General features: G+C 32.0%; 6 protein-coding genes across 10 annotated transcripts; 2 read left to right on the top strand and 4 right to left on the bottom strand.

Annotated features, from left to right (window-relative positions):
• Positions 1 to 40,279: 40,279 nt before the first annotated feature.
• Positions 40,280 to 66,019, bottom strand: LOC110996950 (disks large homolog 2-like). 3 transcript variants are annotated; one of them, XM_045628991.1, is made up of 11 exons: positions 65,789 to 66,019; positions 60,165 to 60,518; positions 52,889 to 52,968; positions 47,411 to 47,593; positions 45,302 to 45,382; positions 44,814 to 45,014; positions 44,438 to 44,573; positions 44,023 to 44,092; positions 43,412 to 43,646; positions 42,693 to 42,847; positions 40,280 to 41,081 (listed from the first exon to the last, which is right to left on the bottom strand). In XM_045628991.1, the coding sequence occupies exons 2-11, from the start codon at positions 60,415 to 60,417 to the stop codon at positions 41,078 to 41,080; spliced, it is 1,398 nt and encodes a 465-aa protein (XP_045484947.1). In that variant the 5' UTR covers positions 60,418 to 60,518; positions 65,789 to 66,019; the 3' UTR covers positions 40,280 to 41,077. The 3 variants fall into 3 exon arrangements, with proteins under 3 accessions (XP_045484947.1, XP_045484948.1, XP_022120551.2); XM_045628992.1 differs by having other exon boundaries at positions 65,838 to 66,019; XM_022264859.2 differs by lacking the exon at positions 65,789 to 66,019 and having other exon boundaries at positions 60,165 to 60,539.
• Positions 66,020 to 73,064: 7,045 nt separating this feature from the next.
• On the top strand, positions 73,065 to 88,289 carry LOC110996943 (myrosinase 1). Its single transcript, XM_045628984.1, has 10 exons — positions 73,065 to 73,135; positions 73,472 to 73,602; positions 75,298 to 75,466; positions 77,828 to 78,098; positions 78,720 to 78,855; positions 79,424 to 79,521; positions 80,200 to 80,331; positions 83,949 to 84,122; positions 86,155 to 86,399; positions 88,070 to 88,289. Exons 1-10 carry the CDS (start codon positions 73,083 to 73,085, stop codon positions 88,224 to 88,226), a joined length of 1,566 nt encoding a protein of 521 aa, XP_045484940.1. The 5' UTR covers positions 73,065 to 73,082; the 3' UTR covers positions 88,227 to 88,289.
• Positions 88,290 to 112,818: 24,529 nt separating this feature from the next.
• Positions 112,819 to 119,900, top strand: LOC111002774. The gene is made up of 2 exons (XM_045628942.1): positions 112,819 to 113,026; positions 117,958 to 119,900. The coding sequence occupies exons 1-2, from the start codon at positions 113,022 to 113,024 to the stop codon at positions 119,651 to 119,653; spliced, it is 1,701 nt and encodes a 566-aa protein (XP_045484898.1). The 5' UTR covers positions 112,819 to 113,021; the 3' UTR covers positions 119,654 to 119,900.
• Positions 119,901 to 121,995: 2,095 nt separating this feature from the next.
• On the bottom strand, positions 121,996 to 122,692 carry LOC123689370. Its single transcript, XM_045629004.1, has 2 exons — positions 122,493 to 122,692; positions 121,996 to 122,404 (listed from the first exon to the last, which is right to left on the bottom strand). The coding sequence occupies exons 1-2, from the start codon at positions 122,654 to 122,656 to the stop codon at positions 121,996 to 121,998; spliced, it is 573 nt and encodes a 190-aa protein (XP_045484960.1). The 5' UTR covers positions 122,657 to 122,692.
• A 3,741-nt stretch (positions 122,693 to 126,433) lies between these two features.
• On the bottom strand, positions 126,434 to 127,992 carry LOC110996944 (ommochrome-binding protein). 2 transcript variants are annotated; one of them, XM_022264851.2, is made up of 2 exons: positions 127,868 to 127,992; positions 126,434 to 127,471 (listed from the first exon to the last, which is right to left on the bottom strand). In XM_022264851.2, exon 2 carries the CDS (start codon positions 127,469 to 127,471, stop codon positions 126,620 to 126,622), a length of 852 nt encoding a protein of 283 aa, XP_022120543.2. In that variant the 5' UTR covers positions 127,868 to 127,992; the 3' UTR covers positions 126,434 to 126,619. The 2 variants fall into 2 exon arrangements, with proteins under 2 accessions (XP_022120543.2, XP_045484945.1); XM_045628989.1 differs by lacking the exon at positions 127,868 to 127,992 and adding an exon at positions 127,717 to 127,735.
• A 10,334-nt stretch (positions 127,993 to 138,326) lies between these two features.
• LOC111000597 (cytochrome b5-related protein) lies at positions 138,327 to 143,494 on the bottom strand. Of its 2 annotated transcripts, XM_022270103.2 has the most exons (6): positions 143,478 to 143,494; positions 143,144 to 143,408; positions 142,029 to 142,432; positions 141,070 to 141,258; positions 140,340 to 140,570; positions 138,327 to 138,736 (listed from the first exon to the last, which is right to left on the bottom strand). In XM_022270103.2, the coding sequence occupies exons 2-6, from the start codon at positions 143,396 to 143,398 to the stop codon at positions 138,442 to 138,444; spliced, it is 1,374 nt and encodes a 457-aa protein (XP_022125795.2). In that variant the 5' UTR covers positions 143,399 to 143,408; positions 143,478 to 143,494; the 3' UTR covers positions 138,327 to 138,441. The 2 variants fall into 2 exon arrangements, with proteins under 2 accessions (XP_022125795.2, XP_022125794.2); XM_022270102.2 differs by lacking the exon at positions 143,478 to 143,494 and having other exon boundaries at positions 143,144 to 143,465.
• Positions 143,495 to 144,179: the final 685 nt, after the last annotated feature.

Here is a 144,179-nt window from a genome sequence, read left to right as displayed (position 1 = left end):
CTTGATGATACTTTCTCAACAAATAACAGAGATTTATTGCTCGGATATAAATATACTTACTATAATAACTTCAGTAATTTTTTAAAGTTATGATTTATTAAATATATTGTTCGATTTATTTAATAATAGAATATTGCCTCTTTTACCGAATGTCTTTTTACTATAGATACGAAAAATCATAGTTGATTTTCACAAATTTATAATGCACATTAAAAAACAATCTTCGCCTTAATCACCAAGGATTATTTATACAAAAAGGCGGGTTTAAGAACAATTGTCTTAAAGTATTCAAAATATGAATATGTCGACTTAAGCCGGATTATAACGTTCATGAACATAAAAAGTAAAACAGTGATTACAATTTACATGTTCAACATTTTTCGTCACAATTTGCATCTCTCGCATTTCTTTTATTCTCATCGTAATCTCGGGGGAAAGACACAGCTACAAATCTAAAATACATATGTTAATGTATATAACGTCTATTTTGTAACTTAAAATAGTAAAGAATGTACTGATGCTGTGTTAAAATGAACTTCATAGAAAATTGCTGCTCCTGCATTGAAATATACTACAAATAGCAAAAAATGTACTGATAAAAACAACGAATTTTTAAAGACAATAGTTTATTATCCTATAATTGAAATAATGAAGGTTCAGAAGACTTGTAATAGTCCTGTCAAGTCACTTGAAAGAAACAATGGAAACTTTGATAAGTTCTAGAAGTATGAAAGATATTTATTACTTTAAATGTTGAGTTTAAATAAAGAACATTATTTACCATAAAAATACCAAACTCCAGCGTTAAGCAGAATGAAGACATGACAAATTTTTGTTTGGCGCATGTTTGGCGCCAACAATTTTTTTTTATTCAAACATGCTTGATCTTTGAAACTAATTTGTGAAAATGATTGTCTGTTGTTTAGAGCTTCCGTATTAATATACCTAATTAGGATTAACCTAAGATTGTCAATCGGAAACTTTCCTAATCAGTGAAAGGGTGTTTTTCGACCCCCGTCAAAGGTATACGCAAGTATAACTTTTAATTACTTTTAACAAGCTGTGTCACGTGGTCGGAAAAAAGTTGGATTAGATTCACAGTCGCAGTCTGTTTATGAATATTTTAAAGGTCAGCATACACTGCTTAGAAAAAAGATGGGTGCACTGGTAATACAAATGTTGTAGAGAACGCAGACTGGAAGTCGGTCTTACACTTTACAATTTAAATTGCGCTCCAGCTATGCTACTCTTTAATATGAATATCGATTTTCAACGATGGACTTTGTTATCGTATGTAACCACGAAATAATATTTTCAAGTGGTTCCGTCAATAACCACAGCCCGGATATGATATACCGAAACAATATTTAAATCTGAATGGAATCGCTCATATATATATGGGTAAGCTTGCAGGTATACGAATACTACATAAACAAGAAACAGAACCATGTAAATGTGACTGTTCTGTCTAGAGGTCCTCTTATAAAATTATTTTTTGTAGATGTATTAAAACGTATGGTACGTTAATATTTATTTTTACTCTACTCCCCTGCCATCGTGTCCAGGGACTTTATATAACTCACATTTTTTTTGGTACGTTAATATTAAACGTACCAAACATTGTTTATATACAAAAGTATTTAACTTTCTCAGGTATGATTAAGTCCCCAAGGAACAAAGTAATCCGTAATACTGAGCTCTCTACAAAATACACGGTTTATTAAGGTTTCAAATTGCTCTCAATAACGCTTGAAATGGCATATCTCATACGTAATAGAAACTGAGAGGTTGAAGGCAGTCTTGTTAGGAAAATCTATAAAGTTCTCGAAGGATTCATAAAGTGTAACTTTATCATATTTATGGCTGGGCCATTTTTATTCAGTGACCAGAGAGTTTCAGTAATGGTTGCAACGTTGCCTAACAGATGCCGTTATCTTATTTAGTTAACCACGTCTCGAATAATTTGGAATAATATGCACTAGGAACAACACACAATAACAGTAACAACAGGAACATAAAAAACAACCCGAAACTTTAAGATAATTAAGACTTAGTATTTCTATTAACATAGCTTTTACACATTTAAAGAAAACACATTTATACCGCATTGAAGCTATGTATTAAATTATTGTAAACTTATAATTATTTAACATAATTTTAAATTTAAGTTTCGCATGCTTTACAGCGTGGTCACGGTGACTGAAGACAAAAGGTGTTGAATATCAAAAAAGTATCACAGCTGTAGACTGTAATGAAGTTGACAATAATACATAGCTTCAATCCGGTATAAATGTGTTTTCTTTAAATAATTAAGACTTATTGAGTAACATTCTATAATTGTAACACTAAATGTGTATGTGTATATATGAGCAGTGTTGGCCTAGCGGCTTCAGCGTGCGACTCTCATACCTGAGGTCGTAGGTTCGATCCCGGGCTGTGCACCAATGGACTTTCTTTCTATGTGCGCATTTAACATTTGCTCGAACGGTGAAGGAAAACATCGTGAGGAAACCGACATGTCTTAGACCCAAAAAGTCGACGACGTGTGTCAGGCACTGGAGGCTGATCACCTACTTGCCTATTAGATTTAAAAATGATCATGAAACAGATTCAGAAATCTGAGGCCAGGAGCTATAGAGATTGTACCGCCACTGATTTATTTTATTTTTTAATGTGTGTTATATATATTATAATATATGGCTTAGAAGTAGTTAGCGTAAAATATAAATATATATAATTTTAAATGAAATGTCTCCTTCCTTCCAGAATAATCCATTCCCATCCAGACGTAGGACAAAAATACTTTCAGACAAATAATATTTGATATTTAACTCAAATAAAGTTTTAATTTAATATCAGAAAAGAATGTGCAAAGTATGTCGTATAAAATGTCTGTTACATTTAATGATTTCCATCATATTATTTCATTCAATAACCGATGATAAAATATTATTACTGAAACGATCGTCCCTTTCAATGTAATATTTTGTCTTTACGACGACGGATGAAATGGAATTGTGATTCCATATGTTTCCATATTCAGAATGTTTTAATCCATCCAATGTATCGTAGTTTATTATGGATTGTATCAAATTATATACTATACTCTACTGTATATGTTGTCAACATCAACATTATACTGATTATACTGATACTTAGTTTTCCAACGACTTCGTTGAACTAACTGAAAACCACTAGACACGGTTTATACAGGAGTAATGTCTTCCGTTTTTCATTTCTACAAAGTATGTCTAAATTAAAAACGAAGAGTCATTACAACAAGAGATTTCATTCCATACGTTCCTGTATTTTCTCTTAACGGACTTTATGTAAATTGTATTTAAATTCGCAAGCTACCGGGACATTTATACTAACAAATGCGAATGCATTTTAAGCAATTTAAAGTGCAACCAAGCTTGCTTCAACATTGGGGCAACTTCTATGCATCACACTTTGTATCATAAATCGTTAAAAGTTTATCGGAAGCTGTGGGGTTTATACTCGACTGCGTAAACACGTTGTTATTGTGAGAAATCAACAAATACTATTTATTTGGCTTCAATTCTAAAGAGTTTATTCAAGTTGTGCCGAAGATTGAAATATATTATTGGAAATAATTGATATCCATTTGATGGAATTTTGGCTTAGTCGATACTTTAAAATATACTCGTATTTACAAGTATTCAAATGAATGAGGATGGTAGCGTATATTTCTGTTTATTTAGTTGTGAAATTCTTGATTTTGTAATGCTTTTTCTCATCTGTGAAGCAATTGTAACACTCTAATCATACTTAATATTTCTTTTATATATTGTATTTGTAATGTGTTGTTTCTTCATGAAATAAATAAATGTCAGACGACAGTGTCTTTGTTACAAATGGGGGATCCACTTCCAATATTCTATACGTACTAGCACACAAGCATGCATACTAGGTATTAAAATCCTATCCATCTCATAATTGATTTTAACAATTTTAATTTATGATCACGTCGGGGTCACCATTTATGATCACGTCGGGGTCACCATTTATGCATCACGTCGGGGTCACCATTTATGGGATGTTCTATATTTTTATAAATCACAACCCATTTTTATCTTTGTTAAATTGATATATTTCTTCACAAACAACGGTAATTAATTTATTTCTTATAGAAAGGCTCATAGGAAAAATACATGCTCACTCGGCTTAAAAGTCTGTTCTGAGTGACGTCTGTTTTATTCTTTTCTTAGTGTCCTGTATTTATGTTGCCACATACCTCAAAATCATATAGAAAATACTACACCAAACAGTATGTACATTTTTAGTGCGTATCTACGATACGCTACAAATTCACGCGTTTAATTCGTTAGTAATTTTTGTTTAATCAAATGCCAATAATGACATTTTATTTTCTTATCTTCCTTAGTTTCAGTGGCACCTGCAATACCTGAAAGCATGTAACTGCTTTGCCTTCCACAAATCGGAACAAAGACATGAGTATTCTTATTTTTCTTTACTTCTCATACATTTTTTTGCTTCCTATGAAAAAGAATAATAAAATATGACGTACCATAGTAGTATGGATGAACCTTACAAACATTATACCTTTACCCTTATTTGCATACGTTGACAGAAGGTGCGTTGTTAGGCGGATTCCATGCGGTAAGCGTTTGTTTAAAATTAAGGCACCACCGACTATATAACATAAATGTAAGATATAATCTGTTGGTAACTACAAATAATATAAAGAAACAATAGAAGAAATATTTGTTCGTGTGACAGAAAAAAACATTGTCTTGCTCTTATTATTTTTATTTATAATTTTATGGTTTTGTTAATATGAAGATAATTTAATCGTTGCAAATGTGCAAAATAAGGGCAAGAGTGTGCGATCCGAGAGCAGTGAATGTTTTATTAAAGAATATATTTTAACATTTAACAAATTTGATGAAATGATAAGTTTAAGCTACATTTATATCCCGACACATTAAACTAATCACAAGTTTTTCAATGGCCATTCGTAAGAGCGGATAATGAGTGACATACTGCCAAATTAAGTAGACGGATTGAGAAATGGTTGTCAGTTTCTTGCTGACCACGATAGCTGACGAACAGAATTAATTTATTACATCTAGGTGAAAATTTAATGACTCGTAAAGTAAATTATGTTCTGAAGATTACAAAGTATTTAGAAATATCGTAACAAATTGGTATTGATATAATTACACATAATAACTAGCTGCCCCCGCGAACTTCGTTTCTCTGAAGTTGTCTGTTTCTCTAATCACATGAAGGATCATGTGATTTAATCAGCCTACATTAGTACATTTTGCTATGCAGAGATTGTTCGGGCTTTCTGTATTTTTTTCTCTATATAAAAAAAGTAATAAGTTTTTAACTAACAAATAAAAATTTATGTTGATAGTAAAGGGTTGAAAATTCAGGGTTACATGTATTTACTAATGCTGAATCATAATTTGTTTTTATCTAAAATTGAAAAAAAAAAATTTAGGGGTGGATCAACCTAAATATTTATGGGGATGAAAAATAGATGTTATACGATTCTCAGACCTACCCAACATGCACACAAAATTTCATGAGAATCGGGTAAACCCTTTCGGAGGAATTTAACCACAAACACTGCGACATGAGAATTTTATACATAAGATTTAAATTTATAGAATTTATAGAAAATTTATATAAGCCTTTACGAAGCTGTATCCATAAATGAAAATTCTCTACCTTATTAGTGTAAAGGAATTTTCATTAATACTACTAAGTACCTGCTTCAAATTGAAACTTAATTCAACACTGAAAGGAACAAGGCAAAGTGAATTACTAAAGCGTCTTTGTCCCTTAATCCCCCAAATAAATCTACACTCCTTGTTTTCCAAAATCAAAGTCACCAGCTAATTAAGGCAACACTAAGGAACTTTTTTAACATCTAAATTATTCTAAATCTAATCTAAATTTGATTCATCTAAATATATACACACACATTTAGTATGGACATTTAGTCCATCTATCGCAGCTGGCTCCAAATTATATGATATATATGAACTACTGTAGTTGAAACCGTCAAAAATAATTGCTTATACACAGTAACTGTAACACTGAATTACCAATAAAGTAATTATAATTATAATATGTATCTTAAGAACATGTGGAGGTCAGTTACGAATATCTGTAAATTAAGCCAAAAATTTCATTTATATTCATTATCAAAATTCGTATTTTATTTTTGTAAGATGATTTATTTAATGTGATTAAAGTGTAAACTAGTATTTTAGGTTGTGAGCGCAAACGAGCCAATAGCACTTAGTTGAAGAGTTGGAAAAAATTAATGGTATGTAACGATACGAATGTTTGTAAAACGTCTTATAAAGACATTTCACATACACAATCGCTTTGTATTCGAGTAAACTTTTTATGTATGCGCAATTTTGTTTGTCAAATACGGGAATCTTACTTAGAGCTAAGTTTGGACTCTGAATCATTAGAAATATTCACATTAAATAAGGCTTTGTTTGAAGAGTTAATCATCGTGGTTAACACAAACTATTATTTACTATGGTACTGCAATGCCATATGTGGATTTAAACAAATTTTAAAGGTCAAGCTTAATAACCTAATAATACTAATTTACTTAAAAGCTAAAAAAAATATGTTTATTTTTTACATGGACGGTTTATTTGACCAGTCTTCTCAATGGTTGATTAAAAAATCAACCCGAGAGAAATGTAAAAACATTTTGGAAATAAACATAGACAATTTATTTCGGCTTTCGAAATGTATTTTGTTTCTAATATTTAAAAAAATCCTCTTTATTACTATTTATATTTTTAAACGACAAAACTCATGTAAAATAATGTGTAAAGAGGAGTTTAAAATTAGATTTTAGTGGAGAAAGTTAAACGAATAAAAGACAAATACGCTCACTAAGGACTTGTTTGCAGTTTATAAGTTGCTGCCATTCCGTAGAATGTCTCACGCGCTCTAATTAAATTCTTTGAATCTTCTATATGATTTAATATATTATACAGTTTTATTTGATTATAATATAAGTTTATTTTTTGAAATAATCATCATTTTAGCTTCATACTCTAGTAAACAAAGCAGAAGTTGAATTGATGCGCGTCAGACATTCATGATTTTGAGGTTCCATAACTTATGTTAAGATTTTTAAAAATGTTATACACAGAAATTATCGCTAACTTAAACACACAACATACTGGTATTTTTTAAACCAAAATCAACTACCGAAACCGAAACGTTAATATAATGAACTTAAGACTATGTTAGATATGAACAGAAGTTATATCGCATCCTAGATTTTCTCATTAATCAATTACATAATAGTGTATGCGAAGTATAACTTAGAAGCACAGATTTTAGTTTAAGCAAGAAACTGGGATAAACAGAGTTAGAGTTGATTCTGGCTTTGGCAGCAAACAGGATTTAATTAATAGCTTAGCTAAATTACACAATTCAATCTTAAAAAGCCAACTTTGAAGAAATAACTTTAAGAATAATACCAACAGTTTTTACATACATTATATAATTAAGATTAGTTCATAGAGGAGTTGGCGGTCAGTTTCTCTGCCTACTAACCCTAAACAGCTATTGTTTCACTGGGAAACGTAAGTTCTGCTGATGCGATGTTATGGATTCAAAGAAGATACGCATTTGCAAAAGTGCAAGCAAGTGCAATAGGTATCTAAAATCTTTTCTATAAGATAAATGTGAGTATGCTTAGGGAGAAAGCAGGACGAAACTCAAAACGACCAATACAAACACTGGAAAATTACAACCCCACCGGGATTTGAAACCTAAATAAAACCAACCAATATAATAATAAATGTACTAAGGCAGAATATTGGAATAATATTATAAATAAGATATGCAAACATTAAAAGTTAACAAGTTACGAGTTCTCGTCGTAATTCAAAATGTTTAGAAAACTCGCTTACTCAAATTGCTTAGAGTTTACCAAGTGTCATTCAATTTAATACCACTTTGGTAATTATTATAATAACATTTTAAATTACCACTTATAATATACATTTAGGGGGCTTACACTGTATTAGGCACAGTTTTTTTCTAGATAGAAGGTGGAACTGAACTGGAATGATTTCTCTGATCTTTATATACAACCAACAGACTCGGCCAAGCATTGGTGTTGCTAATGTTTTTGTTTTATTACATAGTAGTAAAATATTCAAGAAAACGGAAGAAAAACTTATGTGAAAGGTAAAGCGCCATAATATGTTAGATTTATATCAAACAATAAACAAATATTTGCAATAAAATAGATATGTAACCTATCCTATCTTTTAAGTTAGATTAAACTGCACACGGTGTGCAAATTTGATTGATATCGGTTCGGTAGTTTAGGAGCCCTTATCGGACAAACAACGTGAACCGTAATTTATATATTTTTAGATATAGAAATAAAAATAATACAGGAAACAATGCCATGATGATTTATTACGATACAGATCAAAGGTAACTTCCACGAAATTTGTCATCAACGATTCGCAATTGTTTTTTGCAACGTGGCGCGACGTTTCTCGAAATATTTCCAGTTAGTAACAAATTAGTCAAATTTTGAATTATGTGTTGCCCCGACGTAATTTAATTCATTGTTTAAATACCATTTTAGGGGATAATAAACTAATGTTTCATATTGTATAGTTATGTTTTATATATTTAAAAAAAACTTGCTACATCAATCAAAGTACGTTAGCGGCGCCATGTTGTCAAAGAGCGTTTCCCTTCACAAACAATTAAGAGAAAAATCAATTAGTAGCTGGAAGGACGCCAATTCTTACGCTGTATAAATAGTAATTTTATAAATTAACATTCATTTAACTCCAATAAAATATTGTTACGCTATTTTAACCACAACAATAGGAATTAATTTATCAGACGTTTTTTCTCAAATAATAAAAAGTCAAAATGTGTAAAACATTTTTATAACCTAAAGTAAAGAAGAGGCGTCCAATACTAGTCAACTGGATCTTCTTAAGTTGACAAGATGCGGATAACATAGGATGAGATTTACTAAACAGCTTAAATCGGTCATGCTACTAACTCTCCATGGAGTCAACCACGTGGTAAAAATCCAGTGGAACTAGAACCATTAAAGTTACGGCGTAAAATTTTCATATCTGTGTAGATTTTTGGATCCAAGGCATGTCGATTTCATTAAAATATCTTTTGTACGAGAGAGTACGTGCACACGGACAGTACATTGGTGTACAGCCGTGCATCGAACCTACAACATCAAGGTATGAGAGTCACACGCTGCAAGCCCCTAGCCTTTCTTCACTAAAAGATGTTTTACAAAACTGACAACGACATGAATATATTTAATGTATAGCTTATATGCAAATGCTTCCTGGCCGGTTTTATTAATTTAATGACGCAACAATCAAAACCGCAATGCAGTCAGTCCACTTTTTTGGTAATCACTTTTGCTTTAGTTTTTTTCCTTTAAAAGCTTATAGATAAAGACTTATTAATACTATATAATATGTGAAATCGTGCTTCCTGTGTATAACCTTGTATTTGTTTTGTCAAACTTTCAGGATGTGTTTGATTTTAAACGCTAATACTAAAACAAGTTCACGGTAAGGTAACGTCAGAAACCATCACTTGTCGGAATAATTTGTCGTCATGAACTTTTAAAATGATTATTTAATGATCTTTCTAAATAAGAATATGAATGTCATAAGGTGACAAAGGTTGACAGACAAACGTCGGTCAACCTTTGTCCAGTTAACCTCCGAGTTCAGGTCAGAATTTTTATGACATATTTATTCATATTAGCCCTCGATTCGGGGTCTAAATTTTTGTTTATTGGACAATGACATTTTTATTGTTAGGATACACCAGCTTTTGTTAATTAATTTCAGGTTGATAAAATATATATTTGTTGTAAGGTGGAATTTCACTTACGCATCTTGCTGCTTGCAATTAATACCATAGAACTCTTAATAAATTCGTTTATTATATTTATGTATGTTTCCTTAGACTTAATAAAATATTTTTGTTAACATTCTTCCGGCTGAAAAATATGCTATAATTATAAAAATATTTAAATACGCTTGATTGAACAATTGTAACTAGTATTTTATATGTCTATTATGTAAAAGACACCGATTAACATGAAAATTATTCATTCATTTAACGTAATTCTAAATAGCTATTACAATAAAGGGCTCTTCATGCAAAACAAAATTGTTTGAGGCCGAGATTAACAGTTCTTTTTCTGACGTAAATCTGGTAATTGTTAAAGTTAACACAAAAATAAACATTAATTATAATAATATTATTAATAATAAATCTGAAGTATTGTTGTAATTAATTTTATAACAACGTTTGAGTAAAAACTTTTTTTAATTTAAATTCTTTTGTTCCATTTTGGTGCATATATATATCATGCCTAAACTAAACATTGGCTTGCATTGGTACACAAGGCTGATTAACTTCTAACTATAAAATATCCATGATATACACAATGAAAACTCTCGCTTTCTTAAGCAAACTCTTCTTTTTTGAAGCTCGATTCGAAACTTAACAATTAATTTGTTTATATTTTTGTTATGTGTATGCCTAGTTACAGTGCTTACTCGGTGTAATGAAAGTCGTGGGACACTTTAGTATAAGGTACTTAAAATGTAGATATAATCTAGACTTCCAAGAAAGCAAAAGGTAGCAGCATTGAGATAGAGCTTTGTTTTTTTTTTAGTTTAACATGTTAGTTATTTAGTCGGTATCGTACTCATGTAACAATGACTAAATGTCAAATATATATAAACAAGGAACGTATTCTATTAACATTAAACTGTTAAGCCGTAATTCAAGGCCCGTTTGAGAGGGTTAAAGAATGAAAGTAGCAAAGCGGGCTTCGTAAGTGGCTATTTCTTTGTTAACTTGAAGTATGCGAACGTGGTTTACAGCACGTTCCGGATTAGTGTCTACACCTACGCGACCAATTACAGCCCTGTGAAGCAAGATAATAGATTAACGTTTGAATATGTAAATTAATTAGACTGATTCCTAATTTATTTGAAAATTAGCGTTTCTATTAATTTTGTTAAATAAAAAATGTGTGCGCCTAGAAGAATGATCTACTATATGCAACTTTACAGAATTTGGTTAAATAAAGTTAAATTAGATAAAGTTTAACGTAAGTATTTTACTATCACACTTTACTTTACTATTTCACTATCATTTCTACTAAGATTATTACAGAATTTCATTAATTGTAATAGAATTTTTACTATCATTGTTATCGTTATTATTATTGTTGTTATTGGCTTAAAATCTCTTTGAATCAACTGCGGTAGGGACAAGAAAAACGTGACCCGTATCGGAAAAATGTGACGGTAAATTTATTTCCAAGAAACCACTAAATAAACACTTTTGCATAGTTTAACAATTTCTATACAAACAATAATATAGTATTAGATTAACAAATGATCATGAAAAGTTTTAGTGCATTTCATTTTTTTTTATTAACTATTTGCAATGTTAAAGGTAGGAGGAAGCCTTTACCGACTGGCAAACAGGCTGGCAAACTGGCAGATCTGCAGAAATCAAACAAGATCCAAATTTTAGAATAGTTTTTTTTTCAACCTTCTAATATCTTATGTAATAAAATGATCTTTGTTTATATATGTACCTAAGTCGATCTGAATAAAAGGGTATTATTATTATTATACGAACCATACACAGTCTACCTTATATTTGCGTATACATCAAATTTGGGTTTTGTCGTTTGACGATTTATCATGGTTATTTATTAGGGAGTGCGAATGGAAGCTACTAATAAATTATTGAAACAATTATATACCAACAGCTATATATGCACCTGTTTTAATAGTGAAGTAACTTTAAGAAATTGATTTGATTTAATCAATACTTGGCAGTTAAGAAGTGGATATCAATTACTTACAGTACAGGTTCAAAACGGTCAAAGCGAGTGCACTGCCAGTCGGTTCCTTTGGGTCACTTAGATTGTGTAAACTTAATAATATCATGCCTGGAGACAAGCAGCAGAGCTTCTAACCAACCAATTAAATTTGCATTTGAATTTCAGCACTTTGACATGTTTTCAAACATTTAAATATGGAAAATGATAAAGGTAAAATATGTGTGATTTAAAATAGCTTATTACAATGAATTATAAAATTTTCATTGTTTTTTTTTTTGTTTGAACGGGCGAGTCGTAGAAAGATAAAACTGAAACTAAACTGGACCCTTCGAAACCGATAGTTTATAAAAACTCTTGTATCAATTATCAAAAGGTAATTTTTATTATTTCGCATTGTGTGTGCGCACTATGAATAAATGAAATGTCAAAAACTGTATGCCAAAATGCCGAATATCATTTTAGCCAGTACAAGTTTTTCGGATACCACCTGCCTGAGCTACGCTTCACAATGCACAGTTTCTAAAACTTGGACAAGCTAGTTTAGCATACACGTACATACTGTGATACCTGATATTGAATTTTGTGTTTGGAACTTTGAAATTAACTTTTCCATATTTAAATTTCAAAAATTTATTGTTGATCGTAACTAATACAAATTTCTATATCTTAAACTAGCGACCCGTCCCGGCTTCGCACGGGTGCAATGCTGATACTAAATACACTACAGAAAATCTGTGAACGTCGTATATAAAAAAATTTTATTTTTTAAATTAATGTGGGTTATCCATAAGAGATAGACATATACCATCACGGACTTTTCTGTAGACCTTTTCAATGTGTACAATACTTAGTACATTATTTTGATAAAACTCGTAGGGTTCAGCCTGCGTTTGCAATGTAAGCGGAAAAAATGTAATTATTTACGACACCACATTAGAAACCTCAAAAATAACAGTACTTCTCCGCTATTTAATGGATGTTATTATACATATTAAACTTCCTCTTGAATCACTCTATCTATTAAAAAAAAACGCATCAAAATCCGTTTTGTAGTTTCAAAGATTTAAGCATACAAAGGGACATAGGGACAGAGAAAGCGACTTTGTTTTATAATATGTAGTGATGTTGCAGTGTCAGCTTTATCGTTCGACACTGCAACATCACTACATATTTGTCGGAAGTTCGCCCCAGACGTGTAAATGGTCATTCTGTCTGGGTTAGCATCTAACAGTGGCTCACCCAGTAAAAGAAAACCTTGTGAGGGATTTTCTCAGCCTCAAGAGGCATGACTCAAATCCAAAAATCGATGACACGTGTCAGACAAAAGTGACCTACTTGTTTATGAAATAAAATTATCGAACTAACGGAAGCTATCTGTGGCCAAGGCCGTGGCGTCACTGCATTAATATTACATAGAATTTGGTGACTATTTCGTAAAACCTCAGATGATAAATTGGTGAAGTGTTTGCGGTGAACTGAACGATAGAACAAATAATGCTTCCAAAGATACATATACTGCCAGTTCTCAAATCCACGGCATAAAACAGACGAAAAGAACTGAAAATATACGTTCCGTCACTCTTTAATCTTGCCAATGTTATGTAAAATCTAGTAATTAGTCAATTTAGAGCAGTAATAATTAAATAATCCTATGAGTATTACCTATTATGTGACATGTTAATAACATTAACGTCTGTGTTGAGTCAAATTTCTAACGACGCTAATACAAACCAGTCCCAAATAAACACAATTTTGTATCAGTCCCAACCCAAATGAGATCATTAAGTTATGAGCTACAAATACGAATTTACCGAAATTGTTAATTATGAAATACGAAGGTTCTACAACTCACTAAATATTGTGATATATAATATACATATGTGTAAGAAATATGATAAAAACAATCTATAATAATATGCAGAGAAACTAAATAATTTTGTTACGTCCATGTTTATGAAGCAAAAAACATTTCTAGCTAAATTTTGTTTTTGTGTAGGCAAATAGGTGATCATAGTGAATTATGTCATAATTTTAGTAGTTTTTACGATTTTCTCGAATGGGCAAGTTAAGTCTCGTAAATCTCCAATGGAGTTGTTGTCTTCCTCCTTAGTTATGTTCTTTATTACTGAAATTTCCCCGGTCTTGCATAGCTTCCTCCATTCCCCTGACCTCCTCCTTCCTAAGGCCTGTTAGGTCTTCACTTGGTTGGTTCAGCGAGTAGGGGATCGGCCTCAGGGTCTCCTTTCACTCCACCGGTCACCATAAGCTTCCCCAAATTATAGGGACTACTTCTGCCATATATCTAAAGGGGTTTAGGTAAGAGATGCTATTCCTGTTTAATTGACCAACAGATAGGTAGTTGGTAATCCTTCTACGATAATACATACAAATAGTTTCATTTTTATAAGCTGGGAGCAAAACTTGTGTTGTTGTTGAGTAGTGTCTGTTAGTAGAAATTTATATTACTTTACGATGGTTATTTTATTCGCGACAATGCAATAACATTACAATATACCCATGTCATTCTCAAGTCGACCATCTGTAAAATTAAATTCTCGTTTACCCATTCACATATAAGCTTCGAACGCAATAAACTCTAGCAGTATTAGACATGAAAATAATAACTACAATTTATATAATAGCCGAAGGCAAGCTCGCCGTAGTACTCATTAGGAGATAAGTTTGTTGAATAATTTAATGATAGACCCAATTAGAGGCATCACAACATTTAATACACATTTTGATGTAATATTACAAACAATTTAATACCCGAATTGAGTGCCACAGGCGAAGATTCATTCGCTCTGTCATCACTCAATCGATGTCAATTTTGCAGATGACCAACTAAATCTGCGCATGAAATCGTATCACAATGTTAGTCATGCGATTAATGCAGTGTAGATCTAAACGCGTCACTCGAAACGCTGAGGTCGTTCGGATAACGGATGCTTCAATTTATTCATCTTTCTAAGTGTGCGTACGTGCACCTATGGCAGACATTGTGAAGGAACCGGCATCTCTTAGAAACTAAAAAATTTACGCAATGTGTCAGACACAAAAATGGTGTAATGGCTTTAGTGAAAGACAAATAAAAGGTTCATATTTTATTATTTGTTAATCGTGCGATACCTATATCAATATATATATATATATACTTGACCTGATAGTTTTGTACAGACCTGAATATAACTTTCAATACGTTTTCTTTTCCCTAAAGTCCACATTTTGTGTACTATGAAAAAACAACAACATAAAAATTATTTATCGTAATATAAGAACCGTTTTATCGGTACGATCTGGTGGAGGTTGCGGTAGTAAATTTAATTTGAGCATTGGCTTGGTTGTATTGCCTTCAGACGGATATTTCCCTCGGGGATCGAAAATATTCATTGTTGCATCTGGTTTTCCGCGGTTTGGCAATTCTTACCAAATAATCAAAATTCGCAAGTTTTATTCTTAAAATATGAAAATCATATATATTAGTACCAATTTCTGGCACGACTAACCTAAGAGCTGAACTTGAATCGCCTAGACAAATCTTAAATTTCAGCTAAGCAATATCTCGACAAAACAACAACAAACTGAGTCGTTATTGATCGTAATTTGTTTAGCTACTACGACACCACAGCCAAAGACATAGATATACAAATAGTATAGTAGTCGTAGTGTTCAACTCATAACATCAGTCTTTTTGCGTTGGGGGCTATGATGGAGATTCTCCCATCGAATTATCTGAGTTCCGGAAAAGAAGAGGGCCAGACCTATCTCTAAAATAAAGAATTTGTTCTTGCGACACAGCATACTTCTACCAGATATGAATCAATACATATTTCACTTTAAAATCAGTGTAGAAACTTTTTCTATTTTAATTATATATTTATCTATAATAATTCGTATTTTTAAAACTGTTTAGGCCCGGTGCTTGGTGGTCAACTACAGTCTTTTATAATCGAATTGCGTGTGTAATTAATAATTTTAATGTTAACTGAATATACACTAAGAATATGTTATAGATTTGAAATAATCACACACACGTCTAAATACAGAATAGAGTCGAACAGTAATTGAACACTTTTTGCATATTTGGACTCCTCTCTTTTAAATCGATTTTCGTTTAGTTATTATAAATTAATTATTTGATTTAATTTTTGTATTATCCCTGTTTGTATCTTATGTTTGCCTATGTCTATATTTGAAATATGCGAATACAAAAATTATTTATTAACATTTTTTTATATTTTATTTGGACAATTTTAAACGTAATAGTAATAAATAAACAATAATATTTGATTATTATTAAACGTTTAAATTGCATAATAGCGGATGAAAGTCGTAGAGCGATTGCGAAGAAATCATAAATTATCGGACGAGAGGAACTTTTATAGATCCTTATTAGTTTAGTAAAGTTTGGTCTCACTTGTGAACTGTCATTTAAGAATTTACGACATTATTATTCTTGGCATTGGCAATTGACAAGTTGAAAATCTGAATGCTTAATATGTTCTAGAGTGTTCCCGGTTTCATAAACGATAATCTTTTTTTCGACTCTATGATGTAAGATTCTATATTCATATAATTAAAATTATTAGTCTTACAAAGTTTTGGATCTAACTTCTGTACGTGATTCTTAAGATCTAAACCTTCAATTTAAATAAAATCTCATTCTAAGCAATATGACACGACGCTGAATCGCAGAATGTTTTTCTTCACCACGACATAATGTAACCTAGAAAATACAAAACTTATAATTTAAAGTTATAAATAAAAGACTTGATTTATTTATATTTCTACATATGTATCTCAAAACATGTAAATATAGTAGACCAAAAAGAAATTGGCGGTCTCATATTATTATACTTAAAATTTATAAGTATTAAAATACAATCATCTTATATATATAATTCTCGTGTCGCGGTGTTTGTGGTTGAACTCCTCCGAAACGGCTTTCCCGATTCTCATGAAATTTTGTGTGCATATTAGGTAGGTCTGAGAATCGGACTATTTATTATTTTGTCATGACTTAGAATAAAAATTTAATATGACCCTGAATTTTTCACTTCTCTACGACCAACCCTTATTTTTATTTGTTAATTATTATAAACTTTATTTTTTTGCAATTTCTTCTTTCTTTCTTTAAAAATTCATATTTATCTCATTTTTCACTCTTTTACGATCAACCCCTATTTTTAAATTTAGGGACTTTATCAGGGACTTTTCTGTAGACCTTTTCAATGGGTACAATACTTAGTACATTATTTTGATAAAACTCGTAGGGTTCAGCCTGCGTTTGCAATGTAAGCGGAAAAAATGTAATTATTTACGACACCACATTAGAAACCTCAAAAATAACAGTACTTCTCCGCTATTTAATGGATGTTATTATACATATTAAACTTCCTCTTGAATCACTCTATCTATTAAAAAAAAACGCATCAAAATCCGTTTTGTAGTTTCAAAGATTTAAGCATACAAAGGGACATAGGGACAGAGAAAGCGACTTTGTTTTATAATATGTAGTGATGTTGCAGTGTCAGCTTTATCGTTCGACACTGCAACATCACTACATATTTGTCGGAAGTTCGCCCCAGACGTGTAAATGGTCATTCTGTCTGGGTTAGCATCTAACAGTGGCTCACCCAGTAAAAGAAAACCTTGTGAGGGATTTTCTCAGCCTCAAGAGGCATGACTCAAATCCAAAAATCGATGACACGTGTCAGACAAAAGTGACCTACTTGTTTATGAAATAAAATTATCGAACTAACGGAAGCTATCTGTGGCCAAGGCCGTGGCGTCACTGCATTAATATTACATAGAATTTGGTGACTATTTCGTAAAACCTCAGATGATAAATTGGTGAAGTGTTTGCGGTGAACTGAACGATAGAACAAATAATGCTTCCAAAGATACATATACTGCCAGTTCTCAAATCCACGGCATAAAACAGACGAAAAGAACTGAAAATATACGTTCCGTCACTCTTTAATCTTGCCAATGTTATGTAAAATCTAGTAATTAGTCAATTTAGAGCAGTAATAATTAAATAATCCTATGAGTATTACCTATTATGTGACATGTTAATAACATTAACGTCTGTGTTGAGTCAAATTTCTAACGACGCTAATACAAACCAGTCCCAAATAAACACAATTTTGTATCAGTCCCAACCCAAATGAGATCATTAAGTTATGAGCTACAAATACGAATTTACCGAAATTGTTAATTATGAAATACGAAGGTTCTACAACTCACTAAATATTGTGATATATAATATACATATGTGTAAGAAATATGATAAAAACAATCTATAATAATATGCAGAGAAACTAAATAATTTTGTTACGTCCATGTTTATGAAGCAAAAAACATTTCTAGCTAAATTTTGTTTTTGTGTAGGCAAATAGGTGATCATAGTGAATTATGTCATAATTTTAGTAGTTTTTACGATTTTCTCGAATGGGCAAGTTAAGTCTCGTAAATCTCCAATGGAGTTGTTGTCTTCCTCCTTAGTTATGTTCTTTATTACTGAAATTTCCCCGGTCTTGCATAGCTTCCTCCATTCCCCTGACCTCCTCCTTCCTAAGGCCTGTTAGGTCTTCACTTGGTTGGTTCAGCGAGTAGGGGATCGGCCTCAGGGTCTCCTTTCACTCCACCGGTCACCATAAGCTTCCCCAAATTATAGGGACTACTTCTGCCATATATCTAAAGGGGTTTAGGTAAGAGATGCTATTCCTGTTTAATTGACCAACAGATAGGTAGTTGGTAATCCTTCTACGATAATACATACAAATAGTTTCATTTTTATAAGCTGGGAGCAAAACTTGTGTTGTTGTTGAGTAGTGTCTGTTAGTAGAAATTTATATTACTTTACGATGGTTATTTTATTCGCGACAATGCAATAACATTACAATATACCCATGTCATTCTCAAGTCGACCATCTGTAAAATTAAATTCTCGTTTACCCATTCACATATAAGCTTCGAACGCAATAAACTCTAGCAGTATTAGACATGAAAATAATAACTACAATTTATATAATAGCCGAAGGCAAGCTCGCCGTAGTACTCATTAGGAGATAAGTTTGTTGAATAATTTAATGATAGACCCAATTAGAGGCATCACAACATTTAATACACATTTTGATGTAATATTACAAACAATTTAATACCCGAATTGAGTGCCACAGGCGAAGATTCATTCGCTCTGTCATCACTCAATCGATGTCAATTTTGCAGATGACCAACTAAATCTGCGCATGAAATCGTATCACAATGTTAGTCATGCGATTAATGCAGTGTAGATCTAAACGCGTCACTCGAAACGCTGAGGTCGTTCGGATAACGGATGCTTCAATTTATTCATCTTTCTAAGTGTGCGTACGTGCACCTATGGCAGACATTGTGAAGGAACCGGCATCTCTTAGAAACTAAAAAATTTACGCAATGTGTCAGACACAAAAATGGTGTAATGGCTTTAGTGAAAGACAAATAAAAGGTTCATATTTTATTATTTGTTAATCGTGCGATACCTATATCAATATATATATATATATACTTGACCTGATAGTTTTGTACAGACCTGAATATAACTTTCAATACGTTTTCTTTTCCCTAAAGTCCACATTTTGTGTACTATGAAAAAACAACAACATAAAAATTATTTATCGTAATATAAGAACCGTTTTATCGGTACGATCTGGTGGAGGTTGCGGTAGTAAATTTAATTTGAGCATTGGCTTGGTTGTATTGCCTTCAGACGGATATTTCCCTCGGGGATCGAAAATATTCATTGTTGCATCTGGTTTTCCGCGGTTTGGCAATTCTTACCAAATAATCAAAATTCGCAAGTTTTATTCTTAAAATATGAAAATCATATATATTAGTACCAATTTCTGGCACGACTAACCTAAGAGCTGAACTTGAATCGCCTAGACAAATCTTAAATTTCAGCTAAGCAATATCTCGACAAAACAACAACAAACTGAGTCGTTATTGATCGTAATTTGTTTAGCTACTACGACACCACAGCCAAAGACATAGATATACAAATAGTATAGTAGTCGTAGTGTTCAACTCATAACATCAGTCTTTTTGCGTTGGGGGCTATGATGGAGATTCTCCCATCGAATTATCTGAGTTCCGGAAAAGAAGAGGGCCAGACCTATCTCTAAAATAAAGAATTTGTTCTTGCGACACAGCATACTTCTACCAGATATGAATCAATACATATTTCACTTTAAAATCAGTGTAGAAACTTTTTCTATTTTAATTATATATTTATCTATAATAATTCGTATTTTTAAAACTGTTTAGGCCCGGTGCTTGGTGGTCAACTACAGTCTTTTATAATCGAATTGCGTGTGTAATTAATAATTTTAATGTTAACTGAATATACACTAAGAATATGTTATAGATTTGAAATAATCACACACACGTCTAAATACAGAATAGAGTCGAACAGTAATTGAACACTTTTTGCATATTTGGACTCCTCTCTTTTAAATCGATTTTCGTTTAGTTATTATAAATTAATTATTTGATTTAATTTTTGTATTATCCCTGTTTGTATCTTATGTTTGCCTATGTCTATATTTGAAATATGCGAATACAAAAATTATTTATTAACATTTTTTTATATTTTATTTGGACAATTTTAAACGTAATAGTAATAAATAAACAATAATATTTGATTATTATTAAACGTTTAAATTGCATAATAGCGGATGAAAGTCGTAGAGCGATTGCGAAGAAATCATAAATTATCGGACGAGAGGAACTTTTATAGATCCTTATTAGTTTAGTAAAGTTTGGTCTCACTTGTGAACTGTCATTTAAGAATTTACGACATTATTATTCTTGGCATTGGCAATTGACAAGTTGAAAATCTGAATGCTTAATATGTTCTAGAGTGTTCCCGGTTTCATAAACGATAATCTTTTTTTCGACTCTATGATGTAAGATTCTATATTCATATAATTAAAATTATTAGTCTTACAAAGTTTTGGATCTAACTTCTGTACGTGATTCTTAAGATCTAAACCTTCAATTTAAATAAAATCTCATTCTAAGCAATATGACACGACGCTGAATCGCAGAATGTTTTTCTTCACCACGACATAATGTAACCTAGAAAATACAAAACTTATAATTTAAAGTTATAAATAAAAGACTTGATTTATTTATATTTCTACATATGTATCTCAAAACATGTAAATATAGTAGACCAAAAAGAAATTGGCGGTCTCATATTATTATACTTAAAATTTATAAGTATTAAAATACAATCATCTTATATATATAATTCTCGTGTCGCGGTGTTTGTGGTTGAACTCCTCCGAAACGGCTTTCCCGATTCTCATGAAATTTTGTGTGCATATTAGGTAGGTCTGAGAATCGGACTATTTATTATTATGTCATGACTTAGAATAAAAAATTTATTATGACCCTGAATTTTTCACTCGTCTACGACCAACCCTTATTTTTATTTGTTAATTATTATAAACTTTAATTTTTTTTATTATGTGATGTCACTAAAAAAAATCATATTTATCTCAATTTTCACTCTTTTACGATCATCCCCTATTTTTAAATTTCAATTTCAATTAGTGTGTAGAAACAGAAATCCAAGCCGCCTCCTGCATTGTTTTGAGTACTATACGATTTACGTATAGTACTCAAAACAACTTTGTATTACCGTTATATCTTGTCGTGCAGCCAAGTGCAAGGATAGATAACGTCCAATAAAACAGTCTTGGTCTCGGCGCTGATAGGTAGCGCCAATGGGATTATAAGATTATTGTCCAGTTAGATAACTGCTTCTGAAGCTTATATTGTATTATAGCGTGTAGAAATACGTAATAGATTCTATTATGAACAAGAAATAATCTTTATAGGCTATGTATATCATCTGTCTTTGTCTGTCATATCTGTTATGAGCGGATAGCAATATAGCAGAGACCAAGTTAGCAGAGCATAAAAAGTTATGGAAAGCATTTGTATGCGTTGTTTTAATGACAGATTAATTTTCGAAATCCAAATGAGATGCTTTGCTGTGCAGAAAAAACATTTTCTAATATATATAGGATAGACACGTCATCTATATAGATTTTTTTTACAAAAATAACATTTTTATTTGTGAGGTTAGTATTAGTGAGGTAAATTTAAATAGTTCATTAAAAAAAATTACTTCAGCTTATCTGATGAGTGGGTAAAACAAAAGACGATTTGACGTTCCGATTCTTTATTATGTCTTTCAGACCCAGACAACTTCTGTGTCTTGTCTTCATGTTATACCTTTATGAATTTTGGATACATGGATATGAAATTATGAATAAATTCTCAGACCTTGCACTTTTTTATTGGCATGACGTCACCAAAACATGAAATACAATTTTATTGTTGTGTAAATATACATAGCGCTCATAATTATTGAAATTATGAGGTATTAGTACTTTTAAAATTACGTGATACTGAATTACGCTTGCACTCTTGTCTTGACCTTAGATTAAGATATTCAAACCCGAGACACGTATAAAAGTGATTTAGTAGTCCTTTGATTAATTGCATTGACTCCGATGATGACGGTATAATTTGCTGAAAATTGAATTCATCATATAAAAACAGTGGTTATTTGATTGACGCGAGTAATAAACTTAAAACATAATATTAAAATAAAATAAAATCCTATTTATTATGTATCCTGTGTAACTGACATTAAAAAAATATTGTTTAAAAAGGATCGCATAAAAGATTTTCGACATCTTATTAAGATCTAATAAAGTTAAAAGTTTTGATAAATTAATAAGTATAAAAAAGATGTGAAAACATATCCAACCCGCACAATAATATTACATTCCTTCTTAGCACTGCATAATTAATCTTTATGTCCCCGATTTTCATATTGTACACCCCTCGGAATTAGCATTAATGTTATTTTTTCATTCAATTCAATTTAGCTGTCTGCAACGCCGGAACAAATTACCAAAACTCCAGGGTAAATAATGAGAGCGATTATAGTCCTCCTCAAACTGAGATAGTCCTTTGAGAGATATAAAATAAATGTATAGCATAACATTTATTTTGTGGTTTTAGGAACATAAAAAGAGATAATGTTGCTTATTTTAAATGGTTTATATTCTGTGAAGTACATTTGAAATTATCGATCGTTGCTGGTATCTAGATCGTTACTTGTGAGGTAAGTTAACATAAAATTTATCAACACTGCCTTCTCTCATACTATAAAATTCAATTGGATACATATTTGGTTTAAAAAAAATTGAGCTATAAAACGTGTACAGCCAGCCAGTCTAGTACCACCATGGCACCAACAATGACAGTCAACCGAGTCAAGCGATAGGACAATTACCCAGAAGAATAAACGAAAAAATTTTTCGAATATGTTAAGTCGTTGGTAATTAAGAGTAAGACTAAGAGCCGACTTCGGGAAGTGTGACTCCCTTATGGGAAAAACGTATCTGATTTGACATAGGGCAAACAATTTATACATACTTACCTGTGGCTGAAACTTATCAAGACCAAACAGCGGCAAGTATAATAAAATTAAAAGTTGGAATGTTTTAATTTTTATTCGGTCAAGTACATCTTACGTTTAAATCTCTTTAATGCTTATTTTTCAGTACGCGATAATGCATGCCTTTTTCGTAGCCCAGGTAAAGTTTTCTTTATATTTACATAATGTAGTCCCGCTGAAAGATCTTGCGGTCTAAAGATTTATGTTCACAGGAATTTTGTACTCTTTTCAAGAAATCTGGTGAGTTGAAAAGTTTTTAGAATTAAACAGTGCTTTTATATTTGAAGATGCTCAAACCTATAAAGCGGATTAGTTGAAGATATTTGTACGAGATTATAAGTTTTCTAGAAACTTTTTTTTAAAACCTTAATTCATTTTAATTACTTAGTCATAAGCCTTCCTTGCCTGATAATAGTAATTGTTTTGGAAGATATTAAACTACTATGATGTGGATATAAAATAAATATATATTATATAGTATATAAATTGCATTTTCTTGTAATAATATTAACCAAATCTCAAACCAAAAACAATCAACTAATGTCTAGTTTAAAACTAACCATGACCCGTTGGGTAATGTGATTTAAGATGTAATATATCAGCATATTTTATTTATTGATTGTTTTTGAAGTAGAGGCTCTTGGGCCATAGGGTTAAAGTGCACAGGTGCTCATTAAAGATTTTAGGTGGCGCCTGGTAGATAGTGTGGTGACCCCAAAGCTAGTGTTTACCTCGCCCAACGAATAAGTATAGTAATACAGCGAGGAAATGCTGCCACAAGGATTAAAGTTTTTAATTTTGTTTTAGTTTTTTATCCATTTCAATGATTATTATTACTTAATTAAGAATATTGTAAATACTGTATATTTATGTGTTTGAATTTAATATGTCACTAGTTAATGCTATCGTGACTTAGATAATCTGCTACATCCAGTCGAAAAGGTATTAAGAAAGCCACAAAAGTAATTACGCTGGCTGATTTAACGACATAGCGAACAAGTTTTCAGATTGCAAACAATTGATTGATTATAAACAATTAAAATATGTTGTTTTTATTAAAAATAATAATTACTTTGTAAATTTTAAAAATTAATGCAATTCTTTGGGTACGGTTAAATTAAGAAAATCTAAGAATATTACAAAATGCCAACGTGTGTCGCTAAAAGCTGGAGCGATTCTCGGGCCCTAATGAACGTGTGCAAAATTTATAACACTTTTGACATATTTCTCAGAATAAATTGGGTAGGTGCTAATCTAATACAGTTTTCTCTCTTGGAATTTTTAATGGTCTCTTCGTCTAATTAATAAATTTTTAAATAAGCATAGTAGTTATAAATTAAATCCTACTTTCGACGCTGGCAAGTAAGCTCTGGTGAAAATAAGGAATTCAGTGCCATCTATGGTTAATAAAATGCAAAAATCGTTTTTCGGAAATGTACGCTTTTGTCAACCCTGTTTTTGAAGTGAAACTTCTTTAGAATCGTTGTGATTTCAAACCGGGTGCAACGGAAAAGCGACAGTAAAAAGAGACAGAAACATTAATTCATATGATTTAACGTGGGAGAAAATGAGATAGATAAACTTCTTTAGAATCGTCGTGATTTCAAACCGGATGCAGCGGTAAAGAGAGACAGAAACATCAATTCATAAGATTTAACGTGGGAGAAAATGAGATAGGAGGCATTATACAGCCTCTCTTTACTGCCGCTTTTTCATTTGATCGAATTTCAAACTTTCGCTGTTTTAGTTTTTGCCAAATTAAAGATTTATATTAAACTTATAAATTAAAATGTATCATTAAAATATACTGTTTTTAAAGAACACACACATTTAGATAGTGGAAAATGATTAATTTATATTTGATTAATTATAAAAACTTTGTTTTTGAAGGTTTCACTTCTACCATGTGTGAATTGCACATATTATGTTTTTTTGTGTTCATAAGATTGTTAGAAGAATGCTCATTTGTAATATCATCAAAGTACATCACCATGACTTTTCCTTTTTTTCATTCTTCATTTCGATTGATACTGATATTTGTATGTGCTCTAAATGAATGTCATGTTTGCCTCTAAGTGCTTGTCACATTAAAAATTGTATTTTGTGTTTGTTTTTACCAATGTATCAGTGTGCGGAGCGTTGGCAAACTTTATAAATAAAAAAAATTCTGCCAAAGTCACAAGTCAAATGCCTATGTGATTTTGCTTGATCCAGCAAGTAAAGCATGTCAGGCTACCTTTCTCGGCCTCGAGATTTGACAAAATCCGCATTTAAAGCACGATTTATCGACGTTTCATTTATTTGTATACCTTACTTCATTACTATTTTATGAATTGTTCTCCCGTCATTCCCCTACGGAGCTGCGCCATACGTATTTCAGTCGTCAATATTCGATTCTACTTATTGTTTGTGCACTTGAGCCGTGTGTTTGACCTTGATAATTTTATACTGTATTTATTTATTTATTTATTTACACTTCGTTGCTAAAGAAATACAAATAACACAAAATATATAAATTACAAGGGATGCAACGGGCGGCCTTATCGCTAACAAGCGATCTCTTCCAGGCAACCCTAGTAAGAATAGAAATAAATATAAAAAAATGATGGGTACAAGAAGTGCAGAAGTTATATAAAAAACAAAATAAATTTATACTAAAATATAGAACCTTAATCTATTAGTAGCTATATATATTATAATAACAAACTAAAACTAAAAAGCTAATCTTACAAATTCAAGAAAATAGAGAATTACATTAACAAAACGAACAGGAGATGCAAGAATTACACAGGTCACGATTCAGACACTCTTTACGGCCCTAGGTATATGATGACGAATACCTACTAGATTTTATTTAAAATCATTTTTGAGGACTATTTTCCATCAGGCCGCAGGTATAAAAGAGGACGTCGAGATAAGGATAGGAAGGAAATGCTTAGGTGGTTTGGCCATGTAGAAAGAATGAATGAGAAGCAGCTCACGAGTAGAAAATACAAGGAAATCGTCGATGTATCCGTAGTAGGCCTTGTCGTACTTATCTGGCCTAAGCAGAACATATTAGAGAAGGGAAATATCAAAAGTACGCATAATAGACGAATATGTATGGTGATTGTCATGAAAGTGAATGAAGCGAAAGCGTTATTTCAGGACCGTAGTAAGTGGAGGTCAGTGACCTATGATTACCCTTTCAAGAAAATGGCGTGTTTTTTTTTAATTTTACATAATCATCCATAGAGGTGATATAGATACCTTATTATAAGCTTCCGTTAATATTCATTGTCACGCATCTCTTTTTTCCTTTCTTATCGTTGATAATTCCAAAGCAGCCTTAATTTACCAGTGCCCTGTGGCCAGATAGGAAGTTCTTGATCTACGAGCTTACTGATAGATAATCATGAGTGAATTGTAATAATCTAATTAAATAACATCGTAACTTGGTTTTAAAGAGACACAAAAAGAAACAAAAATTTACATGAATCTTATATATAAAATTCTTGTGTCACGAGGTTAGTAACCGAACTCCTCCGAAACGGCTCGACCGATTCTCATGAAATTTTGTGTGCGTATTGAGTAGGTCTGAGAATCGAACAACATCTATTTTTAATCCCCCTAAATGTTAAGGGTGGTCCACCCCTAATTTTTTTAATTTATTTTTTAGACAAAAATTTTCGTTTTTATTTTTTTACGGTACACCATACAAAAATACTTTTCACCCCTCTACAATTATCCCTTATTTTTTTTTTTTGTTAATTATAAACTTTTATTTTTTGGCACAAAAACATGGCAAAACAACGTTTGCCGGGTCAGCTAGTATTTTTATAAAATTACTTCATTCAATTAATTTATTTCATGTGAAAAAATCCGTTAACAGCTTACTCAATTGAAACAGCGAAATTCAAATTGGTTCCTAGAATATTTTTTAATATTCAGTCATAATTTTTTTAAACTATATCGTATCATCTATATTTGTATGAGGTTTATGGAGAATATTAAATATTGCAACTTGCAGCACGTACTTATTGTAATTTATTTTTAATTTGTATAAGTTATGAAAATATGTACCTTTATGTGATGGATTATACGGTTGTTGTATCAAATAATTATCATAAATTGTATGTAACATATAAACTAGTATATAAGTCGTTTCCTCCCACCCAATAATTTTTTAACTAAAGTGTTTACACGAACAAATTCTTTAAACAGAACTTGGACAATGAACAAAATTATTGCTTTAATCGAAGATATTGTTTTAATAGAAATTTAAGTACAATGAAAATTTATGCACTATGAGATGCGACCAACTATTCAAAATTCGAGCGTACTCCTCCACTAAAATTGGGTGTCTATGGGCTGCGATGACTGCCCCTTTTGGGCGTCCGGCAGGCTCGTTTGCCCCCTTTTTAATATATAAAAAAAAATTGAAGCTAGTATTATAGCTAGTAGTATTACTATCTTGAAACATTTTCTTTAATCATTCATAATTCGTAAACCATGTTCTTACTCCAATTTATAAAACAAATTTCAAATTATATTTATTAATTTAATCCAGATTAGCTATCAAAAGTTTATTTACATGATTCGCTAAGTGTCGTAAATTAAATTGTGAATTTCTCCCAAACTCATTATACATTTAAAAGTTTCCCGACTTCGAGTCACCTGAGCTTATATTAGAGGACTTCTATTTAGAAAACTATAACTTGGTTTGTCGACAGCACCGCATTTGTTATTTATTAGATCACGTCTTTGTTCCTTATTTTCTGTTTTACGAGTCTGGACATATTTGTTACCAAGCTATAGCTCCAAACTAAAAATTTAAAGATCGTCTCACAAGGGTTCAAGTTAAATTAAATTCTAAAGTTGCGACTTACTTTATTTGTTCTCGAAACAGTTGTAAACATTTTTAAGTTTTATTTTAATTCTATATAAAAGTTTTGTTGTGTGTTATTTTAGTTTTCTTTTGCAGACGTTGTCTAAAGAAAATGGAGTCTACTATTTATTTCACAGATAAAGCCGCGCAGATTGTCATAAAAAAAGTATTAGTCATAATTTGCACCGTCTTTAACTATTTTTTAAAAACGTTTTTCAGTGCATGATTCCTAATACAAAATATTCTAGCAGTTTGTTTTAGAAACTTTAAATATAAATGTCATCTTTATTAGTATTGTATCATCCCATGAAAATTTCCTCATGTGAATTTACTATTGTACTAGTGCCAGATGTAATTAATTCTAATTTCTATGGGAACAAATAAAACCACCGTTTCTAAAATAGGTGATGGATTACACAGAAAGATAATAAACTTGACAATAAAGGATAATTATCGATTATCAATTCCAGTTAGAGGTTGGGGGCGCCACTGGATTACTATCGTAGAATAACCACACGTTTAGCTTTTTAAAAATTAAAATTTTCTTTTGAACAATGCAACCATTCCATCAGTATTTTCTTATGACGTTGTCACGTTCAACTAACGTCAGTAAACCGACTTAACAGACAACCGTTTTTTTTAATTAAATTATATGATACGTATCTATTCACTTCGTTCTAAGATAATATTATCATTAGTAATTACGCAACGCAGAGCGCTAGTATGGCGTACCGGCCGAGACAACGTAGAATTGTGCTACATGTCATTTGATTTATTGTAATGAGCTAGCTAAAACGACCGAGACATAATTATATTGCTTATTGGAATTTACTAAGCAGTACAAACTAAAATCACATTCTCCTTTACTATCTACCTAATAATAAATAAAAAATCCACCCGGTCCCATGTTCAACCATATCTTTTTATCAAATAATATATATGTATATATATTAGGGTGGTCCTTATTTTTCGACTTTTGAATTATCCTCAGGGCACTTTTACCCTTATTTGATTATATACCTCTAAATATGAAATACGTGTTTTTTTGCCTTGTTTCTGTTAACATTTAGATGTCGCTACCAGTTGTCAAAATTTTTAGAAATGAAATAAATTTATTAAATTTAAATATTGAACTTTATTTACAGTAAATTAGCTTCCAGTATCTGTAGTAGTAGTAGATATCTCTAAATTGATTGACAGTCAACCAAACAACATATACTTTGAAAAGTGAAGGCTGTGATCCATCAGAATTTAATGTTAATAGATCCTAGTATTAGTCGGCAGCGTGACAAAAATCGCAAAGCTGTTGCAGTCGCTCTTTATTACACTTTATTCGTCATTAACAATTCCTTGGGATGATAAACTAATAGAATATATTACTAGACACGGCACCATAGATCGGATGCCAAATTTGGTATCTGGCAGGGTATGCAGTTGATCAACATAACCAAATTACGTGGTGCCCCGCGAAATTAAAGAAAAAAAAGTTCTTATGAATAAGGACCACCCTAATATATATACTACCAACTAAAAAAACAGTATTGCAGAAGCTTAACCGTTCGACGTTATCATGATTCAAGACCAATGGGAATTACTGGACTAAACTAATTCCATTCGGTGCCCCAATCCGATTTTATCAGTAACTGATTGAAATACTGTTTCCCTTTAACACATTTAAAATTTATTTTTATTTATTAAATTCTCACTAAAGAAAATTAAATCGTAAGTAATATATATCGTACTACAACCATTTACTTACATCTAGGCGTCATTTCTATGTGTTCCGTGATAATAGACAACTACGTGAACGACCTGTGCCTGACACACTAGGACATTTTAGGTCGGAGGCATGACAATTTGTTTCACCGTACGAGCATGCATTGAATGAGCACATAGACAAAAAGTCCATTGGTGCCCAGCCGGGGATCGAACCTTCGACCTCAGATATGAGAGTCGCACGCTGTAGTTTTTAAGACAGAATTTTCAAGTCAAGCCTCTCACATAGCGAACACAAATGTATTCCCCATCCATCCATCCATTTGGTGGATTATTTGATTTAAACAACACAAAGAAGAATGGAGAGAGGTTACCTCGGCATAAGGCAAGCAGACAAAATTAGAAATACAGAAAACTGAAAAAGAAAGATCGCTGATGTACAAACTTTGATTGAATTTGTGGCGGGGGAAAGGCTAGAGATACCAAAAGTCGGAAAACTGTGGAATGCCTTATTTTAATTAATTATTTACTATTTACATGTATTTATATTTTATAAAACAAATAAAGCTATATTATTATTATTATTTTTGCCCTATATTCCATTACTTACGACCGTTATATATTTCAGTTTTATCTTACCGCAGTTACAACAAAATAACTGGCAATATAAAATCTAATAAAATGAATCGTATAAACTGAATTTCTCTAAACGATTTACGTGATTTATTAGATCCAAGAGTAATGAATTGTCGAGAACTGCAATCAATATTTCTTGTTCTAACTGGTTCTAAAATGTTTTTAGGAAATTGATCTGCAACTAGGTAGAAGCTTAGCCTTTCTTTTTAATATTTTATATCAAACCTCAATCACTTTTGGACCGTGGCTGATAACATAAGATTACCTTGGTTTTAATTTTTATTATTATATATTTAATTTTTCGATTGTTGCGATAAGATAATAAAAACGAATTCAAACAATACTCCGCCCTTCATTTACAACATAGCTAGACCTAAATCTCACATGTACTTTATTTTAATAAAAAAACAGTATTTTCAATTCCAATTACGTTAAAAGCTTATAATAGTTATTCTGGAATACGCTTATTCTTATTAATAATATAAGCTTAGCTTATTTAGCAAATTAATTTTATTAATTTAATAATTAATTTAACTCATACCAACTACAAGTGACATATTAATATCGTTCGTTTGTTAACACCACGTTTCAATGTACGGATATTTCTATAGACTTATGTTTCTCGCGGAAGACATCCATAACTCTCATCTTTTTGGGACGGATATCCGACAAGACCGTAGTATTGCGATAGCAGGCGCAGCCGCTTTTCATGCTCAGTAGGTGGCACAAAGAAAAAAATAAGTCTGAGTGAGCGGTCATAAAGTTAAATAGATAGAGAACAATCTCCATATTTTTAAAATAAATACACCTTTGTTCTATTATCAAACTATCAAACAACACTTTCAGTGTTTATTAAAAACTTACAACTTTAATTCTACATTTCGTGTTAGAGTTTACGGGATCCTCCTTTGAGAATAGAAGAACGTTCGGAATGATTCCAGCTAATGCTGGTTTCGTGTTCAAAGTTTTCTAATGATACATTAGGTTGCAAAAATTTATTAAAAAGAACAAACTCTATTTATAAAGAAAGTTTTTAAATGGGTATTTTCTATAAAAACTGCTATTCTGAATATTATATTTATCCTTTTGTTACATAATGTAGCTGAAGATTATAAAGATTAAAAATATAAAATATATGAGATGTATGATATAGTCGTTATCGTCAGAGTTATTACTTTATCACAAAATGTTTATTAAAGACATTTTTATGACACATATCTTATTAAACATAATATTTACGACTTTATAACAGTAGATGTCGGTCCATGCCTACTTCAAAAGCATTTTCAAATTAATTTTACATCAGTGATTCGATTCGATCGTGATTTTGCGCTATGGATATTCTTAATACACTTTTTAACCACATTCCGCGATAGCCTAAACAAATCAAGGCTTAATTAGCGGAACTGACTTTTTGCATGGTTAGTGCTGATGTGAGGAACATAAAATAAAGCAAGAATACGAGTCTGGTAGGTAGGAATAAGGAAGGGCAACTATTCTAGAAGGGACCAGCAATTAATTTTATTTGAGATGATGTCATGTAGTAGCAATAGATCATATTGTTTTCGTCGAGATTCTAAAGTATTAATTTTAAAATGTGCACACGCGTCTTTATAGGTATTAAACTTATTGTAGGTCTTATATGAGATACATTTTATATTTTTTCTTTGTGTGCAGAGTAACTAGGTGACCAAACCGAGCAGCCATATTCGAGAATACCTCGATATGTATGTATAGAAGCACTTTCATACAGTCAACATCATTAAATTTCTTAAAAAGCCAATAAAATGTTTACGAATACAAATATTGATATTTGGAGTTTACTACTTAAAAAATAATTGATTCAGAAAACTTTTAACATTTTAAATAACAACAATATCCTGATGGTTATAGCAAATAAGCCTGAATGTGCTGTTTTGAGACACTGGGTTCATATACATGCCCATGTGCCGGGTGTCTCAAATCAACGTAGACTAATGAATTAAATGTTTTTAATAATTTTACTAATATAGTTATAAGTGTTATAAGTTTTACTATACTGAAAACTGGATATATGATGTATGGAGAATATGGGCTTGTTGATTGGTCTGAAATAAATGATTTTATTTTTATTTTTTTATTTTAAATTCATTTGAAATGACGTATTGTCACTTTGAAGGGTGTAAAACAGTTAAGTAATTAGATTAAATCCAACGAAACAAGGCTGTTCACTGATCAAAGCCGTGTAATCCCAGATCGGGTGTACTTTGATTTCGACTACGCCAATTATTTTCGTTATCTTGGGTACAACTAATTGCAATATTTGTTTACAATACAAGCCTTTGAATTTAACCTAATTATTACTTTATTTATTTTTGAATTAGTAAAATAAAAACAGCTGATGATTCTTTATATAAAATATCAATTAAAAATGTATATATGATAACTAATTAAAAAGAATCTGAAATCTGAAAAATACCTGAAGCTGAGTTTTATCATCGGGCGTTGAGGCAGACGTCCCGTTTACCTCAACCATTGTCGTTCCACAACTGAGGGTTTTTTTCCACTTTGTGTAACCAGGTGCCTACCGATGTATGTCCAAACCAATATAGCTAGTGGTAATGATTGAATCTAATCATGAAGCCACAGGGACTGTGCAGGACTAATAACAAAGTTCTGTGAGGAAATACGCAAATAGTGGCGCAAACTCGATAACTTTGGTTTGTTTCACTAAGGTGACATAGCCGCGCACAAGTCCAGATTTCCGATCGTTGTATACTTGAGTTAATGGTCTATTCTGTGCTTAACGTGTTGATTTCGTTGGTGTACATGTTTTTATGCTTATCCATAAGTTTCTCGTAATTAAAAGCCAAATTAAGATTAAAATCATTTTTTTCTTCGGTCGCACTCTTCATTTCAGAAGGTCATGTATTAAAATCATATATTATAATATCTTTAATTAAGGACCATTCCAAGTTTCATCAAAATCGGTTCAATCGTTTTAGAGATATTGGTATTCACGATACGTAGAAGTCCGATTCTTTAAAATAATTTTTCGGAATAATAAGTCAATAATACTCAAATCTGAATTATTATATAATAAACGCTTTTTAAACCTAGGTTACGTTAAATGGCATTACGTGGTAGAACAGTTTATTTGTGGTCTTCTGATACGTAGACAAAATGTTGGTTAAGAACGTGGCGTCAGGTGCCTAAGTAATAAATGTTCCCAAAATTACTAAGACAAACCCCGGTATCAAATCCTACGTTCCTATTATTAAAGAACTTCTTTTTTTACAAATTTTATTACGTATATAATTAGTGCATTTTACTACCAACTAAAAACTAAAATTGGCCAACGAGCGGGCGGCTGGTGGTCACCTAAAGTAACCACCACCCATCACCCTTCCTTGCATTTTTTTTTAATGGAATCTCGCTGTTGGCCCTAAGGGCCTTTACAGCTCAGCACAGGCTGTTTTGGCGAGCTTAACTCAGCCTGAAAGAGTGGGGTTCCCGCGACTCGCACAAGGGCGTCTCCTGTGAGACTCGAACCTCGGCGTGGGCCGTCGCGGGGGGTCAATCGCCTGAAGGCAGGACGGAAGCTCACTGGAGTAAGCGAAGTACGAAGTAAAGGTCCTCGCCTTCCCCGGTGAAGGCGGTTTTTTACCCTACTCTGTTGTTTATTATTTCTGGCAGCGCGGGCGGTTTTTAATTTGTTGTTTGCTATTGTGATTGGATCATTCCGATCCGTAAGTATGTGTTAGGGCTTCCTGAGAGCCTTTTTAGTCGGGAACGGGCCTTGCTTGTAAGAGCATTGGCGGTCTTTAGTACCGTCCTATTGATTCAAAGTCAACAAGATGAAACGGACGGAATTTCAGAGCCCGTCTCTTGGTTGGCTTTATTCCCGTCCCTTGATTTAAACATAAAAATAATGTCACTTTTACATTACAATTATCCCGCATACTTAGCTTTATCTATCAAAGCCATTTAGATAAAATATTGCATTAACATTAATTATTTTAACATTTGAATTCATTCGTCATACAACGTCATGGTACGTAATCAACGCGACAATACTATTACCAACATAATTACTGAAAATTGTTCGCTAATGATTCGCACCTACATGTCAAATGTGAATTTAATCATACCTGAATTATATATACGCAAGTTCTAATAGACAAGCATTCATAGATATGGAAGGATTACTGCTAAATTCATTTTCATAATTGTGAATTCAATTGCGCCTACTATTCAACGTATGCGAGAGAATAGATTAATTTCAGCTTGTTTAGTCTTATTATTATTAAAGATGTGCTGATGATTTTAATATGGATTTCCCTTTAATATAATAGTCTGCTGATGATATTGTTTCGTTCTAATTCTCTTACTGGTTTATTTGTTTGTTTTAGCTAATAGAGCACATGAAAATAATACATAATTAAATGTTTAGATTTCAATTGTACTTGTGTAGAGGCGTAAGAAGTTATAGTTCTTTGACGTAACAAGATAAAAATCTTATCAAAACTAACTATAGAAAAAAGGTATTAAATACATTGAAAGTATTATCTAAGTCTAAAACGCATTACATAGTTATTTAAAGTTAATTTAAATATCACTAACAAAAGTTTTCCCTAACGCGCCAAAAGAAGTATAACTATTAAAAACACTTGAAATGTTAACCATATTTACAGACCTTTGTAAAGAAAGTTTGTATATTATTCAATAATAATTTTAATACATTTTTTTTATTATAAACTTAAAAAAACTTGCAGTTAATTTCAAAGCCACAGCTCCCCGTTTCACATTACTGAAATCTTGGCAGGTAGACAAGAAGTTTTGCTTTGATGTGAACCAACTAGAGTTACTGCGTCAAACTTCGACGCAACACAAATTGCCTTCGACAGCGTTGATCATTTACTGCTAAGCGCAGTCAGTAATTATAGCTTTAGCCCAGTAAATCGTATTTCAAAGGATTTGTGTACAGCCTCACAGAATCAATGCATGTTAAACTCACTAACCTAGTCACTGACTATGAAAATTCAAATGTTGGTAAATCACAGAAAATATCTCTGAAATGACAGCTACCTATTTTGAAACAGTAAAATTAATATACGCCTTGTATTTAAGAGTATAAATATGTAATCGAATCGATATTTAAAATATGCTAGAGTATTCATCATTGATAATGAGTATGATTTTGATATGACTAATTTAATCATTTGTAATTTTTAATAATAAATACACCGAGTTGACATATATATTCACAACGTGTTTGGACATGCTGGCCCCTTCCCTTCCACATAGAACCAACAACAGAGCTGGTGTGGCATGTGAATGGTCTGAAAAGGATAAAACATGCAAATACAGGGATATGCTCCGAATATGATTTTCCCATTCGGTGTCGAGACCCTTGGTCCGTAGGGCCCTAACGCTATACCTAAGGTTTTTTAAGGAAATAGCTAAAAGGTGAGTCGACATCACAGGACATAGAACTGGCAGCTACCTCGGACAAAGATTAGTCTTGATATTAAAAGGGTGAACGCTGCCAGTATTTCTTTTTATAGAACAGGGGGCAAACGGGCAGGTGGCTCACCTGATGTTAAGTCATACTGCCGCCCATGGACACTCTCAATGCCAGAGGGCTCGCGAGTGATCATCGTGATCAGGTGAGCCACCTGCCCGTTTGCCCTCTGTTCTATAAAAAAAATATTTTTAATGTTTTTAGTTTTAGATTCAAATAATGTTATTTTGACGTTGCTTGATTAAAGATGTATTAAGATAATATTTAGTTCATGGTTGAATAAATATTTATTATAATTCCACAACTCCATGAGGGCTTCATTTACTTACCTTAGCTTATATATGAATAATATGTAAGATAATAGGGTTATGATAGCTAAGGAATCAATAATGCAATTCTCCACTTCTAACCACGACTGTACAAACTAGCTACAATATTTTCATTATTATATATTGTAGTTATTTCATAGAAATATAAGAAAAAGATGCATACAATGTATAGCGATCTTTAAAAGATCTAAGTTTTAGTAAAAACTTATTAAATAATCTCGCCTCAGGCTTTTCCGATTACTTCTTATGTACTTCTTATGTTATATTGAAACTAAACTCACAGAGTTTTTTTTCAGCGTGCGACTCTCATATCTGAGGTCATAGGTTCGATCCCCGGCTGTGCACCAATGTACTTTCTTTCTATGTGCGCATTTAACATTTGCTCGAAGGGTGAAGGAAAACATCGTGATAAAACCGACATATCGTAGACCCAAAAAATCGACGGCGTGTGTCAGGCACTGGAGGCTGATCACCGACTTGCCTATGAGATTTAAAAAATGAAACAGATTCAGAAATCTGAGGCCAGGACCTGAAGAGGTTGTAGCGCCATTGATTTATTTTTTATTAAAATAAGTGTCTTCATATTAGTTATATATTATATAGATTGTAAACAGGCTTAATGAAGCCGAACTTTAATGGATTACAGCTACGGAACAAATATATTGTTATACGTTCCGTTAAATTGGCAGACATTATTTACAATTAACTACCAGCCTGTCCTTTATCCCACTGCCCTACGCACATTCTTACTATGCTTCAAGGTGGCGATTACATTGTGTTTTTATAACCATTAACGTTCTAGTTTAGATCAGGACAGTTGACATTTAACATAAAATAATATATTTCAAAATAAAACGCACACTTTAGTTCACTTAAACTTGCAATGCATTTACGAGCTTTCTGGAAGTGAGTCTCCTCTTAACATGAGCTCGGCTGGGCCTCCTTTTCGGTTGCCATCTTTTCCGTAAATTTGATGAATGGTTTTTGGTAGTTGAAGATTGTGACTTCATGATACATGCAAATTTAATGTAAATTACGGTACTTCAAAATATATTTTAAGTAAACTTATTACTCAAACACCAGTACTTAATCTTTGTGTACTATTAAATTTCTGAATGCTTAATCAACAGAAATCTCGGAAGATCGTAGAATAAGAAATTGACGATGTCAGGCCAAAGGTATTTTGTCTCTAAAGAAAATTTGTCAATAAAAGAGAAAAGTATCCGAACCAGGCTCACAAATATCACATGTTCCTGTTATGTATTTTAGCAAATTACTTCTTTGTTAACATAGCAATCCATTTCGAGGTTTGCGCACCAGAACTTTGTTTAAAATATATTTTTAATTTTATATGGTCATTACAAAACCGCGTTAAAAAGCTCTAGAACAAATATAGAAACATAATTTATTTCTAGTACAATTACAGTAAATCTCGTCTATGTAGAAAAACTTTTACGAAAAAGCTCCATCCTAAACCATATATTCAAAGCTTACAGGAAAGTATCAGTGTGTCAATTTTTCACACATATCACGTCGTATATCGCATTTCTTGCGGCTTTGTGATCTTCATCCGTATCAATCAAGAGAGGAACACATCTTTTTGTTAGCTTTTATTGTTACAATATCGTAAACATGGCTCAACCTTATTGCATATTTACATCTGCGTCATAATATATAAATAAGAAGTTGTACCACAAAATTTTTTGCAAATATAACTATAAATGCGGCGACAGATTCTTAAGCCTTAGACCACTATTTATTAAACTATATTATTGGATATAAACTTTAATGAATAGTTGCGATCGTTTTTTATGGGCCGTCGGCAATTTATAGCTAGCTCCCTTTAAGTCAAGTGTCGTCTACTAAGTACTTCCGAAAGTCGGCATATATTATGTTGCCGGACTTTACTAAAACTTTTTTTTTTATCAATATTTTCTAGATAATTCCCCGACTATGTAGGTACTATGGTATTGGTAACTCGGATGATAAAACACTGCTATCTATATCTTTTAACTAATTTTGTAGGACTTTGACAGCAAGATCCTAAAAAGATGCCTCTTAATTTAATGCTGAACATTCATTTACTAATACTTCTAATACTAGACTATACGATTTTCAATAGCCAGCTCACCAGACATATTCTCGTATCGACTCTCTCTTCTTCGGGATAAACCAAAATTTAGTTAACCCTTTGTGCGTATACACCCACCTTCAGGGTGATGAAGACAGACTGGGATGACAAAGTCTAGAAATCCACTTTGTTTTTCTAGTTCTTATCATTATTTTGTTAGCTTCAATTATTTTATATGTTAAAAGCTCTTTGGGTTGGAATTTATAATGGGCCAGATGTTAAATTTTATGTGTTTTTTAAATAGTCTGTTAAAAAATTCACATAATATATACTATATGGGTATGACTATAAAGATTTTAAATGTACTTACTATCATTAAATTTTATTGCTAAAAATAAGAAGACTGACAACTAAAAAAAAATTAATCAAAACAAAGAGCTTTTCTTATTTATAGCCCGTTATCGCTAAATAATCCATAGTCACCTGATTAAGGAACGTCCGTACAAAACGACGATTTAGAGAGAATTCCTGGTTGCAAACAGCTCGCCTTTTTTTACCTCCGGCTGCCTTCGGTTATTCGTGCCTTCTAACAATATTATTTTATGAAACAGGGCAGGAGGTCCTTATGTAAAGTAAAACCGCTCACCAATGCTGGCCGCTTAAGAATTGGTGTGCTACTTAAAAAACATAGTATTAACTTAGTTACATCTTCCAGTTCTAGTTTTAAGCTAATTAAAGAGTAGCAGAGTTTCTTGCCCGCTCTACGCCCTTGGCTTGTGAACTGATAGTAAATGTTAATTAAGAATCAATTCATTGTCTTTTCTGTTCACTTTCATAAGTGTGGTTTATTTATATGAATAAAGTTATTTTGAGTTTGAGTTAATCTTACTAATCAAAGTAACTGGCAATCAAAGTAATTCGTCACTTACTGTGTTCTTGAGTTGGACATTGATTAAGTTAGACAGGAGTTAGTAAATGATGACCATGCTGCGATAAACACTTTTGATTATCGATTAGTCGAGAATTCAAGAACGTATCGTTTGGTTATGATGAAACTGTCATTTGATAGGTAAAACATCTACTCTATTAAAGGTAATGTTAGAACAATGCATTTGTAATTTTTACTAACCATATTCAAAGCATGTTACAAACTAGACAAAATGCTCAGTATGTCTTTGAACAAAAGCTGAATTTTAAAATCGACTAGATTATACTGTGTTAAAATTTTGAAAGTTTATCAAGCATACTACTTGGCATCCTCACGTTTCAAAATCAAGGATCGACGCTAACACTTAATTAAGAGAGATCAATTACCGTAAGCAAAGTTTATATCACTGAATTCTAAATGAAATATTTAATGAAAATTCCACAAAATTCTCTGTTTACTTTTAAAACGATTTATTTTGGAACGACCTCAAGGCAGGCGCTTCGCTTTAGTTGACAATCGAGTATCTTCGTGAATGTAGTTACATTTTCTTCATTAAGTGCTTGAGCTTCAAATAAATAAGACAGACGTCAAAAACTGTTTATTTTATAAGTAATAAACTTTACACACATTATTTTAATATCACAGTTCCAAAACTTTACAATACTTATAGTAAATTTAAAGTAATTTACATAACATCAATAACTTTCAAATATTTACAAACTCAATTTAGCTTTTCTAACAATGATTACAATATGTTGGTTCTTAACAATATAAAAATAATTGTTCGTTACACTAAACGCACTTATACAGATCTTCTAAATTATTACAATGAGGTTGGTGTGATGAAATGTAAATAGTTATAATAAAATAATCATTCCAAACAGCGCGTTATATAAATGTTATCATTTAATCTAATTTTCATATCAAAGGGAACCGCAGAAAAGGTTCACAAATGTAAACAGATATGGTACAGCTTTGTTAAACTTTGTAACGTATGCAAGCGGGCCGGCCATCTTCAATGTATTCAGAATTGATTTTTAAATGACTAAACCCTCATAAGTTATTTTAATCACACGTCATTAACGCTATGCGAATGGAAAGCGTCTTGTTAAAGTGACAGTAAGTTCTTTAAACGAAACTCAGTACATATATGTTGTAATATATATTTAAAAAAACTGCGGGAATCGTAATGCTACGAGATTTGTAGCTTTGTGGGACGACGTGTGGGAAGTCGTTTAAGTTGATTTCAAGAGAATATACATTTGTCTTGTGATTCGTGTTATTGTTTGCTATTATTTCCCAGAGTCTTATTGTACAAAACTATGCCAATCATGTTAACACAATATAGCGATGTAGATTTTTTTTACATTCGGTTATAAATTTTGGAAAGTTTCAAAATAACAGAAGAGTCACTTGATTGACATTGGTGTATCAGCTAGTTAGCAAAAACGAACGTTAAGAAAACTACACATAAAAATACAGAAATATCAAACATCATAATGTCTCATAATCCCAACCTCTTAAGAGTTAATTGTCTTCAGTCATTAATCCTTTTCCATTCCAAAGACAGTCTTTTGTTACCTGTAGACAAAACATGTATTTGAATCGAAGGAATAATTTTAATTTGATTAGCAGTCGTTAAATCGTTATAAGATTAGTTTTGAAGTACTAAACGATGAAAATTTATTTAATGTGAATAGTAGACATGATACAATAACAAAAACAGTTCACTATAGTCAATAAAGAGGTTGGTAACAATATTATATAATCAATCGGCCATTGGTATACCAAATATACCAATTATCGAATAAACGAGAGTCAAGAGAATACAATGGGGATGTGGGTGATTTTTTCTTGCGGGTCTCAAGACAGAGGACTGTAATTTATCTCCACTAAGCCATGCTTCAGGTTTTCATCAACCTACATATTAATAGACAAAAAATCCAGAATTATCCTTATTTTTTTTTAGTTTTTATCATATATATTTTTATCTTATTTGTAGTTCAAATAAGATAAAAATATGTACAAAAACTGTTTAATACTATAAAATGATAAAATGAAACTATAAAATGTTGTCTAGAGCTTATATAAACTATATTCTAACGAATAAAGTCTAAAATTTTATTCATGTAAGAAGCCAAGACTATGTAAACTATAACTAGTATATAATGAATGTACTGGCGCGTGCAATATCGTATGTGGTTTGATCCCCCAATGAGGAATTAAGTGGACACAGACATTCTCTAGACGTCGTGGGTATGTAGGCTTGAATATAATCATGTAAATGCATCTATATACTGTGCCCTTACTCTGTAACTTTCAATAGCTATACCGATCCTTACGTTTTTGTAAGCTTTTGTGTGTGTAGTTTAGTGTATTAGTAAGATGTTAGTATTCTCAATTCTGTTGCGCTATTGCGATCATGGGATTACTCGAAACAAAAACTCATTATTGTGAGTAAAAGATATGGGATATAAAATATCACTTGGTGCTGAGTTTCAAACTGTATATTTTATCATTATCCTTTAGCTGTCATTAGGATGTATTGCATATATTATGTGTACGATGGATCGTGTAACAATAAGTGTGTTTTATCGCTAGTTATATAAAACTAATACATACTTTGTAAATATACATGTAAAATCTGTCAGATATGGAAGCTTACGACCAGGCATGAGCATTGTGAGGTAATACTCTTTAGTAAGTAACAAATATATTACAATATAATATAGTCTTGGTCATATTTTATTCCTCTGTTTACTCGTCTAATATATAGAGTAAACAAATGAGTTTGTAATAAAATAAGTGCAATGTAAGGGATACATTTTATAAATAAAGTGAAACGTTGGTTATCAATTAACGTATATTTTGAACTGGTTTTCTTAATGAAGTGATTATTAAATATAATTATCAAGCTCTGTGATTAAACACACCACAACAGATTCTGGTAATTAGGTCTATATATATTAATACATTTGATGTGGCTTCATATGAAACCATTCAAGGACCTTCGGGACTGTTTGAACTGTATTATGGGAGACAGAATATCAGATACTTTTTTATGAATTCTAGTCGTTTATCTAATAATCATAGCGCCAGGGGGCGCGCAATTTTTTCTCGTTTTAGTCTATACATACATATGTATAATACCTGAATATATATTATAGGCTAGAAATGGAAACATTTTCTTACCTAGGGTAAATAGTATGCAAGTCAGGTTGTACAGGAACATGAACGCGGTGTGCGTGCGGCGATACAGAAGCGTTGATTGCTCGGATGCGTGCCCGCAGCTTCTCATATTGCTCAGGCTGGTACTGAGCTGCTACGGTTACAGCACCACCCGAGTACTGCAATACCAAACGATTAATATTTAAAGCTAATTTGTAAACCTAGACTTTAAAAAAGTATATAGTAAAAGAAAATTGTTTTTTAAAAGGAAAGGTCCGAGGTAAAAAAAACTATTTGTGTGTGTTTATTTATAATAACAACATCAATCGGAACAAAGTAAACTTCCTTAATTTAAAAATATATGATGAATGATACTCGCAGCTATAGGTTTGATTATACATTTCAATATCAGACACACTTGAAATATATGTAATTAGAACGCCTAACGAAGATTAACAAAATTTTTGATAAAGTAATGTGATTAACTCGAAACAAACCAAATTACTCAATAGATTTAGGTCGATTAAAATATTTTCAAAGCCCATATATAAATACCACATAAGATTGCAAAGTTAAACGAATAATGTTTTTTTTTATAGAACCGGGGGCAAACGGGCAGGAGGCTCACCTGATGTTAAGTGATACCGCCGCCCATGGACACTCTCAATGCCAGAGGTCTCGCGAGTGCGTTGCCGACCTTTTAAGAATTGGTAATTTGCTACCCTTTGTACCATTATATGTACCTTTAAAGCTGCAGCAGCCTGTTCATGTGTTGCGCGTGTTAGATCCCGTCCATCAACGCTCAATATCCTGTCTCCCTTGTGCAACATTCCATGGGCAGCTCCTCCTATAGCCACTCCAGATACAAAGACCCCACAAGCGTCATCATCGCTGCCCCGTTCAGCATCACCTAAACCACCTACTATATCCATTCCTAAACGAGATCCAGTACGAACAAGCCGTACCATTCGCACACATCTGAAATGCAAATCACCTTTCGCTTTACCTTATTTTTTCATTATCAATTATAAAAATCTTTTACGCTAATGAAAGCGGTAATTACTGTGTAAAGAACAGCTCTGGATATATGAAAGTTAAAATTATGTGTGTAATACAATATTAAATTTTAATTTTTCTGTAAAAATCATTTATTCATGTTGGTAACATAATGTACAGTTATGAATGTCAAGATAAAGAAATTTAATGTATTTAAATGCTTCTAATTTTACATTTACTGCCAGTTCTCAAATCAAGGGCACAGAACGGAAGAGAAGAACTGGCAATAAACTCTCCGCCACTCCTTTTGATCGCAATTTTTTTCTACACAACGTTTGTAAGGAGCTGCAGTAAATACCTTGGTATTTTATTCGGATCCTCTTCAGATAGCTCGTGAAGCGTGGAACATGAGGTCGCTTGTGTTCGTGCTGTTAGTGAAAATTTCATTAGAAAAAACGTGAAACCATTCTTCGAACACACAACGGAATAACTGAATAACTGACAAATAAATTACATCATAATACTACTAATTTCACTAGTAGAACATCAAAATATAAAACATCGAAATTTTACCAGCATTTAGTAAGCAGAAACTATTTTAGTATAGGCCGTAAATAATAAATTTATTCTCGTATTATTACTCTGTAATTACATAATATCTAGAAACCAAAAGGATCTAGTTTCTGTGAAATATAGTTGGTCTAATCAACAGTAGATTCAATTTGTGTTGAACTTTCTAATTAAGTGGCGTCTAGGGATATAAAGGTGCTTACTTGAATAAAGCGGAGCGGATCTCACCACCGGTGGTATTGTAGCGGGTAAAACCACTAGGGTCACATGTTCACCCGTTCTCCTTAAAGCTGCTACTGCTTTTGCGTGGGTCGCTCCAATTAAAGATGTTTCTATACCCTATTATTTACAACAATAATAATCACAACTAAGCCTCATTTACTACTTGAGAATATTCATCAACTTATACAATAGATAGACACAGAAATATCATGTATAATACACTAATAAAAATAATATAAGTTGTTAAAGATGCATTCTATATAAATTTAAAAACCTAATTGATAAACATATTCTATCGTACACTGAGTCTGGAAGTGATTAGGTTAGATAAACCCGATTATGAATAATTTAACGTACATCCTCATCCCTGACAGCCAGTATTTTATCTCCGAGTTTCAGTCTGCCGTCGTGATGCGCAGCGCCACCTGCAGCGATGTGCGATATAAAAACGCCACCGCCACCCGCGGCATCGTCCGCTCCGCCAGCTATGCCCAGACCCAAACCGCGAACGCCTCTGCACAGCGTCACCACCCTTGGCCGCCGAGCTCTACGAACTCTCTAACAAATAACAAAAAATTACAAGGCTTCCCTCATAATAACTTTGAAGCCGGAATAGGATCCACAACTCATTCTTTATTTAAATCAAAATCTTACGTCTGCATTAAATTATGTCCTATTCGAAATGAAAACATAAAAATTTTTCAAAGGGAACTTACGGACCTCATTAAAAGAGCGAACTCAACAATGACATTCTTATAATATTGTCTTCTATTATGAGATAATGCGCACGTTGCAGTTAAGGGAAGAGTGAATAAAAGAGGCACTTACATTCTAGAGATACTTACTAGTCTCACAATGTTTCCTGCATTTTGTAAAACGTCTACCGCCACCGAGTGTGGTGCATTCTCGACAGAGACATCGTTGACCTATGAATAAGTAAAGTCCTGAGTATAGATGTGAAGTCACTCGCAAAACAATATTTGTATGCACATCACATATACATCTTTCATGCTCTTACAAAATAGTCCACAGTTGATCCGTCTTCGGAAGTGTAGATTCGTGTGTAGATGGTATTGTTCTTATTATCCGACATCCGACATCGATGATATGGGTGTATATCGATTGTCAGATCTCTCTGCTTTGTTAGGCTTAGGCCGGAGGTTACAGGACATATGCGTAATTTTACGTGAATTATTTAGTATTTACTATACAAAATGGAGCTTGGAAACACATATTGTTATTCGTTTATATTAACTTGTTACCATAATGTCATGTCAGCATACATAAATTCAAAGACTAGCTTATTTTCGTAATCCCAAGATTTAAAATCAAAGCATTAATGTAGGCTGAATTCATAATATAATCTCAAAGCAGGCGGCATTAATAATTTTGATTGAACCGCTATAACATTTGGTATCTCCTCTTATGATTTCAATGTTGGCTTTCAGAAGCTTATGATCTTCCGATGAATAAACATAAGGGTTTATTATGGAAACAAGGCTCTTTCCTCGAATACGATCCTTTAGTAGTTAATTCAAGTAACAGCGGAGATCACTTACACCGTTTTATGGGTCTTCTCGTAGAAACGTACGCAGGGAAATTGTGAACTTGAGTAAGTACTTTGTAATATTAAGGAAATGAGCTTCCAAAAGGCTTAACAGTTGAAGGATTGTTTCAATCGTTGTGGTTTCTCTAAATCAAACTATGAGTAATGAGAATGTAAAATTGTATTGTGCAACAAATATTTCGACTTAGTTCAATTTTACTAACAACAATTATGGACACATATGCGCGTCAAATCTATGATAGTATAATTTCTCTTTCCTTCACTTAATTGTATGTGTACCTAAATTTCTATATATTTATTAAGTTAATATTTTATGGTGCCCATAACTCGAGCAAACGGTCATACGATGAGAACTAACACTAAAAATAAATTGTAAGAAGTGTAAACTTTAAATACTGGAAATAAAAGGCTTTTTATTTTTTTTATTTATACGCGTCAAATGTAATGAAAGTTGTTTCAATTCAAAATATGTAGTAAAAATCAGGATATTGTGGCTTAGCTTGGATAATCTACACAGATATATGCCTTACCCGATGATAGGGTTGTGACAAAACCTCAGTTATTAAGATCGCAACCACAAAAATGTTAACTTTACAGATACTACCAGTTCAAGTCAAGGACATCGAGCGGGCAAGGGGAACTGGCAAGAAACTCTCCGCCACTCATTTTTATCGCTTAGTTTTGAGTCATACAAATTATTATTTTCACTAGAGCAAATCAATTCCAAGGTTTACTTTAAGAAACTAAACTGAGATGAGGTGAGTAACAAACATATAATATGGTTGAATGTGGTACTTTGGATTATGGAACACTTATTGTTGCATTTGTTTACACTTCTTTGAGGTATAAACACTTTACGTTCTGACTGTATTACATCAGGCTTGATCAGTGAAATAATCAATGTTTGTTAGTTACTTATAATTCCTTATTTTAGTATATTTGAAAATGTATACAATCAAATATGTCGAGTTATTTTCTCTAGTCACGTACTTTTTACGACTTTGCCTATAAAATTTTGATAAAACGAATCTCACGCTTTAGCGAAACTTTATCTTCACTTGATAATATTTTTGTTTTATTATACAGTTTCATTTCATGATTATATTCAGATTTTATGGCAGCTTCTATTTTATGTGCAATACTTATCTCAATATTAAGGATACGTTTATTTTTATTATTTAACAAAAATATCTTATTAGATCAAAATAATGATCAGGGCAATCAAATATAACATTTGTTGATTGTAATAAATGGAAGAAAGATGGATAACATCTTGGGGTTATAAGACATTAAGTCAAGTCATTATAACAGTTTGACATATGTAGTATTCTCGTTTATATGATGACATCTAGTTCTAAATTGGGTCTCAGAAACTTTCAAAGATTACCTGCAATAAGATGTCTCCAATTTGCAAACGTCCATCGTTCTTTGCAGCCCCCACGGGTGCGATACGTGTTATGCTGACATCGCCCTCTGTCTCACCACTTGCTATACTAAGACCGAGTCCTGACACCCCACGCTCCAATGTCACCTCGATAGTCTCCCAAATATCGTCTGAGTCTGGTGAAAACTGAAATAAATAGAATATTATTCCCCGTACTCAACAGTACACAAGAGGTATTGGTACAGATTGAAATTATTATTACTCAGAGTTACTTTTTACGGCTTTTTGTGTCTGATTAGTTAACTACTGTTTTAAATAATCGGAGTAAAACATTTTTACACGTCGATTATTATCGGTAAATGATAAAATTACATAAATTTCCTTAATATAATGCACGACCCTTATACCGAGTCTGAAAAGTGTATTTTAAATTCACAAATGGTAATATTCAAGTTAAAACAGTGTTGTCTTAAACGTGAAACTTGAAGCTTAAAGAACATTGTTTTTCATCACTAAAAATGTATTTTTTACATAAGAAACGTAATATATAGGAACGAGATACACATCACCATCAGCCAACCGCGCTAATTTTATTCCACTAGAATCTGATATGTATCTTTAATGCCCTTTTGAATTGGTTAAAAATAAATCGGTGGCGCTACAACCTCTTCAGTTGTGGGCCTTAGATTTCTAAATCTGTTTCATGATCATTTTTCAATCTACTAGTCAAGTAGGTGATCAGCCCCCAGAGCCGGAGTTTGTATTGGATAAACACGTTTATATTACGAATGTTATACTACTTGGCAGTAATTAACTAAATAATTCCATATCCTCATACTTAATGTTTCAAGAACTTTATTTGTCATTGCAAAAAAATATATTTTATTATGTAAATATTAAACTTAAAAGTATATACGAGCGAGATACACGTCGCCATTAGGGGTCCCAATTTTAGTCTACTAGGTTCAGTCTAACATGCATCTTGCCCTTTATCCTTTTGAATTTTAAAAGCGCTAATATTGCGAATTTTAGACGGAAATGACTAAATAATTGCACAACCTCATACTTAATATACCTACTTCTTCAAAAAATTTGTACACGACTTCGGCAAGATAAGCAAACTCGCTCGACGAGTATTATGTGAAGTTGTGAGTTTGATGTTTTTTAATTATAAGCTTCTATGGAAAGTTATTTTTTAAAATTAAGATATTTGTATCTTAATTTTTCCTAAATAAACGACAAAAAAGAAATACATATTAAATGTTTCTAATTTTACATTTACTTCCAATTCTCAAGGCAATAAAATCCCCAATTAGCTCCCACGGTGAGGGAAACATAGTGAGCAAACCGCGGCATAACTACGAAAATATAATATCTACGAAAAAAAATAACTAAGAACCGGGTGCAATCTTCGAAATAGTATTAGTATTCAAATTAAGTATTTAATATTAATTAAATTCAATTATGTGAAAAATAATTTACCAGATTGCTAATCACACATTAATAAAAACCGTCTACTTATCACTATGTCAATCCATTCTGGGCTATTGTATATCTTCATGGGGTGACTCCGCAAAAACACAACTTCTGAAGGTAGAAAGAGCTCAAAGAGCTATTCTCAAGGTAAGCGCTTTCCTTCCGTTCATTTATCCCACGGCAGAGACTTACAAACATTGGAAGGTTCTCACTATTCGTCAAATCTTCATTCTTGCCACAATACTACGCAAACACTCACTTCTCAAATATGACCCACACCTCAATGATAATAAGCGTAGAAAAAATGCACTGTGCCATACAAAACCCTTTCGCACAAGCTTTGCTCAAAAATTCTTCTGTTTTTTGGGTGATTACTTATATAACAAGGTCAACACTTCTCTCTCCATATATCCCCTAACAAAAAATGAGTGCAAGAAGACGGTTACACTGTGGCTATTGGACTTAAACTATGAGGTTACCGAGAAAATGCTTATCATAACTAAATAGTTGAGCATAAAGTTGACACAAATTTTATGTAAATTTTAGTTAATAATTATTAAGAGTATAATTGTGCAATATTATTACGTCAATAATTCAGTACACACACATACACATACACCATGGGGTTTCCTTATAATATATATATTCCTTATGTTTATACTATTGTAGAAAAACGTATATATTTCTTATTTTGTTAACATACATACTGTAACCATAATTGTCTATTCTTTACTTATAATCATTTTGTCGATCCGAAGTGGTGGAGGCCTGATGACCTGTAACACAGGTGCACAACCTTTAACAGGCATCAGTCTCACATAAACAATAACAATTACTCCAAAGAAGAATGACAATTATTTAATAACTTTACTTTAACATATCATGTTATGAAGTTTTGTAAGTTTTTGAGAGAAATAAATAAATACATTATTATTATTATATTTCAAATTACTAACTAACAAATCACGGTTTATCACGTAAAAAGCTATTTAAATTTTTAAGGTATAGCAAAATAGAACCGCAAGTAAAATTCGACATAATAATGTTGCCATACTATTTTAACAGCTATGAATTATATTTTATTGTTAATGTTTTTTTAATCAAGTCACATGTATATTAAAAACTAGTAACACTAATACCTCATCAACGTTTGTCTTACTGTTTGTTCTACCTGTTTTGTTCTAGCATGCAAACATAGTTTCCACTAATTTTGAAATAAGGTTTTACGGCCGTACGCTGTCTAAAGGGAATAGCGGGTAAATTGATAACTAGATTTTCAACAAAGCTCTAATTAAACGACCGCCTATCTGTAAAGCAACAGATTACACTAGCATTTTCCAGGCATATTTGGTAAATAATGATCACTATTTCATTTTAATTTTGATTGTTGATTATTTATCGTATCTGATAAATTGTGTTAATGCTTTATATATTTTTTATATAAATATATAAATCTATGAATTATATCATGTAAATGTAAATTAACAATTAATTTAATTTGTTTTCTTGACGTTCATAAGTGTACATGTTTACCTATATGAATAAAGATATTTTGATTTGATTTGATATGATATAATAGGAAGGCAAACGAGCCTACGGAACGCACAAAAAAGGCAGTCATCGCAGCCCACAGACACCTTCTTAGTGGGTGCGTTGCCGGCCTTTGAGGGAGGAGTACACTATAATATATATTTGCTCCCATGTATAAAGATTGTTACTTTATTATTTACTTTTACTTTAAATTATTATTATTGTACTAAATAATCTATAATAAATAATATTAATAAAATAAATAATTATTTTTCAAAAATTCCTGTGGTATTCTTTAGGTGAAACAATATTTAGCCGTTCTAGTACTAGACAAAGGCAACTTGTATTTACAAAATTCAGTCTAAAAATTATAAAATATAGAACAGGGATTAAGGCGGAATAATTTATGACCCAGTTAGGATTAAATATGCTTGGTGTTTTCACATAAAATTATCATTAAAGTCAGAAGTACCGTAATATATATAACCTTTCAGAATAAAGGTCACAAAAATAGTTCTTAATATTAAACTTATATCTTATTAAACTATTAAGTCCTAGTAGTCCTGTAACTCGATAGTTTTGTAATGTTTTATATTATAACTAGTGGATAGAAAAAACTACAGACATTGTCCTATCTTTTGAAGTGAAACTTTTTTAGAATCGATGTGGTTTCAAATCGGATGCAACGGAAAAAGAGACAGAAACATATATTCATAAGATTTGACGTGGGAGAAAATGAGATAGATAGAGAAACGTCTTCAGAATCGTTGTGATTTTAAACCGGATGCAACGGAAAAAGAGACAGAAACATAAATTCATAAGATTTAACGTGGGAAAGAATTAAAAAAAGATTAAAGATTTATATTAAACTTATAAATTAAAATTTATCATTAAAATGTACTGTTTTTTCATATTTAGATAGTGGAAAATGATTAATTTATGTATGATTAATAATAAAAAAATTATTTTTGAAGGTTTCACAATTGCACATATGTTTTTTTTTTACTTTTTTATAACCAAATATACCAAGTGCTATGTTAGTCTATCCAAACTTACCAAAAATTAATATTAAATTGAACTTTTATAACTTATTAGGCGTGATAGTTCTGAACGTGATATTTTATTTTTATTTATTTATTTATTTATCACTACATTTTTCTATCTTAACAGTAATTACTAATACGATAGAATTCCAAAATCCCACACCAATATATATGCACTAAGAAATTAATTTTTTGTTACAAATAATAAATTATTATGTATATTCATTACATCAATACGATTATTTTGTATGTATTGTACAAATTTTTTTTCTCTCATCCTCTTTTACGATATTTCAAGCTTCTGTCAAACACCATAAGGATACATCTAAAAATTGTCAATTATAAAAGGGCTATTTAAACCAATTAACGAAATCGGTCCAGCCGTGACCAAAGGAAATAGGGATTCGTCTTTATATACGAAGTATATACATTTCTGTCATATGCCATATTTGTATTACTATTAAGAAATATTATATTAGTTTTAATATATTGAAAATTCTATATAGTAAATCGTTTCTACCACTCAAAGTGGCGAAACCTCCTTCAAGCATTTAATTACCGTCGTGACACTAGCTTTACAGAACTACTACTACGAGCTTCCTGAAACTTTCCAATAAAGGAAAGCGTATGTAAGACATCCCGTATTTGTTTATATACACTTACTAACTATTAACCATAAGTGACTAGGAGAACATACACATTTAAAGTATTGTTGTTTTCAACTACATGCTTAGTAAAGGGTAAGGCATTCATAGGTACCTCTATGTATTAGTGTGACTGATTTCACAAACCTACCATTTAGTATAACATGTTTGATTTATATATATCCAAGGGCATTAATTTTTCATTAGTCGCATCCACACCGGACGATCCATGTGCGCGGCTGACAGCGCGCTCTACATAGCGTGCGATCCATTTGCTGTCGGTTTTTGTTCATGCTTAAAGAGGCCTGAGTTGCTGCTGCGGCTATTTGTCACCGTCATTTTATATCTGACTCATAGCCAGGCAAAGTTATAAGATTGGCTATATAAGTAAAGATTGGCTGGAGCGTGATGGAGTAGCCAGTCAGGATCGCAAAAGATTGCTGTTGGATCGGACTCGTATGATCCACTCCCCGGCGCCGTGATCTTGGATCATGGATCGCAAGATCGCCGGTCCATTTTGGATCGTCCGGTGTGTATGCGGCTATTATTGTAGCATTGAGTCTGCCAGCATTATGTAAACTTACAGTACGGCCCTGGATGGATGTATATATAGAATAAATGAAAAGCGCAAGAATTAATAGTCCTCTTCAAAGTACCCATTGCAGCATTTTGCTATTAATAAACAAAGCAACTTGGTATTTGAATGTGGTATTGATAGCACAAAGGAGCTCACAAAATAATGTTAAAATAACATTGATATTGTTCGTAGGTAAAGTAATTTATCGAACCTGACTGTTTCCTGTGACGTGGTGTCCGCCTTCTGGGCTCTGCGTTTGTTCACGACCGCCCTCAAAGTTGCTCGCATTCGCTGAAAATAATAAGTAGAATGTATTTTAGGTATACATTAAATGAAAGATTTTACTAAAATATAGTGTTTAAACAATTCTTGATGTAATGATGCATTGTTTAGAATATTTTTGATGAGAGTAGCAAATAGTATAAGTTTATATATAGTAGCAGTGATATACATTGATTAAACAGTAATATTGGAAATAAATCCTCAATCATTATTATTATAATTAATATCTGAGGTTTCTTTATCTTTTATAGCTGTAGGGTTGTTAGGTATCTAAGTGGTTTTTATGATTGCTATTTTGGTTTTTAGTTAACATAACAAACTATATAAATAATATAAATAAATAAAACAATAAGTTTTCATTTCGGGTACTAGCCATCAACGAATATTATACTTACACGATGCACGTTCGTTACAAAATGCAATGCATATCTCTATTTTGTAGTAATTTCTATAGTTTAAATCGGTACATCTGCGTCTGTTGCGCAGATTTTTAATACTAAGTACGCTAACTCAAAATCTACCACTAAACAATATTAAAACGTAAAATTTTAATTTATTCTAACTTCCTGTTGTACTTCTAAGATTTCAAATAAGGAACAGGACTGAATTTATTTTGTAATATCGTATTTGATTTCTCGGAGCGCATAGCTTGGCAAACATCGTAGACTTAAGCTTTCTATCCTATATATAAATTTAAATTTAACATGAATAATAAATGTTGTTGAATGGAATACACTGTACATACAAACCGAATATTAACTGTAGCCTATGGACAGATACTAGAAGACTTGCGAGGGCGTGGCCGACCTATATACAAAATCATCATATGACGACTTTCCATGGAGCTATGAACATCAATTGTGCTGATGTTGCAATTTTAGTAAGGTGTGGTTTGGTAACCTCTAACAGCTAAGGTAAATGTTTCATGTCTGAAATTATTAACGAATATATATCTATGTTATTTAATCTTTCCACACTTATATATTATGACAGTATCCTTACCAAAATGAACCAATATAGATTTTATTACAATTAAATGTATATGGCTCACTGTGTCCTAGTTTCTCATTAATCTGAATGCACTTTTGCTAAAAGGAAATTAATGGCCTGTAATGCAGCCTTTTACGATAGTACGTAAAGTAATTAATGACAAGGTACTAGAATGTCATTGGCTAAAGAATAGATAAATAGAATCATATTTCATCATAACGTGATTGAATAATTACTGGTTTCGAAAGCTTGGATACATTTTGGGTCGCAGAAATAGCGCAGTGAGTGAATAATACTGCGATTGACTCTAATAGAAATCGTCCTATTGTCTGTCTTATCTTATATATCTGTGCCATAGTTTCTGAGCAGATGAGCTCGGTAGGTCCACGATTTTAGCTCATGCGGGATTTTTCTTCAACTTAACAGTCGCCGGTGAAGGAAGACATCGTTAGGAAACTGGCATGACTTAAATTAATAATTAGACTCAAAATTCGACCGGTTGTCACATGGCCAAAATGCTCGCAAGTGCGTTGCCAGTCTTTAACGCTAACTTTAATTTGTTACTTGATCTCGTGTGTATGTGTGTAGTTGAGATGAATGGGAGCGAGAACTTATCTACTAAACTAAAGTATGTGACAAAAATTATATAATTGTATAGGAAAACCCAGTACAACTTTTCACTGTTAAACTTTCAAACCACGTTATTTCCAGACACGATTAACATCCAATTAAACTAACCTAAATTATAGTAATGTATGTTAATACATGGATAGCAATTTCACATTTACCTGTTTAGTTTTTGTATCTCTGTCAGTATTTTCATTTAAAGGGCCGTTATGCTTTATAGTTTACAAGTTACCGTTCCAGATACCGTAATATTTATTTATTTAGTAGCATACATGTTATGCATGCATTGCTACTAGAACAGAATTTGCCTTGTGGCTGCAGCGTTTGACTCTCGTCCCTGAGATTCTAGTGAGCCCCGGCTCATTCGTGTGGCGAAGGAAAACATTATTAGGTTACTGGCACAATTTTTCGACCCAAAAAGTCGAAAGTATCAGGCACAACAGGCTGATCAACTACTTACCTACTAGAAATATCACGAAACACACGTAATACTGTTTTTTTATTATTATTATCATAATTAAATATACACTAAGAAATCGTATCCAAACGTCAGTTCTACATCGTTTTGTCTGGACATATAGTACTACTCGGTCGTGATTTGAAAATTTGTTCTTAAAAAAACATCCATTATAAACGGCACGAGTGAATTTAAACGTCATTTCAAAAGACTTATTTTAACATCCAAAGGTAATTTGTCTCTAATTGCTGTTGAAAAGTCTACCAAATGCTGTATGGAAATAAATAATAGTAAAATAAAGAACTGCAGTACTTTCGTACATCAAAGACAGTCCAAAAAAATTAAAATCAAAATTAATTAATTCAATTTAGATGCGTCTTAGGGCATGCTTATGAATGTCAAAAACGTTTACAAAATTCACGAACAAGAAAAACTACGCCATCCGTTCGCAAAACTACCAGGAGGTCTTGTTCTGAGAGGAAGTAATAGTAACAGTAGAAAGAATATCGTACTAATCTACTACTTGGCTATAATGAAAGGACATACATTAAATAAACCGAAAAAAAATTAAATGCATGGTTTAAGTCTTCAAGCCCTTATCCATTAACCTAAATCGAAACATCACAGGGGCAAAAATGAGAAAAGCGAAGATGGGACTTTTCTCTTCAAGAAAACTTTAAAAAAGGGATTAACTTTACAGTTCACGTACTGAAAATAAAGGAAGTGAAACTTCGTTTGAATTTTTTACCCTGTTTTGCGCATTGTCGAACTTTTTATAGCCTTCTTCTTAAGTTTTAATTATTTCTCATTTTCCAGTGAACTACTTTGTAATATTTTATTCAATAGTTTCTTTGCTGTAATAATTGCAACGATGATGAGTCTATTGTGTTTAGCATTATTTATTTAAGTATATTGAAGCACAGAACAATGCTAAAGTGTATTATAGTTACAATATCTGATTTTCATATATTCTATAGTAGACAGAAAGCCTTTTCTATCTAAAAGTTACCGATTTTCAATATCATATAAATTTTACAACACCCTTCAATATGCATCAACCCTTATTATAAACCTACTTCTAATATTGATTGCGTATTCACTCTTGCCAAGCTAACACTTACACCTATAAAATGATGTGTTTATGCCTATAATTTTAATATAAATTCTATAGGTTTTAAATTAAAGAAGGTTAAATATATTAAAGTTTAAACTAAGGAATCAAAACATAAGGGATACGAGAAATACGCTGTGTTTTCTGAAGCATGAATCTAAGGGACATTTGAACTAACTGTACGGATTCGGCTTTTGTATGTAACATAAAGTCTTTTATCGCACTTCGCTTTATATCCGTGTAAATAGTTTTAAAGCAGATTCTGTAGAACGAAAAGGAATTTTTGTCCCGTTATTTCTGTTAACCAACTCCGTTGCTCGTTAATCGTACAATTTATTTAGGATGTTCAATTCAGGGTGCTATTCCAACTTAGGTTAAAAACAGAACGTTTACCCTAAATGTGTGTGAATGGAATGTTTTTTTAATTAAAATTCTGTGGCCATAGGTCAGCATATACAAACAATTAAATAGAAAAGCAATTAAATTACAAAGAAATCTTGAAGGCACTATTGAAATATGAAACACTGGATATATGTATTAATGAGTCTTACGAAGCGAAAATATACTTATCAATATCAGATCTATTACCACAGAATTATAGTAATATACTAAATAATATAATACATATTGAATGTATCTGAAGTCTTTTAACCCTTAAAATGATCTGACCCAAAATATTGTTGTGCATTATGCAGAAATTGGTCCGCCTCTCACTAAGGGGTTATAAGTATTGACACCATGCTCCAACTAGGAAGTCCACCTCCTTCTCTTCTATTGAATTTTTTCATAATCAGAACTCAGGGCCTCGGATCGATATCCACTTGACACGCAGCTACGAGTAGGAGACCCAATAGGGAAGCTTCAATATTTTGTATCTCGTATATTAATTTGTAAAATCGATGTTAATATAAATAAACTCATAACTATCTATACAAGTGGGTTACTGCGGACAAAATGAGACTAGATTTTACTCTGAGGTCCGTACAAACAATGCTATGAGAATACTTTACAGAGAACTAGGAACTATGCACAAACTTTGATCCCAATTAACTGAGAGAATTCTGCCAATGTTTTGTTTTAACAAAACAATAGTTGGTAGTTAAAATTAATGAAACATATGATGTTTGTTTATATTTATTTTAATAATTATCAAATGTTTAATGAAACAAATAAAATACCTTAGTAAATATGTAAATCAAAGTAAAATCTATTTTTCAATTTATTAGTGAAAGCACTGTACGAAACAATACCCTCCACATCCATCCCATAGTTAATGGGGAAAAAAATTAAAAATTTCCTACATTTTTCTGTTATCTCGTTAATTTCAAAAGAATATCTTTGAAATTTGCATATTTATTGACCAGGATTCTGAAATCTCAAATTTTCCTATGGACTTTTGTATGCAGAATTGAAAACCTCTTTCAACTATATAATAGCAGCTAACCCTACTTTATGGGGCTCCGGAAAACTTTATGAACACTGCCTTAGGGAAAACATATGTTTCTAATGGGAAAGTCTGTGTACGCTCAGTAGTTTTATAATTGTAGCACTGTACAACAGTTATCTAAGATGTAAAGTTTTATTAAAATGATACTTGATTGTATATTTCGATGGATATTTGACGAGAAAATGTTATACGTAGGCAAATCATTGATTGGAAATTTGAATTTTATAAGATTTTTTATAAAGCCTTTATGTTATTATTATTGTATATCCTTCCCCCATCTTTTGTTCACATATCTAGAATAAGATTTTGATATATTTTTAAGCCTTCTAAACTGTTTTCTCATAAACTTTAACCTTATAAGAAGAATACACAAAATATATGTTATGACACGTACGTCATAAATTTGACCAAGTAAACTAAACTGTTTAAAAAAAAATTGACCGAAGTGGTTCCCGAATACGTAGATAAATATATATGAAAACAGTTACAATAAATAAACAACATAATAAATGGTTAGGGAAGAAAATAACGGACAAAATAAGATAAGCAGAGAGCTGCCACTGTTTTGAATAGCTAAGTCTTTGGACATCATGCAAATTGAAAGGAACTACAACTATTACGCCAAGCTTATGGTTAAGGACTTTGTCAAACTCATCGTTGAGTGTATCTTCCAAGATTACTTTGTAAAGTTATCAAAAGTTTTGTTTATGTATAATTAAACCTTATCTGCTTTAATACAGTTTTGCCGTAAAGAGATGAATGTAAACTTTTGTGAAAGAGTGCAATTCAACTTAATTTTCGAACGAACAAACGATTCAGAATTTTATACATTCATAGTCTAGAACAGAAAATATTTTAATTTAAAATAAAATAGTTTACTTATATAAAGTGTTAGGTATAAATTATTGTCAAGTATCGTAAGCATGTCAAAGGAAGAGACGGCTGACCATGACACAGGGAATCTTCAGGGAAATTCTTTTTGTTTATTATTAAGCTTTTTTATTTCTATCACAGATTTTGCTTTTATAACTGGGATAGGCGATATATTAGCCATATCCGAGAGTACATAAAAAAATACGGCACTATTAAAAATACTGCGCGTGACTTAAATGCAAGGATGTGGGAAGTAAGATCATTTCACAACATTAAATCACATTCTTAAAGTCACACATGAACTGTGACATTTCTAGGTTGAGCGGAAGTAATGTGCAATGATTGATACGTTTTAGAACATATGTCAGAACACTTGTTGTTCTTTATTTGAAACCTTCAAATTATTACTTCCGTAAGTTTTATAAGTTCCTTTATCAAAGTTGTAGAATGACATTTGAAGATTCTTCTTATACATGCGTTTCAAAATATGGATAATAATCTATTATCATAATTATCAAACGTATTATCTTAACAGCTATGGGGTATGGGGTCAATTATGGGGGGGAAATTGACCCTTACAAACGAAATAAGTGCAAAAAATAAGAAAACGACTTACTAATGTAACGTAATTTAATACATTTTTTCTCTCACAATGGTTGCCTGGAAGAGCTCGCTCGAAAGCGATAAGACCTCCAGTTTCACTCCTATTCATTTAATTAAGTTCAATTTTTATATTGTAATACAACGAAGTGTTCATAAGTAAAAAAACTACCTCAGAAGCAAACTTTCAATTAAATTCATTTTTAATATTCATATTAAAAACAAATTAACAATAATTATAGAATTAAAGTTAAGCCACACCCGCTTTCAGATTAAATTGTAATATTGCGTTGAAATTTGAAATTTATATTGTCAAATTATTATAGTTCAGTGTGGAACCAGCTGCCCACTGAAGTATTTCCGATCCAATCCGACTTGGTCCTTCAAGAAAAGAGCGTACCAATTCCTAAAAGGCCGGCAACGCACTCGCTAGCCCTCTGGCATTGAGAGTGTCCATGGGCGGCGGTATCACTTAACATCAGGTGAGCCTCCTGCCCGTTTGCCTGTTCTTTAAAAAAAAAACACTCCAAACAGTTTAGAAATAATATAAGTACTCGTAGAACGAATGAAGTGATAATTCTGGTTATCAGATAGTTTAGATTATTTATCCTATATAATATTTCGCACGCAACCTTTCTAAAATCGCTTACGGCGACTGAACATTTATCTTTAACAAACCCTTTTCCTTTCGTAAAATATTGTATTTGAAGCTCGTATTTTTTCGTGGAAATATTACATTGCTGAATGTTTGCGTGTAATTACGTTGAAATATCTGAATTCTAAGCTAGCTTGTAATATCCTAATGTAAACTGTGAGCTACTGAAAATATTTCTGTTTTTCTGTAATTTTTTGCTAATCTGAAATATGGGATGTATAACGAAAAATATTTAAATTCTAGGTTATAAATATTCTCTTTTAACATGTTACAGACTTCCTACGCTCTGTAGTTTTATTTGCGTTAATTCGCAATGTTATAAAAGGACTATCCAATCCTAAATGCTTATTTTATTCGATGCAGTAGTTCCTGAGATGAGCTTTGGACACCCTCAACAAAACAAACAAGCTTATATGATATACCATAAAGAATAGATTTTACTCACATTCTTCCATAATTTGTAACTCGATCTTATCGAGGTCCTCGATTTCATCGTCCTCAAAATCCGTTTGAACGGTGACGTCACGAGTGTAGTGCTGTAGGGCGATGACATCAAAAGGCGCACGGTCTTCAGGGCTGGCGCGTGGGCTTTCTTCCGGTAGATCGAGCCTGGCCCGTTTGCACGCGGAACATCCGCAAAGGGAGCCGCGCACACGTAGCAGCCACACAAGCCCGAACAGCGCCATCCATGTGGTCATGCTGTGTCTCTCACCATCACTAGCTCACTTCACATTAGTTAGACTATTCATTTTACGAAGTTTCATATTTCGAACGCAATTTAAATTATTTGAATTTCGAACTGAAAGAAAATAGTATAACGAATTTGTTACTATATCTACCAAATTATACGTGGGTAACACTGGAACATTACATATATATAATGTTTTGTAAACATAATAAAATCAAGCCATTATATATTTTACAGTAAAATCTTCTAACATACTGATAATGACTATTATATACATGTATCTAGACGCATAGGCTTCTGTTTACGCGATGTTGGAGGCGCCGACTTCCTAGATATTCAAGACTTTCCAGGGCAAACATCTTTACATCCATTACCGATATTAAGAGCGGGAACCAAAAGTCTACTGTATCTAGACTTTAGACTTTCCCCAAAATATTACTTTAAAAGATGTTTGCCAGTTGTACTTTCACGAAATTGTAAGAAAGCAACAAATATTTGTCCTAAATGGTACGGAAGAAACAGTATGACCCTTTCGCCCCAAAACACGGAATACAGTTTATAAATCACACTTAGGTATTATTCAATAATACAAGTACAATACAAACAGATACATAATATATAGAATATAGTTAAGGTTTACAAGTTATGTAATGACATTGACAACCTAAAACGCTGATTACATTTACTACTTTGAAGACAAGTAAAAGTTTTGGTTTAAGTCATGTTAATTTCTCGCGAAGTATCCCTTCACAGCGCGAGCAAGTATTAATTGCGTTCTTAGAAACAAAATCTACTAGTGCACCGCCAAGATTTGAAAGCGTTGGGTTGAAAATCGCACATCTAAAGTCTGAGCCACCGACGCTCCGCAGTCTTATACAAATATAAGTTTGAACTTTCTTCAAAATACAAGCAATTCTATCTTGTTTTATCTTCAATTTCTTTTCACATCTAATTACGAAGTGCGGAAGCAGTGAATGCCGAAACATTAGTACTAACAATAGAAACTTTCTGAAGCAGCTAAAGAATGAGTGAAAAGCGAGGAAAAACAGGAAAAATGACACAGTTTACTTGAGAAATGACCGCTGTTGTAGAGATATGAAAATGCTACCAGAAAAGGTGCTATTTTATAACTGAATACATATATAATGTGTTAGATTTTAATCAACGTAACGTAAGATGTGAAGTCTAATAGCCAAGGGTTTTGGGTGTACTTAACGAGTCATCCTGACATACTTTTTGGGCAATTTACGAAAAAAAATTTAAAACATCTTAATAAATATGACATCCTGTTTAAATGTTTTGAAGTTAAACTAAAACTGGATTGTTTTTGGAAATTTGTAAAATGAAATACGGAATGATGTTTTGTTTGATTTTGATTGGTCTATCAAATGTGTTTCTTGTCTTTACGTGTCAGAAACGAGGAGCAACAAAGTTCAAAGTTCCCCTAGGCGTAACTAAGACATAGACTAATGAAACGTGATTAGGTTTTATGACTGTCACAGTCTCTGACATACGCTAACGACGGCAAAAATTATCCTGCCAGACATAATACTCATTAGGGCAAAATGTTAGCACAAAATGAATAATAGAACCTCCTTGACCTTCGAACTGTACTGGCCAACTCTGTTGGGAATTATAACTTATGAGACTTAAGTAGTCGACGTAACGTGTGACAGGGGCGACTCGATAAAATGATGAATGGACGCCATAAATTGCAGACCCGATATAAATGGTACTTCTAATACTGAAGGACTCATGAAAAATTTGTTACAAATCACCAAAACCCGATAACGAATTATAAGAAAGTATCCGATATTATGAACCACATCTTCAATCGTATTTATATTTTTCGAGATAGCGTTGCGAGAATTAAGATAAAAAGGGTCTTATAATTCGCTCGCAGTGCATAATTTAAATAGCAATTTATTTTCACTTTTATCTTTGAAAAATTGCCGCTATGAATGTAAAAAGGAGTTTTTAAGACGGTACGAATTTAATTTTATTCTAACATTTAGGATTAGAAGATTTAAGTTTTTGGTCTCTTTGTGTTTAATTCTATGGAAGAGAAAGTGCTTCGCCTTGGAACGCGAGTATCACACGTAATGAAAATTATGACAGAAATATATGATACGCCGAAATCTCTCCACTGGGAGTAGCATAACTTTTTGGGTTCACATGATTTTGCTAATGTTTATTAAATAAATCTTAGCTTATTTTTAAATTATGTTTTGTTAGTTTTTTACGTTTGTTTAGTGTATTGAATACTTGCGAATTACGATAAAGATGCTTACAAGAAAACACTTTTCATAAAATGTATGTACACAATTTAGTTTTTAAATGTATTACATTTAAAACCCTAGTAGGTAATATATAAGTTTTTTATTTTGTAAATACCTTTTTGGTGGAGAAAAATTGTTAACCTTTGTCGATGTGACAAGGATTGAATGACGTATGAGCTTTTCAACTTGGAAGGAAGATTGATTACGACTTTTCTATTTACCTGTTAGTTGTATATATTCCTTTATTTAATCAATGTAATTTTAAGCTATTTATAAATTATATGTTAATTAAGTATCGTTATATGAAACAAAATTTTACTATATTCAGCTAATGCATTTCAAAAATCGTTGTATTGAAGTGTTAAAAACGAATATTGTAAAAGTATAATTTAAAGTTAAGTAAAATCATAAATATATTGTATGTATATAATTTTCAAAAATATACATATGCAAAATAAAGTTTCTTACTGAAATGACACTAAATAAATCCTGGAATAACAATACTGCTTTAGTAAAACTGCTTACAATGGCCGGGGTCAAAAATATAGGAGAGGCATTACGAAATAAGACATGCAGACAAAGCACGAAAGGGACAAATAATAGTGGTTGCTATATATAACCAAACTAATGGCATATTAATCACAGAAAGTTAATAATGCGCCTTAAAATATGAGTTTTATATTAAAACTTGGGACTGTCATATAAAGCTCTTGGATGAACAGCCCAAGGCCACTTCGAACCGTAGCCATTTAAGTGTGCAGTCTAGATAATCTTGCCTCTTGTCGTAAGCAAGCACTTTACTGAATTTAACAAAATGAGAATGTTTTAGCTGATATATTGAGGTATTTTGTTAAGGTCGATTATAAGAAGTACTCATTTACGTGAAAAATGATGAGCTTTCATACAATTTCCAAAGCTTGAACAGAATTGACATATATATGAAAATACAGCTTATATGAAACCTTAGGCGTTTGGTGATCGAATAAAGCAATTTTTGCTTTAATTCAATCATGGGGAAGCCATTTATCGACAAATGTTGTTAATGTTATATAATTAGATTGAACTTTTTTTTTAAGTTTATTCTTTGTTTCATTTGTAAATATTTATGTTTTGTCAACTTTTTATAGCTGTCACTTCTAGACAGTATGGGTCCACTGAAATCTGTGTTGGTACATTTTCGATTATAGACACTGTCTTTGTATTTATTTTTTCTTATATATTATAAAATGTTTTGTATTTGAAATTTTAAAAGATGCAAATGCGCTTATCGGTAATAAAGAAACGTTAATAGTGGAAACAAAAGTTTAACTTTAAACAAAAGATTTATTAAAGAAGCCGTAGGTAGGGAAACTAAAGATTTCTTGAATGGCTGGCAATGCTCTTGGGAGCCTTCTGGCAATGTGAGTGTCCACTTAAGTTCAGGTGAGGCATAAATGTTGCAAGATGCGACAAACAAGAATGTTACTCCATATCCCTTTTTTACGTACCTTACATTTGTCAAGTATGGAATTTTATTTTTGGTAAATATCCAAGCACCTATTTTTTACCAATTTAACCAAAAGATTATAACTCATTTTTTGAACAACAAGGGATCAATAATCACGCAGAATAAGTAAACAAACATGGCTTAATCTACTCATTTTACATTAAACCACATTTTGGCTGAGCAACGTGCCAAAGGAATGTACATAAATCTTGATTTAATGTAATCCCTTTTTTAAAGCCTTCTACTTCAAACGCATTGAAAAAATATTGCGCATTGAAATAATAAGATTGTAACTGGTCGGCAGTGCATAGATATTTTAACGTGGCTTTATATGACATGACCAGTGTTGATCTAGTAGCTAGTAACTTTCAATCCACAGTTCAATTCTTATCGTATGTACAATCAGTACGTTTAAGGAAAATTTATGTGAAAATTCAAATGATAAATAATACTCATAGTTTAATCTTTAAACTCTAAGCACTATGTATGTAGTACTAGTGCATTTTAGAAAATAGAAAAATATAAGGAAAATATTTCGTCTTTCATTGATATGCTCAGAGATGAAGACATGGAGAACGATATTAAAACATTTCGAAAAACATGTGGATTTTGTATAGGCTTTTATTAAAAATCGTTTACTTTTCGGTAGGTACTTATTTTATTATAATTAAAGCATTTTACTTTAGTAAATTGTGCATGAACTGATGTTTAAATTAAATTACTATAATTATCAGATAACATCGCACCTTTTGTGTTAATTTCATATTTTTGCGATTTTGCAGATTATAAAGTACGGGTATTACACTATTTTAAATGTTTTTAATTATCAGCATCATTCTTCAATAGAGGAACATTTTACTGTTATTTATATAAAATATTAAAGCATAATAATTTCTGTGATCGACATTCAAAATTCGGAACAATTAATCAAACAAGAAATTATTAATTGAACAATTGAGTTATGAAGGCACATTGGCATTCGGCGGATTTAAGGTTGCGCTTATCTCGATCAAATCCAGTGCACTATGTCATTGAATGGCAGAGGTCAAACTTTTTTCTATGAACGATTAAAAAAAAAGAATAATATCAACAATAACAAGATAATATATTGCGTTTATAACCGTTGGTAACAGACATACTTTAATACAGGATTACTAACTATATTGGCATTATATATACAATAAATGTATTTGTACAGGTTCTAAGTATTTTAGTGCAGTGTTGGCCTAGTGGGTTCAGCGTGCAACTCTCATACCTGAGGTCGTAGGTTCGATCCCCGGCTATGCACCAATGGACTTTCTTTCTATGTGCGCATTTAACATTTGATCGAACAGTAAAGGAAAACGTCGTAAGAAAACAAAAAGTCGATGACGTGTGTCAGGCACTGGAGGCTGATCACCTACTTGCCTATTAGATTTAAAAATTGATCAAAAAACAGATTTAGAAATCTAAGTCCAAGACCTAAAGAGGTTGTAGTGCCACTAATTTATTTATTTTCTAAGTATTTTACAATTTATCCGATTCAAATTTTCGTTTTTAAGTTATGGCATTTCATAAAATTTACTAATTAACTAAACTATTCTCACTTCATTTACTTCGAGTAATTTACTCATGACCTATTGAGCCTAAAACTAAAGTTCCATATTTAAATCCTACCAATCTTACATTATCAAACGTGACAAAATTCTAATTTAAGACACTTCAATTTAAAACGTCATTAATCACGTGCGAAAAGTTCACTCGCGCACTTTATGGCATCACCGCAACGCCTGTACAGTTTTCATAATTACTGCCAGTTCCGCGATCGCGTTATTTTCGGGAAGAGCATAACGTGCTTTCCGCTCAGAATCTTCCTCGCAACTGAAAGCTCTGATACGGCTAAGTACTTCACGCATGCGGCTTGATGCGCCTGAACCATGAGTGGAAGAATCCGCGGATGTTTGCTTAATTAAACAAAACATTTGAGAGATTTGTGAAATGCTTTTGCAATTGTCGATATCAACAGTATTTTGATTTCCGTATTGTTAAGTACTACTGTTACAATGATGTAATATTTGGACTGAGTATTTCAAACATTCTAATATAAGAGACAGCTTTTATTAGGTTTTACTTTTTGTGTGCGAAATTTAAAATCCAAAGTTATACATAGATTTGAAAAATGTTAGGATTTTTATAATAATATTAAATTAATCGAGTGGCGTTACAAACACTCCTTCGATAATTTCTTTATAGACAAGTAGGTGATCAACCTTTGGTGTCTTACAAATGTCGTCGATTTTTGCGTATGAGACTTGCCAGTTTCCTCACGATTATTAATCGCAGAAGCAAGTGCTAATTGCGCACACATAAATCAAACTCCATTGGCTCACATCCGTGACCAACGCACGACCTCTTTAATAATATTCCTTAGAAAAATATAATTATTTAATGACATATTTATTACATGATATATTTATACTGCAAGTAACGCGGAAGTACTGGGTTTAATTTCCGGTTAAACGATAATGGTTTTGAGTCGGCAAGCACAAAAAAGCTTACCTATTTACTTCACTTAATTATATTTTATTAGGTTATACTTAATAAAACCTTGTCAATTAGCGATTTAAGGAGAATCAACAAAGGCCTACAGTCATACTCAGGGTCATACATTTAGAATAAAAGGTTCCATGAGATCTGTATAAATATTATAAAGATATAGTTATATAGATCATTGAATGTAGAATAAACATTTAATTGTATGTAGGCATAGACATATAAAATTTTGTATATGTGTAGTGATTGTTATGTTTTGCCTGTATCTATAACAAAACAAACTCCTCATAAGCCTTTTAATTATCTTGCATATTCAGTTATTAACATGCCAGTACTAATAAATCTCTATAAATATTCATGGATGCGATACGCAGACGATCCTTAGGGAGGAATTAATTCAAAATTATAAATCACACGCGATTTACATGAGCTTGAAGATAGAAATATCTTACGGTACAATATGGGCGACTAGGGATATGTTTCGGTCGGCTTAATCCCATAATCCGTACGGTCAGAAACTGGCTTAAACTCTGCTTTTAATATGCATTCATATAGGCTAGATGCAGATTAGATTTTGAAGAAAAAGTCTTCATAAACAATTATTGGTATAGTCGCGCTGTTAATCAAAGGGTTGAACCCTGGCTAAATATTTTTTAGCGATTTTTTAGGCTAAACATTATTATAAAACATTTATCTTAGACAATACAGATAATATAATCTACACCCTACTGACTGAGAAAGGGCAAACAATATATTTACAATTTGTCTCCTATATCAGTGCCAAGTAATAAATAAAAAGTAATAAATGTGATGTCAGACGAGTCGCTTTAACCAAATTATTGTTCTACCCTAGATTATTCGAATAGTGAACGCAAGTCGCATCTGCCATCTAGTGGCTGCTGTCACCGCGCTATGAATTATTGGGGATATAAATTTTTCATTACATGCATGCAGCATCGGCCTGATAAATTTATAAAATATTTTACTACAAAATACTACGCCTCACTTATGTAGGACTCGTATGTTTAAACCTCATAATTAAATGCCTGGTTATTCTAAAATCTAGGTCTTTACGTACATTTACAAATACTCATTAAATGTACATATAGATGGCATTTCATAATTCAAAAACTTTAGTCAGTGTTCTGTGTATTATTTTTTTTAGTTATTCTTATAAATAGCCTGTAAATAATCGATATATCTCATAAATGAACAACGCGTATAACGATAGTTTTTCTTCGAAAGCGTTCATTTCTTTAATAATTTATAGCGAAATATGTAATGAGACTATCGACATCCTCAATGCGTTTTCATTTACTAGGGTTAATTGCATAGAAACAAAAAACCCACCTATGCATAGCCGGAAGCGAACGCATGACATCATGCTTGAACACCGAGCTAACACTGTTCTATTTCTATATACTCTAATGTATTAAGACACACATAGCTGTCTATGGAAATGTTCTTAACTGATATAAATTATCGAATAACACGATACTATCAACATTTGTCAGCCACAAATCCACCAGCGTTGTGTACCTACTTGGTAACAATAAATCTTATGCCAGCACTCGCAACGTATGTTGTTTCTTGACAAGTTTATTTCCCGAGAAAGAATTGTAGTTTTATACAAATGTGTAAACACTTTTAGTGATTTTAAATTTCCGCCTTTTAGTCGGCCAGTAAAGTTTAATATTACGTAATTCAGTTAAGCGCAATCATTAATTTAAAGCTGATACTAAAGTTAACGGGAAAAGTATGCTATCCTAATAAAATTGAAAGGATCACTAGCTAAATCTTGTAACTTATAGTCAGATTACCATAACTTGGTTTTGCAACGGATGCAAAATTGCGCGAAATTCCCCACCCATCCACCGATTTCAGTGCAAGAATGTATAATATTTCAACTTGAGACATCGGTGTTCCTTTGACAAATTTGATGTGTATTAAATTTAAAATTGTATTGAGAACCGATTTCTAAGATATTAAAATATTAATTTAGCTCCCTCGAAATCATACACGTGAAATCATTTTAAATGTAGAATCTGAAGATTTCACATCCGTTACCGAGCCAACCAGAATTTCAACATTTTATTAAAATACTTTTTGGATTTCATCCAAATCTTTATTATGTTCTCTTATAAAACTATTCTATTGGGAACCCTTATGTCGAAAGTAATGCTTGAAATGAATTATTGTTTTCATACCTTTAATTTTTTGTGACTTGAGTGTAATTCTTTTACGAAAAACTTTTCTTGTATGTTTTTTGCAACCAGGAAAAAAAAAAAAACCTTAAACATTGACGGTATAAATAATATTTTGTTTGTCACATTTATTTTTAAAATAAATGTAAGTTAAAACCCAAGTCAAGTTATCACTTTAATAAAACTTATTATGAATATGATTTTAATGTTATTCCTCTGTTTTTTGTAACAATATATTTACTATAATTTATACAACTAATATGTCGTGTAAATTCAAATGTAAATCTACTTTTATCCTTTAGTATTTCCATGTATGAAGTTTTTGCGTTGGTACCAATAAGTAATAATAACACCAGGAAGTAAGTAGGCAGTGCCTACTCGCAATTACAATGATTAAGATAACATTCTATAAGACCCACTTCCGCGCTTTTTTTTGTCTTATTATAAAAAATAGAAAACACGTTTATATATGTAAACATATAAATTTATAATTGATTCGGAGAATAAAGAAATCAGACTCGGGGCAAACAGTTGAAATAAATCATTACCTTAGCACTTTCCTTTGATTTATTCCCAAGCCTCGTGAGGGAACGTCACGGGCACCCGGCTTTTGAGTGTCATAATATAATATACGACCTCCTTTTTTCCACACAATCATTTAACCTTTTGGTAATCCACTAAAAACATTTTCAAGTTAATTTGCCATAAGAAAACCTACTTGCTCTGTGATAAAAAAGACAAGTAATCTAAATGATCTATAAATCTGTAAATCTATTAGCCCTAACTATAGATTAAAACATGCTTTTGTTATAAGAAAGCGGCTGAGCTTTTTTTTTCAAAAGAACGACAAAGATCTTTTAGGCAAGGTTGCCCCTGGATATCCCATGTATCTTGTTGCTGGCAGAAGAATACACACAAGAAACATATTTTACCTGTATATTAAGCAGTAGATCGAACATTATAAATACTAAATAAAATATTGAACCGAGAGCTGAAATTCCCAGTATTAATTGGTTGGCTGTGCCTTGGCGTTTATTTATAAGGTTTATTTAGAATATAGAACAATAATTTGGTTCTTATGTGTTTACATTACAAAAATAAAACACGATCTCTGCAACAAATATAATTTAAAAAAAAAACATTATTTTTTTAGCTGTCATCACGTAAATTGGATATGATAATCATTTTACTATTAATTAAGGATTTATTGATTATAATAAATATTTGTTCAGTTCACATAATTGTATTTTCACAAATTTAAAAGTACGATACAGTTTGGATGACGTTATCAGTTGGAAGACAATTAATTTCGTCTATAGCGTAAGCCTCATTAGCTTATTAGCAATAAAATATTTTAATAGCAACTCAATTAGACAATTTACATATTTAAACAAATATACTTTGTACATAAAACATATGGGGAATTTTCAACGGAGCGTTTTTAATGCATTTTTTACCGCTACCACCATACTATGTGGAAACTAGCTACTCGCTGGAGTATTTTCGAGCCAATTCGTATGCATTCTTAAAAGGCCGGCAACCTACTTGCGAGCACTCTGGCAGTGTAAGTGTGTTCTTCTTCATACTTGTTCTATAAAATAAAAATAATATATGTTTAGGTAAAGAAACTAAGAACCAAATATACTGCAAATCTTTGACCTTTATAATTTTTCATCGAGTATAAATTGACGATTCCATTTGTAATAAATAAAACGAATTGTTTAAAGAAACTTTCCTACTACATTTACATTATATATTTTATTATTGCTTTAAATACTTGATAAAAATATCAATATTAATATTTGATAGAACATTTCAATACTGTTAAGAATGCATTTAAACTGTATTGCGTCTGACAATTAACCTGTAATTAATAGCTTAACTGAATAGACTTATTGTATCAAATTACAGATGCATTATTTAATTAACAATTTAATGTTAGAAGTATCCGCTTCTATTCACTGGTCTTGCATTATTAACTTTGCAAAACTGAATACACATGGCCATATATCACCTGTGGTTATATGGCTATATAAAAAGACTGTGTGTTATTAGAATGTATGTTTCAATACATTCTAGGCCGAGATTGAAAATTACAAATGATCAGTAATTCAACATTCCTTTCCTTGAGAATGCCTGGCGAACCCCGAGAGCATCTTAAGGGCGTGTGAAGGGCAGAAGTGTTTTTACTGAGTGGGGCAGCACCATATCACAACACAATAGCAGGGATTTGAATGTAGACCCAGCCCCACACTCCCCGCGTCAAGCTCGACATCCATGGCATACGCGTAAGCGCAGTTTCACTATATAAAAAAAAACAAAAATGTACTTAAAAAACCTATATGTAATTAAAGGTCATAATGTTGACCGAGTTTAAATTGTCTTAAAATAGGAAGTTGTTTAATACCAGTATGTTACATAAGGTTAAGGTTGAAATTCAAGTAAGTACAAAGTTACGAAACTTTCTAGTAAGGCAGTCTCCACTGTATGTAATGTATTAGTGCTTTTAAGACCAAATTATATGTGTACATCCCAACATTACACACCAAATAGGATCTAGTAGTATTTATCTACGATAAGTTCGGAAAAAAGCCTAAACATTTTTCATCCTTTATTGGCTAGTTACAAATCAATCTGACATCAAACAGATTCTATAATGTGTTACTTTAAATCACAGTGTCAGAAATAAAATTATTCAATGTTGTCGTTGTAGATTGATATCCTTGTATGTACAGAGAACCCAACATTACAGGAAATGAAAAATTTGTTTTATTTTATCATTGTTGGTTCTACTCAAAATATTATGTAGTTTCGCATGGTAAAAGGACTTATTTATTGTTAAACTTTACTTCATCATTATATCAGTTAAATGACATGTCTAAGAATAAAAAATAAATGTTTTTAGACATACGAGGTTACCATTACAGTGACGATATGCCAAATTATGATATTAATTACGATACAGGTCAGGTTTTTCCACCATAATATCATCACTTTTTATAATCTGAGGCTCATTTCATCATGGCTCTGAAGCGTCATTTAAATAAGGCGCAATAAATTACTTGTAAGATGCTATTTACCTCGGCTAGTCGGCTCGAAAATAATTTAAGATTATTCAGAGTGAAATTTATGAAGATATTATTTATACACATGAGGGTATTTGATATATCATCAGTTGTGGTCTGCGCGCATCGCAATGAACATAACATGTCACATTGAGAACTTTCTCTTATATACACGGAGGTGTTAACTCAATAAAATTATCGGACTATCAGTTTTAAAACCTTAGAAAAAAACACGCACGAACAGTACTGGAATTAAATTTGGAGTCCAGGCAGTAGGGCCGATACATGGAAAAGGTGGTGACAACAATTCATGTTTTTTATTAAAGCATTGGGAGTTCAGACCGAATCAAGGTAAAAGCTAGTTTATTAGTCAATTAAAAAAATATTTATTGTAGTAGAGAGAACTCTATATTTTTGTACTCGCAAGCAAGAGGAATGTGAATTTATTCCTTAACGTAACGGCTCGAGTTTACTCTAAGAGGATTTAATAAAAGATCATACATATATGTGCTGTACAAAATCCAAGTGTGTCATGCGGAATGCTTAAGTCTCCCGGAAAAGTGTGACGTCGTGCCCGGTTGCGCGGCGTGCATTGCGCTGTGGGACGTTGCGCTGCGGGCGGTTCATGCAGTGTGTTTTAATAACAGAGGACATTGCGCAAGTTGTTGTAAGTTGAGCATAATATTTGCAAAGATGTATCAAATCGAATTTAAAAGTTAAACTACTAAAAGTCTACCAATGAATTACATTTAATGTTTAACGTGATTTAAATTCTCAGCACCTGAGACAGAGAAAAAAAATTTGTTGGTTATGGAAGATAACAATATAATATATATATGATTTTCTATATTTCTGAATACTAGTATTTTACGGGGAAAATGTTATGAATTTTTTTTTTTGTGCACTTGAAAGAAATAGATTTTCGCATGAAAGTGTCGTTTGAGTGACAACAATACATCACTGGATTGATAAGAAAATGTCTCTTGTGCAACTGTCGCGCGGTTTTAGAGTCGTACCGTTTATAGAGGCTTAAGGGGAACCCCGAAGGTCAGGATATTGGCGGCTAAATTAAATTGTCTGATTGACATTATCTTAGTTTAGTTAGTAAAATGCAGAGCCTGAGTCGAGTCGCCCAGAGCAGAGCTCTATTAACGTGCTTCAGGTTTATAAACGTTATTTACTTTATGTGTAGTGATTTTTGGTGTCTTAATTTAGTATTTTAATCTAATCTGTGTATTGTTTTTAATAATATTTGTTTCCTCAGTACAAAAACAGTGTCTATAAACAATCGTATAATCTGTTTATAATAAACTTGCCAATAACGTTAATATAGTCGTGATAATATAAAAAAATTCAAGGATAAAACGCGCGGTATAAATTTATTCGCGTCAATTATGTATTCATATTCTTTTCTATGCAACAAAAATTCGCAGGATTAAAATCTCCTTTTTGAAAATTTTTTAAAAGCTCATAAATGGAAAGTATATTTAAATTTCAGCCTGCTATGTGTAGCAAATGGAGTGAGCGCGCTAGTGAGATCTGGGTTGAGCAACTATTCGTTTCCAGACAATTTTATGTTTGGAGTTGCAACGGCTGCATTTCAAATAGAAGGTGGTTGGAATTCTGGGGGTGAGTACTAAACCCAATATTGATTTAAAACTGTTTGCAGGGAAGGAATTGATATTTCTAATTTTGAATTCCATGTTTGACTTCAATGTTAAATGTATGTTTTATATGTCACGTTGTATATATAACAGCGATAAGTAGTATATAGTTTAAAGATTAAGTGATTTGCAGAGGTATCGCATAACAAAAAGGTAGTAAAATTGTTAAAATTTGTTTCCACGGTTAATTTATTTCATGATACGGTTTTTATTTCAGAGCAAGGACGAATATTAAATGGAATTAATTCGTCTAGACAAGGACGAATTTTAAATAACTAATACGATGCTTTGATGTTTCTGAATGATATTTGTCCATAAGACTAGTGAATATTTGATAACTTTCTATACTTATTAATTTTGGCACTAATTAAATATTAAAAATAAGACAAAACTTATGATACCTTTTTGCAACAAAAATGTCTATTAGGAAGCAGCTATAACATAAGTTGTTATGGTAATTAAAAATTCGTGGTGTTTTTTTGATACTGTAAAGTTTATAAGTCTAAATTAAAATTCAAAAATAATTTATTCGTGTAGGTTACACGATTAGGTACACTTATGAACGTCAAAAAAGAGATATACATTGAATGCTTCTAATTTTACATTTACTGCCAGTTCTCAAATCAAGGACATAGAACGGAAGAGAAGAACTGGCAATGAACTCTCCGCCACCCTTTTTTAATCGCCAAGGATTTTCTGTTTTTTTCTTTAATTGACACCAAACCTATTTAGAAGTATTAAAACAATATGTTCCTTTTATAAATAATAAAAACAAAGTTAAATAATAATTTTATTAAAATAATGCAAAAATTATAGTTTTAATCAAAAACTATTTGAGATATTAAAATGTCTGAAAGTAGAATAATACCTGCCAATCTTTAAAATACCTAATTTTATTGTCATGTTACTTACTTATGTTTCCGTTATGTAAAACTTGTTTAATTAATTATATGTACCAGTGAACTATGTGACCGTAAGATCGTTTGTCTCTTATGAAAAAATATTTTAACTATTTGGTACAGTTTGTTCAAAATGTGTTAATGTTCTAATCTAAAGAGAGTGAGCACTTTTCTTAAAACACTGAAATAAGACTGATGTAGTGTTTATAAAAAATGGGTTACGCCTTTAATATGTCTAAGAAAATGAGTTCATAATAAAATTCATGTCGTTCACTGTCGTCTGTTAACCTTTCTTAAACTAATCTTCACTAAAACTCTTCACAGGTGTGTAATAAACATTGCCACGGTTTCCCTAAACTGTGGCTCTATTGTATTGCCTCACTTGAGTATACAAGTTATTCGGTTACACTCATTTTGTTATTTATAATTTATTTTATTTATGTCATTATAAGTAATCTTACAGCTTATACTTATATGTATATGTACAATAAATGTATATGAAACAGAAAATAAGCAAGTACATTCATAGAGAAAGATACATTACAATACAAACATACAAAAATACATACATTACAAACTAAAGAAAACTAAAATTTAACATTTGAAACAACAAATTATACTTAGAATTTAAAATTACTACTTAAACAAAATCAGAGTTTTCCCGCTTCTCTAAGTACTTCTTCACATATTTTTGTATATAAGAAGCTTAACTAATTTACTTCTAAATTAATTAATAAAGTAACATAATACTTTAATTACAGGCAAAGGTGAAAGTGTTTGGGACACTTACATACACAAGCACCCAGATTACACGTTGGACAAGTCAAATGGCGATGTAGCGGCTGATTCCTACCACAAATATAAACAAGACATTATTATGGTCGAATCCCTTGGAGTGAAGTATTACCGTCTGTCGATATCATGGCCAAGGTATAATTAACCTAAAGTCACGCTATATTTCTGATAATATTAAGACGTCCCTAGAGTTAACGGATATAAATCTAACGAATTTATTTGCGTCGTTCCACATATACTATTTAATTATCCAATCGATTTTTATATAGGGCGAATATTTATATCATAACAATAATTCATTATTACATAGTAATTCTCGATAAGTTGACAATCCAACACAAATTATTTAATTGGTGTAAATTCTGATATAAGAGTATTAACCAAAGCAAACGATCTAACCTGCTTTAATATATGAAATAAAATGACAATGAAATATAAGAAGGATATAATCGGGACTCAGTCCCTAAAAATATAAAAAACTTTATATAAATTATTTACAAACACAATTTATTATATAATGTTGTTTTCATAAGTAGAGAAACTTTTGAAGTGAATTAATGAGGGATTATGTGTTGTGCTCTTATTAGTGTACTATTTTAGCATATTTATAACTACGATTTTAAACATGTTTCAGGGACATTAAAAAAGCAAGGTTACCTACATGATAACATTACGAAATGGATCGATTTTCCAAACAATAAAACATTCATATTTATTTAAATAGTTCTTTAATGAGTATTTCCTATGCTGTGTATACTCACACCCGGGGTATATAAATACATATATACGTAGCTGATACACACAACTGCATAAATAAAATTGTTTGGACAGCTAAAGCTGAAAAACTTCACTTAGCTTAGCATTAATATTTAACTAAATGCAACTGAGTGCCTTAGTTACAGTTTATATACGTAATTAACAATTATGTAAACACGACAATCAGTTACTCACTCTAAAAATCATGCGAAGAAGCGTTTAATGATTAACACTTAATATATTACATAAACATACGTTTTTGCTCATTCCCCCTAATGCCTAGTGGTAGCCTGGAAGGGATCGCTCGAAAGCGATAAGGCCTAGTTGTAATCCTTTACATTTAATTATGTCGATGGTTTTTGTTACTGAATTATGTTTATACGTTAGAAATAATGTTTATACGTAAAACAAAAACTGTGCACTTTATTGAATGTCATTCCGAGCAACACGATCCGATGTTTTTATTTGACAAATACCCATCGAGCATTTCAAAAACGACTCCCGGATATTAGACCCAAACTTCAGACCTGTTAGAAAAGGTGGACTGAAGTTGTAATAATAATTAAAATATGAAATGGGAATGCGAAGCAAAGTGTTTAAAAATGTAATTTATTGCGCCAACAATTTACATATCTAATTGCACAAATTATCTTTTCTTAAAATAAACAGAATTAAATAGAATGTTGCAGTATTTATAATTTCGTGGCTTATTTTATATTTAACAGTAAATACATAGTTTTACAAAACCAACATCACCATATATAGCAAAATGCAAAACAAATTTATATGATTTTTAAAGAAAAATAAGTCTATTCACAAGCAATATCTGTTTATTTTTTTGCTAGTATATCAAATGAATTTACCTGGCTTTTGAGTCTACCATTAAGACATTAGAGAGATTCGTTTTAAGTTTCACTAATGCCAAAGTGCTTTTATGGAATCGTCTTTCGTAAACACCCCACTCTATAATATTATATTTCAAAGTTATACAAGCTTCTTGTGAGAACTACAAAGAGTCTTTATAGTTTTTCTCTACTATATAAATGAGCGGATAATAGTGAAGGAGATTTGGTAAATTGTTTTTTTCATATATCCTCCCCGGGGGGTAAACATATCCTTCAATAACTGCATACATTTACGCCCGAATTCAACCAATTAATCCACAGTCTCAGATTGAAAAAAAAAACCATCAGACCGTGACAGTCGATCGATCTCCTATCTAATATTAATCCGTTGATTGGTTATTGGCACACTTATTAATATTTGGATTAAGAACACTATCTCAGATGGTCAAAAACGGATTGAGATTGTTATTGGGTTTGGGCGTTAAAGAAGATTTGGCTCAAATTCGCGCACTAATCACAGCCTGTGCTAATTTGGCCATTTTCAATAATGTACTATTCTCAGTCTTCTTAATTGGACCTAGTACTACCCGAGATTACCGTTCCATACCAATTATCCTGCCAAAAACCCTATCTTTTATTTTTGTAATATGAGTGTAGGCATCATCAGAAATTAACCGAAAAATACAATAAATTGTCTTAGTGTTCTATTCAACTTTAATTATTATTATTACTATATAGGTTAAGAATATTGTTAAAACTGTATTTAATAAACATTTATATTTGTAATTGCTATAAAACTATTATAAAAGTATAAGTAAGTAAGCTTGCGATTGTCTGTAAAAGATAAGATAAAAAGAAATGAATCTTTATAACATACAATATTATATTTTTTTAGAATACTACCAAAGGGGACAGATGATTATATAAATATGGAAGGTGTTAAATACTACAGGCGGGTATTTGAAGGCCTATTGAAAGCAAATATAACACCTGTTGTAACCCTTTACCATTGGGACCTCCCAACCCCTCTTATGGACCTTGGCGGCTGGACCAATCCCAAGATGATTGATTACTTTGAGGACTACGCCAGGGTTGCATTCAAGTTATTCGGTGATGTCGTCAAATATTGGACCACGATTAATGAGATACATATTCACTGTTATCATGTAAGTAGTGTCATTGTATCAGATGATTTTAATATGACATCAAAAATTTTACAGACATACACATCAATTCAAAACATTATACATAAAAATTTACCTAATAACTAACCTTAAAATTTAATTATAAAAAATATTATTAAAAGGAGACCCTTTAGGCAAGGTTCCGAAGATACTGGCAGCGTTCCCCTTTTGAATAGACTAATTCTTTGTGCGAGGTAGCTGCTAGCTCTTCGTTCTCCTGTGATGTCGACTAACCTAATATTATAATATTAATATTGTATTAAAATTATCCTATTTTAATATTGTATTTGTGATCCTTACTTCCTATAATATGATAGTCTTCTTTTGGTCCTTCTCCAATATTAGAGTTCGTGTCGCGTCTTGTACACGCTTAATATATTAAATAGTATACTATCTATAGGTATTAAATCTTATTATATACTATCTGCCATTTTGCAAAGTACTCGAAATATATTAGATTCAGAATCATCGATCAATCTAAAACAAAAGACGAGACGAGATTTGGAGGCATCGTTGCTAGTGTGTATCAGCCATCTTCCTATTCAGGGGTAGAGGTATTGCTACTTAAGAAACGCGTGAATAAACAATGTCATAAATTTTTAGGGTTACGGCAACGACTATTTCGTGCCCGCTGTAAAGTTTCAAGGTGTCGCGGAATATTTATGCTCCCACTATATGTTGCTGGGACACGCGAGAGTGTATCATCTGTATGATAAAAAATTCAAACCTCACCAAAAAGGTAAAACTTATAAACGTATAATAGGATACAAGTTAAGTTCCCTTGAATATGAATTTGAAATGAATTATTGTTATATTAAGTAAACAAATATTTATTTGATTTATGCTAATTTCCTGACAAGCCGCTAGCGCCAGTTGGCACTTTCTGAGTCAGAATTTGCTTTTAAGCGAAGATCTCCCACGAGTCGCTAAAATATATTATTTAATCTTCTCTATCTTTTACTTACATAATTTTTACACATTTAAAGAAAAACTTTTTTAACGGATTGAAGCTATGTATTATTATAAACTTATAATTATTTCATAATACATTTTTCCCGACGTTCAACGTAATCACGCACACTGAAAAGCATCATCGGGAAACTTTTAGAATTATGTAAATAAAGTTTATAATAATACATAGCTTTAATCCGTTAAAAAGTGGTTTTTTTATGTTTGAAGTACCCAAATTAATATTTCTTATATTAGTATATTGATTAATACTTTCTTTAGTTCCTTGCCCTTAATGTATAATTAGGACATGGATAAGAGTTGGACATGCAAGTATTAAAACGAGGCGTTTATTGTAGGTATAATTGGAATTACACTGGATTCTTTCTTCGCCGAACCCAAAGACGAAAAGAATCCCGACGATGTAGCTGCCGCAGAAAGATATCTACAAATGAGGGTAGGCATTTTTAATTACAATTAGTGAATTGCTGAGACAATATGATATTTTTGTATGTATCTTCAAGACCCTACAAATCTATATACATCTTGGGCTCAGATTGTTTCTTTGATCATGTTTTATTACAATGACATTACATAGATAAGTGGAGCACACATGTCGTCGTTTGTTATGTCTTAGATATGCTAGTTTATCCACAATTTTTTTTTATTGCTGCATTGCATTGCTGATTTATTATACATTATTAAACTTAAATGTTTAATATCTTTACATGTATTATTACGCGTCACGTGGTTTGTCTGCTATGGCCTCCTTATCTACTTAACCAATTTCAATCAAATTTGCGCACCGTGTGAAATTAGATCTAATTGAAAAGAAAGGAAAACTTATATATATATATATAATTCTTCTGAACGTGTGTCACATACTCACACGCCGAAGCCCTCTGAAACGGCTTAACCGATCAATTACGCGACGCCATGCATAAGATTTATTTTATTTTATTGTTATTCAACTTGAAGCACATGTTATATCCATAACATATGGAAATAATATACAACGAATTGATTGAAGATAGAGATGTCATTTGGGTGTTTTGTGACATATCTGCAAGAAATTAGAAATTTACACATTCTAAACAATTTTCCTTATAATATTGAAATCTCGTTTTATTTCCAGTTGGGTCAATACGCCCATCCGATCTATTCAAAGGAAGGGAATTACCCAGACCTTGTCCGTGAACGAATTAGCAACTTGAGTATCAGTCAGGGTTTTGCAAGGTCAAGACTGCCGGTCTTCACACCGCAAGAGGTGAGTGAATGTATTCATTAAAGATCCGTGAATGTTCATTACGGGTAAGCCCCGGTTAATTATCATAATATCATTCTTTATACTTAGCAGGTAGGATTTTAAGGGCCTGTTTCACAATGTATGGGTTAACTAAATGGCTATGCAACATATAATTATTCGAAAGATAAAAGTTCCAAATAAGATACTTCACATTTCATGACAAATAGCGCTATCTGACAGTCGTGAAACGCAAAAATATTGTTTATGCTACCAATAAGTAATAAACAGCTTATTTGGAACTTATCCGGACATTGTGTAACAGACCCTTAAAGTTGTAATAGAAATTATGTTCTGAATATGAAATCTGTCTCATTAAAAACAACGGATTTTTAACTGGTTTCCCTAATAGATATTTCTCTGATGTATATATAACCTTTAGCTACCTTTATGGTTTTATGTAAATTGGCCGGAATACCGCGCGGAATACGAATACACGGCTTCGGCTTGCGTATTTGTATTCAGTAATCATTGAACGCGTTTTACGGTTCGGTTTTTATTAATACCATTAAATACGTATAATTGCTTTACACAAACAAAGTTTTTCACAACATTATCTAATCAATTAATTGTAATGCCTTCTGTTAACAAGGTACTTATTTCTGAGCTGTCTTAGCTCTTGCAGAAAATTATTTAGTTTGATATACTTAATGACAACCCGGGGATATTACCTATTCCCGGTAGAGAAGGGAAACTTTCATACTCAAACCAGTTATCTGTGACGTGTATCTATACAATAATCTCAAATATATCTTAGGCGTAACGTGTCGCCCTAGGTTTTGGGGATATGACTGGTATCAAGACATTTAGTTAACATCTTTAATTACCTTGTAATAATTAGAACACGCGTCTCTAAGATTGACATTTGAAAGCGTTGACCTTTTTTGAAAGTTGATTATAACCAAGACTTTCGCTTATTTTTTCTTCAATCTTTGTTTTAATAATGAATTTGTATGCGGAACATTATAAAAACCTGTTTAAAGTTGAAAAGTCAGAATTAATAAGAAATGTAAAATGCCGAATTTACAGAAAATATCAAACGTATTAGATGAACTTATTGTTTATTAGTTTAAAGCATCAATAAAACAAATTTAAAAATCATTGGTCTCGCTGTAATTCGTGTAAAAAAACGCCAGAGGATAAAATGTATAAGGGACATGTGTTTTGTTTATTTTAATAGCCTTTTTTGCTTATATCTAAGGAATGTCAAATCAAGATCAAGGTTAGATATCCGGGAGAATGGAACATGACATGTTATATAAAAACATTAAATAATCTCTTACGCAATCATGTATTTGCCTAGCAGTATTGGTTTAGTAGCTAAAGCCTGCGACTCTTAACCTTCAAAATTCTGGCAGTATGTACTCTTTTATATAGATTTCGGTTCTCTGTTCTTGTTTATTTTAAGTACTAAGTTTTTATAAAAAAATCGTATCTCGTACGTAAAAGTCACACACACAATGGAATATCCTAGTGTGAGGCTATAAGTAAATCAACAATATAATAAGGTTTAATGATCAGAGATTTAGTTTTAAAAAAATCAATGGTCACAGAAATAGATGTAACACGGCAGTGTCTAACCTTCCCTTTCATAAAAAGGGACTTTACTTAAACTAGGCTGTGTCAACCGCCGGGCCCGGCCGACGACTAGAATAGATACTCCAGAAATATCTACTGTTATTACGGGCGAGTTAGAGCCCTAGCATGACCCGTATAACCTCTGATGCTATTCATATCTTACTTACCCACTGACATATTTGACGATTCTGTGTTCGAATTTATCCTCTGTGCTTGGGCAGCGTGTCGGATAACCCATCCCAGATACCATCATGCCAATCTCAACCCAGATTGAACCTGGCTCTTTCGGTGGCCCACAAGTAAATAAACCACCGTTTGGTCGGTTTTTTCGTTACAATAAATATAGAGTTTTTACGCATTTTTAGGCATTTTCACCACTGTAGCCAGTATTAAAGGTGTCAGTGTAAAAAAAACAATAGGTATATTATACCAAAACTACGTTTTGACATTATCAGTCATATTTTTTCTTTAATTTATTAATCGAAATACCTGTGAATGTTTCACATCACATCAGCAGGAAAAAAATTATATTACTTGCTGCAATGATTTTTATTTTGTATATTTTTTACAGTGTTTAAAGGCCTTTTTAATAACTTTAACTGCTTACAAAAATTCACAATCACTTGGTACTTTACTTAAAAGACATAATTTACATAATATATTATACCAAAAAATTTAATACATTGCGGACTAACAATTTCTTTTCTTGCAAAACTAAGGCATACATATATTTCGAACCAATAATAATAAATTATTTTAATTGAAAATATATTCATATTGTTATATGACTTAGTAACTATCTTAGTTGCTCTGTTATTCAAAACTAAAATCTCATATAATGGGGTATGGACCATACTAACGTTTGGTATGTTTGTTTTATGTTATTAATACATTAATATTGGTACTATACCGAACACGACGCAACCATGATGCAACTTAGATGACAATTTCAATGGATGTTCTCTGTCTGTAGTTTCTATCTAGTTTTCGGACGATCATTAAATTACTGCCGCAAAATTTATTATAACTATTTTATAAATGACTTTTTTATTTTGTATATTTGTTAGTCTAATATCAAAATCGGACTATTCTCGGCTCTCAAGCTTCAACAAATGTTTTTTACTTATGTAACTAATGCAACTGTCACGTGTCAAAAGTCGGAAATAAACTCGTCAGTATATTCAGGCGTATATGTCAAAACAGTTTTGTTCAAATTGGTTTATGAAGAACGCATTTAAGTTTTCTATAAAAAAATATATCTTTACTATTACAATAGCTATTCAAACATAGGTCAGGCAGGAGGCAGGTCTCGAGTAATCGCTTAGGTAAAGTATTAAAAACAAGAACTGACCATGACTAGGTTCAAAATGATATAATCAATACATTTTTTAACTAATTGGATAAATAAATGGCGTTAATAGTCTTATGCAATAAATGATCGTAAATCGTAATACATAACTTTGTCCTTTGAGATCATAGTTATTTGATTGGTCTGCAGCCTTGAAATAGTTTTAAGCACCTTGTATAACAAGGCGGTAAAGCCTTTAATGATTCCGATTTACACGTTTGTCTATTGCATCAACCATCAATCTTGAACAATACACTAGGATTTTGTTACCATATTTATTAATTCTTTATATAACCGAGGGCAGACGGGCAAGACGTTCACCCGATCTTAAGGGCCACGAACATTCGAGAAGGCTCGCAAGTCCGTTGCCGGCCTTTAAACTAACTTTAAGTTGGGCATTGCTTTTGTACGATTAATACAATTTAATTATTTTTTTTACAAAACGTAGCATAATATTAATATAAATAAAATTATGTTGATCAAAATTTTGCAGTTGTAAGTTACGATAGGCAAGTAATTAATCACTATCACAAGTGGACTTAAGTAAAGATGTGTTTATAATTCAAATTACCAAATACTATTAACAGATACTCATATATGTATGTAATGAAAATACTATACAAATTAATCTAATACGAAACATTATCGATTTCAGATAGATATGTTACGAGGCAGCTCCGATTTCTTTGGATTAAATCACTACACATCAATATTAGCATCATCGAGTTCAATGGAAGAGGGGTGGGCTGTACCATCATTAGATCATGATACAGGAGTTAAGGGGGATCAGGACCCAAATTGGCCGATACCTGGAGCTCCATGGCTTGCAGTACGTAAATTTTTATTTACGTTTTTTTAAGAAATTTCATAGAAACGGTACGGTTACTTCTATGTTATTCTCATGGTAATGGTACAAAAGCATACAAATTTAATACAATCTCTTTATAATATATATATTTATTCTCAAAATTAAATAAAGCCGTGCGAAGCTCGGATTAGATAGTATGAAGTACTCAACGAGCCAATCGAATAGTGTTTTAAGGATCATCATCTCATATTATCTAAACCCGAAACAGGTATTGGTCAAATCGTACGCAGTACCATCCGTTTACAGGCTCAACAGACGTCATGAAGAAAGTATGGGCTAGATCTGGAACAGCTAAAAATACTGCAAAATTAACACGTTAATGGATTAATTCCAAAATAGAAATATCATTACCGTTTTATTCCAACACATTCAACCACTTTTATCTTTCACATTAACTTGGTTAAACCTTAACAATAGATTCAGAAGTTAAACATCAAAACTTAATTACTTAAACGGAAGTTATACGCGAACTTCACAGTTGTTTTATTTAAAATTTTAAGTGCACTCAAATCTAAGTCTAATTGGGCAAGCGTTTTAAGAGCCTTGTTCATGTTCTATATGGATGTTTTTTTGTACTTCTAGTCTGTACTTCTATAGTAATATTATAAAGGGAAAATATATTTTATAAGTTTTTGAATGAACTCGTCCGGACTAGTGAACTACACTAGAGATGACTGTTCATTGTCAAAGCTGCTGCGGGATCTCGATGGGATCTTCTTCTTCTTCTTCTTGCGCTCTGAGGAGTGCTTCCTGTCCAAATGCCGAGAAATGCTATTACTACATCCGGTGGTAAGGTTTAAGAAAGTAGCATCAGCAAGTCTCAGCTGTTCACTTTCATGTCTCCCGCGTTTACCAAGATTATGGCCTTAGACATGGTGACTTGGATGGATGAATGGAGATGTTGAACTAGAGGAACTCAAAGGGCTTATAAGTCCACCCGATTACTGGGGTATGCAGACGACATAGATCTAGTCACGGGAAACAAACCACTTAGCGAATTGTTTTAAGCCTCCGGAAAGCAGCCAGTTGTAGGGGCCTATCAGTAAATGTGGAAAAAAGTATATGACAACAATAGCATTGGGAGCAAGAAATCCCTTTGAAAGCCGTACACTTTGTACAATGTGAGAAGACTTTAATTGGGTTCAGTGGTGACTAGTAATAATAGTAGTAAAGATAATACCTCAGCCGAAAGATCAGAAGACGTATTGTGATAGCAAATGGCTGCTGCTGCTGTTTGGCCTTCGTAAATATTGCCAATCGCGACTTTGGTTTGAACAAAACTCTGCTTCGACCAATGACATAAGTGTACCACATGTGATTATGGTTCTGAAACCAGACTCTTAGCAAGAAAAACGAGCTTGCTCTGCTTATTTTCTAGCGGCGGAAATCTTTGGCTCTGTTTGCCATGATGGTGATTAGTGTATTCGAACTTACGATCTCAGGACTCAAACACCAGACTGACAGTACTAAGAGAAGTTATAGATACTTTCTACTAGGCTTCTGCATAGGCTTATTTAAAGCATCGTACTTACCTATATATACCTAATTTGATAGTTACAGTAAACAAAGTTTTTGTTTGATAGCCAAAAATAAAATAAATAATGTTTTTTTAAATACGAATTCTTACTTAATAAAAAGTAAATGTTGATAACATTTAAAATGAAATAATTACGAATGAATTTTAATAAATTAATATTAGTTAATAACGATAAAAAATTAATTAATTTTGTTTATTATTTATGTATAATATATTTATTATAAATGTCCATAAGCGATCTTTCATTCTACAAGTCTTGAAATTCTATAAGAATTAAAATTTAATCACGATTTAATCAGATTCAGTAATTCTCAAATTTATAGAAAACAATAATTAACTGCAAAATTAATTTTAGGACAAAATTTGGCTCTTATCCTATCGAAGGCCTATAGTGAAATCAATTCAAAGCTCCTTCGACAACCAAAAATATATTTAGATTGGTCTGTACATTTGCAGGTCCACCCCCCGGGCTTTCGTAAATTACTTAACTGGATAACCAAACAATATGGTACCAAAGTGCCTATTATTGTCACTGAGAACGGCATGTCGGATTCTGGATCTCTCAACGATTACGAAAGAGTATCATACTATAACCGATATTTAGAACAGCTACTTTTAGCAATACATGAAGATGGCTGCAACGTAGCTGGGTACATAGCGTGGACTTTGATGGACGATTTTGAGTGGAAGGATGGTTATACGTGAGTAAAATTTATTTTCTATATTCCGATTGACTTGGGAAGCAATATGAAAAACATACTATTTACAATTTCTCAGTTAAAAACAGCGTTTGTTTCATAATAACAAATAATGGTTAAACCATTCGATTATCGGAGAAATAGTATTCAATTTTTCGTGTCTTTATAAATCACGTTTTTAACTGAAAAAAATCCAATGGCCAAGATAGTATATTATTTTATAGGAATTATATATAACCTTGGCCACTGGATGTGATTACATAAAAGTAACCTAGTAAATAAAGCCGTAAAGACATTCTAGTAATTATTAATTCTTGCACATAGAATTTATAACTAATAAAATGAGAGTCTCCGAGATGTGCTTATCTTTAATTCACAGTATTAGCCTTAATATACATATTATCTACATAAGCAAACGTGGACTAAATCTATTTTCTCCCAACAAATATTTTGAAGATTACCGAGATTATTACTTTACTTTACCGAGATTATTACTTATCGAGATCTATAGATATAAAAATGAATTGCTTTCATCTCGCAAAAACTCGAGAATGGCTGCGAGATTTGTCTAATTTTTATCTTGAAATATTTGTGGAGTTTCAAAGAAGGTGTAGAGAAGAGAAACATGTATAGCATATAATAAAAAAACATAAGCATAATGTTTCGCTGTCAAATATTTCATAGTTAGAACTTTGACTTGGAAATATAGTTGAGAAATTTATTTATTGTAAGGGCCTGTTTCACAATGTATGGATAAAGTGCCAAATAGCTATGCAACACATAAATTATTCGAAAGATAAAAGTTCCAAATAAGATAGTTCGCATTTCATGACGTATAGCGCTATCTGACAGTCGTGAAACGCAAAAATACTATTTATCCTACCAATAAGTAATAAATAGCTTATTTGGAACTTATCCGGACATTGTGAAACAGGCCCCTAATCTGATTATATCTTTAATTTTTAATTAAAGTATAAAACCGATTTTGATTATAGTTTTACAATTAGATGTTTTTTTTTATTGAAGACCTATGTACAAGACGTCAGTTGGACCCACTAGTCCTATAAAAAGCTAGCTATGAAAAAAGAATACATTTTACGTGATTTTCTATATGACAGCGAACTGCAGCGAAATCATTTTTGTCTATGGCTAAAAAGACAATGGCCAATAAATTTTGTCAGTATTTGAATTTGACGGAGTAAACCTAAACTAAACTATTATATTCAATAATAATAATTATGAGAATACATATAAAGATAGAAACTAAAGGTTAACTGGATCGCCTTGAAGAGTTCATTAAACTTTTGTATGTATGTCCTAGTCTATTTTACATTTTGTTTCAAAAGACTTTTGATGTATCAGATCGGTAATCTGTAGCTTTATATTTAATATAAGAAATCACACTATTAACACCAGAAATCATTGACAAACACACCCACAACTCTTACACATTTATGAATTGAAGGGATAAATGCGAATTTGAAATTTAAAATAGTAGTAATAGTCTGAAGAGGTATAAAAAACTCTCATCAGATGCTTCAAGGAATTTTTCTATGCATGAAAATATTAACTAAACAAAACATCGCGGTCGTTACGAAGACGACAGCTGTCAGAAACAACAAATATATATGCAAAGTCATGTTCAGTCAAATTTGTTTCTGTTTTTTTTTCAGAGTGAAATTTGGCCTCTTCCACGTTGATTACAATAGCCCTAAAAGAACACGGATGCCAAAACTTTCCGCCATAAACTACAGAGAAATAGTAACAACGAGAAGGATAAACTTTGATTATATTAAAATACCGTCATATAAATATAATCAGTTATTATAACAATAATAATTAAGAAATTGTTAAAAGAACTGATATTGTTGCTTATTTATAAGTATTATATTGTGATAGTTGTAAATAATTAATTATACATTTTTCACGTTTATTGTGTTGTTTTTCAACTTTATTTCTCCGTTATTAATAAAAATCCGTTAAAATAATTTAATTTTAAATTATATTATACTAGCAGACTCGGCCAAGCGTTGCTGTGGCTAAGGTTTTTGTTATATGTATTATATAGTTGTAAACTATTTTGTTAACCCTATTACTAATTAACTATACTCTGTAAAGAAAAATAAATTAAATAAGATGAGCGAAACAAGTGCAAAACTACATAAGATATACAATAAAATAAAAAGTTAGACAATTGAACACAATAACACAAAACAAAATTAAAACATCATCATCTATACAATTAAAGAAATATGAAGAAGGTCACAAGAGTCTCGATAATTTCAATGAGTTCAGTTAGTAGTTCTCAGTAGTCAGTGAAGTGTGAAGATGGCACCGGAATTCCATAGCCTCTGCAGAGACCCTAAAGAATTTGAAACAGGTAGGTAACTATCGGGGCATTAAGAACTATTTATTGATTTTACATTTGAATAAGGAACGGAGCGCAAACCAGATCTCAGTCACAATTTACTTTTTAAATAATACAAATATATAATACTCTACATTTTTCCAATTTTTTATTAACCCTGTCTTAAAGATTATACAGCTGTCATATTAAGATAAAATGCAAGCGCAACGCAACCGCAAACGAATAAAAGTTAAGTTCCTAAACAGTAGATATGTTAGTAACTCTTTCTCCGTCTCCCAAGTACCAGTGGTTTCATGGTCTCAATTTCTCTAAAAATATAGAACGCGGGAATCTTTATTATAAGTTACTTACAGTATAGATATAATCTAGACTTAAAAGAAAGCAAACGTGCGCAGCCTCGAGCTACACTTTGTAATCGAATTATAAGTTTTATTTTAACTAAAATACTTTATAGAACTTGGTTTTTTAAACCTCCGGAGGCAACCAACATAATATTTTTTGTATAGCGGTGCTGACCTTAAATTAACTGACAAACAGGAATTTAATAATACTTCTATTAAATAACGTTAATTTGATTCTAATACCTATTGTATTCGTTCATTGTAAATTTTAATAAAAATAATATTGTATTAGTTGATAACGATGTAGGGACAAATCGTAAATTAGTTATTCAACATTGAGAAACCAAGATGAATGCGACAACAAATTTCAAGTTACTTAAACCCGAACCACGTGCCGTAACAAGTTTACAAGGGTTACTGAGAAACTAATGATCAAATTAATCCAATTCTCTGAAGATAATTCAACAAAACGCCTCTGGGTGCAACTCATGAATTTATTTATTTACAAAAAGACAATCTTGTCTTTACAGTTGACCTTAAATCAACAAAATGCATAATGTATATTCAATTAAAACATCACACAAGAAATTAAATAATTAGAGTTTAATTAGAAAATACAAGCTAATTTAGTTTAATTTAAAATAACAAATTATTTTAGACACCGACAAACAGTAGAAATTTTTGGCGGTTTTGTCATTTGACGATATAATTAGGTTACGATTAGGCGCATCCACACATATCCAGCAGCCTCGCGAGGAAAGCTGTCGCAAGGCGAGCCTCCAGTGTGCGCCCGGCAAACGACTGAGGTTCCTTTGAACAAATCAAAAAGCCAACACTCGATTGCTCGGGCGTTCGGTCACTTGCCTCGGCCGAGGCACGTTCACACTGACCAAATCGCGCGGCAAATGTCTCGCGAGACTTCTCGCTCTGTGTGGACCCGCCTATTGACATATGTATAATACAGCGAATAATGTGCCCTTTTACAAGGTTAGTTGTAGGCACATGAAGTATCCGCGCACGATGTCGCTTTCTGGCGTACCAATTAGGCCCCTATAATTATTTAGCCTGTATAACTAAATAATTAATTTAGCTCGCTAGGCACCTAAGAGCACCAGGCATGCGATTCACTAGAGAATTGCTGCACTTATTTGGTCTCCTTTAACGTTTTAACACACACCAAATGACTATTCCATCGCATCCGCAAAACCCATCGAAGACCGATAAATTTAATTATAATTTTCGCCTCGCCGGGAATAAAACGGTATCAAGTTCTTTAGACACGATGGATTTGTGTAGTATTAGGCGTATTTATGCTAAAAAACATAATATATGAAGTATACAACATATACTGCCAATATATAAAACCTTCATCAACATGATTAATGCTAGGGCATGTGTAGATTGCAACTATGCTTAGTTAGTAACAATGATATTGACTTGTACATTACAGGAAAAACCAATGATATAAATGAATATTACAAATTAAAACCATTCCTTTATAATAGCTTGTACATTCGTGAGTCGTGACCAGTTGGCCTCGGAAGCCAGTACAGGAACTTTTGAATAATTGAGCAATGCATACCCACTGAATATGATTTATAAAAGTGGATAACAGGGCAATAATATGATTAAAGAGGGATCTTAATTAATATTTCAATGGAACACCTTATCAAACATTTAAAACGGCGGAAATTGCGTTCGAAAATGTTTTGGATATAATTAATTTATCGTGTTTGCGACTTATGTCACTATTCGTATCTGTACATGATATTTAATTAAAGTAATAATTATTTATCGCCATAATATAAAATGATTAGTATATGTGTTTTGATTTGCCAATGTAGGTAACATTTAGTGCTAGCTCACAAATGGTTGATTTTGGGTTGGATGCAAATAACGCCGATTATCTATGATGTAAAAATAAACAAGCAAACAGTAAAACGTACGATTAATGATCGTGTAGTTAAAAAACTTAATCACACGTCTGATGGGTCGTCACATGTTCCTACCAACTTGGGAGGTTTTCAAAATTTTATATCGCTCACTATGGCTATTCTCGTATTTTTAAAAACAACCGAGATTTTATTATTCTTATTATTATTATACATATGTAAAACAGGGCGCCACGGTAAGTATTCCTATTTTGGCCGAAAAAGTATCAACAAGGTAAAATATTGACTAATATATTAACTCACCACCTTAGATATTTCAAAGCATTTAGAATAAACTGAAATACAAATTTATCTTTATGTTAATAATGTCGCTGTTTAAGAAAGAGGAGATTTCAACACTCCCCTACTGCCACTCGGTAACATATCTACCTGGCTGCGTACGTGTTAGGTTAGGATGTAGAGATCCCTGCTTATAATAAAAAAAAAACAAATATATGACTATTTTCAGTAATTCCCTTAAAAGTAGCATTCAGTATTCGACCTACATGATACTAGCTGTAATGATAGAATGTTTCACATTTATTTTAAGCAATCCTACCATTTCCACGTTCTATTGATCTGCCGCTTTCCGCCCGTGTTTCTCAATGCTTTTCATTTACTTCATTTTCCTATAAAAGGAACATATTTCAGTTTTCAATTAAGTTTTTATAAATAATGTCGGTGTAAGTGATTAAATAAATTGTATTTTCTATGCGCGTTCGAAATTCTTTCAATTGTCTTGTTTAAATTTATATACGTAGCAATTTATCTTAACTATAAAAAGTAATAACATATTATGCTATTTAATAAATGGTAACAACTAATTGCAACTATTACCAATGAAAAAATTGTCTTGTGTTGTTGTCTGTGTCTCACACAGACACATGTATTACATTAAAACATGACACATGCTAGCCAATTCAATTCTTAATGAATCAGTAGCCTTTTAAATAGTTTGTATTATTTGTCAGTATTGCATACCAATTATTTCAAATATCTCTCGCCGATTTTACCTAGTCACACAAATAAGTTGATTATTTATTAAAAACAGGCTAAAAAGTTTACATCTAACATAAGTCCGTACTTAATTTTATTATACCAGTTAGACTATAAGAGTCTAGAATAAAAAGTAAATGCTTAATTAGGAGGTTATCATTCTACAGAGACGTTATATCTTCCAATAGTCTTATGTGTTTATAATATCAATATCACGAAATTTGTAACAAATTCTTTCCGACTCTGAATTATTGCGAGAGTGTACAAACAGGCGCCAATTGCCAAAGCCGCTAACAGTTCATCTAAAAGCAATAATGAGGCAATAATGTCTCTGAACTTCACTAAGACTATTATCCGACCAACTAGCAAAGTCATCAAGGACAATACGATCTGTGAGCAAACACATTGTGGTTCTGTAAAGACCTAACAAAGTGAATTAACTTATATAACATTTTCGGTATATCTTTAAGTATAAACGTTTAAATTATCATTGTCTATACCATGCTTGTTTTGGAAAAAAAATTTTTTTATAGAACAGGGGGCAAACGGGCAGGAGGCTCACCTGATGTTAAGTGATACCGCCGCCCATGGACACTCTCAATGCCAGAGGGCTCGCGAGTACGTTGCCGGCCTTTTAACACCATAACATACCTTGATACGGATTAAAATGACTAGGATTGCTCAATTTTTTTATAAAACAGGGGCAAACGGGCAGGAGGCTCACCTGCCCGGCCTGCCTTTAAAGAGGCTCTTTTCTTGGCTGGTTCCACATAGTGGCCGCGGCAAAAACAACCATTAAACTTTTTTTTATAAAACAGGAGCAAACGGGCAGGAGGCTCACCTGATATTAAGTGATACTGCCGCCCATGGACACTCTCAATGCCAGAGGGCTTACGAGTGCGTTGTCGGCTTTTTAAGAAATGGAAAGCTCTTTTCTTGAAGGACCCTAAGTCGAATTGGTTCAGAAATATTCGGTATTGCAACGCATGACGAAGCCTCATCTTGAAGTAGGGTTTCGCGTTTTGGACGTTTTCTGTCTTATCATAGATAATAAATAAATAATAATATACATATATAAATAATAATAATATACATATTTAAATAATTAGTACGCTAAAAATATTCTTGAAGTACCCTAAATTGGAAATACTTTAGTGGATAGCTAGATATCACAGTGGCGGTGCACGCAAAAACTGCCTTTAATAACGATCAATAATAATAACAGTAGTAATAGTATATTATGCATCACGACCTAGACTATGATATCAGAAAATCAAACCATACCAACAACAGCCTTAGCAAAGCACATGAATTTTGTTTGTAAATAACATAATAAATTCACGATTATGTTGGTTTTACGCTCGCGAAATATTGTCTAAGCTGGGACAGAAAACAAACATGAAAGACCAAGTAAAAGAGTATTATGTTTAAATCTATTGGGAAAATAAAAGGAGTAATCCCCCGAAAGATATTACAGAAGTGACACGCTGACGTTTAATCCCCTTCTAATACATTCCCCTAAAATGGCTCGACCGTAAAATTCAATCGAGATTATCTCCCACGATGTACTCTCGACCTTCTGACCCATGTATATTATTTGCGACTTAGTCGCACCACGTTTGTAACGTTATATTTTTATCCGGCTGCTGTCATTTATTTTACACTAAGGAAATAAAACAATAAATTGAATACCGGCTTTACGTCAAACTTTAGGTTCAAGAGCTATCAAACCATTTGTTTAATTGCCATATCGTTAATTGCAATAACTCCCCGACAACCGATTCCAAGAAAGCGGAACGTTTTTAGTGTAATAAATACAATTATTTAAACTTTTCAACAGAGATATAATTGATAATATTGACATATTTACGTTTCATGTGTTCTTTTCACCAGAGCAACATTTATAATATTCAGCTGAATTCGCTTTCATCTCCATTAAATAACTGTAAATTACGTACAATACTACAAATACATACAAAAAATAATTATTAAAAGCTAAGTGAGCAAACCTTATTTTATTTAATAGTACCTGGATGGCCGAGCTTTGCTCGTTATTTTTATTTTTTTATAAATTGTGTTTTTTGGAAATTATATTTAAGTTCATTTTTTTATTACATACTAATAAAATGATGAAATATTAACAGTATAGAATATATATGCTGAATTGCTTTAGTGTTGTTGTGTCGTTAAAGCAACTTAAACAAAAAATAGTATTATTATTCGCCGATAGATGTCAGGAAGATAGATTTTTCTGTATAAATTGGGACTACTCAAACAACACCTTTTTGTTATTTTCTAGAAATGATTCCTAGCTAAATCGATTTATCGCCCCCGAAACCCCCCGTATACTAAATTTCCTGAAAATCGTTGGAGCCGATCCCGAGATTCCAGTTATATATATAATATATATATATATACAAGAATTGCTCGTTTAAAGATATATATAAACAGCAAATTAAACGCTTGGTTTTCGAGTTACAAATATTGTGATGTATGTGTTGCACATTCGGCATTTAATGCTGACAGTTGACATAAATCATTTGACAATTCCAAAGCGATACAATGCGTTTAGCTTCTGTGGCTGTATTATGAGTTTGACTGAAGATAATAAATGAAAAAAATATGTTTTCATTCATATGAAAAATTATTATTGCGTAAATCTTGAAAACTGTAAGGGTTTTCATATAAAAATACATAAATAGCGTATACATTATCAAACCCGTGATACAGCTCAACAACCAATGCAATATCAAAGCCTTTTAATTTAAATGTTGAGCTGCTTCATAAAAAATTAATTAAATATAATCAACGCCTATTCGTATCATCCCATACAAACTAAGGACAGAATTATCTGAGCCCGAGCTAATCAAATATTTCTTTATCTCATATCACATTTCCAGTATCGAGAATCCTGACAAACTCGATTCGTATTTCCGAAGCTTAACCCACTTCCTAAATTAATAATATCAGATTTTTCTTCACAGATGAATGGGGCTCAACTTAGCGGTAACTAAAATGGGTTATGTTTCTTACGTCATTGCAGATGTCGTTTTATATTGCTTTTATGACAATCACATTTAATTCAATTGTTTTTACGTATTAACACACACCCTATTAAAAGGAAAGGTGATATTGTAGACTGAGATAAAGAAGAAGGTAATTGTAGTAATATAAACAGTCTATAGTATATAAACAGTCAAAATCAGTTCTAACGACAACAATGGGACTACTCATATTTGGCCGTAAAACCCGACTCTCGTAACAGCGGACCTTTAGTTTTGGTCAATATAACGGGTATGTTGTTCTAAACGATGTCTTCCTACAAGGTTTTGTCTGTATATATATTATCAGCTATTAGATAAGTAGGTATTGAAAAAGAGCAGAGTTGGCCTAGTGGCTTCAGTGCGAGACTCTTATCCAATGCACCAATGGACTTTCTTTCTATGCGTATTTTACATTCGCTCGAATGATGAAGGTTGCATCGTAAGGAAACCCGCATGCCTCCCAGACCCAAAAACTCGATGACGTGTGTCTGGCACAGCTGGCTTTCGCATTAGCGATTTACTTTTGTTAGAGATACATATTAGAATTGATTCAGTCTAGAAACATACCTTAAAAGTCTTTTAAAAGCATATAACATCTTAAGCAAATATCTTTCGACAAATTTTACTTGACCAGATTCCACTTTAATTAATTAGCAAGTTGAATATGAAACGAGGTCAGAGTCGCCTCGAATGTGTCTGCGACAAGAAAATAAATTTATCAGTTTATCACTAGGCGTTAATAAAGCTAAATGATTCATTTATTTAATGGATTTTAAAATTTTGGACTTATTTATTTTCTCCACAACTGTACCAAAAACTTGAATTAAACTTTATCCAGGCAATCACAGCAATGTTATCAAACTCTCAAGAATTTGATAGATGTGCTATCTCAGGTGTATAAGATAAATTTTATGGACGTTTGAGCGATCATAAATACTTATTACTAATATTCTCAACAGAGCCATTAAACAGAGCCAATGTAAACAACGAACTATCAATCACTATTAGCCAACAAAGCTTAATTAGAACAACCCTCCGAGTTCGCTTCGCTTAATTCGAGACACTGCTATACAAACTCGTGTAAGGCTAACGTACACTGAATAGTGATAAAAACGATGAGATGGTGATGATGATGCTGATGAGATTCAGAAAAAATATATAACTTAATTAATAAAATAAACAATTAAGTGACACATGATTCGCTCCGCTTGTACGCATTTGTAACCTGTTTCGAAGACCGTTAAATAAGATCTTGTCTGACTCGAGTGAGATCCCAAATTAGCCTAACGAGTAGAAAAATATGGATTTTCTCATATTGTCGTTAATATTGTACGATATTTTGTGTATGTAAAATATAACGATCCAATCGGTATTGTTAGTTAGGCGGACTTTTCGCACAATAACAATGTAAATTATTTTAGAAATAAATAATATATCCAAGATAGAAATAAATATACACAAGATAGATATAGAAAATCAGATGTTAAAAGGTTGCCTGTTGACTGGCGCTAAGCCAGTTACGTAATCTATTTTTAGACAAGTTATTTATAAATAATTTAGGTAGTAATTAGAAGCTAAAAAAATGTGAACAATCATTGCACACTTGAAGCCAATATTGAGCCCTTAAGTTTTTACCACACTCATAAATTGTATTGTAACATCCTCCTTTCCAATAATGTCCAATAACATAAGTGTCATTTAGATTTGTGAACCACTATCCAAGTTAGTTTTTGTTAGCGCGCAACCCCCACTACTCGTAATTTTATGTTACTTATAAGTTAATATATTAAACTATGAAAGTCAGTTGTTATCCAGCTCCAAACAAAGTGTTTTATTTGATAATATCCATACCACAACTGCCACCGAACTTAATTGGTCACTGTTATTTTCTTTGTTCTAAACACGGTTAACTGCATTCCAACGATAAATTATTGTCTAACATTAAACCAACATAAAATATATATTTTTTGACATATGTATATACGAAATACAAATCTCGCCTGTTTAAAATATGAGCTTAAGTTTTGAATACTATAAATAAATCAATATTTAATTTAATAAATTGAAATATTTTCATTTAATTTGATCCGTTCAAGATCGATTGTAATAAAACATATTATTTCATTTATTTTTCAGAATTTATATTTTCGAAATAACATTAGTTATTCTCACTGAGTACTCTCAAAGTATAAATGATCCAAACTTGAACAATTGGAGTTTCAGTTATATCATTTCAATAAATATTTTACGAGCAGATATCCTTTGTTAAGAGCGGGCTGAAACCAAAATCACTTGTCGTAGATTTGATGTAAGTTGTGATGTTTGAATTAAAAACGAAAAATATGTATTGATACTTCAGTATAATATCAGTGGTTAACGAGAGTTAATTCATAAATATTGCTAGTCTACAGACGCATAAATAGTCACAAGCCAGCTTTTCGTGCCGGAAAGAAACTGTAAAAAAACTATACCAGGACGTTAAGTGTATAACTAATAAAGATACAAAGGTAGTTTGGAATAGCTAATTAACTCCCACACCAACACCGGGCCACCCAATCAATCAATACGTTAATTACACTTGAATTTGTAATAAAACAGTAAATTCCACTTCGTTTACCACACCGTATTTGTCTTATGTTACAATAATTGTGTAATTGTGTAAGAATAATTTCAATGATTTTTACAATCAATTGAATTCATTTCTATTTCTATTCATGAAAAAAAAATCCTATTTCCAAACCGGAAGATACTTGTGATTCACTGCGACCCGTTTCAATTCTCGCCTATCGAAAGTATTGTCTGACCTTTTTGTGTTGTTATCTTTCAATGTTTCGTAAATGTTGAATTAGATCGCGATAATTTTTGTCATTGTTAGAACAGTTAAACATTTTGAATATTTTTATTATATTTATACTTTTTATTTACTTTTCTGAATGAAATTTAAAGCGAAGAGTCATTTGAGAAAATAAGTGATGCATAAATAATACAGATTCCAAATATGATATCAAAATTTAAATTGTTTACTTTAGGGGGTAACGGACAAAAGATGTTAAGTTTCACATGATGTTAAGTAATATTAATAATATATAACCCATGTTTTTATAAATGTTTTATGGTGTAGTTATAAATGTCAAAAAAAATATATGTAAAATGCTTTTAATATTACTTTACATTTACTTCAGTAAGTAGCTGATGAAGCCTGTAGTTTTTATAAGCTACATTATAAAACTCTTATACTTTCAGTAAATCATAGTCTTTCTTGTGATTTTCAAACATTTAATCGAAGACAATGTTTATGACTTGAAATTAAAAACTTGAAATAAGTAAAACTCTTATGAAATAATGTGAAACAAAAATACAACTAAAACCGTATTGCGGGATCTGTTTTATGAATGCGTTTATTTAAAACTTGTTTTTACGAACATTATTTCTTTAGAAATGTCTCCCCTCATCTGCAACAAATTCTTACTAGATTAAACTGACTAGACAATCCAATCTCATTGAAGAATATTTATAAGAATAATTGTTTGTTAGCTAATATTTTTTTAAAGTATTTAACGTGACAATTCTTTTTTTATGTTTATCGAAACTACACAAATTTAGTAAAACCTATCTCTGCTCTTTATCGTTATGAATATGTCTTAATATAATTAAGAGAAAGAAAACGTTAATGTTTTTTTATTCTGTGTACATTATTACACAGTGGTTTGGTTTATGTTCGTAATTGAAACACACAGAATAGACTAGATAAACATGTTTAATATTCTTTTTTGCACAGAGATAATTTGCGATTCAACTTTGAAAACTAATGCATAGAAATGACGATGCGGATAACAGATGCATTCAAATGAAGGTGTTTCATAGATACAATTTAGTTGCGTGCTCTCATTACATGCATACACTGTATCTACGTGTTCAGATAAGCGTCACATCTGTTTTATGACGCTTTTAGGGCCACAGACAACATAAACTCTTTGATATAACGTAACACGTCCTGTGTTTTCAGTTCCATTTTTAAATGTAGAATTGTGAATTGTGTATTTGCCGTTACGAATTTATGATTCATAAAATTTTGGTGAGCCATCAAAATTAAAAGGTGTTTTTATATTTATAACAATATATAAAACAAATCGATAAATATTGGCTAATGTAAATACCACAGTACATGACTTACTAACTTTATTTAATTTATAATACTCATAATCAGCTAAAAAAATGTGGATAGAATATATGAGATATGATAAGCGCTGTCAGGAAGCGAATGGAGAAAGAAAGCAGAACAGAAATTTGGAAAAAGCTGGAGGAGGACTTCATGGGGTTTCGATCAATGGTACTGAAGGAAGTTAGGATAACGAGTAACAAGAAAATATGTATATAATACATTTAAACAATTGTAAAGTTTTCAAATTTTTTTTAAATCTTTTTATTATAATGTATCATGTATTCCGTTTGTGGCTATGTTCTCGGTGTATTTGTTTGTTATTATATGTATTTTGTGTTAGCTGTAGGAGTACAATATAAATAAATAAAAATAAATAAAAAAATACGGCCTTTAATACTGTAAAATGCAGCGGAAAAAAGAGCGGTGATTTTCGCGGACTAAAACCACTACTCCTCTTAAATCAAATACAGGCATAATATGTTAGTAATAATTAGAAAAACTGCATCGATTCAAAACCGATACAGAATTGATCTAATAAAACCCATAAAAAACACAAAAAAAACATACCGCATTTGATTGAACCGTTATCACATTCGAGCATTCGCATCGGAGATAATTCCCAGCGAAGTGTGATTTTCCTAGCAATACGAGAAACATGCCATCGAATTGCCTCCAGCAACACTCGATGGTAATCAGTCATTGCAGTCGGGAAAGTTCGCAGCGTTTCATTAATCATAGTTGTATTTAATGCGTGACTAATTCCAATGTGCCGACTTTATGTTCAGGAAATGTGGCGGCAAAGCTGCTATTTGCAAATTATAATTTGCTTCACTAACGGCTTGTTTTATTATTTAATATATTTTTGGAATTTATCGAGTTTCGATTATTTTTTGTTTATCAAAATTTATGTGGAAATTACCGCTGTGTTCGCGATTTTATTCGACCTTTATATTTATTTAATATTACCAATAATTTTCGCATGAAAAGGTTTATTAACTTCAAAAATGTCGTTTATTCAACATAAGATTAAAGTCCATTAATAAACAGAAATTAATAATTTGTTATAAGTAGATTAATAAAGTTGGTTTATTAATTTGATTTGTATTAATTTAACCGCTATTTTCTTACAATATGCGGTAACTGGCGACACTACTATACATAAACTATATCTGTGAATATACACCTTTACATAAATAGGCTTACTTAGGAATACTTGTCGACAATGTAACAAAGCGATTTAATATTCAAGGAGGTAATTAAAGTTTTATAAAAAGGGAATTTGATGATACAAGAGAAAGCTTTTATTACTAAGTATCTTATTTACTTACATCGCAAGATGCTAAGGGTAAGTCATTCTTTTGTTTATACAACTTTCTTGTAATTAAAGAAAACAAATGAGTTTATACCTCACAAAGCTGTTTCCGTTTGCTAAAATATATTAAACTAAGTTGCTCGTGGTGGAAATTTAGATGCTTGTTTTTTGGAATATATTATTTTAAACTGAAATTTTTTTTCTTACAATACAGTTCACAAAAAGAGAGTGCGACTTTAAATGAATTACAATCTAGCCTATACAATAATTATGTCTAATAAGTAATATTATGTTAACCCAATACTAATGAATAGCTTAAACTAAGGTAATGTTCATAAACATGTGTGTTCTATAATATTTGGACACTATGTTCATGTGTTTTAGATACTGCACTTGCACATATATACACTACACTAGGTTTATTAACTTAAAAGGTTTAGTTCTCTTTAAGCGTAAACAATAAATAATAAAATTGCTTTAACGTGGATATGTATATAAATATAGTTTAATGTAGATACCCAATATACTTTGGGTTTCTTTACGGCATGGTCTATAATTTATGGACATCGGTAAACAGAATTTTACTCTCATTTATAATATTCATGTCCCTTACAAGAATTAAAATATATCTTGCCACCGTCATACGTTATTACCACATTAGAGTCCCTCTACCAAATACTTCGCAGGCGTATTCGAAACGGATCTATTGCTATGATTTCCCGTATCTGAAGTTGTTGTAAAGACTCACTCCGAAATAGGTTATATTTTTGCGACCGTATTCCCGAACTTATCTATATTAGTAGTGTTATATATATGTGTGAGATAATTGATATAGTGAGATTATATATTTTGTAAAGTAAAATGTATGTTTTGTACAAATACAGCTATATATGTTATTGTATATAAATAAAAGAGTACAGATAGTTTTTTACGCCGGCTTTACACCTATGCCTACAGGTTCGAATTTAATGAAGTGGAATAGGTGATACCTTGATGGTCTTATGTTCCAAAATAAACGTATTTTTATTTTTTTATAACATACCTACTAGCATAATTAATTAATATTATATAAATATATGGGGCAGTAAAATTGATGTCACCGATTAACCTGTTAGTTACTGGAGGCAGACGGGCAGGAGGCTCGCAAGCGCGCTGCCAGCCTTTTAAGAATTGGTACGCTCTTTTCTTGAAGGTCCCTAAGTCGAATTGGTTTGTAAATACTTCAGTGAAAGAAACGCTTCGTTATTGTACGATTGCACTTTTAAAAATTTTCTGCAGCGTCATCACTATACATAATTACAAATAGTATTATTGAGTTCAGGCATCAATGTAAAGAAATGAAGTGTTCTCCAAATAGAATCTTCTACTTAAAGGGTTCTTGAAACGATTTGAACTTAAACCTCCGTGCACAAAATTGTAAACAATGTTTTTTTATTTGTTGCAGCATTGTTATAAAATATTCAATGATGCATCGTTACAGGCGCTCTCAGTGAAGACACTTGAGCGTCAATTCCAGAGAATATTGCCATCGGAATGAGTTACACATTGGAAATTGTCGCAGTTTGTTAAGGTTATGCGCCCCTGGGGAGCACTCGGCCCACTCATATTTTTTTTAAATTATGACGCACTATTATATAAATTGTATTCCTACTGATCTATTTTCTCATTCAATGTCATGCTAAGTTTCATAGCATTGACTTAGTGGATTGTATGAAATAGATTCACCAAGTTTGATAAGTAATTTTGTCTTGTTAAATATTTTTTATTTAAAATTTGTATGATCTCTTTGTGTGAGTCTAGTTTGCCTTAAAGTGCTTCTCACATTGAAAATAGTATTTTGTGGTACTTTTACCAATATAAGAGTCTGCCAGCGCTGGGAAGAATTTATCAAGAAAAAAAAAATCTTCAGTATTGTCATATTAAGATCCAGTTATGGTTACAGCAAAGCGCGGCACATATATATATATATAGTATATATATCATTACATTACGTTCCTTCAGCTAGAAAGGGCATATTATGATTCGGTGTATTATTTACATAGGTTAACGGACCTTTTTCCTCGTTCGTTGTCAAACTGCCAATAGTTCTATTATTTGTTAATTTCTTGTATTTATTACATTCTTATATTGTGAATAGTTTTTAGTTAATGTGACATTTTTAAATATTTTTAACGCAATGCGAATTAATTAAAAAAGAAAAAGTTTAGTTTATAATAAATTACCGTTGCTTGTAATTTCTTGATTATACAGGAACAATGAGATGACAAATCCACTCACTTTTATAAAATTCGAAAGTTACATTTTTTACTGTATTAAAATTAAAAAAAGGCGATTACAGAAGGCTGAAATTATGTAAAATGGATAGATCATTTTTATGGTAATTACTATAGAAATTTAAATCTTCTTTTAATTCTAAGGTCAAATGGCATCTAACATATTCTGAGCAAACTTCAAATTTACTGTAAATTTTTAAATATGCAGAATGGAGGGAACTGGTAATTTATAAGATTAAAATGAGCTTCGACAAAGCGTGTTTAGCTGGATATTGTTTTTTTTTTTTAGAAAATAAAACAGTCATAAAATTAGGACCCCTTTCTGTTCGTGATCGCGATAAGAACTTAACAATGTGAAAACCATTCAACATCCCGACGATCCCTGACACATTTACATAGACATCGTGTGCGCTGGAGCGACGAATTGAATCCAACCTCCAAAGAAAAAGCTGTATTTACAAACCCATATTGTTCTGTTACCCAAGTAATTGAAACATAGAGCCAATAATTTTTTCAATTTATTCTCAAATAACGTTATTGTCAGAAACAAATATAATATTAAAATTCGTATCATAGGAGGTGGAACATCTGAAATAAAGTGAATTTTTTTATTAAAGTATTTTTAACATCGCGAAGTATAATGCCTATTATACGGATCCGTTTCGACGTTATTTTTATGATAGTAGTGATATAATATGTCCTATATTTAAAGTCTACTTCTTGCCTAGCCCATTTCCCATATTTACACTTATATTATAAAGATGAACATTTTTTTCTTGTATTGTAACGAGTAAATTAAATAAAAATCTAGAATGATCTCAAGAACTATTCAACTATTATACTGCTACATTATCCCTGAGTAACAAAGTATATTTATTTTTGAAAAATAATGCGGCTGGTGAAGCTAAGACTTACCGCATTGGATAAAAGGGAATTTCACTTTACGATTTAGCTACAATATTATTTGCGCTTCATCGCCTCATACATTGTGGTGTAATATGAATAGATTACGTGTTAACCAGACACTAAAATAAAACGTATGTTCAACATCATTCATTTCGTTTGAATGCTTATCAAAACAAGCAATGTGCACAATTCACACGACTACAAATAACGAATGCATCAAAATGGCGTCGCGTGTGACGCAACACCTTCTAATAATATATAAGATCGACATCGTATTGACACATAAATGAACCTATATAGTCAAAATACAGCAATATTAATAAGATATTGTAAAAATAGTACTTTACTTCATGAGCAAAACTGGTAAAAAAAGGTGAAAAATGTAATAGGTATATTTACTATGTAATTTTAATAACTTTTTATATTACTGTTATAATAAGACTCATTGGACAAATTATTCACGTAAGAAAGAAAGCATTTTAAAGAAGAATAATAATCACAGTAAGATTACGTTCTTTTTTAACACTTATAGTCAGCTTAGTCTAACATTTTTTTGATCTGGTTTCTTCTAAAAAATGTAGAAATTGAATACTCGGTACGTTTTTCTGAGAAAGCCGCAGAAAAATATAAATATAATCTCTTGTTACGCTGGACTAGCATTAGAATTGAAATGCCAAGTTGAATGGTCTAGATACTTTGTTAGAAAAACTAGACAGCAGAACATGAAAGCAAACATGATATATGAGGAATTGGACGATCCATTTGCTCCAATCGATCATAGGAATGGACACAACGGCGAATGTTTTTAATATCGCCGCTTTGAACCAAATGTTTACATGCATCGTGTCAGCATTGGAGGACATTTCTTTCGTGATCGATTGTGAAAAAATATTTCTATGAGAAAATACAGTACTGTAATATTGCTATATATAATTTTTATATTGCTACAATTAACGCAGATCATTGGAACATTTTGTAGAAACTGACATAACATACAACGAGTAGAGTAAATAAGCGCGTTGATTAATTTAGTATTAATTAAGTAAATAGTGCCTTCCACTCTCGACGAAATTTAATTGCCGTTGGTAGAAACAGAAAACTTTTTAATAATTAATGATATAGTCGCAGATATATGCTTATGTCAAATAAAAGCTGTAGAGAGTTGATTAACAAATATACTTAATTATTGAGATTCGTTTGTTTTGTTCTTTGTTCGTTTTTACTTACATACATTTCTTTATTATTTAAACTAAACCCGCCCCAGCTTCGCACGGGTGCAATGCTGATGAAAAGTAGGTTTTTATTATGTATTGTTATTTCCGTCGCTGGAAAGCTCCGATAATATACGCGTTCGATCGCTGCTAAATAAGCTGTAATAAGCTGTATAGATCTATTTTAAATAAACAAGGTTTTCAAGGTATTTAATTGTTTAAGGATTGATGCTGTATTGGTTAAAATCGCTTCGATAATTAGCCATTATTTGTCTTAAAAAGTAAATGAAAAAAAAAATTATTGTGGGTTATCCATAAGAGATACCATAAGAGAGACATATACCATCACGGAATTTTCTGTAAACCTTTTCAATGTGTACAATACTTATGTACTAAGTATTTTGATAAAACTCGTAGGGTTCAGCCTGCGTTTGCAATGTAAGCGGAAAAAATGTAATTATTTACGACTTCACATTAGAAACCTCAAAAATAACAGTACTTCTCAACTATTTAATGGATGTTATTATACATATGAACCTTCCACTTGAATCACTCTATCTATTAAAACACCACATCAAAATCCGTTGCGTAGTTTCAAAGATTTAAAGATACAAAGGGACATAGGGACAGAGAAAGCGACTTTGTTTTATACTATGTAGTGACTCTTTACCGTATTTTTGCAACGAAATAATGAACATAACGCTTCGAGAAGAATGCCTAAATAAAAAAAAAGTCCATGGTGACAGTAAATATTTTGTTGTTTAAAGAAAAATTCAAACACATGAATAACAATGTGAACACAAATGTTTTCGCTCACTATTTGTACAAAGGTAATGCCTTAAATTCAGGGAAGCACTTGTAAAGTATCTATCGGTCACGTACCACTACAGCCTGTACAATCCAGAATTTGTTGAACTGGAACCACGCCAACTATTTATAGATGCAGTGTCACGAGAATAACGAGAAAATTATTCAAAACTCGATGGTACCTATTAAATACTGCATTCACACCAAATATTGCTGATGACATGATATTACAAGTTCTGCATAATATTTTCTATATTTGCATTAAAATTATTTTAGCGTTTATCGTTAGATTCTTATATGTGACGGTTGATGTCTAATAGCGCTCAAAGTATAAATAACCTATCTCAATCCATTTTTGACCATCTGAGATAGACATTTTAATCCAAATATTGATAAAAGTGTGCTAATTACCAATCGACGGATCGGCCATCTGTCGATATAAGCTGTCCATGGTAAATTGGATCGGTGTATGTGTTGCCATGTATGCCATGTTGTACCATTGTATGAAAATGACAGTTCAGCTGTGTCAATATCCTATCTTAAGGTTTTAACTTACACCAGTTTTTTAAATAATTAAAAGCTATTTAATATGTTTTAATCATAGCCATGTATATTTAAATATTATTTGTATGGTTAATTTACTTTATATGGTTTATATTGATTACCAAACATGAGTGTAAAGGGCAAAGAGAATGCATTCTATCCGTCGCCAAAAATGGATTGTCTTCGTAGGGTTTGGTTATTGCGATGCAGATTGGGTTCGGGCGTTAATTTAAAAACCTTGAACAACAACTACTTGATCAGCAACTGTTTAACAATTTTTTCTCTTTTAATCTTAAATTTTGACTGAATTTACTATTTAACGGAAAGAGAAACGTTAATGTAATGAAAACAGTGCCATGATTTAATACAATTACAACTTGTTTTCACTAACTATTACATGATCGCAATCGCGACGTTGTCTAAATATATAATTTATGTCTTCATTTTTCCATCTTTGTCTTCATTTAATAATTTATCCGTTTACGTATATATAGTAGTAATATTCGACCGTAAAACTGAAATGAGAGATACTTTTTCACTGTATTAAATATTTGACTGGAAGTAATATTATTTAATACTATTTATCCTGTGGAAAAAGAAACTTTAAAACTGGTATCCAATGGACTACAAACATAAAAAAGGGAAACAATTAGAAGGTGAATTTCATAGAGTGGCAGTTTTGCCAATGGCGGAATTTGGAGGTTAATGAGATGACAGAAATATAAATTTATTTGACTGTAAACTATATGAAAAAAGATTTCTATTATAATTAAAACATTATTAGCATTCGTAGCATGAGATGATTCAAGTTTATTTTTAACAACTTACTGTCCAACATTACATCTTTTAAGTCCGTTGTCTCTGATATTTTCTAACTTGTTCAGTGTTATACCTGTCATAGCCATACATTAGACAGGCAGTCAGGACATGTTACACCGTCTCTTCAGCTGTAGCATACATGGACTGGCAGCACTTTTTCTAACTCTGAACCTGTTAAGTACTATAAGAATCCACCATTCTTAGTATAGATCGTTACACCTCCGCGAAATATGGTTTCTGGTTGGAAAGTTGAAACCTTCTTACTACATAACAAATGTGTGCGTGTACTCGTGTACACACATAACAAGTGAAACTTTATGACCTTATTTTTCGAAAAATTATATAGTATATGCAACTTTACAGAAATTTGGATAAGTAAAGTTAAATTAGATAAAGTTTAACAAAATTATTTTATCATCATATAAATAAATACAAATAATACAATTATTACATTTTACCGTATTACCGCTAAGATTATTACAGAAATTCATTAATTGTAATCGAATTATTACTATCATTGCCATCATTATAACACATTTAATTTAATTTTCTTTTAGTTGGAACTGTAGTAAATTAAAACAAAGATATCTTATTCATTCTCATTTATTTACAGTATGTGAGAACTATCACAATATACAACAAGTGCTCTTTGAAATAAAATTAATATATTTACAGTTATTGTCACGGTTAAATTGCAATAAAATTATACAGGTAGGTAATTTAAGAAATATCACTAGTGTACATCATTCATTGCACTGTGTATACGATTAATGAAATAAATAATCTTTCAACTATTAGATTGAGTTTGTACAGAATTTAATAATTGTTATAGAATTACTACTATCTTTGTCATCGTTATTATATATTTTTGTTATTAATGGCTTCGAATCTCTTCGAATCAACCGGGAGAAAAAAAGATGGCGCGTAACCGAAAAATGTGATGCGTAACGTAAAAATGTGACGGTAATTTTTTTCCAACGCGATAAAGAAGTTTTACTTAAAAAAACTAATACTACACAAAAATATATTAAAAACACGAGACGTCAATAGTATCGTATTTATAAAGATTTTTTTCAAACGTACTGAATAAATTACATGCGACAGATGCGTTTGAATAACAAAGAGTTACAAAAAATGCGAAAATAACCATTGTTTGCGCGCCGCCCTTGTTTGCTGGCCGAGTTTTTTTAAATACCACATTTTACTACTTTGAACTAATATTATAAAAGTTGTGCTGCGACTTTTTAAAAGCTTTGGTTTTTAACGTAAACTATTTTTGTATAATAATACAACAATACTCTAATCTTAGTAGAGTTAAAATCTATTATAACGACATCAAAGGGACTACTCAAATTTGGTCGTAAAAACCGATAGTCGTATCATCCGATGACGTTGTTATTAAGTAATATGTACTTATCATTGAATGTGTAATTAGTATAACACTTTAAATTTCAATTCAATACATTTTATTCATTTTGCATAAAAATGATATTAAATAGACATTACGTACATATAATTAGTGTTGGTCTAGTGGCACAATGCACGTATGCACGACCTACATCCCTGAGGTAGTACATTCGAATCACGGCTGTGCACCGATGGAATTTTCTTTCTATATGCAAAATTACCACTTGAAATTACTGTGAAGACGATCGTGAGGAAACCGGCATATCTGAAACAAAGAAATCTGTCTCTGATGTCTGCAGTCTAAACGTCTATAAAATAAAGTGATCGAGAAAACGTATGCAAATTGAGGCCAAGGCTCAGGTTGCACCAGTGGATTATTATTATTATTTATGGACTTACGTTCAGATTTTTTTAACAACATTAATATTTTAGTAATCTTATTAGAAAGCATATCGCTAGACACGAAAGATATTGAAGTTGTTAAAATGAGAATATTATATTTATTTAAACACCTACCAAATGAAAAGTAACAAGAAACTAACACAGACAAAAAAATTGCTAGAAACGTTGATAATAGACAACCTATTTCTAGCGTTCGCAAACATGAGATAGCTTCAGTTATGAAAAGCACCGGAAGTACAAGTTGTCAGCTGACGTCACGTCCGCTACACAATAGAACTGCAACTGTAACAAAAGCTTCGTCTTCACGGATGCATTCGCTTTCAATTAACGCCTAGTCATTGTTTAACGAATTACGTTTAAGTTTAAACACTACAAACATAGACTTATTTTAATGTAATAAAATCTTGTTATAAATGAACCTACGTAATTTATTTGTTTTCAAGAGTCATAACACCAATGGACAGGAACATAGCATCTGTGTTAATAAACAGTATATGTGGCTGACATGTGTTGCTGATTTTGGTGCGAGGTTTTCTTTTACCGGAATTATCCTACCATAACTGATTGGGATTTATACCCATATAAAGCATGCATTTGTTTGTATTGAATAGGCTCCAAAACTTCAGGAGAGAAAATTTCGATAAAACAACTCAAGGTTTGAAAACCATTCAAATCTCTATATCGCATAGGCGGTAACCTGAAAATAAAGAATTGTTATTTACTATATTTTTATAAAAGACGTCAATATCTACACTTTAAAGAAAATAAATATTCGTTAATGCGAATGAAGTGTAACTGACTGCTAAACAAATGTTTATTTTATATTTAATTTAAGGGTCTTAAATAAAATCCTTTTTTAATATCAAGAAATCCAAACAAAAGAAGTGGGTTCTTTAGATTTATATAAAACAAAATCCATACAATTTGCAAGAAGATATGATCAGTGCCTTTTTTCCTAATGAGCAATGTCTCGGAATATCTTGAAGCTTAAATTCTTATTTTTATCATCGTGCTGACAAGCAATTTAACCTTATTATTAAAACTAGAGTCTGCTCTATGTCGTATCTTCAATGTTACTTGACACACTAAGCCTTTCAATCCGCTTAACATATACTGTTATATAAGTACAGACACAAACAAACTCATAAACAATACCGGACCAGATTTTTTTTTGTATTTAATTTGAAACGTGTTTACGTTTAAAAACTATAATAGGCTTTGACTGCTAAATTAACTTAACATCTACGGCAAAAGGTTTCCTACAATTTTCAAACTATAATTTTAATAAGTGTCTCTGTTTCACTGCCTACAATATTAAATTAAAGGCCTCAAACATAATGACGTCATACCGCAAAAATATACCTAGATATTCTAGTTGCGTAACGACGGATTTACTAAATAAAGGATTTTAAGAAAAAGCTCTTTTGGTAGGATGTTTATTTTACTAACGTCCGTGACTTCATTTTGTAGATTAGAATATTATGCACAGTAGTTTATCCTTTTTAATAAAATCTACGAAACAGACAGATACAAGACATGTATAATTGAGAATATTCTATATAACCATTATACGATTTTCTTTATTTGCCAATTTAGGATTAAGATGTATCAATAACGTTACCTTCGGCTGCCATTGTCATTATGTCACAGAGCTTATATATTTAAAAAAAATCAGTTCAAAACCGTTGATACTAGTGGTTTATTTGATTCGCCAATATTTCTAGATCTATATGTAGGAGCAGCGGCGTAGCTATCAGGTGCAACTGTCAATATTTACTTATTTATTTATGGTCACACAGAAACAAGAATAAAATAAGTTATATAAATTACAACCAAAATTATCAATATTTCAGAAGACATTCTAGTAATTCTGTTGACTACGAAACCCCTTTTTTATTTTTTTTATTGAGTGGGACTAACACTAAACCCCTTCCACCAATCACGTCAGTGTTGGGGTAACTTGGGGTCGCGTAAGCATTCTACCAAGAGACCCCGTGACTGGCTGCTGCAGCAACCATCTTCTATTAGTGATGATTCGTGTTCAGGATTTATTACCACCAAGTTTCACGAAACCTGTTTATCACAAATTCAATTAAACACACTGGTTGGTGAGTGTACAAAGTAACTCTAATGTAAAAATTAAATTGCTGATGCCAACAGGAAAATTTATATTTTAATAATTCATGAACAATAATTTTCTTATCACCTCAGCGTCCACCTACTAAGCGTTTTTGAGGGGTGATTGTCTCTCACCACCTGTATGTGGTACCAGCCCACTAAAGTATTTCCAAACCAATTCAACCATTTGAAAAAGGATCAATTCTTAAAAGCCGTGGGCGGTGGTAACAATTAACATCATCACATTTACCATTTATCATTAAAAAAACTCCTGTTTTTGTTATTTATGATTTCTAGTAATTATTGAAATTCGTTTGCTGCTTAGTCAACATTGGTTCCTGTGTGCCTTCCTGTGTTTACCGTGACTGATTTATTTCTTCCTTTCTCCACGTCCTATTCCGAGATTATTTAGCTACTGTCAACGTTCATCGTTCCTGTGATTCCTTGTCTTTATTCTATCTCTCACTTTCTCATTTAAGCGATTTTTCAGCGAAATTTAATTAATAAATAAATATTGAAGGCTGTAAAATTCTGCTTCAAAACAACGTCGATATACCGTTCTCTTAAATCACTCTATTAATTAAATTAGAATCAAGTCAAATACCAGGACTCGACGTTTTTTTATTTCTGCTTTCATATAAAGGTTGTATATCTGTTGAAAACCCAATGCAAAGTTTACAAGACATAAGCAAAATCTGCGGCAACTCGCCGCATATCAATTAAAATTCAAATGGGTTTTTTTATTGCACGGATAGCGATCCGTAGGTATCTGACGATCAATGAATAAAGCTCGGAAAAGCTATTATTCACTGACAGATAATATCCGGACGGATTGAATAATTCAATATTTTATAATTTTCACGTAACAATTCCTAGATTATATAAATTGTTTTCATATGGTATAATACTTTTATTGTGTTGAATAATTATTTAAGTATGTGCTAATATTACAAATTTACTGAGCGTCCTAACCACATGACTAATTAGACAACGTACATAGTGTGTGTGTCCCCTAACTAACATTTTGACAGGAGATTTAAAAAGCTATGAACAGATACATAACCCCTTATTTAACTTAAATCTATAAAAAAAAAGTCGAAGCCTATTAGAGGACAGAAATCTGGGGCCCAGAAATAACAAAGGGGTGTAGCGCCTGGTTTATTAAAGAAGATCATAAAAACAAGCACAAACAAATTCATATGTATGACAAAATGTAGAAAATATTGAAACAGGCTGACTTGCTACATTGCACTTAGGATGATAAAACAAGAGATAGTATTGTATGGACTCATCTTACAGACTATGCGATACTTTCTTTACCATTTGAAGCGTGATTTCAACTTGAAAGCCTTTCGAGCTACGTGTTAGGTTGGGTCCGTGAATGCTATTCGCGTACAAAAGATCCCTCGGGATATAAGTTCTTACATCATTTTACTTTTATAACGTTATACTTGACTTGTTCTTAATATTAAGTCAAAGTACTATTGTATGAACGAGTTTTATTACATGTATTACTATTTTTTTTTACATTGGCTGAGTTCACAAGAGTTGCTTGTTACGAAGTCCTATACCATGGAATATGCACTTCAACTTATTATTTATTAAGTATTACACGTCCGTGAGGTTACACGATGTCAGCAGTATCGCTATGTCGCAATTTATAATAAGAATTACACGTGCCTCACGTTGTGCTTTGTAATCAATATAGCCTCTTTGTGTCTTTTATTATTTTATATAATGTAGCATTCAATTTCCTCACTTCGGATTGACTAGCTGTAATTTTAATTGTAATTTTTTTATTTTAATAAATAAGTTTAAAACATTTGGTTTTTTTTGGAACCTTCGGCTGTGGCCTTCGTAATTGGCGCAGTCGGTAGGATTTGTTCGTAAAGTCAGTGAATCGATCGCGGACCGGGCAAATTCGGAAACCTACAAGAGCCTGCAGCCAGAGGGAAATCAAGACATCGATTTATCAAAGAAACCAGATGTGGTGAGTACCTAGTTTTTATCTAGACTTGCCAAATTATCCTTTAAGTTTTTTTTATAATCCTATACCAAGATTTTCCATCCTAGAGAATCGCGGACCCCTAGGTTAGGTATTATACGTAGAAATTTAGAATTTGATATAGGTAGAAATTTAACAGGAAATATGTCGGAGCTTTTAATTGACAACATATTCAAGGCTTTACGTTTAGTTCCCGAGTTTGATGGTAACCCTAATGTTCTTACAAGGTTTATTAATTTATGTGATCAATTAGTGGCGAAATTTATAACAGCGGAACCGGGTTATGAATTAAGTAATTTAGCACTTATTAATGGTATTCTCAATAAGGTTACTGGACCTGCTGCGCGGACTTTAAACTCAAATGGAATTTCTGAAAATTGGATCAGTATACGTAATTCTTTAATAAATAATTTTGCAGACCACCGTGATGAGACCTCTTTATATAACGATCTGTCTCTTATAAGTCAAGATTCGGGGACGCCTCAAGAGTTTTATGAGCGTTGTCAGAATCTTTTCAGTATTATAATGACCTATGTTAGCTTGCACGATTCCGTTCAAAGTACCATTGAAGCAAAGAGAGAGTTATATAAAAAACTGACTCTTCAAGCCTATTTGCGTGGCCTTCGTGATCCACTAGGATCTCGAATAAGATGCATGCGGCCGGAGTCAATAGAGAAAGCTCTCGAGTTTGTACATGAGGAACAAAATACGTTATACATTCAACAGCGCAACCAGAGTTGTACAGATAGAAAATTATATAATAGTGATAATAATCCTCCTAACAGCCATAATTCTCAGCGTAACTTTAACTTTGTACCTAATTTTAAGCCAGGACCCTCTAGATTTTTGAACCCGCAACCTAATAGGCCTATGCCTATGCCTATGCCAGTTATGAAACCACAGTTGCCTCGTGGTCCTACTAGAACTCAGCAGATGTTCGGTGCTCCTCCACCTAATTATCGTCCTCAGAGCAATGTATTCAGATTACCTCAACAGAGACCAATTAATAATGGTCCACAACCGATGAGTGGTGTAAGTCATTTTGTTACTAAGACCTCTCAACCTAAACCCGTTTTTACCGGGCATGATTGGTCTAGACATGGTAATCCACCACCTTCTAATTATTTTAAATTTAAAGATGTTAATTTTAACGAATTATATGACCAAAAGGACTATGACTTTTATGAACATGACTATTACTATGACCCATATTATCAGGAATATTATTATTCAGAGCCTGTTTATGACATGACTTATGAACAGTATCAAGACGCTAATGACTATTTACCTCCTACTGTTGAAGAGCCACAAGAGAGTTCAACTTCAGATCAGGATTTTCAAAAAACGGTCAAGTTAGAAAAGCCAAAATAGAAATTAATTTGCATATTCAACGACAATTACCGTATATTCAAATTTACAATCCACCACTTAAGTTATTAATTGATACCGGTGCTAATCAATCTTTTATTAGCCCCGAAGCAGTAAGTAATTATTTTTCAGACATACCTTTGACATTTGATCCATTCGAGGTGACTAATGTCCATGCAACCACTAGGAATAACTATTCTATTACCTTACCTTGTTTTTCGGAATTAAATAATAATGAAGATATTAAATTATTTTTATATAAATTTCATAATTATTTCGATGGTTTGATTGGACTCGATTTACTCACTAAATGGGAGTCTAAAATTGATCTTAAGGATAAGTTATTAGTAACTAAATTTGGTTCGAATCCGATTCATATGTATAACTCTAGAAATTGTAATTTGTATGAAGATATAATACCTGCTAATAGTACTAAATTAATAAGAGTTCCTATTGATACGCTAGATGGTGATGTTTTAGTTCAAGAACAAGTTATCTGTAATTGTATTATTCATGAATGCATTACATCTGTCAAAAATAATCGTGGTTATTTAGAAGTAGAAAATCCAACAGATAATGATATAATACTTTCCTTTGATCATGCCGCACATGCTGAAATATTTAATGTTGAAAGCTATGATTGTCTTAAGCCTAATCGTGTTGATGATGTTATCTCTCGTCTTCGCACAGACCATCTTAATCCTGAAGAAAAAGTAAATTTAGTATCACTTTGTTCTCGTTATGCAGACGTATTTTATATTGAAGGTGAACCACTTACCTTCACGAATAAAATTAAACATCGTATTAAAACTACTGACGAAGTACCAGTTTATACAAAGAGTTATCGTTATCCATATGTACACAGACAAGAGGTTAGAGATCAAATTGGCAAGATGTTAGAGCAAGGTATAATTCGACCTTCGGACTCAGCCTGGAGCTCTCCTATTTGGATTGTACCCAAAAAGGCTGATGCTTCTGGGAAACAAAAGTGGAGACTAGTAATAGATTTTAGAAAAGTAAATGAAAAAACTATAGATGATAAGTATCCCATACCGAATATTAATGACGTTTTAGATAAGTTAGGTAACTGCCATTATTTCACTACGTTAGATTTGGCAAGTGGCTTTTACCAGGTCGAAATGGACCCTCAAGATATTCATAAGACAGCTTTTAACGTAGAACATGGGCACTTTGAATTTTTAAGAATGCCCATGGGTTTAAAGAATAGCCCTTCAACTTTTCAGAGGGTTATGGATAATGTTCTTAGAGACCTTCAAAATGTTATATGTCTAGTTTACCTCGACGACATTATAGTTTTTAGTGTTTCATTACAGGAACATATGGTAAATTTAGAAAAGGTTTTTAAAAGATTAAGGGAATCAAATTTCAAGATACAAATGGATAAATCCGAATTTTTAAAGCTTGAAACTTCATATTTAGGGCATATAATTAGTAAAGACGGTATTAAGCCGAATCCTGACAAGATAGAAGCAATAAAAAAATTTCCTTTGCCTAAAACCGCCACTGAAATAAAGCGTTTCCTTGGTTTAGTCGGTTATTATAGAAAATTTATTCCAGATTTTGCTCGTATAACAAAACCTATGACGCAGTGTCTAAAAAAGGGATCTAAAATAACGTTTAACGATTCAAATTACATTAATTGCTTTGAAAAATGTAAGTTATTATTGATTAATGATCCTATCTTGCAGTATCCTGATTTTAATAAAGATTTTATTCTTACGACTGATGCATCTAATTTCGCTATTGGCGCTATACTTTCTCAAGGAACTATAGGTAGTGACAAACCCATAGCATATGCATCAAGGACACTTAATTCGAGTGAAATTAATTATAGTACAATAGAAAAAGAACTTTTAGCAATAGTGTGGGCTACTAAATATTTTAGACCGTATTTATTTGGCAGAAAATTTAAGATTGTCACAGATCATAGACCACTTCAATGGGTTATGAATCTTAAGGAACCAGGTTCTAGGTTAACGCGTTGGAGACTTAAATTAAGTGAATATAATTTTACCACAGAATACAAGCAGGGCAAAAAGAATACCAATGCCGATGCTTTATCTCGCGTCGAAATTCACAACGAGGACGTGAGTTCCATCATAGTAAATACATCTGAAAGACCTCCATCACAGTCTGATTCTGCCACTGAAACAGTTCATACCAGTGACGAAAACCCAATTCTTGAAGTTCCTATATCAGACGAACCGTTAAATAAATTTACGAGACAGATATGTTTTGTCCTTGTAGGTGACATTAAAAAGCGACCAACTGTAACGAAACCTTTTGAGACACATACAAAAACGACTATACAAATTACTGAGACTAATATTGACAATGACGTTATTAATGCAGTTAAGGAATATGTAAACCCCAAGGTCAAGACAGGAATCTTAATCCAACCCCCATTAGCTATGTATAAAATAATCCCTATAATACAAAGTAATTTTAAAAATTCCGCAATGAATCTTATTTTAACGAAAACAGAATTAGAAAATGTTAAGGACTATTTACGTCAACAGGAAATTATACAAAAATACCATGAAGGAAAAACAAATCATCGTGGTATTACAGAATGTTACTTAGCATTATCTTCCAGGTATTATTGGCCTAAAATGAAGGATAGCATTTCAAGATATATTAACGAGTGTAATATTTGCGGTCAAGCCAAATATGATAGGTGTCCAATTAAACAGAGGTTCTGTATAGTTCCACCCCCTTCTAAACCTTTTCAGACAGTTCATCTCGATCTTTTCACAGTTCAGTCAGAGAAATATCTTACAATAGTTGATGCGTTTTCCAAATATGCACAAGCTTATCACTTGAGAGATAGCACAGCTTTAAGTGTAGTTCAAGCTCTTCTTATATTTTGTACCCATCATGGTATGATGTTAACTGTAGTTACGGATCAAGGTACTGAATTTACTAATCAAATATTTTTAGAATTTGTTCGTCTTCACAAAATTCAGCATCATAAGGTTCTAGCTCATTCTCCGAATGACAATGGAATCGTTGAGAGATTCCACTCAACTATCCTTGAACACCTAAGAATATTAAAATTAGAGAACCCAAACGAACCGGCAATCAATCTTATGCCCTATGCTATTTTAGCCTATAATAGTTCTATTCACAGTTTCACGAAATGTAGGCCATTAGACCTAATTACAGGACATTTTGACCCTCGTGACCCTGTAGACATAGACTTAACCGAACATTTATTACAACAGTATTCTCAGGACCATAAAAGACGAATGACTCAAGTATATGAAATTATTAACGAAACCTCCTTACATGACAGGACTCAATTGACTGAAAACCGAAATAAAGACAGAGAACCTGAAAAAGACTATACCCCAGACCAACAAGTTTTTATACGTAATCCTATGGCATCCCGACAGAAATTAGCACCACGCTATACGCAAGACACAGTGCTCGCGGATCTTCCCATTCATATATATACAAAAAAGAAGCGTGGTCCCGTTGCAAAATCACGCCTTAAGCGAACTTCTAATCATCCCACTTTGTTACAGGATACTACTATGGTTGACGCTACTACACATGACACAAGGACAAGAAATAATACTTGACTCACTTGACAATGGACCAGGCTTACTTCCTTTCAGACTAGGACCGACAAGGATTATCTCGCATTACCATTCCTTTATTAACTATATTGATTTAGAGAACATCCATCTTCAGGTTGAATCGGTTAAATCCCAGATGTCTAAACTAGCACCATTATTAAATAATAAGACGCGTTCTCTATTTGATCCTCATTTGAAACATCTTAATAATAAAATAGCTGTAACTTCAAATGAACTTAGCATGTTTGAGTCAGTACGTCGCAAAAGGGGCCTCATTGATGGTTTAGGTTCCGTTATCAAAAGCATTTCTGGTAACCTAGACTATACGGACGCATTAAAGTATGAACACGCGATAAATATTTTGCGCAATAATGAACATAAGTTAGAAACAGAACTTAACAGCCGTGTTAGTTTAAATAAAGAGTACGTTGCACAAAGTTCTATAATTATAAACGACATAGTCAGTAATCAAGTTAAAATTAATAATACGTTAAATTTAATATTGCGAAGTGACACTAACCGGGAAACAGACTTGATTAAGTATGCCCACATGGCACAACATCTCCTTATCTTAGGAGATAATATTGAAGACTTGTACGAAGAAATGCAGAGGTTAGAGAATACTTTATCTTTTATTCGTGCATCAAGCACTTCATATTCTATTTTTAGTTTAAATAATGTTAAGGAAATGATAGGTAAACTTAGGATTTTATACTCTAGTAATGAAGTCCTTGACGTAGAATTTAGACAGTTTTATGAAATAATTAAGTTAGGATATTTTTACTCAGAGAGGCAAGTTGTTATAGTAATAAAAGTCCCAATTGTTATATCCTATACCTATGATCTTTATAAATTATCTGTTGTCCCGAATAAAAACCATAAAGTCCTTATTCCCATCTCTCCATTTTTGGCAATTTCTGGAAAAGACTCTAGGTACATAGAGACAGAATGTCCGAAGTTGAATTCATGGTTTCTTTGCACCTCAAAGCCAGATTATAAGAAGGATAAACATGATTGTATCCAGCAGTTGATTACCCATCAGGAACTCAATCAGTCCTGCCCCTTAACTTCAGTTGTCCTGCAAAATGAGGCTTTAGAACAACTCGATGACAAGCATTATACAATGAGTTTTCCAACCTTAACGAAAGTTAAATTATTCTGTGGACAAGAACAATATAGGACACTACAAGGCAGTTATGTAGCAACCATTCCACTTAACTGTTACCTCAAGGCACCAGGATTTACCATTACTAATGTGAATAATCGTATAAAAGGTCATATTGTGAAGATATTGGAAATACCACAACACATTGAATCCAAATATAGTGAACAACCAATATTAAATCTGGCATCTGTAGACCTGAACACTTTCCACAGTCTTAACACGAAGATGTCTATGCAGCCTCCGGTACATTTAAACCAATATGAGGATATAAGTTTATATCATACTACAATACCTCTATATATAGTATTGGTGATTACGATTATATTAGTTGGTATCATAGCATATAGACGAATGGGAATTAAATCTGAAACAAAAGGACATCCCGGAAGAGAACAAGTTCCTGAAGACCCCAGTCTAGTTAAAGTGAATCCCGGACACATTTCATCAGCTACTCTCTCAAACAAAGTTCTCGAATAGTCGCTGATTTTAGGAGGGAGGTGTTACGAAGTCCTATACCATGGAATATGCACTTCAACTTATTATTTATTAAGTATTACACGTCCGTGAGGTTACACGATGTCAGCAGTATCGCTATGTCGCAATTTATAATAAGAATTACACGTGCCTCACGTTGTGCTTTGTAATCAATATAGCCTCTTTGTGTCTTTTATTATTTTATATAATGTAGCATTCAATTTCCTCACTTCGGATTGACTAGCTGTAATTTTAATTGTAATTTTTTTATTTTAATAAATAAGTTTAAAACATTTGGTTTTTTTGGAACCTTCGGCTGTGGCCTTCGTAATTTGCTTGATATATTGTTATTTATAAGATTTAGGCATATAAGTTTAATTTTTTAATGTTTTTATGTAGGATAATTGGTGGGGGAATTATTTTGGAGTTCTATCGTATTTCTTATTATTATTATCTATGCTATTAGTAGTGGTAATAAATAAATATTTTTTTTAAATAAATATGTTTTTTTTTTCAATAGACGATTTTTTTAACCAAGCAGTAATAGTCTTACAACAAAGTGTCTTATATAAAATATATTATAAACGAGTTTAATTATTATACGTGCCACGTTTAACTCGTTAATTTTAAAATTGCTTAGTTAGCTTTAAACATATGACTAATATTAATAATACCAATAGAATATTAATGTGAATTAATTACAATGTTACAATTAGTTGTTTAATTGTTTCTTTAAAATCATTTTCCCCAAAATTGAATAGCGAATCTACCATACGTTTAGTATATTTTTATGATTACCATTCTCTAGTCAACATAGCGATCATACCTGTCTGTTCCAATCGAGTTCTAATATGCGATAAGGAAAATGGACAAAAACGTCGCATTGATATGATGATGTACATGCAATTTCCATCTGTCACAGGGAGAAAATGAAAGGCCAGTTTCAATAATCATCAGGTCACATTTACTGGCACATAGATGGACATGCTTTTATTAGCACATACACACATTCAGTCGCTTTACGAAATTTTCCTTTCTGGCATTACACGTGCCACCTCATTAGTAATTTACCAATTATATGTAAATATTATACACTACATATATATGGATTAAACCTTATATCCAATTCGTCAAATACTCGTTATCGATTCAAAAAAAAGTACATTTAACAAAGTTTACTATTGAGAAATCTATCAGTCATTCGAATTACAATTTATAGTTGACGTTACTAAAATTCAAGTGCTCTCAGAAATTCTACGTAAATTCTGCGCGTCGAACCATTCATGCATCCTTAACGGAAATGAAACGCAGTCCTCGTGTCAATGAACAATTCTGTTATGTACGTGTAACAAATTGAAGTTAAATGCGGTTAAAGAGGAAATATATATTTGCTGTATCTATACTTAATATGAAAGAACAGAAATTAGACTTCGTAGAATAAGTTGTTTAGTAGTAAATACAATTATTCACAGTTCTGATCTTTGGCAACCTGGAGCTGGGTAAATGATTATTCTACCATTTTTTCCATCAACGCACGTGTCCAATGGTTAGATTCATTTAATGTAGATCATATTTAAAAACGAAACCTCATTTATTCTTATTTTATATATTACTTTCTTAACTATGGACTACTGGAAAAGCGAAGCTGTAAAAACTAATATTAATATAATGTTTAATGACACCTACACATTAAAATAATGACTATAGTAAAGGACCTACTATTTCCTGATAAACTTGAAACAAATTGAGCGTTATATTATTTTTTTCAGTTTGAATGAATTTTTATAGTGTTTTCACCGCTTAATATTCTAGTGTAACGACAGCTTTACTTCCGGGTCTGAAATTAGATATTCCATTGCAGGAACTTCAACAGTAGCCTTTGAATACTGAATCGTGATCTTCGTAAAGTGTTCAACCGTTTTTCACAACAATTGATCAAAGCTTGCTTTTGTGTTCTTTGTGCTTTGTCAAAAATGATGTATGAACTCTTGTATACGTTTTTCAAGTGTTTCGAGTTTGCAACAAATTGAAGGTTTTATTTGACTCCAAAAAAGTAAAAACAAAAACTCGGTGCATTTGCTTATAATCTTATTTTTATTATGTTTATATGCTAAGTACATATGCTTAAAGCAAGAAGATAATACTAATGCATGAATATAAAAGGTTAGTTGAATAATAAAAATACAAATAATGAGTTAATAATTTAGATAATGTTTAATATTGATTAAATACTATAACCGAACAACACTATTCTTTCATTCTAATAACTTTAAACAGAAATTTGTTAATAATATTAAAAACACAATTACACTACATTATATTATACACTATAAATTCTAATATAATTAAGGTTTAGTAATATTGTGGGTTTCAATACATTTCTGTATCAAAACCATTATTTCATTCTTGATAGAATTCAAAAATACTTCCGGTGTTTCCGACTGGTCAATAACTTTATCGTTCATTTTGTATGAAATGACTCGTTTGCCAAAAGCCGACTCTACAGATACTTTCAGTGTATTATGTAATTTAGATATGTTGTTTTTATGAAGCTTGCTTCTTGAGTGGGTTGCGAAGTACTTTTTACGAACTTGTATTTGACAGGATTTGCACTTGACCATTTCATCGCTGATACAAGTTTCTAAATCACAGTTTTCTTCACATTTCACCTTTTTCGTATTATTATTACTTTCAAGTTCAATGTGTCTTTTTTGTGGCCTCTCTGGTTGCTGGGGATGTTCCAAGTCGATCAATCTGTAACAAAAATTGTTTATTACTGCTTAAATTGTTTTATACTTAAAATTGTTCATTTGTTTCAAAAGTAGTTTAACAGTGTTCTAACCCGATATTTCTCTCGACCGATTCACATATATCATACAGCACATCATCGTATGCGTCAAGGAACTCTTCGTTTTGTTTATTGAACAACTTTTGTTTACTTTCAACCACATCTATGAACTTATCGACATCACAGCCTTCAACAGTTGTATTTGTAGTATTTTCCATTTTCAATGTGTTATTAATAACGTGTATTAAATGAACGCCTAGTCTTAACTGATGCATTTCTTTAATTTCGGGCCTTTATAACTACTATGGCAAATCTAATGAGTTGTAATTACTTAATAGGAGACACAGTTGATAAAGTCATCAGCTAACTAATGATAGATTATCTTTTGTTAACACACCTTTTTATAAATTACTGTAATGGGTTACTTGTTACAATTAACTAATGAAAAAAATAGTGATACCGATTGTTTTGAAGATTTGTTTCCCTTTTATTTAATTTATTTATAAATTTTACCATTCATGTAATTGTGATATAATAATAAATTTTGTCTATCGTCGTATTCACTGTTTGTACCATTGAATAGGAATACTAAAATAAATATTTCACTACTTCGTGATTTTCACAGTTATGGACTGTTAATTTCATATGCCTTGTCTTTCAATCTTTTATCGTGTTTAATAAAATTACCCCATTACATTAAAATATTTGAACATAAAATTAAAACAGAAAATTAATCATCTTTAAAATAGATAAATCAACTAAATTTCATAATTATTCGATTAACAAATATTACGTAATTAGTCTTCTACTACTTTCTTTAGATTGAATTTTTCATAATAAGAAAAGAGAAAAAATGGTGTTAGAAAACTGTTAAAGATGTATGATGAATGAAATATATATTATTACAAAACATTTAAAAATACAAATTAACTCGTGTTTTTGCAATTTTTTTTCGAACTATATTCTCTGAATTAAAAAAGCCTCAACAAAGGGTACAAGGTTCGATTGTACGACTTCAAGGTCGAAGATCTGCGATCGGTTCGGTGGATCGATTTTTAATAAAAGCCGCAATAATAATTTTGACAGTCCTATAACTATATCAGCACAGTTCTCGCCGTATCATCGTCGTACCATTTGTTAAAAATACTCTTTTATTGCCGTGACAACACTCTTTTACCTGAAGATTTCGATCGCAAAAAATCTTATAACAGAAAATATACGACGGGAACATCAATTAAAACTTTGACAATTTAACTTTTTCTGGCTTCTCAGTTAGCAGTACTCGATGGATTTACAATGAGGTGGATTAGAACATTATTAGACATTTTACTTCTTTCCTAAGTTATCTAAAATGACATCAAAATTATTTTACCGTATAACCTCTATTAGTATGGTATTAACTTATAATTGCTTTTATATGAACATAAATTAACACATTAAGTGCTCTTTCCTCGAATCCGAGTGGAGCGGGGTCATAGTAGCGGTGCCGTCCACTCGGATCCGTGCGAGCGTCCCGTTAATTTTTTTAAACCATTGCCATCCCTAGCTCTCGGATCAGAGTATTCAGCACTCAATGTGCTGTATACAACCACTCCAATCTGAAAAAAGATTTTTTTTAATAATAATATATACATATATTCATACATTCATATTTACTTAATCATATATCGCCATAAAAAGTGTTGGTTTACGGCTATTATTTTGTATCCATTGTTTAAGCATTCTATGTGTTAACGTGCACAAGAATATAAATCTGGTATAAAGTCGGCCCATTTATTTGCCAGTTGAGTTTTTTCAGTCAGACCGTTTCTCAAAGACGTTCCCGATATTGAGCGAACCTTATATATCTAGTCTTAATACAATGGTCCGTTAGTTCGTGTTCCATTTTTATTTAGAAGTCTAGCTCTGAATGTACCTATTCACGTCTGGCTCTGAAAATAAAACTTCAATATTCAAGTACTTACCTAAGCGATGTGAAACTTAGCTTAAAATGGCCCAAATTTGCACATAAAACGCTTCGTCTAGAACCTTTTATGTATATAAAGCTACTTATACTTTTCGTATATCTTCATATTGTACTTACTGAAAATCTTATTTTGAAATATTACTTACTTGATAAAGTAAAATACATGTTTTTTTTTACAGAACTGGATAGACGTTAGACTGTAATTCCACGTGTGGGTTAAGTCAAGATGCTTAAAATGTAGTGTATTATTTGCATGAAAATTTGTGTCGTCAAATTTTACAAAACTTAGCCCCCTGATGAGAACTGCGGAGTCGACGGCCGGTGGAGGTCTTCCCTACAGACGGTAAAATTACCACCAATTGTTGCGAGCCTACCTTTGGGGTAGGCTCGCACTGTTCTGACATCGCACCCATTAAAATGGGTGTCTTGTAGGCTGCCGGCTATACTATTAAAATGAGACACAACTTACGTAGTTGTAGTAGTACGTAGTTGTACGTAACAACGTACGTTGTAGGGCACGCCTCTCTGGAATAAAACAATGAAAGTTGAGATCGACCGACATAATAACGCCAGGTCGAGATGGTCACCAATTTCCAATTATTATTATATTTAATTTCAGTTTTTAGACTTTTTTGTTTATTTTTTCTTCTGAAATCCATATAACTAAATTTAATCTGATAAGTTTGGACCCTGTCGCTATGTTGTGTTTAAAGTAGCAAGCACCAGTTCTGGGGGTCATGATCACTTTTGAAATAACACACTTTTCACATAAAGACAAGAATCTGTGTTGGATGAACGAGACTAAATAATAAATTAATTTTTTTTTCGCCATCGGGCTCATCTGATGGTAAGTAATACTGCCACACATGCCAGAAGGAAGGCTATACGCCAAATGCCAAAGGGCTCGCGAATATGTTGCTAGCCCTTTTATAATTGGTACAAATCAATTTACTTTTTTTTCCCAAAAGAACTACAAAAATTCTACACACACATAGGTGACAGGTATATATATGTAGAATTTAAGAATTATTAAATCCCAGTAAAGGTTAATTAGCTTGCAATATAATTAATATTTTAAAATATGCAAAAACTTGAGTCGGGTCGTCCATCAGCCAAATTGTAAACAGTCAACAACAAACCGGAATTAATTGTGCAGTTGTTTTACGGAATTTACCCAATATTATTCATAACTTAACTGCATTTATAAACAATAAGGGTAGAAAACCTATTGAAAAATCAGTCTGTAGGAAGAAAGTGTAAAGTTATGAGCAATCTACTTATAATTCTCATATTTGAAATGAGAATTAATTAAAGAATAAAATAATGTAAAACACATTTTTAATTTTGCACGCCTTGGCTCGACATCAAAAGGCAATAAAATTTTCATCAAGTATAGTGAAAAAAAGAGGGCTACACAAAAGAATTATTCATAAAGCTTTCAGGCAAATAAGCGGCTGGAATCACACGACCGTTGTGAATCACTGAACATTGAGCTCTCATGATATTTTACAATATGTATTTTGCACTATAAAGCTGTAGAAGATTTTCCGGCCCCAGTGAAGAACGCCCTCAGTTCTAGAACAAATAGAGGGCAGTGCCTCATTTTCTAAGCCAATTCTAATTCAATTTACACATATTTCACTCGTTTTAATTATTATTTTGTATTGAAAAACACATATACCATTCTATCGAATACCATATAAAGACCTAACTAGGTTCTTGCCAATGGCAAACGGCGTACGGGTGGCCCGAAATGGGCATTTTGGTGAGTGCATTGCCTTCATTTGAAGGAGTAGTCTATTTAGTATATTATTATTCTAGTGTCTTGTGAAGCGATCCGTGGGAGACTTCCAGCTATCAAGGTCATGCTAATGAAGTTTTGATTTAATACTGTTGTGTGGCGTTGTTATGATTCTAACTAACGAGATAAATTTTGATTTGAAAGTTGATAAAAATAAATCATACGATCTTATAACCATTGTAGCATTGCGAAGGCTTGTGTAATTTATACTACTACAAATAAAACACATTTAGATTGTCATTCGTTTATTTTAACATATTGAATTACTTATTAATATGACTATGACCTCATTATCTCAACATTACTAAATTGTATAAATGAAAAGATTTTATTTGGACCTTTGAGCTGTGCAAGTGCACTTAAATACTCAGCTAACATAATTTCTTACAGCTTAGTTTGAACAGTTGCGAGAATTTAGTAAAATGTGACAGTAGCAACATCGGTAGGACAAATTTTTTCAGTTGGTTTGAGTCTAATAATACTATCCTCTGATGCATAAATTATATTTCCAGTTATATCAATTGCCACACCATAGACACTGACGTTTTCGATTTTTGCCACATTCTTTACTTCTTTCTTTGCCACGTCAATAGAGAAAATGCCATCTGGCGTAGAGAAATATATATCACCGTGGACATCATAAGTGAATCCATTGACATTAAAGTCTCCGATGTGATTCACGGCATCATTTGATTTTTTATGAATAAACAAACCAGATGAATTCGAAAAGTAAATATTGTTATAATCATCGACACATAACAGCATGGCTCTAGTGTTAATCAATTCTGGTACTCTTTGAAATTTACCGTTTTGAAAAACATAAGCGTGTTCTTCTGGGTACTTTGAGTAGTACAATTTATCTTTGTAAATTAGTTGCCAAATATTATCATCAGTTACATTTAGACGTTGCGCTGTTTTAGTATTGTAATTAAATTCATAAATACCATCTCTTCCGCCAAGGTAAACAGTATTTTTCTTATTATCAACTGCGTTAGCAAAGCCTCCAGCAATGCCAGGTATGTTTCCGAATTCATTTGTCTTTAAATTAAGATAGGCGGATTGAAAGACACTAGAATCTTCTGTCGAATAACTGAAGAATAATGTGTTAGTATCGTAATCCATTGCCAGTTGGTAAGGACTAATAACATGTGCCTTTAAAATTTCTTCTTTCTGAAGTATGTCATTTACAACAATTCCTTTACATTCCTTTTCAATGTGTCGCGCTTTAATAGAGACACTGAGTAATAGTATCATTAGGAGACGCATCTGGAATAAAAGGCGTTACTATGAAACTATAATATTACAATATGTCAGATAATATATGATGAGGTAGGTATTAGTATGAGACTTCTTAATATCGCGGCAACCCTTCAATAAAAATACCAATTCTTAAAACGCCGGCAACGCACTCGCGAGCCCTCTGGCATTGAGAGTGTCCATGGGCGGGCGATTCACTTAACATCAGGTGAGCCTCCTGCCCCTTTGCCCCCTGTTCTATAAAAAAAACCCACCACGCTTTAAGATTTTTCATAGAAATATATTAAGTAAGCTTTTTAATCTTTAAGATCATGAAAATTACAGAAACATTGATTTTAAATAATATTAATGAAATACACCCAATGATATACTCGACAATTTGTTATTACATAAAAAAGTACTTACTTTATCAACTACTGAGACGCAGCGAGTTCAAAGCAATACTAACAAATAATATTAACAGATAACCCTGTTAGCATGTCGTTATCCATTTCACAAACACTTAGGTCATATGAAGGAAAATAAATATAACGTGTAAAATCCCGTGGCGTAGTTAATAGGGCAGCTGTACCACTGCGATTTTTTTTCTTTTTGACCTTGATTTGTCCGATCGCATTCTGCGAAATGATACAAGTATAATCCGATATTTGTTGTACTTGATTTCCTCTTATAAATTGAGATTTAATAGAAAGAATTTTGTTTTTATGGTTGTATGACTGACACAATAACAACGTTATACAGTAATAAATATGTATGTATATATATATATATATATATCATTTATAAAAAGAAAGGTGCCGCGCCGCTTACACAGGAATAAATTTAAGGAATCTTTATTTAAAAAAAATAATGCATATATGATGCAAGGACATATGTAATTCGAAGACTATATGAAATTACATTAGTAATATGTCCCTTTTAATATTAGTAATAATAGACAGTGTCACAAAAACACAGTATGAGTGGATAGGATCAAAGTATAAATAGAAAAATATCGATAACAATATTACTAAGTACTTAATAGCTTTGTTTCCCACTCATATATTATTATTAAATATTTTGCTAATGTTAGCATTTTTACAAAATAGTTAGTTTTATGTTTTATACATTATTGTTTAAGAATTATCTAAACTACTCACATATGTAGGAACAGTATATATATAGTAAAACAGACTTCGAACATCCGCATAATAAAGATGAATTAATATTTTGACAAAACGTTTGTCAAGACAGATTGAGGTGACTCTTTGTTTGGGAAAAATCTGTGGCTAAGCATATGCTTAGGCATTGAGCCTTTATAGTTTAGCTCAATTATTATGTAATTTTCACAACATCACATGTTATTTCTTGCTGAACATTTCTTTGACCCATATGACCACATTAAGTTTATCTCCTTAGCAAACTTATAAATCTATTTTAAAGGAGAGGTAGAGGATTATTGTAGTTAAAAAAAATTGCCCCTTATTGCATTAGATGTATGAATATTAATTGAAATGTTAAGCAATAAAAACCTTCCTACGAGATATTTTTTATTCGGCTTCTATTCAAATAAAAGCCTTTCGAATACTTAATATGCAAATTTGGATCATTGCATTTAACGAAGCGAAATGTATAAGGCGTAGATATTTTGATTAAACACGTGAATGCCCTATGGCTGCAAATATTTTATATGTCATTTATATATCCTGAATTTTATATACCTCTTGCTAAAACTAAAACAATGTTCTTCCATTTTCAAATAATAATTTGTTATTATCTTCTGTCAATACAAATTTATGTTGTCGTTTCTCTCACAGCATGAACCGGATGAGATATTTTTTTGATAAATTTCCTTCCCTTTGTTTATCAGTTTAGACATATTTCATTGACAGATCTCAACTAGTCACCATTTTTATATTATATGTTGCAAGTGATAAACATTTTTTATATATATTTTATTTATTGTTAAGTATTTTGAGATATGTTTTGTAATATAAGAAACGCGAAGCGAAATGTATAAACTTGGCCATTCAATGTTAGTATTTAGTCGCAATTCAGTCAAGATTTCGTCTGAAATTAATCCTGAATGCAGAAAGCGGAAATGATGGGTTGGCGTACGGAAGTATCGAATAAAAATCTCTTAGTCTCTGTCTATAATAACTCAGAAACTCTAATTCAGTATGTGCCTTTTTCTCTCAAAGTAAGATCTCGCTGTTGATCTAGTGGGCTTTGAAAGTTGAGGTACGACTGTTTTGGCGACCTTAGCGATGCCGGTAATGGGTTTTTCCCACGACTAGCACAAGAGCGTCTCCTACGAAATTCTCGCCGTGTGTTCTCGGCTTTGGCCGTTGTGGGGTAGTAGTTGATTGCTTGAAGGGCAGGACGGAAACACACCGGAGTGAGCGAAAAACGAAGTTTTTGTAAACGCTGATGTCGCACCCCATCCCAACCAATTATCCCAAATCCGCGTTCTTGGGCTAAGGCCCAAAAAATCATTATCTGGATTGCTGTCGGTATCAGAGTAAGGGCCCTTTTCATGATTAATATATTCGTAACTTTTAATTAATTTAATTAAGTTAATTTCAATTTCAAAAGATCGGCATTCTATGTCTAGTTTATTCACATTTTTTATATATTAGACCTATAAAAGTTTTTCTTCTAACGATATATTTCCATTAGGGCGCTTGTATCTCATAAAACATAATGATAAATATATATCAGAAGTATCCATAAGCGCTGAAAGCTTTTATATAGTTTAAGCATTAACCTGTGTTTGTCTCGCACTAATTTATTTAAAACTATACCCTTGAATCGATATCTGATAACACAGAAATCTCAAACGATTTGTTAACATACGGGCGCAAAAGTGGCTGTCCCATTTCACGAATCAAGATATTACCCGTAGGAAACTCACGCTATAGCCACTATACTAGTACATAAATACAGTGGAAAACCGGCTGCAGGTTGTACTAATTTCAAGCGACACATAAAATGACATCGTCCTTAGAGACTAACGATATTGTATATCAAATTCATTCAAGTGAAAAAAAATAATTACAGGCTTTTTCTACGCGCACTAAACCTGTGTTACAAATTAAAGAGGTGAATGCATAATAAAGTTGAACTGGAAAAAATAGTTTATGTTGTTCCTAGTAAAGCAATATATCTAAAGGGATATATGAAGTTACGAGTCTATAACGGATTGAGAGAGGCCTGTGCTTCGCAATAAATTTGCGCTCGGGGAATCCAATATCTAGTAAACGATTGAACTTTATTTCCAAGCATTTGAAAATCTTATGCTTTTCAGTATACACAGTTAAAAGAGCATACAAAGCAGGGACTGTTCAACTTTAGTGTCTTTAAGCTTATTTATAGTCTAATAAGTTAGTCTTTATCTCTTTACTCGTACTAAATACAACAAATAAATAACTGGAAAATGCATTTGACGTTGAAATGTATTCAAAGGAATGTGTGGAACAAATCTAATGCAGATGCAATCAACTTCTCCAAAGGATCATCTCGTGTGTTTACCGTATTTTATAAATTGCTACTTTTGTACACTATAAGCATTTAATATTGCTAGTTAATAAAATGATAAGAGAAGTACCTATATATAGTATCCTGCTGCATATGCAGTAAAGAAAATCCGACAGTATACTTATATCACACGGCTAAAATTTTGTGTCATTGCTACTACTTCTAATTAACTTGTTATATTTGTTTTAAATATTGTAGTATTGTTTGATGATTTGATTTTTTAAAAGAGTACCGAGAGTTTTTTACGTCGGCTTTTTCTTTTTTTTATTTCTGTATGGCTCTGAATTAATAGATATTAATTATGGTTATTTTAAGAACAACTATAATGTAATGTTAATCTTAATTCTCGTATAAGTAAAATTATTGTCTTTTTTTGAGAAATACAGTCTTTAAACCAAAAAGCGTCCTTAATCAACGCCCAGTTGTGGAATGAAAAAACTTAACAGATTTTTACGATCAAAACTAGAACTGGTTTATAATGATGTAGATGCAGTAAGTTATTACGTACTACTCAATTAACAAAAGTTATGCAATCTGTCCGCTAACCTCATTATAAAACTACTTTAAACATTAAATAGCTACTGATAATTTTGCATATACTAATGTTATTTTGCTAATTATTAAACACTATAAGGGCGTGAAGAAACAGGGCGTGGAAGATGCGTGCTAGCAACATGCAGCATTCGTAGCACGGAACAGCAAATGCTCAATGAGAATTTGTTGAAAATGAGGTTGAAAGCAAACACATGTTTGAGGTAAAAACATCGATGTTGCTATACAAAAAATATCGTAACATCGATGCTAACGGAATCGAACATCAATGTTAACTCACGGCCTGAGCAGAACACTGAAATAATTTAGGTCCTCTATAAACGCATCCACAAATCAGGTTTATTAACATTCTGAACGCGTATTCACTGCGCACCGGTCGTTCACTTCGTTCGTTCTTCGTAGTCTCCCTTGCTCTTCCTCTCTCATACTTCTTGCTCTTTATCAACGAAGAAATGCATTAAAAGGTTACTTTTTATCAAACTTACTTATGTTCAGTTAGTTGATAAAAAAAATCTCAATACGTAATATATTTTTTTTTATTTCTTTATAAAATATCGAACCATTACACTCTGTATTATAACATGGTTGTTATGGTGATATACCTATATACAAAATCACAAATGCTTCTTCTATATAATATTAGTAAATTATGTATTAATAATTAAACAGTAATATGTAAAAATAATTCTAATATAATAACTAACCTTAAAATGTAATAACTAAAATATATTGTGTAATATTAAAGTAACTTTTTTATATATATTAGGAGGCTAACCAGCATGGGCAGTTGTGAAACCTACCTATATAGTGATACCGCCGCCCATGGACATTCACATCGCCAGTCTCGCAAGTGCGATGCCGGCCTCTTTTCCTATTTGTACCTATACCACTTCAAACGCTCTGTTTGAAATCAAAAAAATCTCGAATGGCACGCTATATTTGGTTACGTAGTACATTCTTGAACTAATTTGAGTGGTGTCTATAAATGCTTTTCCTCTACCTTACCTTATGAATATATTAGTGTACTAACGCTTATATATTTAATGAAGATAGTATTAACGATACGCTATAATAGTTTATATGTGCTCCTGTGTTTGTCACTTTGTTGCACCTTACAACTTTTTTCTTATTGCTTGTGTACAACGTAGTGCTAAACGAAATATACTGTAAGTTAAATCTATGTTAGTGGGTTTTTGACCAATCTCGTTTCAGTAATAATAAAGTATGGATTTGATGATTGAAAATTTTCATTGTACAACGAATTCCCTAAGCGCCCGCTGTCAAAACACGATTGAACGAACTCTAGTTGTGATAAAATTACGCGGAGTTTGATGGAATTTACAGTTTATATTTTTCGTTGTATTGTCAAGCATTTTTGCGGAAATGAATTTTCAAAGCTCACGTCCAATTCGCAAAGGTTTTTTTATATGAGATTTTGTAAGTATTTGGTTTGAAACAACATCATTTTTGCATCGGATTTATTGATGTACATACAAACTGTGAGACATTTTTTAAATAACATGTGTTAAACTTTACTCGATGAAACAAGTCAAAGTCAAAGTCAAAAATCATTTATTCATATAGGTAACATAATGTACACTTACATGAATCTAATTTTACATTTACTGCCAGTTCTCATATCAAGGGCGTAGAATGGAAGAGAAGAACTGGCAATAAACTCTCCGCCACTCTTTTTAATCGCCAAGTTTTTTTTAACACAATGTTTGTACGGAGCTTCATTACACCATGTTCCAAGAGTCACAGAGAACAAGACTCGCCCTTATTTTCAAAAACATTAATTATATTTAAATTTAAATAAATAATTCTAAACCAATTATAAAAATCATTTCTTTATACGTTTTTGTATATCTATTTGGTAGAGCTTTCCAAAACATTTTCATATATTGTGCACTTCTTGTTCGTAAATTGGAAACCATCCGAGACATTGGACAGTACATTTTGTAACCCGACCCACAACCATTTATTTCGTCGGTTATCCCTAACCGATCTACGCTTTGTACTATTGGATATACGAACTGCTGTTGTGAGAGTAATTTAATAACCAAACATATAGCTCTTAATTTTTGTGCTTAAAAAAATATTGCTTTTTTTTTACAGTCGATAAAATTTACGTAACATTTTTTGTGTAATAGGCAAGCGAGCAGGTCCACACCATGGACATTCACATCGCCAGAAGGCTCGGAAGTGCGTTGCCGACCTTTTTTTGTCTTAACGTTTTTACTAACATGCCAGGAACTTTATATTTAATTAAATCAAAATACCATCTGTCTTTCAAGGTAATATTTTTTTAATGTGTTATTTTAGCGAAAGCATAAAGAGAAACCAGATATATATATATATATATATATATTTTTACGGCTAATTTACAAGTTATGTCACTAATAATAATTTGATATAGAAAAAAAAACGTATAATACTTTTATATCTCTATTAACTAATTATGAAGATATATATATTATAATAAAGTTCTTAACCAGAGCTGCCCGCTTTAATTCTACCATTTCGTTAAATCCACAAGTATGTTGTTTGGTCACACTGCGCACTCGGATCCCGTGTGGGATACCAAACTTTGTATAATATAACAACATTCAATTATTATTATATATGTAGGTACAAGACTTGCATATTAATATAGCATAATATAATATATAATAACTTTAACATGTAATAATTTAAATATATTATTAAAGGGACTCCTTCCTCCATTTTAGGCAAGGTTCCGAAGGGGGGATACTGGGCGCTTTCCCCCTTTGAATAGCTAGACTAATTCTTTGTCCGAGGTAACTGCCAGCTCTTCAGTGTCCAGTGATGTCGACTAACCTCTTTGACATTTCCCTAAAAACCCCACGGACCCCACGGACCAAGGGTCTCGACACCGAATGGGACAAAATCATATTCGTAGCCTAGAATATAGTACATATTTTGATACATTATAAACTGAACTATAATTAAGTGATAGCTTCATTTGGAACAGCGATATTTCTCGGGCTAATTGCTATGTTTCCGTGAGGAAGATGTTAAATGGATTGAGGAAAACTCAGTGTAAATCAAGAGAATTTATGCCTATTTCAAGAATAACCATCTTATTTTGTACCGCATTCTATTTTATGGGATTTGTATGCTTTGGTAGTAGTTTGTTTCAATTACTTTTAACTATTTCTTATTGTAAAATTAATTTTTATTTTGAAAGTTATAAAAATATTTTTAATATTAAGTTATATTGTTAAATAGATCTGATGTGGCAGGTTTTAAATTTTTCATTTCTTCAAATTATCCACGTAGCACGATTTTTCTACCATGCGTTCTATTGTCAAAATGCGTTGCACGCTTATTCTTAATACGAATCGATTTTCATAATTGTAGATAGTACTATTAAAGATAAAAAAGATAACACACCCACACTGTGCACTTATAAAATGTTCTATTTTGTGAACCAGCATGTACCTTATATCACGAAGAAAAGCATAGAGATGACCAGAAGAAGACCACTCGAGGAGTTCAATAGGATGGTTTTATTTCATAAAAAGGTTTATTCTATGCCACATACACACAGACACACTGTCGCACAGCTGACGTCACCAATTGCTTTACGTTGAACTTAATATATCAAAACCTTTACCCATGGCGTAAATAGGAAGTCATCGCATTTGCACCATGTAGGTCAAACACCGATAGCCTATTCATAAACAGATGTTATTTAAATGCGGTTCTATTGCAGCTTTGAGAATGCAATTTGTATGCACTACATTATAAATAAGAATTGAGTAAATTTAAGACATATTACATTTCTTGGTGCATTTACTTAGTAAATTATCAACGATGTATTTAGTGAATACGAAAATTTAATTGGATAGTTCTGATTCAAAGGATTCATTTGCGTGACTTTGGTGTTCATAACAAGAAAATAAGTCGTACGTAAATAAAGTTTTAAACCGTACTTTAATGTAAATTAGACTGCAGACATCATTCTGAGTTTCAATTTCCAGTTCGCTGGACTGAGAGCGTAGTTAAGCGAAATTAGATTGAGCTAAGTAATATTATTGTGATGGTAACAATTTCTGGGTACAGATTACTTAATTTAAATATTATTTTTTTAAATTATAATACAGTGACACATACTTTTATTAGGCGGTTCTAACCGCAGCGTTGCTGTCATGGATATTATGGTATTGCCAGTAAATAATAATTAACCATTATAAGGGGAATAATTTTAAATCATGCAGGTAATTATTAATTGAAATGTCTCAATAAACAATTATACCTGATAATTTTATATACTGATTTCTTGAGTCGTTCTCTTTGTATGTTCAAATCATGGAAACCGCTTTTAATTTACGAAATTATACAAGTAAAAGTAATTTTATAAAAAAAATGCAATGTTTATCCAATAGTTTCGTCGAGTGACTCGCATCTCTGTTGTCGTAGGCGAAAGCCGGCTGTACACTTTCTTTGTCTGTAAATACCACCTGTGCGGTGAAGGAAAACATACTGATGAAACCGGCAGGCCTTAGACCCAAAAAGCTCCAAGAAGACTGATCACTACACTTTAGAAAAACAAATAATCATAAAACAGATACAGAAATTGATGGAATCTTTTAATTTTAAAAATAATTGAAAATATTTATAAATATTTAATTTTATTTGCGTTATAAAGATATTAATTATCTTGTTTATTACTGATTACACATTGGCATTTGACCACATTGATTACAATATACCTACTTTTCAAATTAATGTCATTCCGACTTGATGTTATTTTGTTTAGTCTAAACGAATTTCTGTTTTGTTGCTCAAGAATTGTTTTATTTAGGTATTGTTTTGAGCGTCAGATATATTTAGAAAGCATTTTTCGAGATTGAATTTTAACTATTTTTTTTAATATTATGAAATAGTTCTCCCTTCCTATTACCTTACCTTACACCTTATACTATAAAAGAATACTAACAAATGTAGTACAAAAATTTACAAAACTTTTGTTGTTTGTTGGAATAGTGGCTTCAGCGTGTGACTAATCACTGGAATGCCGTTCGAACAGTGAAGGAAAACATCGAGAAGAAATCAGCTTTTCTAAGATCTTTTGTCAGTCACAAGGAGGAGGCAGGAGGCCAATATTTTTTTTATCATGGAACAAATACAGAAACCTGAGACCCAGACCTCAAAGGTTGTAGCGCCAATGAAGGATTTTAAGTATTTTTTCGTATTTACCTACTAATATTAAGTTTCTCATGTAAATAAAATATTTCTGTTTTGTATTGAGAAATAAAGTTCTTTAAACATTTTTTAACTAACCTACATAATTGTAAACCAACCACATACAAATATAACAGCTATCTTTTGCGATATAAGTCACTAATAACGCCAGCTTTAAATAACCCTTGACATATTCTAACTTTTCTCATATCAAAATATCCCAAAATTAACATTTCATAAAGCTTAACTTCTATTTCATAGTGGTACGGGTGAAACAAAGTTAAAACTGTTACACCTTAATTACTTGACCTACATACCATCTGTGCTAATATTATTAAGCGAAACATGATACTTGATATACATAATGTTAAGGAGAATCCGATCCATCAATAATTACGTTAGATATCTTGTTCTGAAATGCTTTGTTAATATAAATTATTAACAATCTCATATCAATTATATTTATTATAGTAATCGAGGAAATGCTTGCAAAAAAACTATTAGGTTTATAAATATAAAAACGCGCGTACCTTGTAAAACTAAGCAAGCAAACAAAAATTAACAAGAAACGTGGTGTCTATGTGGTAATATGTCAATCCTTTCGATCTTGGACGACAAATTGTTATAAGACCCACAGAGCCTTATTAAGTAAGATTTGGTCCCTGGCCTCGTGTGAGTGAAGGGTGCTTTTAGCAGAGAGTAATGTTTTCGTGGATGGTGAGAGGATAAATAAACTTAATAGACACAGTGCCTTAAGACTGCTGCATAGCCACTCGGTCACATATCTGCCTGATTGCGTGCCTGATAGGCTAGGATGTAGTGCCCTTGTTTATGCAAAAAAAAACAGAGGACACGGTTTTCTTGGCAGACGAGGGAGATAAATAAACTTAATAGACGCAGCGCCTTAAGACTGCAGGAGCTATTATCGAGAAGATTGTGTTTTTTTGATTGTAACAAGCGTTATGAGTGACATTTTACTAATCTTTTCTTTGCAGTCTCTGTTCAAAGTCTCCTTCTTGAAGAGAAGTTATTTAGAACTTGTTATAAACAATTGAAAGAGGTTAGTCACCTACATATTCATTTTGTTTTCTATTATGTGGAAATAATGTATTTTAACGCGTATTATTTCCACTCACTATTTATGCGTCATGTATATGTCGCAGCCAACAATGTTAATTAGCCGTTCAATTAACAGCCTAGCTTTTTAACTGAACGGCGTGTTTGTTACAATATTTAATAAACTAGCTGGCTAATGTTTAGGCGATTCATACGATAGAATCATTATTTGGCAGAAATTGTCACTACACTCTTCCAATGTATTTGTTGTTTTACATGAAACTTTGGGAAACACCATCAAAGTTGTGGTTTGCCGACGACATATTGACAGTTTGAAGAGCTTCGTTTCAAGTTTGAGAGTGGCAGAAAGTGGATTTAAATTTATATTTAACAGTTAACGTCGATCCAAGTCATTTGCCTAGCCATTTGAACATCTTTGAAGCCGCGTCGCCGTTTAAACGGTTGTTAATTTAACGGCTAATTAAAGTAATTGGGTGCTACATATATATTTATAAATCAAATAAAAATAATGGATGCACTATTTAAGTAATATCATTAGTTAACCAACAATAAAACCATTTCACATATAACTTTCTGAGTAACAGTATTAACAGTCAAAAATAGTTTATAATTAACTGAATTAATTAATAACGCGATATCTTTTCTGTTAGTAAAGTTGGTCGCGTCTTCAAAGTGGCTTTAATCTGTCCGATAAATAGGTCCAGTGAAGATGTCTCCTTGAAGTTTGCTTTGTACTTTTCACAGTACTCCAGAAATACTGGATACAAATGTTCCAACACCGCGTGGTCCAAAGTAGGAAAGAGGTGATGAAGCGAGTGGTGTCCGAAAAAGGTCATCACTTTAAAGTGACTGTCGTTGATGTCTCGTCTGTCCATGACCGCTTCGAGCTCGTGCATGCCCCAATCAGGGGTTATGTCACTAAAATACAAATTTATATGCTTTAATATAACCAATAAAAACTAGATATTTTACTAGAGTCTAAAGTCCTGTTAACATGGCATTTATATATACTTATGAGATAAATCGATAAGTCTTGAAGTGCAAGCGAGAGCGCGTAGCGAGCGTTCGTTTGTTAAAAAATTGACAATTGTATTTATGAGTACAGATGAATGTAACTTGATCAATTCAATTGTGATTTCCATTTATTCCATATCTATACAAAATATCTATCAAACAAATAAAATTAAGAATAGTTTAAAATAATTAAGAAATAAAAAAATAAGAATCGTTTCATCTCATTGTTATTATCATTAATATTATTCGGTCATTGATTAACATAATATATAAATATGTAAAATGTATTCACATAATTACAACAGCTATTTTGTACTACTTCAACGTATTTTTAATTCATATTTGAAATTACCTGGGGGGTTTTAGTGCAAACCTAAGTCTTAAGAATAAAGAAATTAAATCGTTTTTTCACTGGTAGTTTGAGAGTATAATAAGTGTTTAATATTAGTGACAGACACCTCATCTCCGCTCTCACTCAAAATATGAATAAATGTTTGGAAACATTATTTGCGCATATGGTTTTACAGAACTAACATTGCACAGTAAAAACCATATGCGCTCGTACGAAATCTAATGTAATGTAAGAATACAATAGTAATCGTAAGTCTTTTTCTTTAAATTACAATAAATTACTTACTCTGCTTAATTATACATATATAATTAATAAGGTTATTATTGCAAGGGTTAAAAATTAATTGCATTAGTAAAAAATAACTTAGAGTTGTTGTAACAAAAGAAAAAACTTTTGTCTTATGATTTATTATAACTAAAGTATATTTGTACGCCTGCACACGTTCTTGGCACAATAATTTATTGATATTCTTTTGATATCTTTTTTTGAAGTTAAAAAGTAGATTTCTACAAATTGTTTTTACGACAATTATTTAGTTCGACGACACTACTGAAAAAAAGTCTAGAATTGTAACGTCTTATTTCGATTTGTTATGATATCTACACGCTATCTCGCTAATTCCAGTGCCGATTTTGATTGTTGGAAATGCAAAACGTAAAATTTATCAATTAATAACTCATTGTGTTTGTATGTGAGAACGGGGTTTCTAGCTACAAATGTATTACCTCTAATTTCTCGATAATATGCATCTTGCAAAACAATTCCATTACGTTTAGGGTTGCAACCCTTTTGCATTTAAAGTACATTGATTACGATACATTTCTTTATTATTATATTTTAAAATATTTTTTTAAATTATATAACGAGCACTAATGTAATGATATAGTGTGGTGCTAGCGGATAGTGGCGAGTGGTAATACTATCAATTCAACGCCAGTCGATAAATTATATTTAACGAAAGAATATTTTTGACTAAATAAATCACATGTGAAATAAAGTATTATCGTGTACTTTATTATCCTTAAAAGGTAATACCTGAAATATCATAAAATACTTATATACAATATTATAAAGTACGGTTGGCAACCCTAATTACGTTGTACAAAACAGTTATATTTTGCAGACACCGAGTGCAAAAAGAAGTAAATAAATTACCTGACTTCATCTCCATCCTTAAAGATCATGGGATGATGATGAGCGGCGTTGGAGCCAATAGTGAAGAATATAAAACTAGCAGTGCAGTTAATCCATAACCAAGTCACTACAGCGTGATAAAAGGAAGCGCCACTCGTCAGATAGATCCATATTGGTAATAGTAAACCAATGCCATCATGCCATCGGATGTGACGAGTGAAGAAACCGGGACGTAAGAAGATAAGACTGGTTCTGAAAAAATACGTTGGCTAGTATCGGTCCAATGATCGACGAAGAGTATCAAATGACACTCCAGTACAATCACAATAAGAGCGAAAAGATATTGCATTAGGTATCTTCTTCTTTTGTCCAAAGTTGAAACCAAAACACCGAAGTTGCTTTTAATGGCTATTATCGCGGTCCGCGGTCCACAATTGTTGGTTTTATCAAGGCAGTTTTTGCCACGCATCACCACTTTGTGGAACCAACGGCCCACTGAAGTATTTCCGAACGAAAAAGCGTACCAATTTTAAAAAGACCGGCAACGCACTCGCGAGCCCTCTGGCATTGAGAGTGTCCATGGGCGGCGGTATTACTTAACATCAGGTGAGTCTCATGCCCTTTTGCCCCCTGTTAAGCAAAACCAGAGCTAAGCCTTACATATGGAGATTCCCAACACATTTCTCCTAAGCTTACTGTTCTAGGCAGGCCTAAAGAATAAATATTAAAAATTTTTGAACGCTTACGTTACCTTTTCAAAAAGTTAATGATAAACATAAACGGAAATACAAATTGCTCAATCACAAATGCGTAGTCAGCATAAAATGGTCGTTCTTTTCGTGGATTCCAGAAGATTATCGGCTCAAATCCACTGACTTCTAAGTCCATTAGAGTATTTGTATAAAGATGGTGGGACAACACATGCGACACTCTGAAATCCCTGAAATAATTACGTCAATAATGAAATGTACAGTTGTTCGATGATTTTAGTTTGAAGCCTTCCTTTTCTCTATAATAGACCATTATGTCGTGCATTTAATATGCGTAAAGTTGATATGATGTTTTTCATCATTTTACAAATAATTGCGGAGATAGAAAATCTTTTATGCATAGAGTTTTAAAATCACGATCCAATTTTAGAGGACGTCACACTCAATAACTAGGCAGTCTATAAATTGTCTAGTATTAGCTATGCATACTATTATTCGAAGTAAGAAACTGTAAGGGTCTGTTTCACAACGTATGGATTAAAGTTCCGAAGAAATTTCGCACTACCTGACAGTTGTGAAACGCAACAACAGTGTTTATCCTACCAATAAATAATAAATAGCTTATTTGGAACTTATCGGGACATTGACAGACCCTTAATTTGATAAACTGTTTTTAAGCCAGTTCTTGCCGCGCGCCACCACTATGAGGAACCAGCTGCGCACTGATTATTTCCAAACCAATTCAACTTACGGTCCTTCAAGAAAAGAGCGTACCAATTCTTTAAAGTCCGGCAACGCACACGTGAGCCGTCTGGCATTGATAGGGCCCATGGGTGGCGCACTTAAAATTTAGGTAAGCCATTTGCCCCCTCATCTTTAACAAAACTTGTGCCATAATAAAACTTAATAACATAGATTCAAAGCTCAAATTGTTACTAACACTGGCTTATAATTCATTTTAGATGTGAAATAAATGTATGTGTCCAATAATATTACATACCTATACGACCAAAGCGCTAAGTTGAAGTAATACATTCGAAAGTTGGGCCCTCTATGAATGTAATTGTGAGCAGCCACCAATATCCACGCTAAGCATACTGAAGCAACAAAACAAGCAGCTGTTGCAATCCAATAGTTTTCCGCCCAAGAAGCGATCGTGGAAGCTGCCAAGCAAGTGGCAAGAAGACCATCAGTCACCATGTCCGAACGTCTATTTTCCATTTTAGGAATCGTTTTAAGCTCTTCCCATACCCTTTTCTTCAATGATCGATAAAATCCATCGTCTTGAAACGTGAAAGGTGAATTTCTTGGGGATTTCGCGTCTCTTATGTAGAACTTTGATAACATTTTCTCGGTTGTCGGATTTAGATGGTGGGTTTCGAAGGCCTCGGTAACATCTAAGCCCTAAAATTATAACTGATATGACTTTTGAAGAATTATTTCGAAAAAATTTTTTGGACGCAAAAAAACTGCTTTATCCCAAGTAATATCGGATCTAGTATGAATAAATTGAAGTTTAAAATTTATTCAATGATAGCAGTTGTAATAGTATAACGTTAATAAGCCACAACTTTTAATAAATATTACCGCTTTGCTAAATTAATATTTAATCTTAAATAAAATTACATACACTCATATAAATGATTACACTAGAGTTAAAAGCAAAACATTGCTCCGAATTCTACAATGCTTGTGTACTTTGACCAAACTATTCTCCGAGTTTATATAAATGTTCGGAATATATTAATTGTAATGTAAATATAAGGTTTGCTTTCAAATTTCGAACAAATTCAAATGTGCAACTTTAAACAATTTAAAAATAAATAAATCAATGGCGCTACAATCACTTTAGGTCCTGGCCTCAGATTTCTGAATCTGTTTCATGATCATTTTAAATCTAATAGGCTAGTAGGTGATTAGCCTCCATTGGCTGACACACGTCGTCGACTTTTGAGACAAAGACATGTCGGTTTCATCACGATGTTTCCTTCACCGTTCGAACAAATGTTAAATGCGCACATGGAAAGAAAGTTCATTGGTGCACAGCCCGGGAACGAACCTACGACCTCAGGTATGAGAGTCACACGCTGAAGCCACTAGGCCAACGCAATTTACCTTGCTTAATTCCAACCACTCCCGACCACCAGGATGTCTATCGATAAAACTCTCCAAGTCGTAAAGTTTGTCATGCACTCTCCATAGTCCCTCGGCTCCGTCGTCCATGGCCTTGCCAGTCAGCCATAATACTGGATCCTTTAAACCCTCATCTCTCAGAGAAGGATATTTTAACTGCGGAAAACTAACATGTGTCTTTTTTTCTTTTGCCCTTTGATGAGCGATTTCCACATAGTCCGGTTCCTTAGGCGCCATATTTTAATAACTATGTTTTAATAACAAAATAAAATTCTTATCGTGCGTAAGACTAAATGAAACAAACACATTGTCTTACCGCCTTTTATATCGAAAACGTGTAATCACTCCCGAAGTTTATAAACAAATGTTATTAATAATTATATAACGAGCCGATAACGATTAAATCTTATTACAACTACATATTTTGTATACTATTATTAAAATAATTCAAATATATATTTGATTAATAAATTGTGTAATAAATTGTCTATTACACGTACAATATTCCAAGTAGTTAATGCTGTCTAGTTATTATTTCACCCGCTTTAATAAGCTAATTATTAATAATAGAATTAGAAGGCGATAAATTATAAAAAAAATAGTTAAAATACGTCTATATTGGAACATAAGATCTTTAAGGTATCACTTATTCCACGTATTAAAATATGAATCTGTAGGCATTCCTACTCATCAGATGACAGAGGTGACAGAGATGACAGAGGGTGTAGGCCGAGAGAAAAGATAATCGATAACTTTATAGTAAGCCTTTTCTTCACACAGCTTTTCTTTAATACATTCTTAAATTTATTAAAAGGCAGAGATAATAAACAAGATGAAATGTAAACATAAATTGAATAATAATTACGAAGACATATCCAGTAGAATTTCTTGTGAAATCAAATACTCATTGTTTGGTTATCAATGTTTATGTTGCAGCTGATAACAATTATTTATTTGTCTAACACAAACAAATAACAATTCAGTAATTAAATCAAATCTTAGAAGGCGGTACTTACGA

The sequence above is a fragment of the Pieris rapae genome, chromosome 7, assembly GCF_905147795.1.
Source record: "Pieris rapae chromosome 7, ilPieRapa1.1, whole genome shotgun sequence".
NCBI lineage: Eukaryota > Metazoa > Arthropoda > Insecta > Lepidoptera > Pieridae > Pieris > Pieris rapae.
The sequence above is the reverse complement of the archived record's forward strand: the minus strand, read 5'-3'. Positions and strand labels throughout refer to the sequence as shown.

Bases quoted from the DNA above. Each gene is read 5' to 3' on its own strand.
- LOC123689370 (XM_045629004.1), bottom strand. From the start codon at position 122,656: ATGGAAAATACTACAAATACAACTGTTGAAGGCTGTGATGTCGATAAG. The intron at 122,405-122,492 runs GTTAGAACACTG...TTTTTGTTACAG, and splicing joins TCGGTCGAGAGAAATATCGG to ATTGATCGACTTGGAACATC.
- LOC110996943 (XM_045628984.1), top strand. From the start codon at position 73,083: ATGCAGAGCCTGAGTCGAGTCGCCCAGAGCAGAGCTCTATTAACGTGC. The intron at 73,603-75,297 runs GTGAGTACTAAA...CTTTAATTACAG, and splicing joins AGGTGGTTGGAATTCTGGGG to GCAAAGGTGAAAGTGTTTGG. The intron at 86,400-88,069 runs GTGAGTAAAATT...TTTTTTTTTCAG, and splicing joins GAGTGGAAGGATGGTTATAC to AGTGAAATTTGGCCTCTTCC.
- LOC110996944 (XM_022264851.2), bottom strand. From the start codon at position 127,471: ATGCGTCTCCTAATGATACTATTACTCAGTGTCTCTATTAAAGCGCGA.
- LOC111000597 (XM_022270103.2), bottom strand. From the start codon at position 143,398: ATGGCGCCTAAGGAACCGGACTATGTGGAAATCGCTCATCAAAGGGCA. The intron at 142,433-143,143 runs GTAAATTGCGTT...TTATAATTTTAG, and splicing joins AGTGGTTGGAATTAAGCAAG to GGCTTAGATGTTACCGAGGC. The intron at 140,571-141,069 runs GTAACGTAAGCG...GTATTTTTTCAG, and splicing joins ATCATTAACTTTTTGAAAAG to AACCAGTCTTATCTTCTTAC.
- LOC110996950 (XM_045628991.1), bottom strand. From the start codon at position 60,417: ATGACCACATGGATGGCGCTGTTCGGGCTTGTGTGGCTGCTACGTGTG. The intron at 52,969-60,164 runs GTGAGTAAAATC...TATTATTTTCAG, and splicing joins GTTACAAATTATGGAAGAAT to CGAATGCGAGCAACTTTGAG. The intron at 45,383-47,410 runs GTAATCTTTGAA...ACTTATTCATAG, and splicing joins TTGGAGACATCTTATTGCAG to GTCAACGATGTCTCTGTCGA.